Source organism: Nerophis ophidion, linkage group LG14, assembly GCF_033978795.1.
Source record: "Nerophis ophidion isolate RoL-2023_Sa linkage group LG14, RoL_Noph_v1.0, whole genome shotgun sequence".
NCBI lineage: Eukaryota > Metazoa > Chordata > Actinopteri > Syngnathiformes > Syngnathidae > Nerophis > Nerophis ophidion.
Genome location: NC_084624.1, coordinates 45,120,792 through 45,258,558, shown reverse-complemented (window position 1 = coordinate 45,258,558; position 137,767 = coordinate 45,120,792). Strand labels below are relative to the sequence as shown.

Sequence of the window (137,767 nt, the reverse complement as noted above, 5' to 3'; positions counted from 1 at the left end):
GCCTCTCCCGAAAACCTCCCAGGACAAATTTTCTCCCGAAAATCTCCCGAAATTCAGGCGGAGCTGGAGGTCACACCCCCTCCAGCTCCATGCGGACCGGAGTGACGTGTCGACCGCCTGTTTTCACGTCCCACAATATAAACAACATGTCTGCCCAATGACGTTATAACTGTACAATGATCGAGGGCGAGTTCTCGGTTTCGTATGTGGGTTTATTGTTAGGCAGTTTCATTAACGTCCTCCCAGCGCGGTAACAACACACAACAACAGCAGTCACGTTTTCGTCTACCGTAAAGCAGTTAGTCTGCCGTAAACAGCAATGTTGTGACACTCTTAAGCAGGACAATACTGCCATCTACTGTACATGCATGTTGTTAGAAAAGCAAGGATGGACATTTTAACCCTTAACTCAACAATGAGTAGATGAGTGTTATGTGTGTGTAAATGTTTAAAGAAATGAACACTGACATTCAAGTCATATATATATATATATATATATATATATATATATATATATATATATATACATATATATAGCTAAAATTCACAGAAAATCAAGTACAAACCCCATTTCTATATGAGTTGGGAAATTGTGTTAGATGTAAATATAAACAGAATACAATGATTTGCAAATCCTTTTCAACCCATATTCAATTGAATGCACTACAAAAACAAGATATTTGATGTTCAAACTCAGACTTTTTTTTTTTTGCAAATAATAATTAACTTAGAATTTCATGGCTGCAACACGTGCCAAAGTAGTTGGGAAAGGGCATGTTCACCACTGTGTTACATCACCTTTTCTTTTAACAACACTCAATAAACGTTTGGGAACTGAGGAAACTAATTGTTGAAGCTTTGAAAGTGGAATTCTTTCCCATTCTTGCTTGATGTACAGCTTAAGTTGTTCAACAGTCCGGGGTCTCCACTGTCGTATTCTACGCTTCTTAATGCGCCACACATTTTCCATGGGAGACAGGTCTGGACTGCAGGCGGGCCAGGAATGTACCCACACTCTTTTACTACGAAGCCATGCTTTTGTAATATGTGGCTTGGCATTGTCTTGCTGAAATAAGCAGGGGCGTCCATGATAACGTTGCTTGGATGACAACATATGTTGCTCCAAAACCTGTATGTACCATTCGGCATTAATGGTGCCTTCACAGATGTGTAAGTTACCCATGCCTTGGGCACTAATGCACCCCCATACCATCACAGATGCTGGCTTTTGAACTTTGCGCCTATAACAATCTGAATGGTTATTTTCATCTTTGTTCCGGAGGACACCACGGCCACAGTTTCCAAATATAATTTGAAATGTGGACTCGTCAGACCACAGAACACTTTTCCACTTTGCATCAGTCCATCTTAGGTGAGCTCGGGCGTTTCAGGATGTTGTTGATAAATGGCTTTGCATAGTAGAGTTTTAACTTGCACTTAAAAATGTAGCGACCAACTGTAGTTACTGACAGTGGTTTTATGAAGTGTTCCTGAGCCCATGTGGTGATATCCTTTACACACTGATGTCGGTTTTTTATGCAGTACCTAACGCCCGAGGGATCAAAAGTCCATAATATCATCGCTTACGTGCAGTGATTTCTCCAGATTCTCTGAACTTTTTGATGATTTTACGGACTGTAGATGGTAAAATCACTAAATACCTTGCAATAGCTCGTTGAGAAATGTTGTTATAAAACTGTTTGACAATTTGCTTACAAAGTGGTGACCCTCGCCCCATCCTTGTTTGTGAATTACTTAGAATTTCATGGAAGCTGTTTTTATACCCAATCATGGCACCCACCTGTTCCCAATTAGCCTGCACACTTGTCCAGGGTGTACCCTGCCTTCCGCCCGATTGTAGCTGAGATAGGCGCCAGCGCCCCCCGTGACCCCAAAAGGGAATAAGCGGTAGAAAATGAATGGATGGATGGACCTGTGGGATGTTCCAAATAAGTGTTTGATGAGCATTCTTCAACTTTATCAGTATTTTAAGCCACCTTCCCCAACTTCTTTGTCACGTGTTGCTGGCATCAAATTCTAAAGTTAATGATTATTTGCACAAAAAAAACGTTTATCAGTTTGAACATCAAATATGTTGTCTTTGTAGTGCATTCAACTGAATGTGGGTTGAAAATGTTTGCAAATCATTTTATTCTGTTTATATTTACATCTAACACCATTTCCAAACTCTTATGGAAACGGGGTTTGTAAACAAACTGTGGTGAGTTCAAGAACCGCTGAAGCTAGTAGGACAGAACGATGTTCAGTGAAGCATACACACTAAGATATTAAACAGTGGGCTTTCTAACTATTGGGAAGTTTTCTGTCGTGTTTGTCCTCAATCAAAAAAACATACTAAAACTTTTTTCCATTTTCAATCCTTTTTTTAAAAACGCTCCAAGGAGCCACTAGGGCGGCGCCAAAGAGCCGAGGGTTGCTGACCACCGTGCTAAGGTGTCGGAACTAAAGCCCCTTTCTGCTCCTTGACCCGCAGATCCAGACAGCATGGAAGTAGTCTCCAGCTTGCCGCAAGCCCCCGTGTCCGCCCAAGTGTCCGCCCCCGTGTCCTCCCGCCTGGCCCGCTCCGTGGACCACCAGGAGGAGGAGGGTGTGTCCATGCCCTGCCGGCGCCTGCCGCTGTACGTGGACTTTGAGGAGATCGGCTGGTCGGGTTGGATCGTGTCGCCGCGGGGCTACAACGCCTACCACTGCAAGGGCTCCTGCCCCTTCCCGCTGGGCCAGAACATGAAGCCCACCAACCACGCCACCGTGCAGTCCATCATCAACGCCCTGAAGCTCATCAAGAGCATCCAGACGCCGTGCTGCGTGCCCGACAAACTCTTCTCCATCAACCTGCTCTACTTCGACGACGACGAGAACGTGGTGCTGAAGCAGTACAACGACATGGTGGCGGGCAGCTGCGGCTGCCACTGACCGAGGGATGCGGCCCCCCCACGAACTGACCGCCTTGTAATATATGTAAATAGCCATAAATGATAATATATGACAGCCATGCAAGTAATAATCATGTGAAAGATGTAAATGTGCATATTTTATGTTTTCTGTTGCCAATGGGTATAAAGTAAGAAATAAATTGTGTTTATAGTGATGTCATTGTTTCACCCTTTTTAGCAAACACTACATCTTATATATATTGCAAGAACAAGACAGTGAAGAATCATGCAAAATGTTGTCCAGTTGAATATTTTCAACAGATTTCTTTCCCAAACAAATATTGGAAACTGAAAACAGCCTTGACGCCTAGAACAGTGGTTCTTAACCCTGTTTTTATATACACGATTAGTCGGGTGTGTTTTGACCTCTGCCGAACCCCTGAGGCCGACTCACCGAACCCAGGTTAAGAACCACTGGCCTAGAAGCTATATAGCAGGTGTCCAAACTTTTTCCCCCTGAGGGCCACACACTGAAAAATCAAAGCAAGCGGAGGCCATTTATTTTAAAAAACAATCCAATATATGTATAGAAAATATACATTTAGGCCTCCACTCAGGCTTGATCCCAGGGACCTCATAGAGTTTTGGTAAAAATAAAATGTTAAAAATGTGTCATTATTCAGTATTATTATTTCTATTATTATTCAAGTTTTAAATCTCTAGATCAACATTAGGTCTATCTGTCAATATGACGTTTTTAAAGATTTAAGTTGTATGCTCTTTTTGTCAAAGAAAACCATGTTTTTTTATGGAAAAAAAACACAAAATATGCAATATTTTCACCCAGTAGAATATTTCCATCCATCCATCCATTTTCTACCGCTTATTCCCTTTCGGGGTCGCGGGGGGCGCTGGCGCCTATCTCAGCTACAATCGGGCGGAAGGCAGGGTACACCCTGGACAAGTCGCCACCTCATGGCAGGGCCAACACAGATAGACAGACAACATTCACACACTAGGGACCATTTAGTGTTGCCAATCAACCTATCCCCAGGTGCATGTCTTTGGAGGTGGGAGGAAGACGGAGTACCCGGAGGGAACCCACGCATTCACGGGGAGAACATGCAAACTCCACACAGAAAGATCCCGAGCCTGGATTTGAACCCAGGACTGCAGGAACTTCGTATTGTGAGGCAGACGCACTAACCCCTCTGCCACCGTGAAGTAAGAAATAAATTGTGTTTATAGTGATGTCATTGTTTCACCCTTTTTAGCAAACACTACATCTTATATATATTGCAAGAACAAGACAGAGAAGAATCATGCAAAATGTCCATCCATCCATTTTCTACCGCTTATTCCCTTTTGGGGTCGCGGGGGCGCTGGCGCCTATCTCAGCTACAATCGGGCGGAAGGCGGGGTACACCCTGGACAAGCATTTCTTTCCCCCAAAAATATTGGAAACTGAAAATAGCCTTGACGCCTAGAACAGTGGTTCTTAACCCTGTTGGAGGTACCGAACCCCACCAGTTTCATATACGCATTCACCGAATTTAGACAAAGTTCTGTTTTTGGTAACATTTTAGTACAGCGAAAATGTTCTAAGTAACAAAGACTTCATTTAGAGTTATTTCAGCTCCAGACACTTGAGAAACTGATCATGCGGGCCGGTTCTACGATGGGAATAAAAGTGGACTCACTGGTGACGGTGGCAGAGGAGAAGACTGTTGACAAACTAGTGAGCATCCTGGATGATGCCAGTCACCCTCTGCATAGTGTTATCAGTAGCCAGAGGAGCCTGTTCAGTGCTAGACTGCTTCATCCCAAGTGCAGGACTAATAGACTCAAAAACTCCTTTGTCCCACACGCCATTAGACTGTACAACTCCTCTCTGGGGCGGGGGGCGGGGGGTACTAGGATGACAGGGGATGCAAAACAATAACAGTGCAATACGTTTTCATAACATGGTCACTCTCGGCAGGGTTCTTGAGGGTGCATGGGAGTTTGCCCAGCCAGTCTACATGTGCTTTGTGGACTTGGAGAAGGCATTAGACCGTGTCCCTCGGGAAGTCCTGTGGGGAGTGCTCAGAGAGTATGGGGTATCGGACTGTCTTATTATGGCAGTCCGATCCCTGTATGATCAGTGTCAGAGCTTGGTCCGCATTGCTGGCAGTAAGTCGGACACGTTTCCAGTGAGGGTTGGACTCTGCCAAGGCTGTCCTTTGTCACCCATTCTGTTCATAACTTTTATGGACAGAATTTCTAGGCGCAGTCAAGGCATTGAGGGGATCTGGTTTGGTGGCTGCAGGATTAGGTCTCTGCTTTTTGCAGATGATGTGGTCCTGATGGCTTCATCTGGCCAGGATCTTCAGCTCTCACTGGATCGGTTCGCAGCCAAGTGTGAAGCGACCGGAATGAGAATCAGCACCTCCAAGTCCGAGTCCATGGTTCTCTCCCGGAAAAGGGTGGAGTGCCATCTCCGGGTTGGGGAGGAGACCCTGCCCTAAGTGGAGGAGTTCAAGTATCTAGGAGTCTTGTTCACGAGTGGGGGAAGAGTGGATTGTGAGATAGACAGGCGGACGGTGCGGCGTCTTCAGTAATGCGGACGTTGTATCGATCCGTTGTGGTGAAGAAGGAGCTGAGCCAGAAGGCAAAGCTCTCAATTTACCGGTCGATCTACGTTCCCATCCTCACCTATGGTCATGAGCTTTAGGTCATGACCGAAAGGATAAGATCACGGGTACAAGCTGCCCAAATGAGTTTCCTCTCCCTTAGAGATAGGGTGAGAAGCTCTGTCATCCGGGAGGAACTCAAAGTAAAGCCGCTGCTCCTCCACATGGAGAGGAGCCAGATGAGGTGGTTCGGGCATCTGGTCAGGATGCCACCCGAACGCCTCCCGAGGGAGGTGTTTAGGGCACGTCCAACCGGTAGGAGGCCACGGGGAAGACCCAGGACACGTTGGGAAGACTATGTCTCCCGACTGGCCTGGGAACGCCTCGGGATCCCCCGGGAAGAGCTGGACGAAGTGGCTGGGGAGAGGGAAGTCTGGGCTTCCCTGCTTAGGCTGCTGCCCCCGCGACCCGACCTCGGATAAGCGGAAGAAGATGGATGGAACATGGTCACTACTGCCTACTTGGTTTTTAGCAAGATGGCGGCGCCCGGACGGGCTGCGACACTGCGGTGCTCTTGCTAAAGATGGAACATTAGGCGGAAATGCCGGACAGTTCTGCAGACTTCATGGCTGGCTCACATCGTGGTCACTCCGTGATCACGTACGACCGCCAGACACTTCTGGATATGGACATATCGGGCCGTTTTGGACTGATAGACACGGGCGTGCTAGCATGGGAATACGTCGGCGGCTACATCCAGCGGCCTGTGAAGCAGCGGAGTCTAGTAGCAGCGGGGGCCGTCTACGGAGCAGACGCCAGCGGTGTGATCGGAAACGCGCATGCCGAGCGGGGCTTAAAACAAAGCAGAAGGCTAATCCCCACAGAACACCACTTCCCTCCATCCTGAAGACGGATTTAGATGAAAGATGCGAGACTACTGGTCTGGGTAAGGAGTCTGTTAAATTAGAACAAGTTTTTTCTGCTTTGAGTGTTTCAGAGTTGGACATGTGTTTTACCGAGGTGGCTAACTATGATGCGTGCAGTTTATCAAAGCAACAAACAAACAATCGGAAAATCCCGTTACTGAGGTGGCTAACCATGATGCGTGCAGTTTATCAAAGCAACAAACAAACAATCGGAAAATCCCGTTACTGAGGAGGCTAACCATGATGCGTGCAGTTTATCAAAGCAACAATCAAACAATCGGAACATTCCCGTCGTATCAATTCCTAGATATGGTCGTAATTATACTGAACGCACTGGGCATAATAAACACAACATTATTAATATTGCTACTACGGATAATTTGATCAAAAACTCCCTAAAACAGCCCACTACCTATAATATAGGTTTTTTAAACATAAGATCATTGTCTCCTAAAACGTTGTTAGTTAATGATATTATCAGAGACAACAATCTTAACGTCATCGGTCTCAGCGAAACCTGGCTTAAACCAAATGACTTTTTTGCGCTAAATGAGGCATGTCCTCCTAACTTTACACATGCGCATATTGCCCGTCCGCTTAAAAGGGGTGGGGGGGTCGCACTAATATACAACGAAAACTTTAACCTTAGTCCTAACATAAATAATAAATATAAATCGTTTGAGGTGCTTACTATGAGGTCTGTCACACCGCTGCCTCTACACCTGGCTGTTATCTACCGCCCCCCAGGGCCCTGTTCGGACTTTATCAATGAATTCTCAGAGTTCGTTGCTGATCTAGTGACACACGCCGATAATATAATCATAATGGGGGACTTTAATATCCATATGAATACCCCATCGGACCCACCGTGCGTAGCGCTCCAGACTATAATTGATAGCTGTGGTCTCACACAAATAATAAATGAACCCACGCATCGCAACGGTAATACGATAGACCTAGTGCTTGTCAGGGGTATCACCGCTTCCAAAGTTACGATACTCCCGTATACTAAAGTACTGTCCGATCATTACCTTATAAAATTCGAGGTTCAGACGCATGTTCGTCAAACTAATAATAATAATAACTGCTATAGCAGCCGCAACATTAATACAGCCACAACGACAACTCTTGCTGATCTACTGCCCTCGGTAATGGCACCATTCCCAAAATATGTGGGCTCTATTGATAACCTCACTAACAACTTTAACGACGCCCTGCGTGAAACCATTGATAACATAGCACCGCTAAAATTAAAAAAGGCTCCAAAAAAGCGCACCCCGTGGTTTACAGAAGAAACTAGAGCTCAGAAATTATTATGCAGAAAGCTGGAACGCAAATGGCGCACGACTAAACTTGAGGTGCACCATCAAGCATGGAGTGATGGTTTAATAACTTATAAACGCATGCTTACCTTAGCTAAAGCTAAATATTACTCAAATCTCATCCACCGTAATAAAAACGATCCTAAATTTTTGTTTAGTACGGTAGCATTGCTAACCCAACAAGGGACTCCTTCCAGTAGCTCCACCCACTCAGCTGATGACTTTATGCAATTCTTTAGTAAGAAAATTGAAGTCATTAGAAAGGAGATTAAAGACAATGCGTCCCAGCTACAACGGGGTTCTATTAACACTGACACGATTGTATATACGGCGGATACTGCCCTCCAAAATAGTTTCTCTCGTTTTGAGGAAATAACATTAGAGGAATTGTTACAACGTGTAAATGGAATAAAACAAACGACATGTTTACTTGACCCGCTTCCTGGGAAACTGATCAAGGAGCTCTTTGTATTATTAGGTCCATCAGTGCTAAATATTATAAACTTATCACTCTCCTCGGGCACTGTTCCCCTAGCATTCAAAAAAGCGGTTATTCATCCTCTTCTTAAAAGACCTAACCTCGATCCTGACCTCATGGTAAACTACCGACCGGTGTCTCACCTTCCCTTTATTTCAAAAATCCTCGAAAAAATTGTTGCGGAGCAGTTAAATGAACACTTAGCGTCTAACAATCTATGTGAAACCTTTCAATCCGGTTTCAGAGCAAATCACTCCACGGAGACAGCCCTCGCAAAAATGACTAATGATCTATTGCTAACGATGGATTCTGATGCGTCATCTATGTTGCTGCTCCTCGATCTTAGCGCTGCTTTCGATACTGTCGATCATAATATTTTATTAGAACGTATCAAAACACAAATTGGTATGTCAGACTTAGCCCTGTCTTGGTTTAACTCTTATCTTACTGATAGGATGCAGTGTGTCTCCCATAACAATGTGACCTCGGACTACGTTAAGGTAACGTGTGGAGTTCCCCAGGGTTCGGTCCTTGGCCCTGCACTCTTCAGCATCTACATGCTGCCGCTAGGTGACATCATACGCAAATACGGTATTAGCTTTCACTGTTATGCTGATGACACCCAACTCTACACGCCCCTAAAGCTGACCAACACGCCGGATTGTAGTCAGCTGGAGGCGTGTCTTAATGAAATTAAACAATGGATGTCCGCTAACTTTTTGCAACTCAACGCCAAAAAAACGGAAATGCTGATTATCGGTCCTGCTAGACACCGAACTCTATTTAATAATCCAACTTTAACATTTGACAACCAAACAATTAAACAAGGCGACACGGTAAATAATCTGGGTATTATCTTCGACCCAACTCTCTCCTTTGAGGCACACATTAAAAGCGTTACTAAAACGGCCTTCTTTCATCTCCGCAACATCGCTAAAATTCGCTCCATTCTGTCCACTAAAGACGCTGAGATCATTATCCATGCGTTTGCTACGTCTCTCCTCGACTACTGTAACGTATTATTTTGGGGTCTCCCCATGTCTAGCATTAAAAGATTACAGTTGGTACAAAATGCGGCTGCTAGACTTTTGACAAGAACAAGAAAGTTTGATCACATTACGCCTGTACTGGCTCACCTGCACTGGCTTCCTGTGCACTTAAGATGTGACTTTAAGGTTTTACTACTTACGTATAAAATACTACACGGTCTAGCTCCATCCTATCTTGCCGATTGTATTGTACCATATGTCCCGGCAAGAAATCTGCCTTCAAAAGACTCCGGCTTATTAGTGATTCCTAGAGCCCAAAAAAAGTCTGCGGGCTATAGAGCGTTTTCCGTTCGGGCTCCAGTACTCTGGAATGCCCTCCCGGTAACAGTTCGAGATGCTACCTCAGTAGAAGCATTTAAGTCTCACCTTAAAACTCATTTGTATACTCTAGCCTTTAAATAGACTCCCTTTTTAGACCAGTTGATCTGCCGTTTCTTTTCTTTTTCTTCTATGTCCCACTCTCCTTTGTGGAGGGAGTCCGGTCCGATCCGGTGGCCATGTACTGCTCGCCTGTGTATCGGCTGGGGACATTCCTGCGCTGCTGATCAGCCTCCGCTTGGGATGGTTTCCTGCTGGCTCCGCTGTGAACGGGACTCTGGCTGCTGTGTTGGATCCGCTTTGGACTGGACTCTCGCGACTGTGTTGGATCCATTATGGATTGATCTTTCACAGTATCATGTTCTCATATGTTCTCATAGTCATCAGTATCATCAGTATCACAGTATCACGTTCTCATAGTCATTATTGTCACCGATGTCCCACTGGGTGTGAGTTTTCCTTGCCCGAGGATGTCGTAGTGGTTTGTGCAGCCCTTTGAGACACTAGTGATTTAGGGCTATATAAGTAAACATTGATTGATTGATTGATTGATACTTTCTCTTGTTATATTCTTATTTTACTGTTATATTGTTATTCCCATTGTTTTTATCCTTTTTGTAATATTTCTCTATTTTGTTTCCATTTAAACCCCCATTATTTACTTTTTTTAGATTGATCTCAACTCTGTACACTGCTGCTGGAATTTTAATTTTCCTGAAGGAACTCTCCTGAAGGAATCAATAAAGTACTATCCATCTATTTGGTTAGGGTTACGGTTCGGGTTATAATAAGGCCATGCTGAATAAGGCATTAATAAGTACTTAATAATGACAAATTAAGAGCCAATATGTTACTATTTTGCATGTTAATAAGCAAATAATTAATGGTGAATATGTTCCCCATACTAAAGTGTTACCATGTTTTTTTTACTGGTGCACAAAATGAAGCGTGCATAAACATCACCTTGTTCAAACAACAAAACCAACACAGTGCATAAACTCACAACAAATTACACACCTGCAAATCAGTCTGACTTCTGCTGTTGCCGTATCCGTAGTACGCCGATAGGGTGAAGTTTTTATATACACGATTAGTCGGGTGTGTTTTGACCTCTGCCGAACCCCTGAGGCCGACTCACCGAACCCAGGTTAAGAACCACTGGCCTAGAAGCTATATAGCAGGTGTCCAAACTTTTTCCCCCTGAGGGCCACACACTGAAAAATCAAAGCAAGCGGAGGCCATTTATTTTAAAAAACAATCCAATATATGTATAGAAAATATACATTTAGGCCTCCACTCAGGCTTGATCCCAGGGACCTCATAGAGTTTTGGTAAAAATAAAATGTTAAAAATGTGTCATTATTCAGTATTATTATTTCTATTATTATTCAAGTTTTAAATCTCTAGATCAACATTAGGTCTATCTGTCAATATGACGTTTTTAAAGATTTAAGTTGTATGCTCTTTTTGTCAAAGAAAACCATGTTTTTTTATGGAAAAAAAACACAAAATATGCAATATTTTCACCCAGTAGAATATTTCCATCCATCCATCCATTTTCTACCGCTTATTCCCTTTCGGGGTCGCGGGGGGCGCTGGCGCCTATCTCAGCTACAATCGGGCGGAAGGCAGGGTACACCCTGGACAAGTCGCCACCTCATCACAGGGCCAACACAGATAGACAGACAACATTCACACACTAGGGACCATTTAGTGTTGCCAATCAACCTATCCCCAGGTGCATGTCTTTGGAGGTGGGAGGAAGACGGAGTACCCGGAGGGAACCCACGCATTCACGGGGAGAACATGCAAACTCCACACAGAAAGATCCCGAGCCTGGATTTGAACCCAGGACTGCAGGAGCTTCGTATTGTGAGGCAGACGCACTAACCCCTCTGCCACCGTGAAGCCAGTAGAATATTTGAGATTATATAATAATTGGAGTCGTAAAAAGGTCAACAACTCATAACACCATTGATTTTAATTCCCTATTATTTTTTGTGCAATGACACTTAAAAACAAATTGCACTGATCCAAAAGGGTCCTACTCATTAAAGTGTAACAAAATAAATTATGATTTTTTTTTTTTTTTTTTTACTGTTTACTTTTAACACAATGGGTTGTACATGTATAGCGCTTTTCTACCTTCAAGGTACTCAAAGCGCTTTGACACTACTTCCACATTTACCCATTCACACACACATTCACACACTGATGGAGGGAGCTGCCATGCAAGGCGCCCACCAGTACCCATCAGGAGCAAGGGTGAAGTGTCTTGCTCAGGACACAACGGACGTGACGAGGTCGGTACTAGGTGGGATTTGAACCAGAGACCCTCGGGTTGCGCACGGCCACTCTCCCACTGCGCCACGCCGTCCCTCAATGGTCTTGAGATCAACTTCAGATCTATTCGTCAATTATAAGTTTTTTTGTTGTTTATGTTTTTTATTTGTTCGTTTTAGGCCCTTCTTTGAAAAAAAAAACAGCTTAGTTTTTTATATGGCAAACACCAAATATGCAACATTTGCCCCCAAAAATATCTCAAAGTGGAATATTTAACGTGACGTAATCAGAGCTTTGAATAATTCAAAATGACGTTGATTTTGATTCACTTATTATTTTTTTAATGAAAGAAACAGCCTGCATGGCAGCTTTGTTTTATTATAGTAAACGTTGCAAACTGTTCCTGTTACATTTTCTCTTTTATACCACTTTTTATGTTTTAATTTTTTTCAATCGTATTTTTAAAATGTGCCGTGGGGCCGTTAAAAAATGACCTGCGGGCCGCAAATGGCCCCCGGGCCGCACTTTGGACACCCCTGCTATATGGTATTGAATAAACCGCATGGGCATGCTTGACCAATTTTCACTCACGCAAGTAAAATAGATATATATCTGAATAAAAACAAAGTAAAGAAAAAAACTATTCAAACTTTGAGGATGTGAAAGAACATAATATATACAATAATGTACTGTCTTTGTATAGTAATGCAGTCTATCACAAAGGATTTTCATAGTTGGATATGATTAATTACATTTTGTTTTTGTTTTTAGAATAGAGAAATTAACAGAATTTGATGACATTAGGGGTGTAATGGTACGTGTATTTATATTGAACCGTTTCGGTATGGGGGTTTCGGTTCGGTGCGTAGGTGTACCCAACGAGTTTCCACACGGACATATTACGTAGCTTAAGCAATACTCAAAATGCTGGACATTTGAGGCATTTAAGAAACTCTGCCCAGACAGCTCCGCAAAAAGAGGAAATGTCCGGTGAAAAGAGGACGTATGGTCAGTCTATTTGAGCCCGGTCGCTGCTAGCATGCTAGCAAAAGAGGAGCCAGATGAGGTGGTTCGGGCATCTGCTCAGGATGCCGCCCGAGCGCGTCCTTAGGGAGGTGTTTCAGGCACGTCCGACTGGTAGGAGGCCACGGGGAAGACCCAGGACATGTTGGGAACGCCTCGGGATTCCCCGGGAAGAGCTGGACGAAGTGGCTGGGGAGAGGAGCGTCTGGGCTTCCCTGCTTAGGCTGCTGCCCCCGCGACAAGACCTCGGATAAGCGGAAGAAGATGGATGGATGGAGATTGTTTGGTAAAGGTATAGCATGTTCTATATGTTATAGTTATTTGAATGACTCTTACCATAATATGTTAGGTTAACATAGCAGGCACCTTCTCAGTTGGTTATTTATGCCTCATATAACGTACACTTATTCAGCCTGTTGCTCACTATTCTTTATTTATTTTAAATTGCCTTTCAAATGTCTATTCTTGGTGTTGGGTTATATCAACTCTCTCTCGCTGGATCGGTTCGCAGCCGAGTGTGAAGCGACCGGAATGAGAATCAGCACCTCCAAGTCCGAGTCCATGGTTCTCACCCGGAAAAGGGTGGAGTGCCATCTCCGGGTTGGGGAGGAGACCCTGCCCCAAGTGGAGGAGTTATAGTACCTAGGAGTCTTGTTCACGAGTGGGGGAAGAGTGGATGGTGAGATCGACAGGCGGATCGGTGCGGCGTCTTCAGTAATGCGGACGTTGTACCGATCCGTTGTGGTGAAGAAGGAGCTGAGCCGCAAGGCAAAGCTCTCAATTTACCGGTCGATCTACGTTTCCATCCTCACCTATGGTCATGAGCTTTGGGTCATGACCGAAAGGATAAGATCACGGGTACAAGCGGCCCAAATGAGTTTCCAGGTCTCTCCCTTAGAGATAGGGTGAGAAGCTCTGTCATCCGGGAGGAACTCAAAGTAAAGCCGCTGCTCCTCCACATGGAGAGGAGCCAGATGAGGTGGTTCGGGCATCTGGTCAGGATGCCACCCGAACGCCTCCCTAGGGAGGTGTTTAGGGCACGTCCAACCGGTAGGAGGCCACGGGGAAGACCCAGGACATGTTGGGAAGACTATGTCTCCCGGCTGGCCTGGGAACGTCTCGGGATCCCCCGGGAAGAGCTAGACGAAGTGGCTGGGGAGAGGGAAGTCTGGGTTTCCCTGCTTAGGCTGCTGCCCCCGCGACCCGACCTCGGATAAGCGGAAGATGATGGATGGATGGATGGGTTATATCAAATAAATTTCCCCCCAAAAATTCCAACTTATACTCCAGTGCGACTTACCGTATTTCCTTGAATTGCCGCGGGGCGCTAATTAATTTAAAACCTCTTCCTGCTCTGGCGTTTACCAAAGGCATGCGGTAAATTTAAGCCTGCGCTTATACATTTGAGTGTGATGTAAGGATACCATCATGAAAAGCGCATTTAATAAATGAAGTCCATGTGCAGCTCCTTCTGATCAAAAGCATCGACAACTTGTTTATAGAAGTCTTCCTTATCTTTCTTCAGTTTTAAAAGTCTCTCTGTCTCGATGGAGATCTTCCTTTATTACCTCCTGCTTCGATTGAAAGTCCAGTTTAGAAAACTGTTTTATTTTAGATATGTAATCCTCCATGTTAAAAGTGCAAGCGAGAGGAAAAAATAAACGATCGCTGCTTGTTGTCACTTCTTCTGCAGCCGAGTAGTCGCGAGAAGGATCACTAGCGCCCTCTACCACCAGGAGGAGAGAGTCATTTAATGACTCATATTTGACACACGCAGCTACGGTATATTAATAAAGTATATCTGCTTACTGTTCTTTTTAGCATATTCAATAGCTTGGACCTTAAATCCTACTGAATAGCTCTTAATCTTCTTCCCTTTATGCGATTTCAAATGATTGAAATCAGTCTCTTCCATTTTGAAAATGATGACAGGTGAAGTGTCACTCGTGACGTGACGAGTTTGACCCGGTGGAAATTCTAGACATGCGCTAATAAAAATTATATTTTGCAAAACGAGTTTGACCCGGCGTTAATTCTGAGCCGGCGGTAATGCTAAGCATGCGCTAATTATTTTGCAAAACAAGTTTGACCCAGGGCTTCACGGTGGCAGAAGGGTTAGTGCGTCTGCCTCACAATACGAAGGTCCTGCAGTCCTGGGTTCAAATCCAGGCTCGGGATCTTTCTGTGTGGAGTTTGCATGTTCTCCCCGTGAATGCGTGGGTTCCCTCCGGGTACTCCGGCTTCCTCCCACTTCCAAAGACATGCACCTGGGGATAGGTTGATTGGCAACACTAAATTGGCCCTAGTGTGTGAATGTGAGTGTGAATGTTGTCTGTCTATCTGTGTTGGCCCTGCGATGAGGTGGCGACTTGTCCAGGATGTACCCCGCCTTCCGCCCGATTGTAGCTGAGATAGGCGCCAGCGCCCCCCGCGACCCCAAAAGGGAATAAGCGGTAGAAAATGGATGGATGGAAGTTTGACCCAGCAGTAATTCTAGGTAGGCGCATACTTTATACCCGGCGGCAATTCAAGGAAATACGGTATAAAAGTTTTTTTCCTTCTTTATTATGCATTTTCGGCAGGTGAGACTTATACTCCGGAGCGACTTATACTCCAAAAAATACGATGTAACCCATTTACCATTGTGTAATCACACACAGTACATTGAGCCTCAACTTTCCACCTGCTTGGCGGTTTGTGAACATACCATTTATTTTTCAGCAAAAATGGGCAAAAGTTTTGAGACGAGCGCTCCTCCTCAAAATGTGCAGCCAGGTGGTTTTCTTTGCCAAAAAAAAAAAAGAAGAAAAAATCGGCCGCCGCTTTCAAGGCCGTCTGCGGAGAGTGTAACCCGAGCGGCGGCAGGGACGTCGGCCATGAAGTGGCACCGAAAAGGGGGCGGGGGGGAGTTGGGTTGATGGCGTTTGGCATGATGCTGGAGGACAGCCCTTGTTCAACTCTCAAAGGAGCTGCCAGTCACAAAGAGAAAACCATGAAATGCTGCCATTATAAAAAAGGGGACCAAAGGGCCGCCCGACACCCGATCTCCCCCCGCGGCCCTGCTGCCCTTTTGTCCCGGTATTCCATATCTCCCACCAGGCACTGTCGTGCATAACATTAAAAAATAAATAAATAAATCAATAAATAAAAAGGCAGCGTGCTTTGGAGCAACGATGGACCGGAGGTTTAGCGTTGGCGTGCTCAGACATGGGAAATAAGCAGAGCATTTTTACAGCAGAGCAGCTGGACGCCTATCAGGTGGGTGTCACTCCTCCTCGTCAACCACACTAAACGGCCCCAAAAAGAAGACGGGTGGGTACGGGACATCCAAGCAGCCCTACTGGGGCTCGGTAATACTCTGAAATAATACTTATTCTTTGGCACCGCGCAACTACGAGCAAGAATAGGCAAAAAGTTGTATTAATATTAGATTATTATCCATAAATAACTAAGACAATAGTTACTAAAGAGAAAATATAGTCTTGTTATGAGACAGATGTACTAATTGTAATAACGTTAGTGTTATGGTGATGAATGAGTTATTGTGATATTTTATTTTAATTATTAATACAGCACATTATTACAAATTTACAGTAAATATATAGTGAGAGTTGTTTTAAAGGGTTTATTTGCAATACAGTCATTGGTTTTATTATAGTAAAGAGATCGTTCTGGGTGAAGTTAAGAAGTAGTAGCATCCATCCATCCATTTTTCTACCGCTTGTCCTTTTCGGGTTAGCAGGGGGGGTGCTGGAGGATTATTAAAATGGAGGATTTTGTATAACTATCCTGACACAACGGACGTGACGAGGTTGGTACTAGGTGGGATTTGAACCAGAGACCCTCGGGTTGCGCACGGCCACTCTTCCACTGTGCCACGCCGTCCCTCAATGGTCTTGAGATCAACTTCAGATCTATTCGTCAATTATACGTGTTTTTGTTGTTTATGTTTTTTATTTGTTCGTTTTAGGCCCTTCTTTGAAAAAAAAAAACAGCTTAGTTTTTTATATGGCAAACACCAAATATGCAACATTTGCCCCCAAAAATATCTCAAAGTGGAATATTTAACGTGGCGTAATCAGAGCTTTGAATAATTCAAAATGACATTGATTTTGATTCACTTATTATTTTTTTAAAGAAAGAAACAGCCTGCATGGCAGCTTTGTTTTATTATAGTAAACGTTGCAAAATGTTCCTGTTACATTTTCTCTTTTATACCACTTTTTATGTTTTAATTTTTTTCAATCGTATTTTTAAAATGTGCCGTGGGGCCGTTAAAAAATGACCTGCGGGCCGCACTTTGGACACCCATGCTATATGGTATTGAATAAACCGCATGGGCATGCTTGACCAATTTTCACTCACGCAAGTAAAATAGATATATATCTGAATAAAAACAAAGTAAAGAAAAAAACTATTCAAACTTTGAGGATGTGAAAGAACATAATATATACAATAATGTACTGTCTTTGTAGTGAAGTGAAGTGAATTATATTTATATAGCGCTTTTTCTCTAGTGACTCAAAGCGCTTTACATAGTGAAACCCAATATCTAAGTTACATTTAAACCAGTGTGGGTGGCACTGGGAGCAGGTGGGTAAAGTGTCTTGCCCAAGGACACAACGGCAGTGACTAGGATGGCGGAAGCGGGAATCGAACCTGCAACCCTCAAGTTGCTGGCACGGCCACTCTACCAACCGAGCTAAAGCGCCCCAGTACAGTAATGCAGTCTATCACAAAGGATTTTCATAGTTGGATATGATTAATTACATTTTGGGTTTTTTTTTAGAATAGAGAAATTAACAGAATTTGATGACATTAGGGGTGTAACGGTACGTGTATTTATATTGAACCGTTTCGGTATGGGGGTTTCGGTTCGGTGCGTAGGTGTAGGGGTTAGTGCGTCTGCCTCACAATACGAAGTTCCTGCAGTCCTGGGTTCAAATCCAGGTTTGGGATCTTTCTGTGTGGAGTTTGCATGTTCTCCCCGTGAATGCGTGGGTTCCCTCCGGGTACTCCGGCTTCCTCCCACTTCCAAAGACATGCACCTGGGGATAGGTTGATTGGCAACACTAAATGGTCCCTAGTGTGTGAATGTGAGTGTGAATGTTGTCTGTCTATCTGTGTTAGCCCTGCGATGAGATGGCGACTTGTCCAGGGTGTACCCTGCCTTCCACCCGATTGTAGCTGAGATAGGCGCCAGCGCCCCCCGCGACCCCGAAAAGGAATACGCGGTAGAAAATGGATGGATGGATATCCTGTTTTATGTACTATGACCTGACACCTGTCACATATACAACTGGCACATATACTGTAATATTGTACATGGTAATTAATATATACTGTATATATGATATAGACATAATATATGATTATATATCTGTATATATAATATAATGTACATATATTATGTAAATATTACATACATATGTTACATTTTACATCGCTATAGCGGGGCAAAAAAGTATTTAGTCAGCCAGCGATTGTGCAAGTTCTCCCACTTCAAATGATGACAGAGGTCTGTCATTTTCATCATAGGTACACTTCAACTGTGAGAGACAGAATGTGGAAAAAAAATACAGGAATTCACATTGTAGGAATTTTAAAGAATTTATTTGTAAATTATGGTGGAAAATAAGTTTTTGGTCACTTCAAACAAAGAAGATCTCTGGCTCTCACAGACCTGTAACTTCTTCTTTAAGAAGCTCTTCTGTCCTCCACTCGTTACCTGTATTAATGGAACCTGTTTGAACTCGTTATCCGTATAAAAGACACCTGTCTCAAACAGTCAGACTCCAAACTCCACTATGGCCAAGACCAAAGAGCTGTGAAGGACACCAGGAAAAGAATTGTAGACCTGCACCAGACTGGGAAGAGTGAATCTACAATAGGCAAGCAGCTTGGTGTGAAAAAAATCAACTGTGGGAGCAATTATCAGAAAATAGAAGACATACAAGACCACTGATAATCTCCCTCGATCTGGGGCTCCACGCAAGATCTCATACAGTGGGGTCAACATTATCATGCTAACGGTGAGCAAAAATCACAGAACCAGACAGGGGGACCTGGTGAATGACTTGCAGAGAGCTGGGACCAAAGTAACAAAGGTTACCATCAGTAACAAACCACGCCGACAGGGAATCAAATCCTGCAGTGCCAGACGTGCCCCCCTGCTTAAGCCAAGGCATGTCCAGGCCTGACTGAAGTTTGCCAGAGAGCACATGGATGATACAGCAGAGGATTTGGAGAATGTCATGTGGTCAGATGAAACCAAAATAGAACTTTTTGGTATAAACTCAACTCGTCGTGTTTGGAGGAAGAAGAATACTGGTTTGCATCTCAAGAACACCACACCTACTGTGAAGCAAGGGGGTGGAAACATCCGTGTTAAGGAAAGAATGAATGGGGCCATGTATCGTGAGATTTTGAGCCAAAACCTCCTTCCATCAGTGAGAGCTTTGAATGGTTGATCAAATACTTATTTTCCACCATTATTTACAAATAAATTCTTTAAAATTCCTACAATGTGAATTCCTGGATTTTATTTTTACATTCTGTCTCTCACAGTTGAAGTGTACCTATTGTGAAAATTACAGACCTCTGTCATCATTTTAAGTGGGAGAACTTGCACAATCGGTGGCTGACTAAATACTTTTTGGCCCCACTGTATATTTAGTCTATATATGCCTGCATTGTCCTTTACATCCTTACACTTTCCATCATTGTAACTGAGCTACTGTGTGGAACAATTTCCCTTGTGGCTCATTTAAGTTTGTGTAAGTCGAAGTCTAAGTTTATAGTAGAATAGAATAGAGTTTTATTGTCATTATTGCAATGAACAGGTTCAAAGAACAACGAAATTGGAGTTCTATTCTAAGTTTATAGTCAGACAAAATGTAAGTGTTCTAGATACCCTAGTTTTCGGGGTCTAAGTCGCTCCGGAGTATAAGTCGCACCTGTCGAAAATGCATAATAAAGAAGGAAAAAATACATATATAAGTCGCATTTTTGGGGGGAAATTTATTTGATAAGACCCAACACCAAGAATAGACATTTGAAAGGCAATTTAAAATAAATAAAGAATAGTGAACAACAGGCTGAATAAGTGTACGTTATATGAGGCATAAATAATCAATCAATCAATCAATGTTTACTTATATAGCCCTAAATCACTAGTGTCTCAAAGGGCTGCACAAACCACCACGACATCCTCGGTAGGCCCACATAAGGGCAAGGAAAACTCACACCCAGTGGGACATCGGTGACAATAATGACCCAGTGGGACGTCGGTGACAATGATGACTATGAGAACCTTGGAGAGGAGGAAAGCAATGGATGTCGAGCGGGTCTTACATGATACTGTGAAAGTTCAATCCACAATGGATCCAACACAGTCGCGAGAGTCCAGTCCAAAGCGGATCCAACACAGCAGCGAGAGTCCCGTTCACAGCAGAGCCAGCAGGAAACCATCCCAAGCGGAGGCGGATCAGCAGCGCAGAGATGTCCCCAGCCGATACACAGGCAAGCAGTACATGGCCACCGGATCGGACCGGACCCCCTCCACAAGGGAGAGTGGGACATAGGAGAAAAAGAAAAGAAACGGCAGATCAACTGGTCTAAAAAGGGAGTCTATTTAAAGGCTAGAGTATACAAATGAGTTTTAAGGTGAAACTTAAATGCTTCTACTGAGGTAGCATCTCGAACTGTTACCGGGAGGGCATTCCAGAGTACTGGAGCCCGAACGGAAAACTCTCTATAGCCCGCAGACTTTTTTTGGGCTTTGAGAATCACTAACAAGCCGGACTCCTTTGAAGGCAGATTTCTTGCCGGGACATATGGTACAATACAATCGGCAAGATAGGATGGAGCTAGACCGTGTAGTATTTTATGCGTAAGTAGTGAAACCTTAAAGTCACATCTTAAGTGCACAGGAAGCCAGTGCAGGTGAGCCAGTACAGGCGTAATGTGATCAAACTTTCTTGTTCTTGTCAAAAGTCTAGCAGCCGCATTTTGTACCAACTGTAATCTTTTAATGCTAGACATGGGGAGACCCCAAAATAATACGTTACAGTAATCGAGGCGAGACGTAACAAACGCATGGATAATGATCTCAGTGTCTTTAGTGGACAGAATGGAGCGAATTTTAGCGATATTACGGAGATGAAAAAAGGCCGTTTTAGTAACGCTTTTAATGTGTGCCTCAAAGGAGAGAGTTGGGTCGAAGATAATACCCAGATTCTTTACCAAGTGAGAAGGTGCCTGCTATGTTAACCTAACATATTATGGTAAGAGTCATTCAAATAACTATAACATATAGAACATGCTACACGTTTACCAAAAAATCTGTCACTCCTAATCGATAAATCCCATGAAATCTTCTTCCTCGATGTCGCTTCTAAACAACTCTGCCAGCTCCAAAGGTATGCGCCGCTTCCTCTTGTCGTTTTCTGCTGCATATTTCACTACGCCCAGCTTGTAATCTGCTGTACATGATTTCCTTTTCGGTGCCATTTTTGTTCAGCCCTTCTCAGTTTTTATAAGTTACCGCCAACGATGAAATGATCCACTTTAATAGCTACGGCAGTAGCATTTAGCATATAGCAGTTAGCATTCCATGACCCACAATGCACTTCTGCCATGACCCTCCCCCGCCAAATTCTTATTGGTTGACGTGTGTGACGATTGCTGACACTTTCTTCATCTCTTCCGCGAATGAGATAAATAATATTATTTGATATTTTACGGTAATGTGTTAATAATTTCACACATAAGTCGCACCCTCGGCCAAACTAGGAAAAAAACTGCGACTTATAGTCGTAAAAATACGGTAGTACAACTAGTTTAACAACATTGTCCACATCACATGTTCACATGTTCCAAGATGGCGGCGCCCGGACGGGCTGCGCTCTCGAGGAGCTCCTGCTAAAGATGGAACATTTGGCAGAAATACCGGACAATTCCACAAACTTTATGGCTGGCTCGCATCGTGGTCACTCCGTGATCACGTACGACCGCCAGACACTTCTGGATGTGGACGAATCGGGCCGTTTTGGACTGATAGACGCGGGCGTGCTAAACATGCTAACTAGCATGGGAATACATCGGCGGCTACATCCAGCGGCCTGTGAAGCAGGGGAGTCTAGTAGCAGCGGGGGCCGTCTACGGAGCAGACGCCAGCGGTGTGATCGGAAACGCGGATGCCGAGCGGGGCTTAAAACAAAGCAGAAGGCTAATCCCCACAGAACACCACTTTCCTCCATCCCGAAGACGGATTTAGATGGAAAATGCGAGACTATTGGTCTGGGTAAGGAGTCTGTTAAATTAGAACAAGTTTTTTCTGCTTTGAGTGTTTCAGAGTTGGACATGTGTTCTACTGAGGTGGCTAACTATGATGCGTGCAGTTTATCAAAGCAACAAACAAACAATCGGAAAATCCCCGTTACCGAGGTGGCTAACTATGATGCGTGCAGTTTATCAAAGCAACAAACAAACAATCGGAAAATCCCCGTTACTGAGGTGGCTAACCATGATGCGTGCAGTTTATCAAAGCAACAATCAAACAATCGGAAAATTCCTGTCGTATCAATTCCTAGATATGGTCGTAACTATACTAAATGCACTGGGCATAATAAACACAACATTATTAATATTGCTACTACGGATAATTTGATCAAAAACTCCCTAAAACAGCCCACTACCTATAATATAGGTTTTTTAAACATAAGATCATTGTCTCCTAAAACGTTGTTAGTTAATGATATTATCAGAGACAACAATCTTAACGTCATCGGTCTCAGCGAAACCTGGCTTAAACCAAACGACTTTTTTGCGCTAAATGAGGCATGTCCTCCTAACTTTACACATGCGCATATTGCCCGTCCGCTCAAAAGGGGTGGGTGGGTCGCACTAATATACAACGAAAACTTTAACCTTAGTCCTAATATAAATAATAAATATAAATCGTTTGAGGTGCTTACTATGAGGTCTGTCACACCGCTGCCTCTACACCTGGCTGTTATCTACCGCCCCCCAGGGCCCTATTCGGACTTTATTCATGAATTCTCAGAGTTCGTTGCTGATCTAGTGACACACGCCGATAATATAATCATAATGGGGGACTTTAATATCCATATGAATACCCCATCGGACCCACCGTGCGTAGCGCTCCAGACTGTAATTGATAGCTGTGGTCTCACACAAATAATAAATGAACCCACGCATTGCAACGGTAATACGATAGACCTAGTGCTTGTCAGGGGCATCACCGTTTCCAAAGTTACGATACTCCCGTATACTAAAGTATTGTCCGATCATTACCTTATAAAATTCGAGGTTCAGACGCATGTTCGTCAAACTAATAATAATAATACCTGCTATAGCAGCCGCAACATTAATACAGCCACAACGACAACTCTTGCTGACCTACTGCCCTCGGTAATGGCACCATTCCCAAAGTATGTGGGCTCTATTGATAACCTCACTAACAACTTTAATGACGCCCTGCGCGAAACCATTGATAACATAGCACCGCTAAAGTTAAAAAAGGCTCCAAAAAAGCGCACCCCGTGGTTTACAGAAGAAACTAGAACTCAGAAATTATTATGTAGAAAGCTGGAACGCAAATGGCGTACGACTAAACTTGAGGTGCACCATCAAGCATGGAGTGATGGTTTAATAACTTATAAACGCATGCTTACCTTAGCTAAAGCTAAATATTACTCAAATCTCATCCACCGTAATAAAAACGATCCTAAATTTTTGTTTAGTACGGTAGCATCGCTAACCCAACAAGGGACCCCTTCCAGTAGCTCAACCCACTCAGCTGATGACTTTATGCAATTCTTTAGTAAGAAAATTGAAGTCATTAGAAAGGAGATTAAAGACAATGCGTCCCAGCTACAACGGGGTTCTATTAACACTGACACGATTGTATATACGGCGGATACTGCCCTCCAAAATAGTTTCTCTCGTTTTGAGGAAATAACATTAGAGGAATTGTTACAACGTGTAAATGGAATAAAACAGACAACATGTTTACTTGACCCTCTTCCTGGGAAACTGATCAAGGAGCTTTTTGTATTATTAGGTCCATCAGTGCTAAATATTATAAACTTATCACTCTCCTCGGGCACTGTTCCCGTTGCATTCAAAAAAGCGGTTATTCATCCTCTTCTTAAAAGACCTAACCTCGATCCTGACCTCATGGTAAATTACCGACCGGTGTCTCACCTTCCCTTTATTTCAAAAATCCTTGAAAAAATTGTTGCGGAGCAGTTAAATGAACACTTAGCGTCTAACAATCTATGTGAAACCTTTCAATCCGGTTTCAGAGCAAATCACTCCACGGAGACAGCCCTCGCAAAAATGACTAATGATCTATTGCTAACGATGGATTCTGATGCGTCATCTATGTTGCTGCTCCTCGATCTTAGCGCTGCTTTCGATACCGTCGATCATAATATTTTATTAGAACGTATCAAAACACGAATTGGTATGTCAGACTTAGCCCTGTCTTGGTTTAACTCTTATCTTACTGATAGGATGCAGTGTCTCCCATAACAATGTGACCTCGGACTACGTTAAGGTAACGTGTGGAGTTCCCCAGGGTTCGGTCCTTGGCCCTGCACTCTTCAGCATCTACATGCTGCCGCTAGGTGACATCATACGCAAATACGGTATTAGCTTTCACTGTTATGCTGATGACACCCAACTCTACATGCCCCTAAAGCTGACCAACACGCCGGATTGTAGTCAGCTGGAGGCGTGTCTTAATGAAATTAAACAATGGATGTCCGCTAACTTTTTGCAACCCAACGCCAAAAAAACGGAAATGCTGATTATCGGTCCTGCTAGACACCGAACTCTATTTAATAATACAACTCTAACATTTGACAACCAAACAATTAAACAAGGCGACACGGTAAAGAATCTGGGTATTATCTTCGACCCAACTCTCTCCTTTGAGGCACACATTAAAAGCGTTACTAAAACGGCCTTCTTTCATCTCCGTAACATCGCTAAAATTCGCTCCATTCTGTCCACTAAAGACGCTGAGATCATTATCCATGCGTTTGTTACGTCTCGCCTCGACTACTGTAACGTATTATTTTCGGGTCTCCCCATGTCTAGCATTAAAAGATTACAGTTGGTACAAAATGCGGCTGCTAGACTTTTGACAAGAACAAGAAAGTTTGATCACATTACGCCTGTACTGGCTCACCTGCACTGGCTTCCTGTGCACTTAAGATGTGACTTTAAGGTTTCACTACTTACGTATAAAATACTACACGGTCTAGCTCCATCTTATCTTGCCGATTGTATTGTACCATATGTCCCGGCAAGAAATCTGCGTTCAAAGGACTCCGGCTTATTAGTGATTCCCAAAGCCCAAAAAAAGTCTGCGGGCTATAGAGCATTTTCCGTTCGGGCTCCAGTACTCTGGAATGCCCTCCCGGTAACAGTTCGCGATGCCACCTCAGTAGAAGCATTTAAGTCTCACCTTAAAACTCATTTGTATACTCTAGCCTTTAAATAGACTCCCTTTTTAGACCAGTTGATCTGCCGTTTCTTTTCTTTTTCTTCTATGTCCCTCTGTGTATCGGCTGGGGACATCTCTGCGCTGCTGGTCCGCTACCCTTGGGATGGTTTCCTGCTGGCTCCGCTGTGAACGGGACTCTCGCTGCTGTGTTTGGACTGGACTCTCGCGACTGTGTTGTATCCATTGTGGATTGAACTTTCACAGTATCATGTTAGACCTGCTCGACATCCATTGCTTTCCTCCTCTCTAAGGTTCTCATAGTCATCATTGTCACCGACGTCCCACTGGGTCATTATTGTCACCAATGTCCCACTGGGTGTGAGTTTTCCTTGCCCTTATGTGGGCCTACCGAGGATGTCGTGGTGGTTTGTGCAGCCCTTTGAGACACTAGTGATTTAGGGCTATATAAGTAAACATTGATTGATTGATTGACATGTAACATTTGTCCACTATGGTGTGATTTCAGGACTGCACGTATTTTACAAGAAAGGAAATTCTCAGGTAAGTCATTATTTTCTTCTATCACACAATAACGCACCTGTGGGGCCGTTATATACATTGTTTCGTCAATTATTTATTTATTTGTCCTTTACTACAGAATAAGCACCTCAATGATATTATTTTTACTATTACGCATTTTTGGCAGTTGTTTCCACTTAAAAAAGGGGACAACCTGGTACATGACACAGGAAGTCAAAACTATTGTATACACAATTTATACTATTTTTAGTCATGGTGGAGGGGGGGGGGGCGCAAAAATATGTTCTGCTTCCTAGGGGGAGGAAGTATTTTCTTCTTATTATTTTCTTCTTATTATTTTCTTCTCAATTATTTTCTGCTATGCAGAAAATTATTTTGTATAATGTAAGCGAAATGAACTGAATCGGGGGTCTGCAACCCACGGCTCTTTAGCGCTGCCTGAGTGGCTCTCAGGAGCCTTTTCAAAAATGAATGAAAAATAAAAAAAAGATGAGGGAGGGAAAAAAATATGAAAAATTTATTTTTTGTTTTAATATGGTTTCTGTCGCAGGAAAAACATGACACAAACCTCCCTAATTGTTATAAAGCACACTGTTTTTATTAAACATGCTTCATATGGCCAGCCACGTTTTGTCCTACTAATTTTAGCGGTCCTTGAACTCACCGTAGTTTGTTTACATGTATAACTTTCTCCGACTATCTAGGACGTGTTTTATGCCACTTCTTTTTCTGTCTCATTTTGTCCACCAAACTTTTAACGTTGTGCATGAATGCACAAAGGTGAGTTTTGTTGACGTTATTGACACATGTGGAGTGTGCTAATCAGACATATTTGGTCACTGCATGACTGCAAGCTAAATGATGCTAACATGCTATTTAGGCTAGCTATATGTACATATGGCATCATTATGCCTAATTTGTAGCTATATTTGAGCTCATTTGGTTTCCTTTAAGTCTTCTTAATTAGGGTCCGCCAGGCCCTTTGCAAAGGACTCCACAGGAGTCCTTTGCAAAGGGCCAAGGACCCTATTGAAACTGCTGTGTTTTATTATTATTCTTTCTTTCTTTCTTTCTTTCTTTATTCCGCACCTATGCGCTGTAATTTGACCCCCTTTAACATGCTTCAAAACTCACCAAATTTGACACACACATCGGTCTGTCATGCCTTCCCAACTTGTTAGGCAGCCAAATCAGAAAAATCAAAATTGCGCGCTAGCGCCCCCTAGGAAGAAAACAAAACAGACTGCTTGTAACTTCCGTTAGGAATGTCGTAGAGACATGAAACGAAAACCTCTATATAGGGCTGACTTAGACCTAGATTTCATAATTGTACCTTCTGGGGCAAAAATCAACAAAAATTTTGCAAAAACCCATTCAAAGCAAAATTTTCGCAAAATATGCTATTTTTGCCTCTTTGAGCTGTAATTTGACTCCCTTAAAATGCTTCAAAACTCACCAAACTTGGCACACACATCAGGACTGGCGAAAATTGCGATCTAATGAAAAAAACAAACCCCAAAATCAAAAAATGCGCTCTAGCGCAATTTTTTAATACAACATAGAAAAAACTGCTCCTAGGAAGAAAACCCGTGACCTTTCTTCAAACGAAAACTCCTCCGGGTGCGTTTGTCCTTTCGGCTTCAAACTCGCAGAGGAGAGAGATTGGACCCTTTTGATTTAAAACTGTCCAACAAAGTTTTGATTACTGCTCCGGTTTGGATTTTACGCGCCTTCAAAGAACCCTTTCGCAAAGTATCCTAAAAAATGTCATTTTTGCCTCTTTCAGCTGTAATTTGACCCCCTTAAAATGCTTCAAAGTGCAAGTTAAAACTCTACTATGCAAAGCGAAAGCCATTTATCAACAACATCCAGAAACACCAATCTGTAATTTGACCCTCTTAACATGCTTAAAAACTCACCAAATTTTACACACACATCAGGACTGGCGAAAATTGCCATCTAATAAAAAACCAAACCCTAAAAATTTTAATTGCACTCTAGCGCCCCCTAGGAAAAAACCCAGACAAAACTGCATGTAAGTTCTGTTAGAAATGTCGTAGAGACATGAAATAAAAACCTCTATGTAGGTCTGACTTAGACCAGGGCTTGAGTAGCGGCGGCAGCAGCCAAAGGCGGACCCGACCAACGCTGCTTGCAGCTTTAATTCAATTTATATCTCATGACACTATCTGTATGTAATATGGCTTTTTATTTTTTTGCGGCTCCAGACATATTTGTTTTTGTGTTTCTGGTCCAAAATGCCTCTTTCAACATTTTAGGGTGCCGACCCCTGAACTAAATCATCTAAAATGTGTCAAAGTCAAGAATGATCCATGGCCCCCGGGATGATATTTGATTAGTACAAGAACCGGCCCGCAGGCCACAGCCGCCTGCTGCTGTTTTGCACGCGCCAATACGCCATGAATTTTTTCCCCATCAAGTCATAAGAATGGGGTCCCAAAGTACATTTTTGGGGTCTCACTTTTTTGTAACTGTTTTGAAAACAAATGATAAATGCATGCATTAACCCAGGGGTGTCAAACTAATTTTAGATGGGAGGTGGGCGCACATGGAGAAAAATCTACTCCCAAGTGGGCCAGACTGGAAAAATCCCGATAACTTAAAAATAAAGAAACTTTAGATTGTTTTCTTTGTTTAAAAATAGAACCAACACATTCTGAAGATGTACACATCTTAAGTTTTTTGTTTTTTTTACACTTAAATGTTGTGGTTAATAGTGTTCTATCATTATTTGTTGTTATTTATACTTTATGAATAAATGAGGTGATAATGTTTATCAGTCAACACATTGGTGTTAATTTTCAATCTACAAAGATAAAAAAATTATATCAAAATCTAATTATTTAGGTGGTTTGATCATTTTCCTCGACTGATGTACTAACATCATGTGGTTTATTTCGTACGTATGTAGCGTCAGCTACAAAGATACGAAGAATTGCTATTGCGACATCTAGTGGACACTTTTAAAACAGCTGTTTCTTTCATTCAAAAATGTATAAGTATAATATATAAAATATAAAACCTCTACGCGGGCCTGATATATATATCACATTCTCTATATTGTTTTGGTAAAAGGTTGTCATAAAAGTTACTTAATTCACAAAAAAAAAAGAAAACACATTTTTACGCTTATGTAAATGTCCTTCATACCGACAGCCATCAGACTCTATAATGCATAAGTTCTTTTCGACTGTACATGTACTGTAAATGTATAATCTGTTAATATTATTCACATGTGAATAATGCTGTATAATAGACTGTATTTATGTTATTAACATGTGAATAATGCTGTATAATACTGTATTTATATTATTCACATGTGAATAATGCTGTATAGACTGTATTTGTTATTCACATGTGAATAACATACATACAGTCTATTATACAGCATTTTTCACATGTGAATAATGCTGTATAATAGACTGTATGTATGTTATTCACATGTGAATAATGCTGTATAATAGACTGTATTTATATTATTCACATGTGAATAATGCTGTATAATGGACTGTATTGATATTATTCACATGTGAATAATGCTGTATAACAGACTGTATTTATGTTATTTACATGTGAATAATGCTGTATAACAGACTGTATTTGTTATTTACATGTGAATAATGCTGTTTAATACACTGTATTTATGTCATTTACATGTGAATAATGCTGTATAATAGACTGTATTTATGGGTTTTACATGTGAATAATGCTGTATAATAGACTGTATTTATGTTATTTACATGTGAATAATGCTGTATAACAGACTGTATTTATGTTATTTACATGTGAATAATGCTGTATAACAGACTGTATTTATGTTATTTACATGTGAATAATGCTGTATAATAGACTGTATTTATGTTATTTACATGTGAATAATGCTGTATAACAGACTGTATTTATGTTATTTACATGTGAATTATGCTGTATAATAGACTGTATTTATGTTATTTACATGTGAATAATGCTGTATAACAGACTGTATTTATGTTATTTACATGTGAATAATGCTGTATAATAGACTGTATTTATGTTATTTACATGTGAATAATGCTGTATAACGGACTGTATTTATGTTATTTACATGTGAATAATGCTGTATAACAGACTGTATTTATGTTATTTACATGTGAATTATGCTGTATAATAGACTGTATTTATGTTATTTACATGTGAATAATGCTGTATAACAGACTGTATTTATGTTATTTACATGTGAGTTATGCTGTATAATAGACTGTATTTATGTTATTTACATGTGAATAATGCTGTATAACAGACTGTATTTATGTTATTTACATGTGAATTATGCTGTATAATAGACTGTATTTATGTTATTTACATGTGAATAATGCTGTATAACAGACTGTATTTATGTTATTTACATGTGAATAATGCTGTATAATAGACTGTATTTATGTTTTTTACATGTGAATAATGCTGTATAATAGACTGTATGTATGTTATTTACATGTGAATAATGCTGTATAATAGACTGTATTTATGTTTTTCACATGTGAATAATGCTGTATTTATATTATTCACATGTGAATAATGTTGTATAATAGACTATTTATATTATTCACATGTGAATAATGATGTATAATAGACTGTATTTATATTATTTGCATGTGATTAATGCTGTATAATAGACAGGTATTTTTTACATGTGAATGATATAAATACAAAGTGTTTGTCTATTGTGAGCAAACTGTGGTGCTGTAATTTCCCCAAGGGATCAATAAAGTACTTTATATTCTAAATGTATTCGGTTATAAACATTTATTCACTTTTGTCTTTGCTTCATGGATCCAAACTTTACCACTGCCAGTAGTATTTTTCTATATTTTTATTGTAATAATTTCAGAATGTGTTTGTTCTATTTTTGGCCAAAGTAAGATAAAGAAAACAATCTGAAGTTGTCTTTATTTTTGGAGGGTTTTAATGCCATGATTTTAATAGTCCGGCACACATTTTCCTCCATACGCCCCCAGAGCTAAAATGAGTTGGATGCCCCTGATCTAAAAGTTTGCTCTCTTGCTCTGAATAAGACAATTTCTCGCTTCCTTGTAGACTCTTCCACCGCTATCACGATTTGGCACCGCAGCTCGTTCCCCTCGACTACACCAACCAGCCAGATGTGAAGCTACCATACGAGCTGATTGGCTGCATGCCCGAGCTGAAGGTAGACCACCATCTGTCTCCATAATTAATGAGCGATTCGTGGAAAGAATTCTTTGAACGAGTGTTTGCTACTCGACTCTTCCACTGTCAGAATAGTTGTATCTAGGTTATCACAAAATGTTGTGTTTCAATAAGTTCCCGGTGAGCAGACAAAAGCTGTCTTTGATCTTACCAATCATAAGGCTTGTGAAACTCCACTACGTAGGATGGGAAGCGACATGAAGGTGTCGGCTTCTTTTTTCTTCTATTGTAATCCATAGGAAGATTTCGCCTTGACCCAAGATTTACAAAGCGGAGAAGAAGCTGGACCTGACCCCCCACCTGGCACCTTTTCTTTGAACTGTTTTGCAACCAAAGGCGACGGTTGTTTACGACCCCCTTTCCTTTAGAAACAGCCGTTGCCATGTAATCAGGGAAAGTCCAAATAAAAGAGGCGTACAATCTTTCGTCAGAGCGTGGTGGAAGACTGTACAAGGAGTACAGCCCAGACCGTTTCTCCTCAATGAGCTAAATTGAATTCTGTCTGTTTGATTCCTTGCTTCTTGTCTGTTTAATAAATGTCATCAGTGTTTGAACCTGACACTCGCACTTGAAAATCCTTGCAGGCAAACTTGCAAAAACACAATTTTGTAAAGTATGTCCCATCTGTGCAGGACAATCCCTTTCGCCAGAGGATCGCCGAGGTCTTCTCAGAGGACGGAAAGGGAAACATGACGCTGGACGACTTTCTGGACATGTTCTCCGTTCTGAGCGAGATGGCGCCACGGGACCTTAAGGCCTACTACGCCTTTAAGATTTACGGTAAAACCCCGGTTATAGGAATCCTCTCATTCTGGACTGTCACCAGTAATTCGGATCAACGCACGACTTAAGCGGTTATTTTGTTCCCCTTTTGCAAGACTTCAACGATGACGACTTTATTTGCAAGTCGGACCTGGAGAAGACTCTCAACAAGCTGACCCGCAACGAGCTGACGGAAGACGAGGTGCGCATGGTGTGCGAGAAGGTGCTGGACGAGGCCGACCTGGACAACGACGGGCGTCTGTCGTTGGAGGACTTTCAGCATATGATCGTACGAGCGCCAGACTTCCTCAGGTATGTAGCAAAACCCTGAAACTGTATCCCTCAAATAGTGGCTTCTGGTGCATGTAATGAAAGTGTATTCCAGACGGTGGCGGACCGTGTGTTTCCCACCTAGGCCTTCAGTGATATCCGACTTCAATAATTACCTCTCAAAATACCATCATTGATGTCCCCACATGGCCATTGCTGGACAAATACTAAACAGCAGGGGTCACCAACCTTTTTGAAACCAAGAGCTACTTCTTGGGTACTGATTAATGCGAAGGGCTACCAGTTTGATACACACTTAAATAAATTGCCAGAAATAGCCAAATTAGCTCAATTTACCTTTGATAAATAAATCTACATATATAAAAAAAATGGGTATTTCTGTCTGTCATTCCGTCGTAAATTTTTTTCCTTTTACAGAAGGTTTTTAGTAGAGAATAAATGATGAAAAAAACAGTTAATTGAACGGTTTAAAATAGGAAAAAACAGGAAAAAAATGAAAACAAAATTTTGAAACATAATTTCTCTTCAATTTCGACTCTTTAAAATTCAAAATTCAACCGAAAAAAATGAAGAGAAAAACTAGCTAAATTGAATCTTTTTGAAAAATTAAAAAAATAATTTATGGAACATCATTAGTATTTTTCCTGATTAAGATTAATTTTAGAATTTTGATGACATGTTTTAAATAGGTTAAAATCCAATCTGCCCTTTGTTAGAATATATAACAAATTGGACCAAGCTATATTTCTAACAAAGACAAATCATTATTTCTTCTAGATTTTCCAGAACAAAATTTTTTAAATAAATTCAAAAGACTTTGAAATAAGATTCAAATTTGATTCTAAAGATTTTCTAGATTTGCCAGAATAACTTTTTTGAATTTTAATCATAAGTTTGAAGAAATATTTGACAAATATTCTTCGTCGAAAAAACAGAAGCTGAAAGGAAAAATTAAATTAAAATGTATTTATTATTCTTTACAATAAAAAAAATAAATTTGCTTGAAAATTGATTTAAATTGTCAGGAAAGAAGAGGAAGGAATTTAAAAGGTAAAAAGGTATATGTATTTAAAAATCCTAAAATCATTTTTAAGGTTGTATTTTTTCTCTAAAATTGTCTTTCTGAAAGTTACAAGAAGCAAAGTAAAAAAATTAATTAATTTATTTACAAAAGTGAACACCAAGTCTTTAAAATATTTTTTTGGATTTTCAAATACTATTTGAGTTTTGTCTCTCTTAGAATTAAAAATGTCGAGCAAAGCGAGACCAGCTTGCCACTAAATAAATACAATTTTAAAAATCGAGGCAGCTCACTGGTAAGTGCTGCTATTTGAGCTATTTTTAGAACAGGCCAGCGGGCAACTCATCTGGTCCTTACGGGCTACCTGGTGCCCGCGGGCACCGTGTTGGTGACCCCTGCTATACAGGAACACATTTACACACTACTGTGCATTGAATCACATCAACAGTGTACAAAACGGGTTATTTTCTGGCGCATTTAAAAACCAATAAACCCGCATCAGCAATTGAAACATATCTTATGTGGTATTGTCAAAATTAACATTGCAAAAAACATATTAAGCATTGAAAAAATGAAGAAATAAAATATTTGAACTCACAATTTGTAGCAGCCATTGGACGCCATATAAGCCAGTGGTACCCCTCGTCGATTGGAGTGGAAATGGCAGGCAATCCCCATTTCGCTGAGATGGTCTCACGAGATGTAGTTTCTCTTTAAATATCCTTCTTCAAAATGGCCTCGCAAATATATATCTGCTACCTAATCAACGTTTGGTTCTCCTTCTTTGTGGGTCAACACTTCCTGCAAATGACAAGTGAGTATCCAATCACAGTCTCGTTGACATCAGGCTACCTAGATAGGCTACTGTCAACAACGTGTGATCCGATTGGCTATCGCAACTGTCTGTCAACTCTGTGATCTCAGGTCGCCTGTAAGGACCAGATGAGTCGCCCGCTGGCCTGTTCTAAAAATAGCTCAAATAGCAGCACTTACCAGTGAGCTGCCTCTATTTTTTAAATTGTATTTATTTACTAGCAAGCTGGTCTCGCTTTGCTCGACATTTTTAATTCTAAGAGAGACAAAACTCAAATAGAATTTGAAAATCCAAGAAAATATTTCAAAGACTTGGTCTTCACTTGTTTAAATAAATTCATTTTTTTTTTTTTATTTTGCTTCTTATAACTTTCAGAAAGACAATTTTAGAGAAAAAACACAACCTTAAAAATGGATTTCGGATTTTTAAACACATATACCTTTTAAATTCCTTTACTCTTATTTCCTGACAATTTAAATCAATGTTGAAGTCAATAAAAAAATTTTTTATTGTAAAGAATAATAAATATATTTTAGTTTAATTCTTCATTTTAGCTTGTTTTTTTCGACGAAGAATAGTTGTGAAATATTTCTTAAAAATTGTTGATTAAAATAAAAAAAATAAAAATGATCTTTGTTAGAAATATAGCTTGGTCCAATTTGTTATATATTCTAACAAAGTGCAGATTGGATTTTAACCTATTTAAAACATGTCATCAACATTCTAAAATTAATCTTATTCAGTAAAAATTACTAATGATGTTCCATAAATAATGTTTTTTATTTTTTCAATAAGATTCGAATTAGCTAGTTTTTCTCTTCTTTTTTTCGGTGTAATTTTAAAGGGTCTAAATAGATTTATAAAAATATGTATCTGTTTCTATATATATTTATTGAGAGAAATCATTAAGATGATCAGTGTTCCCACAAAGATAAATATCATTAATTATTAATAATACCATAAAGTTACAGGTAAATTTAGCAAATTGGCTATTTATTTAAGTGTGTATCAAACTGGTAGCCCTTCGCATTAATCAGTACCGAAAAAGTAGCTCTTGGTTTCAAAAAGGTTGGTGACCCCTGCGCTAACGGTTCCGGTGAGTATCCAATCACAGGACGCGTAAACGTCACGTTCAACTTGTGGCCATCTAGAAGGCCTTACTGACAAAAACTCATGATCTGATTGGCTATCCCAATTATCTATCAACTGTATGTGTCAGTTCGGACATCGTTGATTCTGATGGCCCCGGGGCAGATTAGTACAACATGGCTACATAAGATAGCTGAATTATGATTGGATAAAAACTAAAACTAAAAAGAACACCACTGGAAATAGCATAAGAAGACATAAGGAAATATGAATACTTTCAGATATTTAGGAAAAGTAAATTAAAAAAAAAACAACTTACCTTTAATTATGATCATGATTTCTGGTTGTTAGGCCAGCAGAGAAGGTCTTGCTGTCCCTGACAACACACCACTGATTCCACATATACCTTGATTAGATATTATACATTATAATACTTTATTACTATGTAAGTGATTAGTGATGATCCATCCATCCATCCATTTTCTACCGCGTATTCCCTTTTGGGGTAGCGGGGGGTGCTGGCGCCTATCTCAGCTACAATCGGGCGGAAGGCGGGGTACACCCTGGACAAGTCGCCACCTCATCACAGTGATTAGTGATGAGGTCATACCAATAAAGACGAGATTAAAAAAATAGCACTAAAATGCTCCGATGAGGCCAGATTACTCACCCAGTGCTCTTTGTTGGGTAAAGGTTCTAAAACTTTCATTCTAGCCGGATTTAGCCATGAGAACCTTGGAGAGGAGGAAAGCAATGGATGTCGAGCGGGTCTAACATGATACTGTGAAAGTTCAACATGATACTGTGAAAGTTCAATCCATAATGGATCCAACACAGTCGCGAAGGTCCAGTCCAAAGCGGATCCAACACAGCAGCGAGAGTCCCGTTCACAGCGGAGCCAGCAGGAAACCATCCCAAGCGGAGGCGTATCAGAAGCGCAGAGATGTCCCCAGCCGATACACAGACGAGCAGTACATGGCCACCGGATCGGACCGGACCACCTCCACAAGGGAGAGTGGGACATAGAAGAAAAAGAAAAGAAACGGCAGATCAACTGGTCTAAAAAGGGAGTCTATTCCTTGACCACTTTTGATCTGTGTTTCTTCCAGAAGGTCTTATCTTTGTCCATGTGATGTCGGATAAAACAAAAATGGAGCTGTTTGGCCACAATACCCAGAAATATATTTGGAGGACAAAAAGGTGAGGCCTTTAATCTCAGGAACACCACACCTACCGTCAAACATGGTGGTGGTAGTTTTATGCTCTAGGCCAGTTTTGCTGCAAACGGAACTGGTGATTTTCAGGGAGTAAACAGGACAATGAAAAAAGGAAGATTACCTCCAAATTCTTCAGGACAAGCTATAATCATCAGCCCGGAGGTTGGGTCTTGGGCGCAGTTGGGTGTTCCAACAGGACAATGACCTTAAACACACCTCAAAAGTGGGAAAGGAATAGCTAAATTAAGATAGAATGAAGGTTTTAGAATGGCCGTCCCAAAGTCCGGACTTAAACGTGTGGACAATGCTGAAGAAACAAGTCCAGGTCAGAAAACCAACCAATTTAGCTGAATTGCACCAATGTTGTCAAGAGGAGTGGTCAAAAATTCAAGCAGAAGCTTGTGGATGGCTACCAAAAGTGCCTTATTGCAGTGATCTTGTATCCAAACAATAACATTGCTGTATTTATACTTTTGACCCAGCAATTTGCTCATATTTTCAGTAGAGCCATAATAAATTCATAAAAGAAGCAAACTTCATGAATGTTTTTTTGTGACCAACAAGTATGTGCTCCAATCACTCCATCACAAAAAATGTTGTAGAAATTATTGGAAACTCAAGACAGCCATGACGTTATGTACTTTGCAAGTGTATGTTAAATTTTGACCACGACTGTAATATTAAGCACAGACCCTGTTTCCATATGAGTTGGGAAATTGTGTTAGATGTAAATATAAACGGAATACAATGATTTGCTAATCATTTTCAACCCATATTCAGTTGAATATGCTACAAAGACAACATATTTGATGTTCAAACTCATAAACGTTATCTTTTTTTTGCAAATAATAATTAACTTACAATTTCATGGCTGCAACACGTGCCAAAGTAGTTGGGAAAGGGCATGTTCACCACTGTGTTACATCACCTTTTCTTTTAACAACACTCAATAAACGTTTGGGAACTGAGGAAACTAATTGTTGAAGCCTTGAAAGTGGAATTCTTTCCCATTCTTGTTTTATGTAGAGCTTCAGTCGTTTAACAGTCCGGGGTCTCCGCTGTCGTATTTTACGCTTCATAATGCGCCACACATTTTCGATGGGAGACAGGTCTGGACTTCAGGCAGGCCAGGAAAGTACCCGCACTCTTTTTTTTACGAAGCCACACTGTTGTAACATGTGCTGAATGTGGCTTGGCATTGTCTTGCTGAAATAAGCAGGGGCGTCCACGAAAAAGACGGCGCTTAGATGGCAGCATATGTTGTTCCAAAACCTGTATGTACCTTTCAGCATTAATGGTGCCTTCACAGATGTGTAAGTTACCCATGCCTTGGGCACTAATGCACCCCCATACCATCATAGATGCTGGCTTTTCAACTTTGCGTCGATAACAGTCTGGAAGGTTCGCTTCCCCTTTGGTCCGGATGACACGATGTCAAATGTTTTCAAAAACAATTTGAACTGTGGACTTGTCAGACCAAAGAACCCTTTTCCACTTTGCATCAGTCCATCTTAGATGATCTCGGGCCCAGAGAAGCCGGCGGCGTTTATGGATGTTGTTGATAAATGGTTTTCGCGTTGCATAGTAGAGCTTTAACTTGCACTTACAGAAGTAACTACAAACTGTATTTAGTGACAGTGGTTTTCTGAAGTGTTCCTGAGCCCTTGTGGTGATATCCTTTAGAGATTGATGTCGGTTTTTGATACAGTGCCGTCTGAGGGATCGAAAGTCACGGTCATTCAATGTTGGTTTCCGGGCATGCCGCTTACGTGGAGTGATTTCTCCAGATTCTCTGAACCTTTTGATGATATTATGGAGCGTAGATGTTGAAATCCCTAAATTTCTTGCAATTGCACTTTGAGAAACGTTGTTCTTAAACTGTTTGACTATTTGCTCACGCAGTTGTGGACAAAGGGGTGTACCTCGCCCCATCCTTTCTTGTGAAAGACTGAGCATTTTTTGGGAAGCTGTTTTTATACCCAATCATGGCACCCACCTGTTCCCAATTAGCCTGCACACCTGTGGGATGTTCCAAATAAGTGTTTGATGAGCATTCCTCAACTTTATCAGTATTTATTGCCACCTATCCCAACTACTTTGTTACGTGTTGCTGGCATCAAATTCTAAAGTTAATGATTATTTGCACAATAAAAAAAAATGTTTATCAATTTGAACATCAAATGTGTTGTCTTTGTAGCATATTCAACTGAATATGGGTTGAAAATTATTCGCTAATCATTGTATTCTGTTTATATTTACATCTAACACAATTTCCCAAATCATATGGAAACAGGGTTTGTACTAAAAATAGACCCGATTCTCTCTGCGATTAGGAAAATAAATACCTCTAGCCACTATATGAAGGTAAACGGCACAATGGATGTGCCTTTAAGAGTTTGGTTGACTCGTTATCCAATTTCTGTCCACAGCACCTTCCACATAAGGATATAAGTTTGACTGCCACCTGCCAATGCACTTCAAATGCAGACGACTGAGAGGAAAGTGGTAAAAAGTAGATCTTTTCATGCTTTCTTGTATTTTGTGAAGAAAATATTTATTTTGATAGAGACAGTTTTTAAATGGACCCGGTTTCACAACATCATGAATAAAAGACACACCAGAACGACGCATTGCAAACTTGTATTCTTGGGGTTCTCCATCAATTTAGTAACATGTCATCAAAGAGTAAAAATGTATGTCTTTCAATAAGCATAATAACAAAACGGGTATTATTTAAAAAAAATGGATAGATGTTGATAGTCCAACTCGTACTGACTGGTATACACAAGTTATGGAGATGATATCAGTAGAAAAAACTGCATTTAGTTTAGATAATAATGAGTCATATATTGGAATACGGGATCCATTATTTAAATTTGTTTTAAGTATTAAATGAACCAAAACATGACTTGAAATATTGGACACTGTGTGTTATCAAGCTAATGAGATGTGATGCATTGTTCATTTTTCTAAATTATTTTTTGTATTTACGTTTTTAATGCTAATATCAATGAGGGGATTTTTAATCACTGCTATTTTGAAATTGTTACTAATATTTATATTTGTTTCACTACTTTTAGATTGTACCGTGTCATGTTTGTGTGTCCTCAATTGCTCTGTTTATTGCTATTTTGAATGTTGCTGGGTCGGGTTCGGTTTTGGAATTTGATTGCATTATGTATTGTTTTGTTGGATTGATTAATAAATTCATAAAAAAGAAAAAAAAAAAAAAGACGCAGGTCACGCCGGGCAGAGAGAGAGCGGTCGAGGCCCATTGCGGGGACACAAGGTTGACCGAGTTTCCGCTGACAGTCTGCCACCGCCGACAAGTGAGGACGGAGCGTGGTTTCTTACTTTGCTCGGTTTTTATTTCATCAAAACAAAACAAAAAGTATAGATTTCTCTACAAATTGCAGATAGATAAGAAAAGTACAGTACAATAAGTAGATCTCATTATACAATATTCACTATGTTGTACTTCACAAATGTATGAAATGAGTGTAAAAATACAGGATGTAAGATTTTAAAAAAAATGTGCTGTTTTTTTTTTTTTTTTTTTAAAGTCTGTTGGAGCAGGATGCAAATGTGGTTGATAAAACACTGGAATAATGAGCGTCTATGCAGGACAACAACGGGGCTGCGTTCACATTTGGGGTTTGGTACTCTGGTACGGACCAAAAAACTAAAAAACATTACTCGAGCACGTTGGTTCATTCAGTGTTCAAACATAAAGGTGTTTTTGTATTATAACCAAAGGCTGCACAAGGGAACATATACATAGTCTTGATTTTATTAGGCGTTTTTTTGTAGAACCGAAATGTCCTCTGCTAGGTTTAATATATAGGTTATATTTATATTCTGGTATATTACCGTATTTTTCGGACTATAAGTCGCAGTTTTTTTCCTACTTTGGCCGGGGGTGCGACATATACTCCGGAGCGACTTATGTGTGAAATTATTAACACATTACCGTAAAATATCAAATAATATTATTTATCTAATTCGCGGAAGAGACGAAGAAAATGTCAGCAACCGTCACACACATGTCAACCAATAAGAATTCGGTGGGGGAGGGTCATGGGATGCTAACTGCTATATGCTACTGCCGTAGCTATTAAAATGGATCATTTCATCGTTGGCGGTAACTTATTAAAACTGAACAAAAATGGCACCGAAAAGGAAATCATGTCTTGTAGATTACAAGCTGGACCTAGTGAAATATGCAGCAGAAAACGACAAGAGGAAGCGGCGCATACCTTTGGAGTTGGCAGAGTTGTTTAGGAAGATTTCATGGGATTTATGGATTAGGAGTGAGAGATTGTTTGGTAAAGGTATAGCATGTTCTATATGTTATAGTTATTTGAATGACTCTTACCATAATATGTTAGGTTAACATAGCAGGCACCTTCTCAGTTGGTTATTTATGCCTCATATAACGTACACTTATTCAGCCTGTTGTTCACTATTCTTTATTTATTCTAAATTGCCTTTCAAATGTATATTCTTGGGTGTTGGATTTTATCAAATAAAGTTCCCCCAAAAATGCGACTTATACTCCAGTGTAGGGCTGGGCGATATATCGCAGGTTTGTCTCTGTGCGATATAGAAAATGACTATATCGTAATATTCGGGTATACGTTCTCACGCAGTTGCTTTTAGCTGCGGGCATAAAACTTCAGGCTCTTCTCACTATTTCCTGTCTTTCCTTCTCACAGACAAGCAGGCGCACATTTTTACATACGTCACGTACGTATACGCCCTCGCAGAGCAGAGAGGTAGCAGAATGGGCTACGTTAGCTGCTAACGTAGCCGTACGAGAGAAAGAAGGTGCGGATCTGGTAACAAATGAAGGAAGACTTAATTCCCAATAAAAACTGCAGGGTTTCCATTGTCGGGCGGTGGTTGGGCTTCAAGTGGGAATATGTCGAACAGACAACCGTAATTTGTCAAGTGTGGGGCACAAGCGTTGTTATGAAAAGTAGCATTACTGCTAATATGTAGCATCATTTGAAAAGTCACTCGCTAGAGAATGAAGAGAATTTCATAACCGTAGTAACATACCACATAGTGAAGGACAAATACTATTTGATTTCCTATTATGCAGCTCATTTTTATTTGACACTTAAAATGTCTCCGACAATCTTGCACTTTATGTTTTGGAAATGACTTGAATGCTTGTGCCATTGCTTAATAACTTTAATAAATACACTTTTGGTCAATTGACTTAGTTGTGATTTCCCTCTCTGCATGAAAGTTTAAAAGTAGCATATATGAATGCAGTATGAAGAAGAATGTTTTAATGTAGACACTAGGGATGCAGCGATTAATCGGTAACCGAATATATTCGGCCGAATATGGCAAAAAAAGCCACATTCGGCCTTCGGTGGAATGAGTTAAAAATAAGGCCAAAAAGTGGCGTGTGACGCAATTTTTTGACGCAATCAACCAACGTGCAGTGACGCGGTGACGTTGGGATATGTTGTGTACCTGTATAAGTGTATGAGGTTACAAGCACACACTTATTGAGATTTAGTGGGGCCTCTGTTTACATTATTAGCCTGTTGTGTAGGCTACCTGTATAAGTGTATGAGGTTACAAGCACACACTTAATTGAGATTTACTTGAGCCTTCTGTTTACATTATTAGCATATCTACTGTGGCTAAGCAGATTTTTGCCAAAAGGACAATAATTCATTTGTTGTGGGTTTATCCACTTTATTTTTGGGGGGAATGCATGTTTTGTTGAAGGCCTAATATAAATGAAAAACTTTGTGCTTTTTTTGAAAAGCAAAGGCTACTGGATTATTTAAAAAATGTCAATATTCAATAAAAAAAATTACTTTATTTGAAAAACATGTCTAAATATTTATTCTAGGCTATTTATGCAATATAGAAAAATTGTGAAAAACTGCATTCATTATTTGGTATTCGGACTTCGGCCAAGCGTTTAAATTTTATTCGGCTTCGGCCACAAGTTTTCATTTCGGTGCACCCCTAGTAGACACATAGAATCATCGTACTGCTGTGATTATATGCATCAAGTGTTCATTCAAGGCCAAGGCAAAATATCGTAATATATATCGTATATCACGATATGGCCTAAAAATATCGCGATATTTAAAAAAAGACAATATCGCCCAGCCCTACTCCAGTGCGACATATATATGTTTTTTCCTTCTTTATTATGCATTTTCGGCCGGTGCGACGTATACTCCGGAGCGACTTACAATCCGAAAAATACGGTATGTTAAATTTCACCAAAAACATACTTTTAAAGAGGGCTGTTGTCTCACACAAAGAGAAGACTTTTTCTCCTAACAGTGTTCATATTTCAGCTCAAGTGAACTGGACCAAGGTTACTTGTAAGGGGACCAGGGTTACTTGTAAGGGGAACAAGGTTACTTGTAAGGGGACCAAGGTTACTTGTAAGGGGACCAAGGTTACTTGTAAGGGGACCAAGGTTACTTGTAAGGGGACCAAGATTACTTGTAAGGGGACCAAGATTCGCACAAATGAACTAGTAGAACAAACGTACCAGAGTTGCGTTCAACTGAACCAAATGTGACAAATGTGAACGCGCCCAAAACAGCTGACCTAATCGCTTTGTGCAAAGCAATGGGATGTAAAGTGATACAAAGAAAGGGAAGGAAAGTGCATCACTAACCCAAAATGTTAGATTGATTGCATTGAAATAGTTGTTTTCCTATACAGGAGGACGGTCCTGTTTTTGGCTCAAAAGGAGGACATTCATAAAAGCACATACAAAAAGGTCCAAGGTACACGATGCATAGCTTACCGGACCAAACGAAGCAATTAAGACAAATGGAGGTCACAAGGTCCGAAATGACTTGGTTCAGGAAAGAAAAACTGAGACGACAAAAAAAAAAAAAACAAGCAGAGATTGGCGTAGAACAGGGGTCGGCAACCCGCGGCTCTTTGGAGCTTTTTCAAAAATGTATGAAACATGGAAATGATGAGGGGAAAAAAACATATTTTTTGTTTTAATATGGTTTCTGTAGAGGACAAACATGACTCAAATCTCCCTAATTGCTATAAAGCCCACAGTTTATATTAAACATGCTTCACTGAATTGAGTATTTAGCCAGCGCCGTTTTGTCCTACTAATTTTGGCGGTCCTTGAACTCACCGTAGTTTGTTTACATGTATAACTTTCTCCGACTTTCTAAGACGTGTTTTATGCCACTTCTTTTTCTGTCTCATTTTGTCCACCAAACTTATAACGTCAGTTGTGTTGATGTTATTGACTAATGTGTAGTGTGCTAATCAGACATATTTGGTCACAGCATGACAACAAGCTATTTGATTCTAAAATGCTATTTAAACTAGCTATATGTACATATTACATCATTATGCCTCATTTGTAGCTATATTTGAGCTCATTTAGTTTCCTTTAAGTCCTCATAATTCAATTTATACCTCATGACACACTATCCGTATGTAATAAGGCTTTTAATGTTTTGCTGCTCCATTGATTGAATGATTGAAACTTTTATTAGTAGATTGCACAGTACAGTACATATTCCGTACAATTGACCACTAAATGGTAACACCCCAATAAGTTTTTCAACTTGTTTAAGTGGGGATCTTGGTTAATAAATTCATGGTAGACAGATATTTTTTTGTATTTTTAGTCCAATATGGCTATTTCAACATTTTGGGTTGCCGACCCCTAGCGTAGGACGATTGAGTGAGGGACAAACAGGGTGGCTTTGATGTTAATGGAAGCTTGGCAGACCTGTTGAAACGTGTGCACCTTCCTTGAAATACTGACTACTAAGCCTGATTGTGAACAGTACTAACGCCTTTAAGTCAGTTGTTGCGGATAAAGCCAAATAAATTCTACTGTACAAATAACACCATATAAAAAAGAGCTTCTTATAAATAGACAATACAAATGCAGAGGCATGAATGCAAAGGGCGAGGTTGTCAGTCAAATACTGGCGTCACTGGCAGTAAAACCACATTTTCTCCCAAACGGTTCCCAAAGTGACGCCGAGGAAATGTATTGCAGGTTGGAATCGATGCACAAAACAAGAGCTACTGTGTAAAGTGCCAGGAGAGCTGAGGGGGGATGAGATGCCAGAAATGTCATTTAGCTTTACACCGAATAAAAAACAAAAAAATCTTAAAAAATGATTATGTAAACGGCAACTATGAGGCTGTTTTTTTTTGTTTGTTTTTTTAGATAGATCAATTCATGTTAGATTAAGTGAAATGATTGTCGAGCACAGGCCAGAGAGATAGCCCGTGCGTTAAACACTATGTGAATGTAACATGAAAGTAAACATGTGCATTTCGGCAGTTTAAGCTTGTCAGTTTCTGGCAAAACAAAGCTCTCCTAAAAAAAAGAATTCAACACATCACATTTGTATGATTCCTCTCCCAAAAACCCAAAAGGAGTAACCCTCCGATGGCTGTGCTCGGGATCGTGTGATGCATGACAGACAAACAAGGAAGCAAACATCAGTACAAGCCTGCGTTCGTGCGACGTGGGCAATCCCCGGGTTGTTCTGATCCACAAAGAATCTCCTGCAGATGCACCACTGGAAGCGCTTAGAAGAGGACAATCGGAGGAGAGTCCTCCACTGTGAAGACTAGAAGGGCAGAAGTCCACAAGGATGAGGGAGCGAGAAAGGAAAAAGGAGAGCAAGCGCTCACGGTGAGTGAGCGCAGATCTATTTGGATGGAGCGGGTTCTAAAAAAAAGGCCTCGGAAAAAAAAAAGGGTCCTCAGAGGAGGCTACAGTGAAAGAAGCTGGTCTTTTTGCGGGGCTCCAAGATCTTGACTCCTTGGCTGCTCCCCTGCGGCATGTTCCCCTCCTGAGGAAAAGCAACACAACAGCTCAGAAATATGAGCGCCGACACTCAAACAGCACAAAACTTAGCATTTGTCACACAGCTACCTAAAATGTTTCCCTCTGAGCCACATATTGGATTCAGACAAAACTATGGCGGTGTCATATGATGGGCAGAATTCGAAACAATTTAAACATCCAAAAATGCACTGTTCAATGTGAATTGCCGCCAAATGCGCTTTATGTTTGTTCTGATTACCGTATTTTCCGCACTATAAGGCGCACCTAAAAACCTCAAATTTTCTCCAAAGCTGACAGTGCGCCTTATAATCCGGTGCGCCTTATATATGGACCAATATTGAGCCACAACAGGTCTCGCAACTACGGCAGAAGAAAAATGCTTCTTCTTCTACGATAAACAGCCGTTGACTTAATTTTCCCCTGTAGAAGAAGAAGTGCGCTTCTTCTTCTACGGTCAGCAGCCGCCCACCTTATTTTCCCCGTAGAAGAAGCGGTAAGTAGCCGCGGACTTCCTTTTCCCTCGTAGAAGAAGCACGCGGTGCATGCTGGGATATATGACGGCGGGAGGCGTAATGTTGGCGCCGTCTTCACCGGACAATCAGGATGACAAACTTTTAGCAGAACAATTTACGCCTGTGGTTTCATCGCATGAAAGGCAATTTCCAAGAGAGAAGAATTCCACAAGATGTGAGGAAGTATTTCCACGTCGTGGCGATGCTGGACGCCTCGTTGACCGCCAGATTAATGACGCATGGAGGATCCTCCGGCTACCGGCAAGTGGAACACACTCAAGGCTAGTACAGTGGAACCTCGATTCAGGTCGTCTTTTTTCCGTTTACGATCGTTTAGCAGTGGCCTAGTGGTTAGAGTGTCCGCCCTGAGATCCGTAGATCGTGCGTTCAAACCCCGACCAAGTCATACCAAAGAATATAAAAATGAGACCCATTACCTCCCTGCTTGGCACTCATCATCAAGGGTTGGAATTGGGGATAAAATCACCATAAGTGAATCCCGGGCGCGGCACAGCTGCTGCTCACAACTCCCCTAACCTTCCAGGGGGTTATCAAGGGTGATGGGTCAAATGCAGAGAATAATTTCGCCACATCTAGTGTGTGTGAGTGACAATCATGGGTACTTTAACTTAAACATTGCGAAAAGTGTGCCTCTGTCCGGACCATGACCCGGCGTATGAACGCTTCATTTATTCATTCATTCATTTTGTGTACCACTAGAAGCCCTATGGGGGCTGCCACATGGATGACATCACTTCCTGTGCACGTGGGCGCAGCCATTTCAAAGCGTTTCGAGGCTAGCGGCACTTCTGGTGAATTTATTTCCGCAATTGTTGTACTGTGCGTCCTTGCTGTGTCCGCCTGTCTTAGAGATCATTTGGGTGTGATCAGAAAGGTTTTAAATGTGTCCAAACTCACAGTCCTGCCGTGTAGCTTCTGGTTGCTAGACAACTGAGCAAGCAATTTAGTTATGTAGTCAGCCTCCGGCTTACAGCACCTTCACTTTTGACGCTTTTATTAGCAAAGGGGGTCATATCCGGTACCATTTATACACAAAAAACGAAGGATTACTCTAAATAAATCGACATGCTGCGTGCACTGGTAAAGTTCTATGGTAGAGATTTAAATTCAAATCTTGTTTGAAGTGAAGTGAAGTATATTATAGCGCTTTTCTCTAGTGACTCAAAGCGCTTTTACATAGTGAAACCCAATATCTAAATTACATTTAAACCAGTGTGGGTGGCACTGGGAGCAGGTGGGTAAAGTGTCTTGCCCAAGGACACAACTGCAGTGACAAGGATGGCGGAAGCGGGGATGGAACCTGGAAACCTCAGGTTGCTGGCACGGCCACTCTACCAACCAAGCTATACATACCGCCCCTTAACTTGTTTGCGGAAAACGAGTCAAAAATCCACAAACTTGTGACTGGGACTGAGCATTTTGTGCATTGCACACTATGGTGGTGATTATTTCATGTTTACATAGATAGATCAATAAAGTACTATCTATCTAAACATGAAATAATCACCAGCATAGTGTGCAATGCACACACTGGTTAGTCCCAGTCACACAGTCCTTCAGGGATGTGAGGAAAATGTTTGTCAGCACGAAGCGTTGCCACACAAACCCCCAAATAAAACGTTGAAAAATCAAGACTACATTCCTGCAATTTCTACGTCACTATTTTGTACCTTTAGATTTAGTCTCATCTACCAACCTCTTTTGGGTGTCCTTTTGACACTTACATGCCCCATGAATTGTACCAGAGAATGGTTTGGGTTTTTTTTAGTAGATCACTTACTAACATTATTATCATTAAAAATGTTATCTGAATGCATGCAAAGACCTCAGAAAACATTTCTCATTAGGCAATGTAGCCACACACCCTTGTGTAAGTGTTGCTACTAGATTCTCTAGAACAGGGCTGTCAAACACATGGCCCACAGGTTTTATCCAGCCCGCGAGACAAGTTTTTCCCATGTAGGAAAATGAGCTGAAATTTTTGAATGAAATAAACTGCCATTCTCTATGTGTCCACTGGATGTCGCTACAGTAATTCATTGAGTGACCTGCTGCAGGAGCCTATATGACTTCAGAGGAGGTGAAGCTATGTGTTGTGTAGAAATAGATGCAACCCATCCATCCATTTTCTACCACTTATTCCCTTTTTTGGCGCCTATCTCAGCTACAATCGGGCGGAAGGCGGGGTACACCCTGGACAAGTCGCCACCTCATCGCAGGGCCAACACAGATAGACAGACAACATTCACACTCACATTCACACACTAGGGCCAATTTAGTGTTGCCAATCAACCTATCCCCAGGTGCATGTTTTTGGAGGTGGGAGGAAGCCGGAGTACCCGGAGGGAACCCACGCATTCACGGGGAGAACATGCATACTCCACACAGAAAGATCCCGAGCCTGGATTTGAACCCAGGACTGCAGGACCTTCGTATTGTGAGGCAGACGCACTAACCCCTCTGCCACCGTGAAGCCCATAGCTGCAACCATTGACATCTTATAAGGGTAAGCAGCATAGACTGCTCCTGCCTACTGGCGCTGACAAGACGTGGGGCCGCCATCTTGGAGTGGTGCACCGCTCCACTCAGTGCAATTCATTTGGCAGGAGTAATGAACTGTCAGCGCATTTCATTTATCTTACCTCACTGAATACCACTGATTTTCATGCTCTTTTGTCATACGTGTAGCAATGGTAAAGGACACATGTTCTGGCGTGTTTAATTTTTCATAGTTTTCTTAACATTAATAGAATATTCTTATACAATATAAGTGACCAGACGTCCAAGATCAAAACTGGGAATATAATCCCAGAGAAGGGGGGGGAACAGTCAGCTATTTTTAAATTGAAGAAACAATATGACTAGGTTATATATACACGTGTGTATATCCCACATAAACAATGTATGAATGAATTAGATATTTATATATATTTTTTAAGGACCTGTAGAGTGTATCTCTGTTGCTGCAGCAGCAGAGAGTTTATTCTGTCTTGACACTTTGTATTGATATTTTGTATTACATTCTTCACTTAATGTTTACAGTGATTGTTTTATATGTATTTTTATGTATGGCGCTTTGGATAAAAGTCCCACACATTTCACAAAGGTGGGATGCACAAAATTGGGTTGGAAAAGCTAGACTAAATTTAGACTTGTGTAATTCTGTACAGTCACTGTCCATCTGATTGTCGAGTTAGCTAACATATATTACCCCCCCATACACAATCTGGACTGTGGTTCTAACTTTTACCCCTGTTGGCTTTTTCATCATTTATTTTCACTTTGTTATTCAAGTATGACATTTTTAAATGTAATTCATTTCATTGTAAACGTAAATGACCGCCATAACCACAACACCAGGGGGAGCTCCACAAACCACGTTAAACCCAGATTCCGATCTAACAAAGGTCTTAACTCATTCTCTTTCTATCCCACATCAGTATGGAATGCACTCCCAACAGGTGTAAAAGTAAGGGCATCTCTATATTCCTTCAAAACCGCTCTAAAACAACACCTCCAGGCAACTTCAACCCTTTACTAATACCCTACTCCATTCACATCCCATCTCCCCGGATTATAAATAACCTAATGTAAATAATCTAATGTACTTTTAATGTATTTACTTGTTCTTATGCTATGTGAACTCACTATGTTCTCTGCTGGCTGTACATATCCTACCAAGTAAGACCTACACTGTTTCAATGTCCATTTCTCTGTTGATGCAATTGTTGATGACTGAAGTACTGATATCAACCAAAGCTCATCATCCCACCCGCCGGATTGTAAATAATGTAAATAATTCAATGTATATACTATGATGATTAACTTGTGTGATGACTGTATTATGCTGATAGTATATATTTGTACCATGAATTGATTGAGGTGGACCCCGACTTAAACAAGTTGAAAAATGTATTCGGGTGTGGTCAATTGTACAGAATATGAACTGAACTGTGCAATCTACTAATAAAAGTATCAATCAATCAAATTGACAAGCAATGTGGTCAAACTCTTGTTAGCTAGCGGTTAAGATTTCAGTACTATTGAAGATATTTGCTCCTTCTCTGTGGTAATATTATTTTCAGAAAATACAACAAATAGTACGTTAATGTTAAATTTTACTTATGAAAAGTAAAAACCCGATTCCTATTTTCAACAGTCCGCTCATTTGAGCCGGAAAAAGCTGAACACCATCTTTGTTTTCTACCAGTCAACTGTCAGTTAAAGCTGCTCGCTGGCTCCTCATCACCACTTCAAGATGGCGGCCGAATTTCTCGCATCACAGTAGCCAATGCTGCGTCTACTTATAAGATGTCTATGCCTGCAACACTTCAGTGTTTGGACACTACTACTTACTTTGCTTACTAATGATAGTATACAAAACATTGATTGTTACGTTCATGCCTTGACCGTCAAAGATGTTGGTAATGTAACCTTTGGAATTTCTACCCAAATGAATGAGTTTGATAATCTGTTCATTTGGAGGTGTATTTATGACTGGGAAAACATTTTCTGGGTGCACATAAATATGCTGAAATATGTTTTCCCTTCTAACTTCATGTGTGATTATTGAAATGAGTCCAAATTCACAAGGTTTGCTGTAGATGTTGCGTATGTACAGAATAAATCAGGTGATGTTAAGTACATTAATGAGTAAATTACATTTATAACATCCTGCAATTTGATTTTCATATCATTTAATCCGACAGATTTAAAATTAACACCAGTGGGAGCATTTTAAATGTACGCCAGACTCAATTCCACCTATCTGACTGGTGAACATTACATCATCATTCATTCAGAAAGTATATAATGACAAATGAAGAAAAAAATAATATTAGCCGCAACATGCAAGTTTTAAAAAACATTTTTTATGCATTAACAGAATGTGCTTCATCTATTTTTTGAACAAAGAAAACAATCTACAGTGAGCTAAAATGACTTTGACACCTCTGCTCTAGAACTAAAACTGGTTCGGGACTAAAAAGTGTTCGGATTGTAATCATCCAAATATGATTACCAGCAAAGTGAACAGTCGCCAACGCTGTAGCTGTGGCTTGGAGTGCGAACAAAAACGACAACTCTGCTAGCTGGGTGGTTAGCTAAATAGTGAGTAGGCCTGGGCGATATATCGATAAAATAGACTTTGATAATGCAGATGAGTTTAAAAATAAAAAAAAATAAAAAGTTTTTCTCCTCTTGTTCCTGCATCATTTTTTTTTGGGCGCCATGAGCTTCTGTAGCCCAAGCCCACCCCATTACTTCCTTAGCGGAGATCCACAAGTCCAGCAAAACATGGCTAATGCTAACGAGAGCGAGAAGTTTGTTCCAAAGAAAAGAAAAGTGTTGCCAGTGCTTTAGATTTGCGGCAACAGGCATGGAACAAATGACTGCACGCTGAAAAGTAGGGCTGGGCGATATATCGATGTACTCGATATATTGTGGGTTGTCTCTGTGCTATATACAAAATTACTACATCGTGATATTTGAGTATATGTTTTCGCAGTTGCTATTAGCTGCGGGCATTACACTGCTTGCGTTTCTCACTTTTTTGTCTCTCCCTCTCACAGAGACTTAAACAAGTGCACCTTCTTACACACGTCACGCGTGCAACGTCACACGCCCTCTCCGAGCAGAGAGGTAGCTACATGGGTAACATTAGCTGTGATGCTAACGGTGCGTTGCGAGTGGTAATACGAGAGAGAGAAGGTGCGAATCCGGTAACAAATGGAGGAAGAATTATGTCCCAAGAAAAAAAAGCATGGGGTCCATCGTCTGGCGGTGGTTTGGCTTCAAGCGGGAACATGTTGAACAATTATGCGGCAAAAGCATTGCTACAAAAAGTAGCAGCACTGCTAATATGTAGCATCATTTTAAAAGCCATCCGCAAGAGAATAAAGAAGTTGAAACTCTGCATGTCAATATCTCCGTTCGGTGCCACACCCACAAAATGCAGAAGCAACTATTTCCAGATCAACAACGTATAGAAAAAAATCAACAACAGGAGATAACATCCGCAAGAACCTACCACAGAACGAAGGACATAGGCTGTTTGATTTCCTATTATGCAGCTCATTTTTATTTGACAATTATTGAAATATAATGTGTGACATCATGCACAAAAGTGCATTTTATTTGTTTTTAACTATTGTAGTGGTGTTCTGTACAAAAAGTGCACTTTAATTTAGTGTTGTTTTGATATGTCATCTTAGTGACATCATGCACAAAAGTGCACTAATAGCTTGTTTTAAAATGTCTCTGACAATCTTGCTCTGTCTGTCTTGGGAATGACTTGAATGTTTGTTCCACTGTTTGATAAATACAGTTTTGCTAAATTGACTTAGTTGTGATTTCCCTCTCTGCATGAAAGTTTAAAATGAGCATATATTAATGCAGCATGAAGAAGGATGTTTTAATGTAGACACATAGAATCATCATACTGCTGTGATTATATGTATCAAGTGTACATTCAAAGCTAAGGCAAAATATGGAGATATATATGGTGTATCGTGACATGGCCTAAAAATATGGGGATATTAATAAAAAGGCCATATCGCCCAGCCCTACTGCAAAGTTTGTTTAAAAAAGGCAGAAGCACAACTAAATTATTACAGCATCTGAAACAGTATCGAGCCGAATGCAGAAATGCAACTCTTTACGAGGCGAACAAGATAGCCACAACAACAAACTCCACCTAAAAAACATCTTACTGTGGCAAAGTCATTTACACTAGGTGCTACATAGTAGACTAGGTACTAGAACAGTGCACAAAGCGATCACTGAAGCAGTCGTTCGGCACATGCAAACCGGACCGCTCTTTTGTGGAATTCTAACAGATTTAATCATCAATATAGTGATACATTACATGTGCAATGAAGTGTACATTGTTTTTAACATCAGTGCATTCTTAACAATGAGGCCAGAATACTTCAGGAAAAAACCTGCATTTATCCACTTACTAAAACTATATACTCATATAAATGTTTTACATGATTGTTTGTATACACTGCAAAAAGTGAACTCTAAGTAAGATTAAATATTTCAAACAAGTGTTATATTTGCTTATTTTCAGTCTGAAAAGATCATTCTTCTCACTCAGCAGATTTTATTTTTTTGTTTTACTTGTTTTAAAAGGTTTTGGTCCGAAATGATCTCAGTAAGATATTACAGCTTGTGGCTAAGATTTGATTACCTATATTGAGTAAAACATGCTTGAAACTACAATATCAACTCTTGCAAAGAATTGTCATTAACACTCAAGTATAAGACTACTTTTTTAAAGTAATAATTTCTTACTTCAAGCATAAAAAAAAAAAATCATGATGCCGAGCACAACTAGCATTTTTCAACACATTGAACAAAAAGGTATTTTTTTTCAACCAAGAAAAGTGGACTTATTAGTGAGAATATACCCTTTTTAAAAAGGTATTTTTGGGATCATTGAGGTTATCTAATTTTACTTGTTTTGAAAAGTCTTAATAAGCCACATTTTCTTGTTCTATTGGCAGATAATTTTGCTTAGTTCAAATAAAATACCTCTCATTTTTGTATTTTTGTTCTTGTTTTTGAACACTGACTTTTTGCAGTGTACAATGTTCAATACTACATTTTTATTTGCAGTAGTTTTTAATTCAAAACAGTAGTTTTAAGCTTGCTGTTTATTGATCTGATTGATTTGAATGACTATTTAATGATTATTGTTACCTTTATGGATTTATTAGAGTTTATTAGCATGCAATGTGCAATGCTACATTTTTATTAACAGAAGTGTTTTTATTCAAGACACAAGTTTTAATTCGGACTGTCTTATTGTGGCGGTCCACTCCCTGTACGATCAGTGCCAGAGCTTGGTTCGCATTGCCGGCAGTAAGTCGAACACATTTCCAGTGAGGGTTGGACTCCGCCAAGGCTGTCCTTTGTCACCGATTCTGTTCATAACTTTTATGGACAGAATTTCTAGGCGCAGTCAAGGCGTTGAGGGGTTCCGGTTTGGTGACTGCAGGATTAGGTCTCTGCTTTTTGCAGATGATGTGGTCCTGATGGCTTCATCTGACCGGGATTTTCAGCTCTCGCTGGATCGGTTCGCAGCCGAGTGTGAAGCGACCGGAATGAGAATCAGCACCTCCAAGTCCGAGTCCATGGTTCTCACCCGGAAAAGGGTGGAGTGCCATCTCCGGGTTGGGGAGGAGACCCTGCCCCAAGTGGAGGAGTTCAAGTACCTAGGAGTCTTGTTCACGAGTGAGGGAAGAGTGGATCGTGAGATCGACAGGCGGATCGGTGCGGCGTCTTCAGTAATGCGGACGTTGTACCGATCCGTTGTGGTGAAGAAGGAGCTGAGCCGGAAGGCAAAGCTCTCAATTTACCGGTCGATCTACGTTCCCATCCTCACCTATGGTCATGAGCTTTGGGTTATGACCGAAAGGATAAGATCACGGGTACAAGCGGCCGAAATGAGTTTCCTCTCCCTTAGAGATAGGGTGAGAAGCTCTGCCATCCGGGAGGAACTCAAAGTAAAGCCGCTGCTCCTCCACATCGAGAGGAGCCAGATGAGGTGGTTCGGGCATCTGGTCAGGATGCCACCCGAACGCCTCCCTAAGGAGGTGTTTAGGGCACGTCCAACCGGTAGGAGGCCACGGGGAAGACCCAGGACACGTTGGGAAGACTATGTCTCCCGGCTGGCCTGGGAACGCCTCGGGATCCCCCGGGAAGAGCTAGACGAAGTGGCTGGGGAGAGGGAAGTCTGGGTTTCCCTACTTAGGCTGTTGCCCCCGCGACCCGACCTCGGATAAGCGGAAGATGATGGATGGATGGAAGTTTTAAATACTTTATTAATCTCAATGTTGGAGATTACAATTTTTTTCATGTCATGTACAATACTACATTTTTATTTGTAAAAGTACTTTGTTCAAGCAGAAGTATTATCTCCCAGGGGAAGCTCTTAATTTAGTTATTTGAAAATGACTGCATAAAAGTACAATTTATAGCTGGTCTAAAGATAACATTCATATCAGGTCATATCTCACTAACAGACAACAATACCTCAGTATAAACAACTGCACCTCCTCCGCTGCCCCCTGTCACCAGGTGTCCCGCAGGGTTTGGTGCTGGGTCCACTTCTCTTCATCCTCTACATGCTCTCCCTCAGTAACATCGTCCGCCGCCCTCACCTCCAATTCCACTGCTACTCTGACAACGTCCAGCTATACATCTCCACAAAATCCATCTCCTCCATAACTCTCTTTACCCTGACCGACTGCCTCACTGAAATCAAATCATGGATGCACTCTAACTTCCTCAAACTCAAATGCGACAAATCTGACATGCTTATCATCGGCTCCAAATCCCTCACCAAAACTGCTCACAACTTCCACCTCTCTGTCGACAATTCCACTCTGTCCCCATCCTCTCACATCCGCAACCTTGGAGTCATTGTGGACAATAACCTTTTGAACACCATGTCAGCCACATTACAATAACTGCTTTCTTCCACCTCAAAAATATTGCCCGTCTCCGTCCTTCCCTCTCCTTCTCTGCCGCTGAAACCCTGATCCATGCCTTCTTCACCTCCAGACTTCATTACTGCAACAGCGTCCTATACGACTCAACTTGCAAAATTCTCAATAAACTCCAATACATTCAAAACTCTGCCGCCCGCCTGCTCACCCACACCCACTCCCGTGTGAGAACATCACCCCAGTCCTTCAGAAACTCCATTGGCTCCCCGTTCCTCACCGGATCCACTTTAAAATCCTCCTCCCCACCCACAAAGCCCTCCACAACCAGGCCCCCTGCTACCTCACCAACCTGCTTCACCCCCAATACCTCTTCACGTAGCCTCCGCTTTTCTGATGCCAACCTCCTCTCTCCACCACTCAAAACCAATCTCCGAACCTGGGGTGATAAGAGTCATCTCCATCGCTGCTCCCACCTTCTGGATCTCTCTTCTCAAACCCATCCGTGAATGCTCAGACCTTCCTACCTTCAAAAGCTTTCTCAAAACACACCTCTTCAGATTTTCTTTTAACCAGTGATTAGTGTTCTGTGTCTTGTACAAACCTCGTTTCCATATGAGTTGGGAAATTGTGTTAGATGTAAATATAAACGGAATACAACTATTTGCAAATCCTTTTCACCCCAAAAATTAGTTGAATATGCTACAAAGACAACATATTTGATGTTCAACCTGATTAACACTTTTTTTGCAAAAAATCATTAACTTTAGAATTTGATGCCAGCAACACGTGACAAAGAAGTTGGGAAAGGTGGCAATAAATACTGATAAAGTTGAGGAATGCTCATCAAACACTTATTTGGAACATCCTACAGGTGTGCAGGCTAATTGGGAACAGGTGGGTGCCATGATTGGGTATAAAACCAGCTTCCCAAAAAATGCTCAGTCTTTCACAAGAAAGGATGGGGCGAGGTACACCCCTTTGTCCACAACTGTGTGAGCAAATAGGAGATGGGACGGCGTGGCGCAGTGGGGAGAGTGGCCGTGCGCAACCCGAGCGTCCCTGGTTCAATTCCCACCTAGTACCAACCTCGTCACGTCCGTTGTGTCCTGAGCAAGACACTTCACCCTTGCTCCTGATGGGTGCTGGTTGGCGCCTTGCATGGCAGCTCCCTCCATCAGTGTGTGAATGTGTGTGTGAATGGGTAAATGTGGAAGTAGTGTCAAAGCGCTTTGAGGACCTTGAAGGTAGAAAAGCGCTATACAAGTACAACCCATTTAAACAGTTTAAGAACAACGTTTCTCAAAGTGCAATTGCAAGAAATTTAGGGATTTCAACATCTATGCTCCATAATTTCATCAAAAGGTTCAGAGAATCTGGACAAATCACTCCACGTAAGCGGCATGGCCGGAAACCAACATTGAATGATCGTGACCTTCGATCCCTCAGACGGCACTGTATCAAAAACCGACATCAAGGATATCACCACATGGGCACAGGAACACTTCAGAAAACCACTGTCACTAAATACAGTTTGTCGCTACATCTGTAAGTGCAAGTTAAAGCTCTACTATGCAAAGCAAAAACCATTTATCAACAACATCCAAAAACGCCGCCGGCTTCTCTGGGCCCGAGATCATCTAAGATGGACTGATGCAAAGTGGAAAAGTGTTCTGTGGTCTGACGAGTCCAAATTTCAAACTGTTTTTGGAAATATTCGACATCATGTCATCCGGACCAAAGGGGAAGCGAACCATCCAGACTGTTATCGACGCAAAGTTCAAAAGCCAGCATCTGTGATGGTATGGGGGTGCATTAGTGCCCAAGGCATGGGTAACTTACACATCTGTGAAGGCACCTTTAATGCTGAAAGGTACATACAGGTATTGGAACAACATATGCTGCCATCTAAGCGCCGTCTTTTTCATGGACGCCCCTGCTTATTTCAGCAAGACAATGCCAAGCCACATTCAGCGCATTTTACAACAGCGTGGCTTTGTAAAAAAAAAATTTAAAAAAAAGAGTGCGGGTACTTTCCTGGCCCGCCTGCAGTCCAGACCTGTCTCCCATCGAAAATGTGTGGCGCATTATGAAGCGTAGAATACGACAGCGGAGACCCCGGACTGTTGAATGACTGAAGCTCTACATAAAACAAGAATGGGAAAGAATTCCACTTTCAAAGCTTCAACAATTAGTTTCCTCAGCTCCCAAACGTTTATTGAGTGTTGTTAAAAGAAAAGGTGATGTAACACAGTGGTGAACATGCCCTTTCCCAACTACTTTGGCACGTGTTGCAGCCATGAAATCCTTAGTTAATTATTTGCAAAAAAAATAAGGTTTATGAGTTTGAACATCAAATATGTTGTCTTTGTAGTGCATTCATTGAATATGGGTTGAAAAGGATTTGCAAATCATTGGATTCTGTTTATATTTACATCTAACACAATTTCCCAACTCATATGGAAAGGGGGTTTGTAAATGTACTGTCTTGTAAATGTCCAGTATTATTATGTATTTACAATATGCGGCTTTTATATTTACTGTATTTTATAATATTACTTTGAACTGTTTTATATTTATTTTTTTTATCCAGTAAAGTCTCTTTGAGTAATCTGAAAAGCTCTATACCAAATAAAATGTATGATTTTTATTATTATTACTCAAATTTGATTAGAGTAAGATGCAGTGTATTCAGTGTCATTTTAAACTACTAGCTTTTGATCACATAAAAGTAATACTTGTTCTGAACTACCTATGTCATTTGTACTCATTGGTTTCTTAAAAAAAAAAGAAATACATAGAAAAAAATTGTTAATCAAGTTTTTGTGTGAAAATATGGCAGATTTTAATTTTAGGCCATATCGCCCAGGCCTCCGAGCAAGATTGTTTTTGTGCTCCTGATCGTCTCCCCGTCCTGCAACTAAGTGCAGCGTTTAGGGAAGAGAAAGAGCGAGTGCCTGCGGCCGTATTTTTGTTGATATTTCATTTAAAAATGCTGAACTGATATTAAGCTGCTCACACGGTCACTAAGGTGGGCACTATGATTGACAGATCAACTTAATGTGTATTTTAATTATCCATGACAGCATTTTTGTTGTTAATTGTGAGGTGTGCATGTTAAAATCATGGTTGTTTTTACATATGAAGACAAATGTGAACAAGAGCATGTATTGTCTTTGTGTGATGATGTAAATGAGATGTGGTTGTATTGTATATAAAGTATGTGTCCATAAAAGGGCATTTTATGAGTTTTGTGAATTTGATTACGTGATATGGTATGATTTTATCGTCATAATTTTATTGCATGATTTTCGTATCCCTTAAATTTAGGTAGCCAGAGACTGCAGATGGAAATGAGCTATTTAGCTATAATCTGGTACAGAAGATATCCGTCTTTGAGCTTAATGTCTCTGTGCATTATCCCTTCAAATAAAGACTCAACTAAACTAATATGAGTGTTTAAAAACACAAAAGTTTGTGTTTTCGCAGACATTTCAAATGCCTGCCTCTTACCATTTTTGTGTCCATTTTGGATTTGATGTCCCTCGCAAGTGTCAAAAAGGCCTTTAAAGGACAAAAAGACATTGTTATTATCATCATCCTACACGATATATAACGTGACCTACAGTCTCCACATTGATGTTAGCCTTGGCGCTGGTCTCCATGAACTTGATGCCGTACTCTAAAGCAAGCTGCAAGAAGATTAATGGGGAACGTGTCAGGATGTGTTTTTGGCCTACCCAACGTTGACAATTTCGGGAATGCTTCTCACCTTTTCCCCTCGCTCTTTAGATACCTGTCGCTTGTCGTTGATGTCACATTTATTGCCAAGAACCATCTTCTCGACATCAGATGACGCGTGCTGGAACGCCCAAGATGCTTTCAGCGTCCACACATTTTAAAGAAAGTGAGAATGTAAAGTAAATTCATACCTCCTCTATGTTCCTTATCCAGTTCTTGATATTATCAAAGGACTTCTCATTTGTGATGTCGTAAACCAGCATGATTCCCTGTAAAGAACCATGCAAAATGTCCTCAAATGGAGCTCAGATAGGACAGCTACACAAACATATGCTGAATAGTCACCATTGCGCCTCTGTAGTAGGCTGTGGTGATTGTACGGAAGCGCTCCTGGCCGGCTGTATCCCTAGAAAAACAACAGGAACACTAGAATTAGTGGTCACCAATAAGCTACGCAGCAGGGTCATAAATAACGTTTGTTTAAAGGAAGATTTATTAAAAGACTGGTAATAAAATGTTGCTGAAAACTTGTATTGCTGAACACATAAATTAGATGAGACAGAAAGTGAAACAGATGGTTCTTGAGGCAATCCTTTCTTGCTTGATAAGTAATCACCATCTAACACACCGTATTCTTCGGACAATAAGTCGCAGTTTTTTTTATAGTTTGGCCGGGGGTGCGACTTATACTCAGGATTGAGTTATGTTTAAAATAACACATTATCGTAAAATGTCAAATAATATTATTTAGCTAGAGACTAGACGTATAAGATTTCGTGGGATTTAGCAATTAGGAGTGAGAGATTGTTTGGTAAACGTATAGCATGTTCTATATCTTATAGTTCAGCGATGCCCATTACGTCGATCGCGAGTTACCGGTCGATCGTGGAGGGTGTGTCAGTCGATCGCAAACCAAGCATTAAAAATATAAACCAAAAATTTGTGATCATCAATCTTCACTACGACGTCACTTTCGTCACTTGATTGACATTCACGGCACGGCTTCTGAGATGACGCTGGCTGCTGCCAGATCCTTATTAAGAAAACATGACCGAGAGGAGGGCGAGAAACACTTTTTATTTCAACACTCTCGCTGTCGAAACCCTAAAGACAGACTGCAGAGTTGCTGTCTTCACAATAAAAGCCCTGCTTCATCCTGCCTGCGCTAACAAAATAAGAGTCTCAGAAAGCTAGCGTGCACAAGTTAGCAAGCTATGGAGTTGGCCGTCAATGTATTTCTTGCAAAAATGTATAAAAACGAGTATGGAAGCTGGACAAATAGAATGCCAAAAACTAACCACTTTCATGTGGTATTGGACAGAGAGGAGGACTTTTTGCTCCTCCATTCGAAAATGTTGACGTTATCAGCATTACTGTCTGATTCCAATCAATGCAAGTCATCAGAATCAGGTCATACACCAACTTATATTCTTGTCTTCATGAAACAAAAGGAATCTATATGTGTTAAACATGCTTGTGTTTATCATTAAACACCTTTAACGTGTTAACAAAAACGTCTCTTTCATAAATGATTAAATATAAATTATATATATGAACTAGGTAGATTCCTTCGACTCGGTCAATTGAAAAGTAGCTCGCCTGCAGAAAAGTGTGGGCACGCCTGTTATAGTTATTTGAATGACTCTTACCATAATATGTTAGGTTAACATAGCAGGCACCTTCTCAGTTGGTTATTTATGCCTCATATAACATACACTTATTCAGCCTGTTGTTCACTATTCTTTATTTATTTTAAATTGCCTTTCAAAAAATCTATTCTTGGTGTTGGATTTTATCAAATAAATTTCCCCAAAAAATGCGACTTATATATGTTTTTTTTTCTTCTTTGCTATGCATTTTCGGCAGGTGCGACTTATACTCCGAAAAATGTAGTCATCAAAACAGCGAGGAATGAAGACAATCTCACCATATCTGCAACTTGATCTTCTTCCCATCGAGCTCTATTGTCCTGATCTTGAAATCTATGCCTGGAGGGATAATCATACATGTCAATCAGAGCAGCAGGTAACTACTACGCTCGCTTGCTCACTTTTCAACAATGCTGCCAACCATTTTCTACCACTCATTCCTTTTTGGGGTCACTGGGGGTGCTGGAGCCTACCTCAGCTGCATTCGGTCGGAAGGTGGTGAACACCATGGACAAGTCACCACTTCATGCAGGGCCAACACAGATAGACAGACAACATTCACACTCACATACTAGGGACCATTTAGTGTTGCCAATCAACCTATCCCCAGGTGCATGTCTTTGGAAGTGGGAGGAAGCCGGAGTACCCGGAAGGAACCCACGCAGTCACGGGGAGAACATGCAAACTCCACACAGAAAGATGCCGAGCCTGGGATTGAATTTGGGACTACTCAGGACCTTTGTATTGTGAGGCACATTCACTAACCCATGTCCCACCGTGCTGCAAAATATATATATATGTAACAAAATGTAAAGCCATTGGCTCAATCAAGTTCCATAAATAATCAAAATTTGGAACGCATCATCATAGTTTTCACAGCTTTTTAGTTATTAGAGATAGAGAGCATTTTAAAGTAGAGTTCTAATTCTTTTTTAAAAGGCACAAAAAAAAACAGGTCGGGTATCGAGAAACTTAAATTTATGAATATAAAACTTAACCAATAGTATAATGAGCTTGCAAAAGTAAAATACATTTTATCATGGTCGTTTTTTTGTTATTTTATAAATCTTTATTTATAAATTTCAACATTTACAAACAATTGAGAAAATAGGATAATTTAAAATAAATACAAAAACAGTACAAAACAGCAGCCAGGGGGTTGTAAACTCTATAAAGTAACTAAAATAGAATGCCAAAAATATAAATATAACAAAGTACAAAGCCATGGGCTCACAAAAATTCAGTATCCATTCATCCATTTTCTACCGTTTGTCCCTTTTTTGGGGGGTCGCAGGGGGTACAAGTTCAGTAAATAATGCAAATTTGGAACACAGCATCATCGTTTTCACAACTTTTTTGCTTGTAAGAGGGAGAGAGCGTTTTAAAGTAGAGTTCTGATTCTTTTTTAAAGGCACAAAAAACAGGTCGGGTATTGAGAAACCTAAATTTATGAATATAAAACTTAGCCAATAGTATAATGAGCTTGCAAAGGTAAAATTCCTTTTATCATGGTCGTCTTTTTTTTCTCTAAATTTTATAAACCTTTATTTATAAATTACAACATTTACAAACAATTGAGAAATAATCAAAATAAGTACAAAAACAGCACCAGGAGGTTGTAAACTCTATCAAGCAACTAAAATAGAATACAAAATATATATTTATATAAAAAAAGCGCAAAGCCATAAGCTCACACAAGTTCAGTAAAATAATCTAAATTTGGAACACAGCATCATGGTTTTCACAACTTTTTGCTCGTTAGAGGTAGAGAGCGTTTTAACATAGACTTCTAATTCCCTTTTAAAGGCACAAAAAACAGGTTAAGTATTGAGAAACTTAAAATTATGAATATAAAACCTAGCCAATAGTATAATGAGCTATATATAAATGATTATTATTATAATATATATATTAAAAAAAAACAGTTATAGACATTATTGGAAACTCAAGACAGCCATGACATTATGATCTTTACAAGTGCATGTAAACTTTTGACCACGACTGTGTGTATATGTATATATATATATTAGGGGTGTGAGAAAATAGCGATTCGAATTTGAATCGCGATTCTCACGTTGTGTGATTCAGAATCTATTCTCTTTTTTTTTTTTTTATGTTTTATGTTTTTTTCTATCAATCCAACAAAACGATACACAGCAATACCATAACAATGCAATCCAATTCCAAAACCAAACCTGACCCAGCAACACTCAGAACTGCAATACACAGAGCAATTGAGGAGACACAAACACGACACAGAACAAACCAAAAGTAGTGAAACAAAAATGAATATCATCAACAACAGTATCAATATTAGTTATAATTTCAGCATAGCAGTGATTAAAAATCCCTCATTAACATTAGACATTTATAAAAATTAAAAAAAAGAACAATAATGTCACAGTAGCTTACACTTGCATCGCATCTCATAAGCTTGACAACACACTGTGTCCAATGTTTTCACAAAGATAAAATAAGTCATATTTTTAGTTTGTTTAATAGTTAAAACTAATTTACATTATTGCAATCAGTTGATAAAACATTGTCCTTTACAATTATAAAAGCTTTTTATTTTTTTTATTTTTTTTTAAATCTACTACTCTGTTAGCATGTCAGCAGACTGGGGTAGATCCTGCTGAAATCTATGTATTGAATGAATACAGAATCCTTTTGAATCGTAAAAATATCGTTTTTGAATCGAAAATCCCGTTCAATCGAAAAAATCATCCATTTATAATCGAATCGTGGGACACCCAAAGATTCACAACCCTAATATATATATATATATATATATATATATATATATATATATATATATACATATATATATATTAGGTATGCACCGATTAATCGGTAACCAAATATATTCGGCCGAATATGGGAAAAGAAGCCACATTCGGCTTTCGGTGGAATGAGTTAAAAAGAAGGCCGAATAGTGGCGTGGGACGCAATTTTTGGAGGCGGTGACGCAATTTTCGGACGCGGTGACGCGATCAACCAACGTGCAGTGACGCGGTGACGTTGGGATATGTTGTGTACCTGTATAAGTGTATGAGGTTACAAGCACACACTTATTGAGATTTAGTGGGGCCTCTGTTTACATTATTAGCCTGTTGTGTAGGCTACCTGTATAAGTGTATGAGGTTACAAGCACACACTTAGAGATTTACTTGAGCCTTCTGTTTACATTATTAGCATATCTACTGTGGCTAAGCAGTCTTTTGCCAAAAGGACAATTCATTTGTTGTGGGTTTATCAGGATGGACCGCTCGCCTGTATCGGTTGGGGACGTCTCTACGCTGCTGATCCGCTTGAGATGGTTTCCTGTGGACGGGACTCTCGCTGCTGTCTTGGATCCGCTTGAACTGAACTCTCGCGGCTGTGTTGGAGCCACTATGGATTGAACTTTCACAGTATCATGTTAGACCCGCTCGACATCCATTGCTTTCGGTCCCCTAGAGAGGGGGGGTTGCCCACATCTGAGGTCCTCTCCAAGGTTTCTTATAGTCAGCATTGTCACTGGCGTCCCACTGGATGTGAATTCTCTCTGCCCACTGGGTGTGAGTTTTCCTTGCCCTTTTGTGGGTTCTTCCGAGGATGTTGTAGTCATAATGATTTGTGGAGTCCTTTGAGACATTTGTGATTTGGGGCTATATAAATAAACATTGATTGATTGATTGATTATCCACTTTAATGCACTTTGTTTTTTTTTGGAATGCATGTTTTGTTTGAAGGCCTAATATAAATGAAAAACTTTGTGCTTTTGAAAAGCAAAGGCTGCTGGATTATTAAAAATATGTCAATATTCGAAAAAAAAAATTACTTTATTTGAAAAACATGTCTAAATATTTATTCTAGGCTATTTATGGAATATAAAAAAAATTGTGAAAAACTACATTCATTATTCGCTATTCGGCCTTCGGCCAAGCATTAAAATTTTATTCGGCTTCGGCCACAAATTTTCATTTCGGTGCATCCCTAATATATATATATATATATATATATATATATATATATATATATATATATATATTAGAGATGCGCAGGTCGGGCGGGTGACATGACGAAAAAATAGATTTTTAATAGACTCGGGCGGGTGGCGGTTGAACCAATTCGGAAATATATATTGTAATAATCCCAGGAATGTAGGCTCATAAAACTTCTTTGTTTGTCTTGTCTTTATTGCACAAGACAACAGCTCTCATGTCTCTAACGCTTTTCGCTGGACAACTCGAACTCTCACTTCCTGTCGATGACGTCACTTCCCTATCTCTCCCAGAAGTCCCGCCCCCCAGCCAAAGTCATAGGCTAACACCCCGTAGCCAGCAGCTACATTATACATAGTTAAATGTTATGTTGAAGAGGTTCATTTAGCCTACTGACGTGTATTTATAAATGGTTGATTTATACAGGCTAGTAGGTAAAGTGTTGTACCTGACAACTCTTGATGGTACAATCCATACATCACGTCACAGACAAAGTCACGCTAACATCACGTGACACCTCTGATGAAGGCTGCAGAAGCAAGGTAGCCCAAACTTGTCAGGTACAACACTTTATCTTACTAGCCTATATAAATCAACCATTTATAAATAGTTAAATGTTGTTACTCACATACGAAAAACGAGCAGCACTCTTTGAAACAGTATGTGGGCATACTTTTATTTTGAAGTGTCTCGTTTGGTCTGTCGACGGGTGTAAGGAAGCTACTTCCGGGTATGGCCAACGAGGTATTTGTCAATTGTTGGTATTTTACTTGGTAAAATGTTTGATCCACATGCTGTTCATGTTATTATTTTTACGTTTGTAACATGCTTTATTTATTACAGTTTTCACGGTGAATTTGAAGGGAAAGTAAGCCTTCAAATAAATCAATTCAAGAAAGCCATTGTGTCTGTCCTATTTGGAGGGAGTTAGACTTTCTAACCTCGCTAATGCCTTGCATCGTCTATATCAGATATATAACAACGGGCGGGTGGCGGGCGGGTGTGGCTTTGATGAAATGTTGGTTCGGGTGGATGACGACTTTAGTGATCTGGTTGCGGATGATATAATTGCCTATCCGCGCATCTCTAATATATATACAAGGGCGTAGAATTGGGTAGGGACGCTAGGGACACGTCCCTACCAATATCCAGCCGCTACTGTGTAGTCACTACCACTACAAGCGCTGCCCGTAATGTTTTGTCAATGATTATGGCACAGAAAGGGTTAATTGTGCGCCTCTGCTAGAAGTCCCGCCTCTAACCTAAATATCGCTCCCTGATTGGTTGCCGCTTTCATGCTAACTTACGTGTGATTGGCTGTCCCCGCTGTCACTCCTCACTGTGGAAAAAAACAGTCCCACCTATCCGGACGTTAGCTCCAAATTAGCACTGCATCTCGTCTTTTCTTCCGCTTTTTTTTCCAGGTGAAAGTCAATGCTCAGTCCCCTCTACCATTGTTAACCCTCCCCGTAGGTGAAAGTTAACCTTAAACATGTGAATTCAACTACTTTAGTCTGTTTTTTAACATCGTAAAAACATCAGCTGTTTTTTCTACGGACTGCAACAGTCCGTTGTCATGGATACATGACAACAACTTCCATTCATACCAGTCATACGTGCGTGAGGCGGAGTGATTGTCTGCGCTGTGATCAGGCTTTAGAATAGTAGCCGTGCTCAATATTTAAACCACGGTTAACAGCCAATCAGATCGCCGGATTTCACCTTCCCGTTTTATTTTTTGAATTTTTTTTTGTTTCATGTGACATATTTACAGTACAAACGCAGCAATAGAAAGAAGTAGACAAAGGGAAAAATTGTGAGTGATTTAAACACAAGTTGGGGAAAAGATTATTACAGTTCATTTATGTTTACTTACAATGTTGTATTACATGAATGCATTTCTGATGTTGTTGATGGACAGTAGGCTATGTTGATTGACAGTATGATGCACAGTTGCACTACAGCCCTACACTAAAGAGTAAAGATGAGAACTCTTCCAAGTTGTCTCCTTTGCTTTCATATTAGTTACTTTACCCTATAACATCTGCATGATGAGAAATTATGATTGCTAATGTAAAAAAAAAAAAAAAAAGGAAACTTTCAGAGTGCTGCCTTGGAGCACTTTTGTGTCCCCACCAATCTCAAAATCAAACCAACTCCCTTGTGTGTGTGTGTGTGTATATATATATATATATATATATATATATATATATATATATATATATATATATATATATATATATATATACACACACCTGGGGGATAGGTTGATTGGCAACACTAAATTGGCCCTAGTGTGTGAATGTGAGTGTGAATGTTTTCTGTCTATCTGTGTTGGCCCTGCGATGAGGTGGCGACTTGTCCAGGGTGTACCCCGCCTTCCGCCCGATTGTAGCTGAGATAGGCGCCAGCGCCCCCCGCGACCCCACAAGGGAATAAGCGGTAGAAAATGGATGGATGGATGGATACATACACACATACATACATAACAATAAGGTAAATAATACAAATTTGGAACAGAGCATCATCGTTTTTCACAGCTTTTTGGTTGTTAGAGGTCGAGAGAAGAAAGAAAGAAGAGCAAACATTGTTTTAGAAAGACAATAATATTTATGTGTATAAATACAATTTATGATGTCATAATTATACATATAAGTTATATTAAAATGTATATATTACCTCTTTATATGGAATTTAAATGAATTGTGTATATATAATATATATATATATGTATATATATATATATATATATGTGTGTATATATGCATAAGTGTACAAAAGTATATGTTTGATTTAAATGTTAAACTGTGTATATGAGACGTGTGCTTCATATATGTTGCTTATATATTGTTTAAAAAAAAAAGTAATATAGGTGAAACATGTTTTAGATTTTATATATTTTGGACCTTGTTCTTGTTGTGATGGGGTAGGTTTATATAAGCGTTGCTTCAACCTACACCCTTTCGGCTCAATCATTGCTCAAATGAGTGTTTTTGGGGTTTTTTTTTCTTCTTTTCTTGTTGTTGTTCTTTGTTTTATGTGAAGATTGCCGAAATAATTAAAAAAAATAAAAAATAATTTTAAAAAAGAGCGTTTTAACGTAGAGTTTTAATTCTTTTTTAAAAGCACAAAAAACAGGTAAGGTATTGAGAAACTTAAAATGATGAATATAAAACTTAGGTAAAATATACTTTAATCATGGTCGTCTTATATTTCTGTCCTGTCTGACAGTTGACGTTCTGTTCAGTTCATGGACATGTATAAGAAATAAAAAACAATGAACGTATCAAACTGTACGTGGCTTGTATATATGAATTTTCATGGAAGGGATTAGAATAAAAAATAATAATTAAAAATGAAAAAATTAAATGATGACGTTAGTGCTAGAAGCTAATGCTAACCAGCCGGCATAGGTTTACTGTACAACATTGGCGCGAACAGCTGATAGCTAGCGGCTAATAGCAATGCTAGCCGCCCGCCGTCTGAGTTTTATTGCGTATTTCTTTGCAACCTAACAAGAATAACACCGTCAAACACGCCACACAATGGAGTCCTTTACATAAATGTCACAACATCCCTCAATTTAGCCGAAGAGTTAGCCCACCAGCAATTAGACCAAACCCACACGGCGGAGTGTAAAGTAACAGCCAAATATTGTCGCTTTGTACCCACTCCGGACTTACCTATGGTGGATATGAACGTGGAGTTGAAGGCGTCCTCCGAAAACCTGAAGAGGACGCACGTCTTGCCGACCCCAGAATCCCCGATTAACAGCAGTTTAAACAAATAATCGTAGGTTTTCGCCATAGTTGTTGATATGAATGTGGAAGTGACGCCGGCAAAGAAGCCAAGATGAAGGCCACAGCGCCACCCGTCGGCTTGGAGGTCAGTAGCGGTTTATGACTCTTAATTTTGAGCCCTACAACAGTGATTTATTTACATAATGACCTAAAGTTTAAAGGCCTACTGAAAGCCACCACTACCGACCACGCAGTCTGATAGTTTATATATCAATGATGACATATTAACATTGTGCAGCGTCCAGAAGAAGTGCACACAATCAATCAATCAATCAATGTTTATTTATATAGCCCCAAATCACAAATGTCTCAAAGGACTGCACAAATCATTACGACTACGACATCCTCGGAAGAACCCACAAAAGGGCAAGGAAAACTCACACCCAGTGGGACGCCAGTGACAATGCTGACTGAGAAACCTTGGAGAGGACCTCAGATGTGGGCAACCCCCCCCCCCTAGGGGACCGAAAGCAATGGATGTCGAGCGGGTCTAACATGATACCATGAAAGTTCAATCCATAGTGGCTCCAGCACAGCCGCGAGAGTTCAGTTCAAAGCGGATCCAAGACAGCGGCAAGACTCCCGTCCACAGGAAACCATCTCAAGCGGAGGCGGATCAGCAGCGTAGAGATGTCCCCAACCGATACACAGGCGAGCGGTCCATCCTGGGTCTCGACTCTGGACAGCCAGTACTTCATCCATGGTCATCGGACCGGACCCCCTCCACAAGGGAGGGTGGAACATAGGGGGAAAAAGAAAAGAAGCGGCAGATCAACTGGTCTGAAAAGGAGGTCTATTTAAAGGCTAGAGTATACAGATGAGTTTTAAGGTGAGACTTAAATGCTTCTACTGAGGTAGCATCTCGAACTGTTACCGGGAGGGCATTCCAGAGTACTGGAGCCCGAACGGAAAACGCTCTATAGCCCGCAGACTTTTTTTGGGCTCTAGGAATCACTAATAAGCCGGAGTCGTTTGAAGGCAGATTTCTTGCCGGGACATATGGTACAATACAATCGGCAAGATAGGATGGAGCTAGACCGTGTAGTATTTTATACGTAAGTAGAAAAACCTTAAAGTCACATCTTAAGTGCACAGGAAGCCAGTGCAGGTGAGCCAGTACAGGCGTAATATGATCAAACTTTCTTGTTCTTGTCAAAAGTCTAGCAGCCGCATTTTGTACCAACTGTAATCTTTTAATGCTAGACATGGGGAGACCCCAAAATAATAGGTTACAGTAATGGAGACGAGACGTAACAAATGCATGGATAATGATCTCAGCGTCTTTAGTGGACCAAATGGAGTGAATTTTAGCGATATTACGGAGATGAAAGAAGGCCGTTTCAGTAACGCTTTTAATGTGTGACTCAAAGGAGAGAGTTGGGTCAAAGATAATACCCAGATTTTTTACCGAGTCACCTTGTTTTATTATTTGGTTGTCAAATGTTAAAGTTGTATTATTAAATAGAGGTCGGTGTCTAGCAGGACCGATAATCAGTATTTCCGTTTTTTTGGCATTAAGTTGCAAAAAATTTGCGGACATCCATTGTTTAATTTCATTAAGACACGCTTCCAACTGACTACTCGGTTTATGGCCACAACCTTCAACTATACACATGAGAGGCATGATATATAATCGAGAATTAACTGTCACCGATGCAGCAGCTCAGTAAGTCAATAGCTGGGAGGGCATTCCAGAGTACTGGAGCCCGAACGGAAAACGCTCTATAGCCCGCAGACTTTTTTTGGGCTCTAGGAATCACTAATAAGCTGGAGTCTGACGCTCTTTTTTAACTTTTATTGAGCAACCTATTTAACACAGCTCAACTTATCTTGTTCCCTTCACATGCACGTCTGTCCTCATTTCTCATTTCCGCAACAACAACGCTTCCTCCTTCTTCGCCAATCACCTTCAGGCATGCAACGTTCACAACAATAGGAATTCTGAATATCACTCCTCAAGAACACAACATCACATCAGCAGGTCGTTACACTATCCCCCCCCCTTTCAAAGTCCCTCGTCCCCGAGGGGGACAACAAAATCTCTCAAGTGGGCTGGTCGCCGCTTCAGCCTCCGGGGTCTGGAGTTCCCCCTTTCTGGGGAGGAAGTCACAGGAAGTGTTACATCCTGTGAAGGCCAGGACGAGGTCCCCGGAACGGAAGAACAAGACTCTCTAGTCCCTGGGCTGAGGCCCATTGTCCTTGGTAACTCCACTCCGAGTCCTGCAGGACGGTATGGTTCTAACCAGTCGCGGTGCAGGACTACTTTTCTGCCACGGGGTGGGAGTTGGACCCGGTACACAACTTCCCCAAGTCTTTCCAACACTCTACAAGGGCCCATCCAGTCACTGTCCAGCTTCGGGCAGCATCTTCCCTTTGTCCATTGAAGGTTGTACACCCACACCAACTCTTCAGCGGCAAAATGCCACCCTTTTTCGTGCCCGTCGTAATTCCTCTTCGGTCTACGGCCAGCATTCCGCAGCTGGTTCCTGGCAAATTCATGAGCTGTATCCAGCCGGTCTTGTAGTCCTTTAGCATACTCCACTCCTGGTGGACCAACCGGCGCATCGGGAGGTCTACTTATCATCATTTCGGCAGGCGTGCGGATCTCTCGGCCCAGCATTAAAAGGGCCGGGGAGCAAGAAGTGGAGTCTTGAACTACTGACCTGTATGCCATTAACACGAGGGCAACATGGCAATCCCAGTCCCGCTGATGTTTAGCCATGACAATTGCCAGCTGTTGTCCCAAGGTGCGGTTAAACCACTCCACAAGCCCGTCACTCTGTGGGTGCAGGGGTGTGGTCCGGGTCTTCTGAGAGCCAAGTTTCTCGCACAACGTTGCAAAGAGCCTTGACTCAAAGTTTCTGCCTTGATCGGTGTGGATGATTTCTGGAGCACCGAACTTGCCGTCTGCAATAGTTTCAGGCTGTATGCTTCAGGCCACTTTGTAAAGTAGTCCATTACTGTGAGGATGTAGCGGTTTCTTCTTTCTGTGCGACGGAAGGGCCCGAGGACATCTATCCCACTTCTGACATCAATTGTAGTGTCCAGAAGAAGTTCACGCAAAGTCTGACGCTCTTTTTTAACTTTTATTGAGCAACCTATTTAACACAGCTCAACTTATCTTGTTCCCTTCACATGCACGTCTATCCTCATTTCTCATTTCCGCAACAACAACGCTTCCTCCTTCTTCGCCAATCACCTTCAGGCATGCAACGTTCACAACAATAGGAATTCTGAATATCACTCCTCAAGAACACAACATCACAGCAGCAGGTCGTTACAATTGCCACACATGCCAATACGGCCTTTTTAGTTTACTAAATTGCAATTTTGAATTTCTCGCGAGGTATCCTGTTGAAAACGTCGCGGAATGATGACGCTTATGTTGACGCGTGCTTGTGACGTTATTGGTTGGAGCGAACATTTCAGCCAAGCACCACACACGGCTAAAAGTCGTCTCGTTTCATCGCATAATTACACAGTATTTTGGACTTATGAGTCCCTGAATCTTTTGGAATTTGTTGAATTTATAATGGAGACGTCAAAGAAGAATGCTGTTGGTGGAAAGCGGTGGATTGCAGCTGCCTTTAGAAACCGAAACACAGCCGGTGTTTCTTTGTTTGTTGTGAAGCTTTAACACAGAGCGGACAAGCGAACATGTTTCTCTACGTCAACCAGCAAGTTTTTGGATGGGAAAATTGTGATATTAACTCGGCTCTTACCGGAGACTTGAGTGGATTATGCGACCTCCTCCTGCAACTCAAAAAGGCAGCTGTGATCTTGGCTCCTCGGCTTCTCTCAGAGACACTGGCGTTCACTGCGGCCATCCGACTTTCAGGTATGACTCTATAATCTCACTAAAACACTATTAAAACAATAAGCAGATAAGGGATGTTCCAGAATTATCCTAGTAAATGTGTCTAATTACATCTGAAACGCTCACACTGCCGCCGCCTGGAGCCGTCGCCTTTTTTTAAATTTTTACTTTTATTTTATGACGTACTGGCTGTCCAGAGTCGGGACCCAGGATGGACCGCTTGCCTGTGTATCGGCTTGGGACATCCCTGCGCTGCTGATCCGCCTCCACTTGGGATGGTTTCCTGATGGCTCTGCTTTGGACTGGACTCTCGCGGCTGTGTTGGATCCACTATGGATTGAACTTTCACATTATCATGTTAGACCCGCTCGACATCCATTGCTTTCGTCCTCTCCAAGGTTCTCATAGTCATCATTGTCACCGACGTCCCACTGGGTGGGAGTTTTCCTCGCCCTTATGTGGGTCTACCGAGGATGTCGTAGTGGTTTGTCTTGTGGTTTGTGCAGCCCTTTGAGATACTAGTGATTTAGGGCTATATAAGTAAACATTGATTGATTGATTGATTTTATTTTTTTAGTGCCTCACTCTAACTTTCCTCATCCACAAATCTTTCATCCTCGCTCAAATTAATGGGGAAATTGTCGCTTTCTCGGTCTGAATAGTTCTTGCTGCTGGTGGCTCACATTATAAACAATGTGCTACTTCCGGTAAAGGCAAGGCTTTTTTATTATCGACCAAAAGTTGCGAATTTTATCGTCGATGTTCTTTACTAAATCCTTTCAGCAAAAATATGGCAATATGGCGAAATGATCAAGTATGACACATAGAATGGACCTGCTATCCCCGTTTAAATAGGAACATCTCATTTCAGTAGGCCTTTAAGTTGCATTTTGAGCCCTGCAACAATGATTTATTAACATAATGACCTAAAGTTTTAAGTACTGTTGGGATATATTATGTTGGGATATAATTAAGATAATGAAGGATGAAGTGAGTACCATGAATTGATTTACGTGGACCCAGACTTAAACAAGTTGAAAAACTTATTTGGGTGGTACCATTTGTCATGTCTGTGTGTTCATGTTTCGTTTTAGTCATGTTTGGTTTTGTTTTTTGGACATTGCTTCCTGCTTTTGCACTTCCTTGTTTGCTTTGTTTCCATGCCAACCCATTACTTTTCACCTGTCCCCATGTCATGCACCTGTTTTCAATCACCATATTATTATTTAAGCCACAGTTACCAGGTAGTCAACCTGGCAACATCACCTCCTGCACCCATGATATCCATGCTGCTTTTTCCTCATACCCTTGTCACAGTAAGTTTTCTCGTAATTTATGCCACAGTGCACGTTTGTGTTTCATGTTTATAGTGAATTGCCTTTGTGCTAGTCTTCTGTTTCATAGCCCAGTTTTTGTACCGCCATTGTACGCGCTTTTTGTTGGTTCCTGTTTTTAATTATAGTGTCGAAATAAAAATATGTCTCTACCTTCACAACGTTTCCACTTCATTCGCTTTGCACCTCGGGAAAACAATCCACGCCCCAGTCCTAGTCTTGACACCATTTAGTAATCAATTGTACGGAATATGTAATGTACTGTGAAATCTAATAATAAAAGTTTCAATAAATTAAGAAACGTTTAGTACAGATCAGTGGTGTGCCGTCAGGGCCAGCAAGGCCTTCTCTGCTGGGCTAACACAACCAGAAATCATAATCATAATTAAAGATAAAAGTAATTTTTAATTTCCATCCATCCATCATTTTTCTTACGCGGGTCGGGTCGCGGGGGCAGCAGCCTAAGTATGGAATAATAACATCTGATAGCTCAGGCACAGCTCATTTTATTACTATGGAGAGGTGGAGCCCGCAGTCCGACAGCGAGGCAGGGCACGCTGGAGCCCGGCCCAAGATGGCGGCGATGAGGCGTGGCCGGCAGTCCGACGGCGAGGCAGGGCACGCCAGAGATGGCGGAAAAGAGGCGTGGACTGTGAGCAAGCAGCGAGGCAAAGTGCACCGGAATCAACCCCGCAAATGTTATCAGGTGTGTGGGTCGCGCGGATGGGCACAATTTAAATCTCCTCTTGCATAAAAGGGCTGCGGCCGTAAACGCCGGGGAGAGAGGCGGAGAGACGAGAAGGAGCTAGAGGGAAGTGAATGCTGAGCGAGAGAGAGCCAGAGGAAGACGAAGACGCACGCGACTGAAAAGGTGGAGCGGCAGAGGAAGCAGGACACGGCAAGGCTGCAAAGCGACCCGTAGAGACATTTTATTATTGAAGAATAAAAGAATCTAACCTGCGCAACAATGTCCTTCCTTGGTGGTCCTGAGAACCCGCACGACGACTGCTCGAGACTGTCACAATTACCTATTCTGTGTTATATGTTTTATGTTGCACGATTCCACCAAGAAAAAAATCCTAGTTTGTAAACCCGTTCTCAATCAATGGCAATTAAACTATTCTGATTCTGATGGAAGCCCAGACTTCCCTCTCCCCAGCCACTTCGTCCAGCTCTTCCCGGGGTATCCCGAGGCGTTCCCAGGCCAGCCGGGAGACATAGTCTTCCCAACATGTCCTGGGTCTTCTTCGTGGCCTCCTGCCGGTCGGACGTGCCCCAAACGCCCTAGGGAGGCGTTCGGGTGGCATCCTGACCAGATGCCCGAACCACCTTATCTGGTTCCTCTCCATGTGGAGGAGCAGCGGCTTTACTTTGAGTTCCTTCCGGATGGCAGAGCTTCTCACCCTATCTCTAAGGGAGAGACCCGCCACCAGGCGAAGGAAACTCATTCCGGCCGCTTGTAACCATGATCTTGTCCTTTCGGTCATAACCCAAAGCTCATGACCATAGGTGAGGATGTGAAACGTAGATCGAACTATAAATTGAGAGCTTTGCCTTCCGGCTCAGCTCCGTCTTCATTGCGGGGGTCTGTGCACTGTAAGTGAACGACACAAACATTTGACAGACAGTTGCGATAGCCAATCAGATCACGAGTTGTTGTCAGTAAGGTCTTCTAGCTGGCCGAAGGCAGATATATATTGATATGTTATGAGCTAGGTAACATAAGAACTCCATTACCCAGCATGCTACAGTAGTGAAGAGCATGTGCAGTAGCCCCATTTAGGTTGTTGCAGCGGAATGGTTTTGATGAGCACGATGTAGAGTAAACTTTAAGAACTCCCTTCTTGTCTCTCATGGACAAGTGAAGTGAATCATATTTATATAGCGCTTTTTCTCTAGTGACTCAAAGCGCTTCACAGAGTGAAACCCAATATCTAATTTTTACATTTAAACCAGTGTGGGTGGCATTGGGAGCAGGTAGGTAAAGTGTCTTGCCCAAGGACACAACGGCAGTGACTAGGATGGCGGAAGCGGGTATCAAACCTGCAACCCTTAAGTTGCTGATACGGCCGCTCTACCAACTGAGCTATACCGCCCCAAGACACCTGTTGTTGTTGACTTTGGATTTATCGGCTGCACGACACCAAGGGCGCGGAACAAAGACACGCGGCAGGCTTACACACACACATGCATCCACAAAAATATACGCCACACACACACCCTCGACGCAAATCCCATAGGGGTGTTGGAAGGATGGGCAGCGCCTGAGAGCTGCGGCCTGCCACCATGACCCCGCACTCCCTCCCCTCTGTTGCTAGATATCTCGAGATGTACGTTGTAATATGTATATGTGCTTTGCTATGGAGGTTTTTTCCCACTCCAGACTGGGCCCCCTTAGGAGCCCAGTCTAGATTGCATTTTTTTACTCATCCTTCCCCAGCGTCTACCTTTTTCCCATCTTTTACAGGGCGCTGTCACGCCAAATTTCTTCCCCCTACAAAAACCTTCCCCCCGGAAGACCCTCCAATGCCTGAAGGACCCCAATGAGGGCGGAACAATACCAAGTTATATGACTCTTAAGGGTTACAGCTGCAAAATTAGCGAAGCAAAAATAGATTGAGAAGGTTAGCATGCTGGAATGCTAATATTTTTTCCTCACCGTTATTTTTTCACCAATGTCAATCAAGCCAATTATAATACTTTTAAAACAGGCAGCTGTGTGGGCTGCTTTAAGGTCCTTCCACCCTCAATGGGGTCCTTCAAGCATTATCGCCAAATGTCTTCCGGGGGGAAGGTTTTTGTAGGGGGAAGAAATTTGGCGTGACAGCGCCTTGTGGCGACTCACTAGCGTTCCTGTTCTGTAACCCTTGTCTAGACTTTTGACAAGAACAAGAAAGTTTGATCAAATTACGCCTGTACTGGCTCACCTGCACTGGCTTCCTGTGCACTTAAGATGTGACTTTAAGGTTTTACTACTTACGTATAAAATACTACACGGTCTAGCTCCATCCTATCTTGCCGATTGTATTGTACCATATGTCCCGGCAAGAAATCTGCCTTCAAAGGACTCCAGCTTATTAGTGATTCCCAAAGCCCAAAAAAAGTCTGCAGGCTATAGAGCGTTTTCCGTTCGGGCTCCAGTACTCTGGAATGCCCTCCCGGTAACAGTTCGAGATGCCACCTCAGTAGAAGCATTTAAGTCTCACCTTAAAACTCATTTGTATACTCTAGCCTTTAAATAGACTTCCTTTTTAGACCAGTTGATCTGCCGTTTCTTTTCTTTTTCTTCTATGTCCCACTCTCCCTTGTGGAGGGGGTCCGGTCCGATCCAGTGGCCATGTACTGCTTGCCTGTGTATCGGCTGGGGACATCTCTGCGCTGCTGATCCGCCTCCGCTTGGGATGGTTTCCTGCTGGCTCCGCTGTGAACGGGACTCTCGCTGCTGTGTTGGATCCGCTTTGGACTGGACTCTCGCGACTGTGTTGGATCCATTGTGGATTCAACTTTCACAGTATCATGTTAGACCCGCTCGACATCCATTGCTTTCCTCCTCTCCAAGGTTCTCATAGTCATCATTGTCACCGACGTCCCACTGGGTCATTATTGTCACCGATGTCCCACTGGGTGTGAGTTTTCCTTGCCCTTATGTGGGCCTACCGAGGATGTCGTAGTGGTTTGTGCAGCCCTTTGAGACACTAGTGATTTAGGGCTATATAAGTAAACATTGATTGATTGATTGATTGATTGATTGATTGAACGGGTTTGTGTTGTACTTGTGCAAAGACAATAAAGACCAATCTTTTCCTATCCTATCCTAACTCAGCCAACACGCCTCGTTTGCATCTTTTATGATTAGACAAGACAACACATATATTTGCAAAGCCATTTTCAAGAAGGATATTTAAAGAAAAACTACATCTTGTGAGAGGATGTCGGCCAACCCCGGAAGCTAGCACAGCTGTCCTGGCGATGAAATGTGAGTTCGGATATTTTATTTCCCACTGGGTCATCATTGTCACCGACGTCCCACTGGGTGTGAGTTTTCCTTGCCCTTATGTGGGCCTACCGAGGATGTCGTTGTGGTTTGTGCAGCCCTTTGAGACACTAGTGATTTAGGGCTATATAAGTAAACATTGATTGATGATTGATATTTTTTGACGTTTAATATGTTTTTTGCAATTTTAATTTTGACAGTACCACATAAGATATGTTTTAATTGCAGATGCGGGTTTATTGATCTGCGATGAGATGGTGACTTATCCAGGGTGTACTCCGCCTCCCGCCCGATTGTAGCCGAGGCAGGCACCAGCGCCCTCCGCGACCGCAAAGGGAATTATCACGAGTGTAGCGCATAGTGATGCGCGAGTTGTCACCCCAAGATGCAAGAGGACCAGACGGGACAGGAGTAGCAGGTAAGAGCTGGGTTTAATCTACAAAAAGATAACACTGGTAAAAAACAGACAAAATGAACGGGAAGCTAAAGCTAATACTTAGCACTTAGTCAAAGAGTCCACATGTACGACGTGCCGAGCGCACGGAAGCTAAGGTGAAACTTAGCATAGAAAACACAGTTTAAAAGTGATGCCTCGTGAATGTTGCTTTCCGCAAACAGAAAATCCAGACTGAACAAAGGGAGAAGGCAGGCTTAAATAGGGAAGTAATAGGTGCGAGTCAAAAACAAGTAGCTGGTGGAACTAATACCAAACCATGGTAACGGAACAAACAAGGAAGTGCACAACTCTGAACTGGAAGAGTCCAAAACAATCAAAAAACACTAAAGGTCTCAAAACACCAAAATAAGAATGTGATCCGGGAAGCGGATCATAACAGGAATAAGCGGTAGAAAATGGATGGATTGGTTTATTGATTTTTAATCGCGCCAGAAAATAACCCGTTTTATACAATTGCCAGTAGTGCGTAAATGTGTTCCTGTATAGTATTTTTCCAGCAATGGTCATGTGGTGACATCAATGATGGTATTTTGAGAGGTAACCTTTGAAGTCGGACATCACTGAAGGCCTAGGTGGGAAACGCACGGTCCGCCACTGGTAAAGATATGCTCAGAATAGGCTGTGCTACTAATCATGTGTTCTGAGTTTCAGTTGAAACTGGGTCCACGTTCATGTCTCCGCACATTCACTCTTATCGCCCACATTCTTGCCACGAGTCATACCAAAGACTATGACACTGGGTTGGACTTGGGGGTTAAATCAGCAAAAATGATTCCCGGGCACGGCCACTGCCGCTGCTCACTGCTCCCCTCACCTCCCAGGGAGTGATCAAAGGGCGATGGGTCAAATGCAGAGAATAATTTCGCCACACCTTGTGTGTGTGTGACCATTATTGGTACTTTAACTTTTAACTTAATTGTTGACGTGGCTTCTTTGCCGAGGTCTGAAGGACAACACCAGATATAAAGTCGGAGTCATGAATTGATTTACGTGGACCCCGACTTAAACAAGTTGAAAAACGTATTCGGGTGTTGCCATTTAGTGGAAAATTGTACGGAATATGTACCGTACTGTGCAATCTACTAATAAAAGTTCAATCAATCTGTCGTGATCGGATTTTTGGGTCTGTTTGTGTTTTCTGTTAGTTTGGACTCCCTTTGTTATTGTTTGTGCACCCGTGAGTTAGTTTGGTCACCATGGTAACGTATTATTTTCACCTGCCGCGTGTTCCAGACGCACACTTGTTTTTTGTGATTACTGTCTGGATTTAAGCCTGCCTCCTTCGTCCATTCGGTCTGGCTTCGAAGTTCGCGACACGCAACACAATCAATCAATCAAAGTCCAGGAAGGAGAAGGCAGGAGGAAGATTCCACGTCTGAAAGCAAACACCTCATTGCATACAGTATTTATACTCTGTGATATATATATTGTAAGAGTGCTGTGTAAGTCGCCGTGTTGAATGCTACCAGGGACAGATAGCGCTCAGACAAATTATATTAGAATTAAATCCAATAGGGAATAAATACTTCTGATTTTAAGTTTATGTTAATAAACTGTTTAAACTGTTGATAAAAGTGTATATTATATATACTATTATATATATATAGTATTTATATAGGTGTGTGTGTGTGTGTATTTTGGGTATATGCGTGTGTATGTATGTGATTATGTATGTATGTATATGTGTATATATATATGTATATGTATATGTATGTATATGTGTGTATATGTATGTATATACATATATATATATATATATATATATGTATATGTATATGTGTATATATATATATGTATGTATGTATGTATGTATATGTATGTATGTATGTATATGTGTGTATATATATATGTATGTAAATGTGTGTGTATATATATATATATATATGTATATGTGTGTATATAGATTGTATATGTGTGTGTACATATATGTGTGTGTTGTGTATGCATGTGTGTGTGCATATGTATATATGTAAGTGTGTGTGAATTTAAATGTATTATATGTAGATAATATATAGCATCTATGCAGCAAACACTGAATTGAATTACATTATATGTATTATTGTATTATGTATGGATAAGGGCTTCACGGTGGCAGAGGGGTTAGTGCGTCTGCCTCACAATACGAAGTTCCTGCAGTCCTGGGTTCAAATCCAGGCTGGGGATCTTTCTGTGTGGAGTTTGCATGTTCTCCCCGTGAATGCGTGGGTTCCCTCCGGGTACTCCGGCTTCCTCCCACTTCCAAAGACATGCACCTGGGGATAGGTTGATTGGCAACACTAAATGGTCCCTAGTGTGTGAATGTGAGTGTGAATGTTGTCTGTCTATCTGTGTTGGCCCTGCGATGAGGTGGCGACTTGTCCAGTGTGTACCCTGCCTTCCGCCCGATTGTAGCTGAGATAGGCGCCAGCGCCCCCCACGACCCCGAAAGGGAATAAGCGGTAGAAAATGGATGGATGGATATTGTGTATATATATATTGTATATGTATAGGGGTGGGACCAAATAAGTTTACTTCTTCCCACTCCCTTTTGAGCCAATCTTGACATCTACAAAAGATTAGTCCCATGTAATGTTTTCTATGTAGGTGTAAAAATAATGTATATATATATATTTTTTTGTATTTTGTGTCATTCTTTTGTTTTGTTTGCATGGCTCAAAATAAACCATTCATTCATTCATTCATTCATGCATTGTGTCCTCTTTAAACATCTCCCGGCTCCAGATTAAACAAATACGTCGACAGCACCACTGATAGTCTCACACACACTAGGTGTGGGGAAATTACACTCTGCATTTGACCCACCCTTGTTCCACCATCTGGGAGGTGAGGGGAGCAGTGAGCAGCAGTGGTGGCCGCGCTCAGGAATTATTTTTGGTGATATAACCCCCAATTCCAACCCTTGATGCTGAGTGCCAAGCAGGGAGGTAATCGGTCCATTTTTTATAGTCTTTGGTATGACTCGGCCGGGGTTTGAACTCGCGACCTACCGATCTCAGGGCGGACGCTCTTAACACACTTATGTAAGGTGATATGATTTATGGATATGATAGCAAGTCAACTGAGATAAACTTTAAGCTACCATCATTATCTATAGTGTTTTTTGTCATGGGGGTCAAGGGTGAGCTGGAGTCTGGCCCAGCTATGCGAGAGGCAGAGTATACAAGTACGGGGGGCATGGGGTTGTCTTTTGTTTATCGAGGATAATTGGTTCCGGGCCTAACCGCGAAGTAGGATAATTGTTAATAAATCAAATATGTTAATAGTTAAAGCATAAAACTGTTCAAGGCAGGGGTGTCAAACTCATTTTTATTGAGGACCACATCGCAGTAATTGCAGCTTTCAGAGGACCGTTTTTTTAAAATTAATTTACATTATGCATGCGGAATAGCCTGTGATTATTCATAACTAATCAAAATGCATTTAAATTTGATTAGATTTTTTTTTGTATAACTTGCTTTAAAGTAATAAATAAAGATGACAAGCAGATATTGCAGGGCAAATCACTCGACTGAGACAGCCCTCGCAAAATTGACTAATGATCTATTGCTAACGATGGACTCTGATGCGTCATCTATGTTGCTGCTCCTCGATCTTAGCGCTGCTTTCGATACCGTCGATCATAATATTTTATTAGAGCGTATCAAAATACGAATTGGTATGTCAGACTCAGCCCTGTCATGGTTTAACTCTTATCTTACTGATAGGATGCAGTGTGTCTCCCATAACAATGTGACCTCGGATTATGTTAAGGTAACGTGTGGAGTTCCCCAGGGTTCGGTCCTTGGCCCTGTACTCTTCAGCATCTACATGCTGCCGCTAGGTGACGTCATACGCAAATACGGTATTAGCTTTCACAGCTATGCTGATGACACCCAACTTTACATGCCCCTAAAGCTGACCAACACGCCGGATTGTAGTCAGTTGGAAGCGTGTCTTAATGAAATTAAACAATGGATGTCCGCTAACTTTTTGCAACTTAATGCCAAAAAAACGGAAATGCTGATTATCGGTCCTGCTAGACACCGACCTCTATTTAATAATACAACTTTAACATTTGACAACCAAATAATAAAACAAGGTGACTCTGTAAAAAATCTGGGTATTATCTTCGACCCAACTCTCTCCTTTGAGTCACACATTAAAAGCGTTACTAAAACGGCCTTCTTTCATCTCTGTAATATCGCTAAAATTCGCTCCATTTTGTCCACTAAAGACGCCGAGATCATTATCCATGCGTTTGTTACGTCTCGTCTCGATTACTGTAACGTATTATTTTCGGGTCTCCCCATGTCTAGCATTAAAAGATTACAGTTGGTACAAAATGCGGCTGCTAGACTTTTGACAAGAACAAGAAAGTTTGATCATATTACGCCTGTACTGGCTCACCTGCACTGGCTTCCTGTGCACTTAAGATGTGACTTTAAGGTTTTACTACTTACGTATAAAATACTACACGGTCTAGCTCCATCCTATCTTGCTGATTGTATTGTACCATATGTCCCGGCAAGAAATCTGCGTTCAAAAGACTCCGGCTTATTAGTGATTCCTAGAGCTCAAAAAAAGTCTGCGGGCTATAGAGCGTTTTCCGTTCGGGCTCCAGTACTCTGGAATGCCCTCCCGGTAACAGTTCGAGATGCTACCTCAGTAGAAGCATTTAAGTCTCATCTTAAAACTCATCTGTATACTCTAGCCTTTAAATAGACCTCCTTTTTAGACCAGTTGATCTGCCGCTTCTTTTCTTTCTCCTATGTCCCCCCCTCCCTTGATGACCATGGATGAAGTACTAACTGTCCAGAGTCGAGACCCAGGATGGACCGCTCGTCGGGACCCAGGATGGACCGCTCGCCTGTATCGGTTGGGGACATCTCTACGCTGCTGATCCGCTTGAGATGGTTTCCTGTGGACGGGACTCTTACTGCTGTGTTGGAGCCACTATGGATTGAACTTTCACAGTATCATGTTAGACCCGCTCGACATCCATTGCTTTCGGTCCCCTAGAGGGGGGGGGGGGTTGCCCACATCTGAGGTCCTCTCCAAGGTTTCTCATAGTCAGCATTGTCACTGGCGTCCCACTGAATGTGAATTCTCCCTGCCCACTGGGTGTGAGTTTTCCTTGCCCTTTTGTGGGTTCTTCCGAGGATGTTGTAGTCGTAATGATTTGTGCAGTCCTTTGAGACATTTGTGATTTGGGGCTATATAAATAAACATTGATTGATTGATTGATGATATTCAACTATTTTTTTTAATCTCGCAAAAACAGTTTTGCTATACAGTATGTAATATTTTGGCATGATTAGATAATATTAAAGTTTAAAATATGCATTTTTTTCAAGACAAAATCAAACAACATAATAAAAAGAAAAAATACATTTAGTAAAAAAAAATATATATATAAGTGTTTTATTGAAAACTATTTTTTCCAGGCTTTCGCAGGTCACAGAGAATGATGTGGCGGGCCAGAACTGGCCCCCGGGCTTTGAGTTTGACATCTGTGGTTTAAAGTATTTTAAATGTTTATTACCAAATCAGAGCCCTCTAAACATGAAGTAAGACCCATAGAGTCACATTGTTTCCTTGTTTTATAGTAGCCTTGACCTCACTAAGAACTGGACTCTCACCCTTATGTTAGATCCACTATGGACTGGACTCTCACTATTATGTTAGATCCACTATGGACTGGACTCTCACACTATTATGTTAGATCCACTATGGACTGGACTCTCACTATTATGTTAGATCCACTATGGACTGGGCTCTCACTATTATGTTAGATCCACTATGGAGTGGACTCTCACTATTATGTTAGATCCACTATGGACTGGGCTCTCACACTATTATGTTAGATCCACTATGGACTGAACTCTCACACTATTATGTTAGATCCACTATGGACTGGACTCTCACTATTATGTTAGATCCACTATGGACTGGACTCTCACTCTATTATGTTAGATCCACTATGGACTGGACTCTCACTATTATGTTAGATCCACTATGGACTGGACTCTCACTCTATTATGTTGGATCCAATATGGACTGGACTCTCACACTATTATGTTAGATCCACTATGTATAAAAGCAGCTTCCATGAAATGCTAAGTAATTCACAAACAAGGATGGGCGAGGGTCACCAATTTGTAAGCAAATTGTCGAACAGTTCTAGAACAACATTTCTCAACAAGCTGTTGCAAGGAATTTAAGGATTTTACCATCTACGGTCCTTAAAATCATCTAAAGGTTCAGAGAATCTGGAGAAATCACTGCATGTAAGCAATGATATTACAGACCATCGATCCATCAGGCGTACCTGCATCAAAAACCGACATCAGTGTGTAAAGGATATCACCACATGTGCTCAGGAACACTTCATAAAACCACTGTCAGTAACTACAGTTGGTCGCTACATCTGTAAGTGCAAGTTAAAACTCTACTATGCAAAGCGAAAGCCATTAATCAACAACACACAGGAACGCCGAGTCCACATTTCAAATTAATTTGGAAACTGTGGACGTTTTGTCCTCCGGAACAAAGAGAAAAATAATAACCATCCGGATTGTTATAGGCGCAAAGTTCAAAAGCCAGCATCTGTGATGGTATGGGGGTGTATTAGTGGCCAAGGCATGGGTAACTTACACATCTGTGAAGGCACCATTAATGCTGAAAGGTCCATACAGGTTTTGGAACAACATATGTTGTCATCCAAGCAACGTTATCATGGACGCCCCTGCTTATTTCAGCAAAACAATGCCAAGCCATGTGTTACAACAGCGTGGCTTCGTAGTATAAGAGTGCGGGTACTTTCCTGGCCCGCCTGCAGTCCTGACCTGTCTCCCATGGAAAATGTGTGGTGCATTATGAAGTGTAAAATATGACAACAAGACCCCAGACTTTCTAACGACTGAAGCTGTACATAAAGCAAGAATGGGAAAGAATTCCACTTTCAAAGCTTCAACAATTAGTTTCCTCAGTTCCCGAACGTTTATTGAGTGTTGTTAAAAGAAAAGGTGATGTAACACAGTGGTGAACATGCCCTTTCCCAACTACTTTGGCACGTGTTGCAGCCATGAAATTCTAAGTTAAGTATTATTTGCAAAAAACAATAAAGTTTATGAGTTTGAACATCAAATATGTTGTCTTTGTAGCATATTCAACTGAATATGGGTTCAAAAGGTTTGCAAATCATTGTATTCGGTTTATATTTACATCTAACACAATTTCCCAACTCGTATGGAAACGGGGTTTGTGTGTGTGTGTGTGTATATATATATATATATATATATATATATATATATATATATATATATATATATAAATATAAATATGCACGCACGGTGGCAGAGGGGTTAGTGCGTATGCCTCACAATACGAAGGTCCTGCAGTCCTGGGTTCAATTCCAGGCTCGGGATCTTTCTGTGTGGAGTTTGCATGTTCTCCCCGTGAATGCGTGGGTTCCCTCCGGGTACTCCGGCTTCCTCCCACTTCCAAAGACATGCACCTGGGGATAGGTTGATTGGCAACACTAAATTGGCCCTAGTGTGTGAATGTTGTCTGTCTATCTGTGTTGGCCCTGTGATGAGGTGGCGACTTGTCCAGGGAGTACCCTACCTTCCGCCCGATTGAAGCTGAGATAGGCGCCAGCACCTCCCGCAACCCCAAAAGGGAATAAGCGGTAGAAAATGGATGGATGGATGGAAATTGGCCCTAGTGTGTGAATGTTGTCTGTCTCTCTGTGTTGGCCCTGCGATGAGGTGGCGACTTGTCCAGGGTGTACCCCGCCTTCCGCCCGATTGAAGCTGAGATAGGCGCCAGCACCCCCCGCGACCCCAAAAGGGAAAAGCGGTAGAAAATGGATGGATGGATGGAAAATGGCCCTAGTGTGTGAATGTTGTCTGTCTCTCTGTGTTGGCCCTCTGATGAAGTGGCGACTTGTCCAGGGTGTACCCTGCCTTCCACTCGATTGAAGCTGAGATAGTCGCCAGCACCCCCCGCGACCCCAAAAGGGAAAAGCGGTAGAAAATGGATGGATGGATGGAAAATGGCCCTAGTGTGTGAATGTTGTCTGTCTCTCTGTGTTGGCCCTCTGATGAAGTGGCGACTTGTCCAGGGTGTACCCTGCCTTCCGCCCGATTGAAGCTGAGATAGGCGCCAGCCAAATTATTTTAACCCAATGCGTTCCCTTGAGTCAAAAGGTTAGAGGACCCCTGTTATAGATGTTATGTTCAGTTAGCTTTGCATACATTGACCTCCAATGGATTGGTTTTAGTATCTTTAAAAATAAGTAAGCCTCAAAACATTGCAGCTTTCTGAAAAAGATGCCACAAATTCAGGGTTTAAAAAAATCATTTTGCCTATCGTTCCCAATCATTATGAAAGACATGACGATGGATGTTATTTTTATTTAATGCATTCTAAATATTTAATGAATGGAGCCTATAAAGCCCTTAAAAAAATATACAAATATCTCCATTAATGCACAAAATGTACCATTTTTTTTTCATTTTTTTTTCTCCAAGATGGCGCTGCTGTAGTGGCTGCTGTTGGCAGGAGCTCTGTGCTCTTGTGTCATCCTTTTGTGTTTCCCTCTTGTTTTCATGTCTTATTATATTTTTTTGCCTTTTGGTCCGGGACCCTTTGGGACTGTGTGACAAGGGGTGCCACTTTCGTGACCTCTGTGGTGCTTTTTTTGTGGACTTCTGGATCTGCCTCCCGGGAGCCTTTTGGCCATGGAGACCAGCTGCTGGGTCTCTGCCACACCGGAGTCGCTTTGGAGGGACTGGAGGAGATGCGGATGAGGGGGACAGGACTGCGGAGCTAGCACTGAGCGCTGGGACGGAGAGGCTTCGCGGTGTCTTGGCTGGGTGAGCAGGTGTCGGACACCTCAGTCACCTTGGACGTATCATCGCTCATCCATGCGGACTGGACACTGGCCGAGAGTGGAGTCGGCTGTCTTGGTGCTTTGTTGGGTCTGCTCCTGTCTCTGGCCATCCTCCCTCCAGCCCAGCGGACGACTGCGTGGAACACCGCAGAGGCCACCACAGTGGATATGTTTCTTTTACTTTTTATTCATAGCTGTATTGTAGCTGAGATAGGCGCCAGCACCCCCCGCGACCCCGAAAGGGAATAAGCGGTAGAAAATGGATGGATGGATGTATGTAGAAGTGTCTGGTTGTATCTGCTGCTTTAATGTCTTTGATGTCCTATGTGTTCTTTGATGTTTCCCTCTTACACACATGTAAGAGGGATGTGTACTATGGCTATGAGTTGTTTTTTTTCCCTTGGCCTCAGTCTGCACCCCCTCTCCAGGGCCCAGGCTAAGACCGATTTTTTTTTATTTTATTTCAATCTTCTATTTTTTCCCCCCCCCCCTTGTTTACCTGTATCTCATCTTTTTTTGTAAGGGGCGCTGGAAGCCGGCAGACCCGTCAGCGATCCTGTTCTGTCTCCCTTTAATGTTTGTCTGATCTTGAATGGGATTGTGCTGAAAATTGTAATTTTCCTGAAGGAACTCTGCTGACGGAATAAATAAAGTACTATCTATCTATCCATTTTTCAGCAAGGGTCCGTCCATGGAAAAAGTTTGAACACATCACACTTTGACCTATAGTGTCTTAATAACCCCATGCTTATTATGAACAATAACAGCCTACAATATTTTGTCAACATGAAGCTCTCTTGAGGTTAGCACTGAGCCTGTTGAATAATCAAGTCTTTAGTTGAACTAATAATACCCCTTCACACAGTGCATTTAGAAGTACTTATGATGCGTTCGCTTCCAAACTGAAGTTTAGATTAGATTAGATTAGATTAGATAGTACTTTATTTATTCCGTCAGGAGAGTTCCTTCAGGAAAATTACAATTTTCAGCACAATCCCATTCAAGATCAGACAAACATTAAAGGGAGACAGAACAGGATAGAAGATTAAAATAAAATTTAAAAATCGGTCTTAGCCTGGGCCCTGGAGAGGGGGTGCAGACTGAGGCCAAGGGAAAAAAACAACAACTCATAGCCATAGCACACATCCCTCTTCCATGTGTGTAAGAGGGAAACATCAAACATCAAAGAACACAGAGGACATTAAAGACATTAAAGCAGCAGATACAAGCAGACACTTCTACATACAGCTATGAATAAAAAGTAAAAGAAACATATCCACTGTGGTGGCCTCTGCGGTGTTCCACGCCATCGTCCGCTGGCCAGAGACAGAAGCAGACCCAACAAAGCAACCAACCATAAATTACCTCTTCAAAGTATAATACAATATCTGATAATAAAACAAGCCGCGTGATTGTCATCATTGTCAGGTTTTATTTGTGTTTATTTGTGCACCGAAATTTAATATGGACCCAAAACCATTATAAAAAAAGGGGGGAGAAAATAATGAACCATAAATATATAAAAATGACTAGATGTGTTGTTTTTAGGCTAAAAAAAAAAAAAGAATGGCAGGATATACTGAATCTTTGACGCTTCTTCTTGTGCGTGTTTACAAGCTATTGAGCTCCTGCAGTGTTTGGTCCAGGACTTGGTGCATTCCTACGTTTTCCTCTTTTGCATGCGATAAATTCTCTGCAATTCAAAAAAAGACGGTGTCAGATGCATAAAAATGCAATATCACAAAAGTCAATGATATTCTAAAGACTCAAGTAAGGTTGACGGAATCAAGTCAAGAAAGGAGTGCGAGAAGCGAAGCAAGACCAGGGAACGAGTAAAATGGAAGAATCTTTATTGCGCTTTGAGGGTCAGGGGAAGGGGGGGGGGGGAAGCTATAAGAGAGAGAAAAGAGCTTCCCACCAGGCAAGGAGATTGAAAGTGAAAGCCGAGCAGCCTAAAAAGGGGATTTTACAAGGAGGTCATATCATTGAGGGCATGGTCCAGCTCCTCGCTGATAGCCTTGTACTTCAGCTTCTGATTGTACAGTTCGTCTGCAGGTGAGAGGGCAGGATAGGAGAAGGAGATCAAGGAGGAAAGGCGGAGGAAAAAAGAAGGAAAGACAGGTCAGGTTCGGAGGGGGGAAAAAAAAGTGATGACAACTTATAGAGGAAAAGACAAAAAGGAGAATCGTACCTTCCAGGTCATCTATGGTCTTTTCCAGCTTGGCCACTGATCTTTCTGAGAATTCTGCACGGGTTTCCGCCTTTGTGAGAGTTGGGAGAAGATCGGGGTTTGTTGAGACAAGGAGCATCACTTAGAACCGTAGTCCAGAAAAGTCTAAAAAAATACTAAAAAAAGAAGACTGGAACATTCCCTTACCTCCTTAAGTCTGTCATTCAGGACCTTGATTTCCTCCTCATACCTGTCTTCCTTCTCCGAGTACTAGAGAACAGAAGAGACACAAGCGCAGGACGGTTACCAGAAATGGTGGAATCAGAACATAATTATTCTAGAACGCGGCAGCGGAGCCCTAAGAGAAGAATGGTGGAAGCCACTTACAAAACGTAAAAAAAGGATATCTGTCCAACTAACTTCTTGTTCAACCCTTGTGCAACGTTCATATTGTTGTTACTCAGCCAGCAGTTTGTAGGTCTGATGGACCCGTTGCATTTTGTTGCTTTTAATGCCTCACAATCAAACGCTTTTATGTTAAAATACCTAACAGATGTTTTCCTTATGCCAATAAACGTCCGACAGCTGTCTCTGTTGTACTAAGCCTAGTAAAATTCCATTGTGAAGAGACGGGAGGGGTTATCTATTTTGATCCAAGACCTGCCCAAGCTCGATCCAGGACCAGTCCAAGCCCGATGCATCTTTTTCTTTTGTGTTAATGTGACCGAAAACAATGGCTGTTTACATACCCCCCATTCCTTTAGAAACAGCTGTTGTTTTGTAAACGGGGAAAGTCCAAATAAAAAGAGGTGGCGTACAATCCTTCGCCAGAGCGTGGGTGACACTGTAAGAGGTTACAGGTCGACACGTCTCTCCTCAAATTGAGCCAAATTTAAATCTGTCTGTTTATTATGAGGTAAATCACCATAAATGATTACCGGGCGCGGCACCGCTGCTGCCCACTGTTCCCCTCACCCCCCAGGGGGTGATCAAGGGTGATGGGTCAAATGCAGAGAATAATTTCGCCACAGCTAGTATGTGTGTGACAATCATTGGTAATTGAACTTTCCTGTCTTGTTTAATAGATGTCATCGATGTTTGAACCTGGCAGTAATTTTATCTGACGGCTGTTGTTATGCAAACAGGGAAAGTCCAAATAAAAAGAGGTGGCGTACAATCCTTCGCCAGAGCGTGGGTGACACTCTAAGAGGTTACAGGTCGACACATCTCTCCTCAAATTGAGCCAAATTTAAATCAGTCTGTTTATTTCCAGATGTCATCGATGTTTGAACCTGACAGTAATTTTATCTGACAGCTGATGTTATGTAAACAGGGAAAGTCCAAATCAAAACAGGTGGCGTACAATCTTTCGCTAGAGCGTGGGTGAAACTCTAAGAGGTTGCAGGTCGACACGTCTCTCCTCAAATTGAGCAAAATTGAATTCTGTTCTTGTTTATTTCCTTGCTACTTGTCTTGTTTAATAGATGTCATCGATGTTTGAACCTGACCGTAATTTAATCTGACAGCTGCTGTTGTGCAAACAGGGAACGTCCAAATAAAAAGAGGTGGCGTACAATCTTTCGCTAGAGCGTGGGTGACACTGTAAGAGGTTACAGGTCGACACGTCTCTCCTCAAATTGAGCCAAATTTAAATCTGTCTGTTTATTTCCTTGCTTTTTGTCTTGTTTAATAGATGTCATCGATGCATGACCCTGACAGTAATTTTATCTGACAGCTGCTGTTATGTAAACAGGGAAAGTCCAAATAAAAAGAGGTGGCGTACAATCTTTCGCCAGAGCGTGGGTGACACTGTAAGAGGTTGCAGGTCGACACGTCCCTCCTCAAATTGAGCAAAATTGAATTCTGTTCTTGTTTATTTCCTTGCTACTTGTCTTGTTTAATAGATGTCATCGATGTTTGAACCTGAACGTAATTTAATCTGACAGCTGTTATGTAAACAAGGAAAGTCCAAACAAAAAGAGGTGGCGTACAATCTCTCGCCAGAGCGTGGGTGAAACTGTAAGAGGTTACAGGTTGACATGTCTCTCCTCAAATTGAGCCAAATTTAAATCTGTCTGTTTATTTCCTTGCTTTTTGTCTTCTTTAATAGATGTCATCGATGTATGAACCTGACAGTAATTTTATCTGACAGCTGCTGTTATGCAAACAGGGAAAGTCCAAATAAAAACAGGTGCCGTACAATCTTTTTCGCCAGAGCGTGGGTGACACTGTAACAGGTTACAGGTCGACAGGTCTCTCCTCGAATTGAGCAAAATTGAATTCTGTCTCTGTTTAATTCCTTGCTTCTTGTCTTGTTTAATAGATGTCATGGATGTTTGAACCTGACAGTAATCTTATCTGGCTCTGCAATGGAATGTACTGGAACCTAGGGATAAACAACTTGCCTTGTCAGACTGGGCCTCCAGAGACTTCAAGTTGTTGGTGACGTTCTTCAGCTCTTCTTCCAGGTCGCCACACTTCCTGTTGGCAAAAGACACAAGTCACCGTGATTGGCTCCGTCGGGACACATAAACGTATAAAGAAGTTCTAATATCTTACAATTCTGCCACCTCCGCTCTCTCCTCTGCTCTCTCCAGGTCGCTCTCAAGGATCACCATCTTACGAGCCACCTGGGAAGCAGACAACACAATTAGCTTCCTCCTGTCCGGCGCTTGGCAAGGCTTGGTGGGAATGTGCCGACCTCCTCGTATTTGCGGTCGGACTCCTCGGCAATGTGTTTGGCCTCTTTGAGTTGCAGCTCCTGGATCTCCATCTTCTCCTCGTCTTTCATGGCACGGTTCTCCACCACTTTCATGCCTCTGTAGGACCACAGAGATGCAGGTCGCATGTTATTTAGATTTAAGATTCATTTTCACTGCCGTACATTTAAACAATAGACATTACACGTCACGAAGAAAAATATCAAAAAGACATTATACTTGACCAAGGCTTGTCAGCAGTTTAGGGTGGCTATAGCTGCAGGGATAAGGCTTTTCCCGAGGCGGGCCCTCCGGAATTTAATAGTTCCGGATAAAGAAGTCCGATAATGGATTTTTTACCGATATCCGATATTGTCCAACTCTTAAACACCGATTCCGATATCAACCGATACTGATTTATACAGTCATGGAATTGACACATTATTATGCCTAATTTTGTTGTGATGCCCCGCTGGATTTTTTTTTTTTGTTGTCATGAAAAAGCGAGTTTTTTTGGGTTGGTGCACTAACTGTAAGTGTATCTTGTGGTTTTTATATTGATTTAAAAAAAAAATAAAAAAATAAAAAAATAAATAAATAAACAAATAATTTTTCTGCGGCCCGGTACACAAGATACAAGTGTATCTTGTGTTTTTTATGTTGATTTAATTAAAAAAAAAAAAAAAAAAATTCTTCTGCGGCCCGGTACCAATTGAGCCCGGTGGTTGGGGACCACTGCTTTAAATAATGTAATAAAGTTTTCCAAATTAAATCAACTCATTTAAACAATAGACATTACACATCACGAACAAAACTAACAAAAAGACATCATACATGACCAACACATTTACAGGCTTGTGAGACAGGTCTGTCGGGCCTGCTGTTTAGGGATAAAGTTTTTCCCGAGGCGGGTCCTGATAGTTCTGTATAAAGAAGTCCGATAATGGATTTTTTACCGATATTGTCCAACTCTTAAATACCGATTCCGATATCAACCGATACTGATTTATACAGTCATGGAATTGACACATTATTATGCCTAATTTTGTTGTGATGCCCCGCTGGATTTTTTTTTTTTTGTCATGAAAAAGCGAGTTTTTTTGGGTTAGTGCACTAATTGTAAGTGTATCTTGTGTTATTTATGTCGATTTAATAAAAAAAATAATTAAAAAAAATAAATAAATAAACAAATCATTTTTCTGCAACCCGGTACACAAGATACAAGTGTATCTTGTGTTTTTTATGTTGATTTAATTAAAAAAAAAAAAAAAAAAAAATTCTGCGGCCCGATACCAATTGAGCCAAGTGGTTGGGGACCACTGCTTTAAATAATGTAATAAAGTTTTCCAAATTAAATCAACTCATTTAAACAATAGACATTACACATCACGAACAAAACTTACAAAAAGACATCATACATGACCAACACATTTACAGGCCTGTGAGACAGGTCAGTCGGGCCTGCTGTTTAGGGATAAAGTTTTTCCCGAGGCGGGCCCTCCGGAATTTGGTAGTTCTGTATAGAGATGTCCGATAATGGCTTTTTTTTGCCAGTATCCGATATTGTCCAACTCTTAAATACCGATTCCGATATCAACCGATACCGATATATATAGTGGTGGAATTAACACATTATTATGCCTAATTTTGTTGTGATGCCCCGCTGGATGCTTTAAACCAGTGGTCCCCAACCTTTTTGTAGCTGCGGACCGGTCAATGCTTGATAATTTGTCCCGCGGCGGCGGGGAGAGTGGGGGGGGGGTTCTTTTTTTTTTTTTTTGTCATGAAAAAGGGAGGTTTTTTGGGTTGGTGCACTAATTGCAAGCGTGTCTTGTGTTTTTTATGTTGATTTAATAAAAAATAAAAATTGATAAAAAATTATTTTGCGGCCCGGTACACAAGATACAAGTGTATCTTGTGTTTTTTATGTTGATTTAATAAAAAAAATTAAAAAAATACATAAATAAATAAATTTGAAAAAAAATAATAATAATACAAAATTCTTCTGCGGCCCGGTACACAAGATACAAGTGTATCTTGTGTTTTTTATGTTGATTTAATAAAATAAATAAATTTAAAAAATTAGATAAATAATAAAAAATTCTTCTGCGGCCCGGTACAAGTGTATCTTGTGTTTTTTATGTTGATTTAATAAAATAAATAAATAAATAAATTTAAAAAATTAGATAAATTATAAAAAATTCTTCTGCGGCCCCGTACCAATCGAGCCAACACAAGATACAAGTGTATCTTGTGTTTTTTATGTTGATTTAATTACAATTTTTTTTTAAATAAATACATTTAAAAAATAAATAAATAATAAAAAATTATTCTGCGGCCCGGTATGAATCGAGCCATGGCCCGGTACACAAGATACAAGTGTATCTTCTGTTTTTTATGTTGATTTAATTAAAATAAATAAATAAATAAAAATAATAAATTTAAAAAAATAGATAAATAATAAAAATTTATTCTGCGGCCCGGTACCAATCGAACTGTGGCCCGGTACACAAGATACAAGTGTATCTTGTGTTTTTTATGTTGATTTAATTACAATTTTTTTTAAATAAATACATTTAAAAAAATAAATAAATAATAAAAAATTCTTCTGCGGCCCGGTGTGAATCGAGCCATGGTATTTTGTGTTTTTTATGTTGATTTAATAAAAAAAAAAAATTTAAAAAAATAATACATTTAAAAAAATAAATAAATAATAAAAAATTATTCTGCGGCCCGGTACCAATCGAACTGTGGCCCGGTACACAAGATACAGGTGTATCTTGCGTTTTTTATGTTGATTTAATTACAATTTTTTTTTAAATAAATACATTTAAAAAAATAAATAAATAATAAAAAATTATTCTGCGGCCCGGTGTGAATCAAGCCATGGTATCTTGTGTTTTTTATGTTGATTTAATTAAAAAAAAAACAATACATTTAAAAAACTAAATAGATAATAAAAAATTATTCTCCGGCCCGGTACCAATCGAACTGTGGCCCGGTACACAAGATACAAGTGTATCTTGTGTTTTTTATGTTGATTTAATTACAATTGTGTTTAAATAAATACATTAAAAAAAAAAAAATAAAAATAAAAAAAATTATTCTGCGGCCCGATATGAATCGAGCCATGGTATCTTGTGTTTTTTATGTTGATTTAATAGAAAAAAAATAATAAAATAAAATAATAATACATTTAAAAAAATAAATAAATAATAAAAAATTATTCTGCGGCCCGGTACCAATCGAACTGTGGCCCGGTACACAAGATACAGGTGTATCTTGTGTTTTTTATGTTGATTTAATTAAAAAGAATAATAATAATAAATAAATAAATAAATGATTCTGCAGCCCAAAAATAATTCCCGGGTGCGGCCACTGCTGCTGCTCACTGCTCCCCTCACCTCCCAGGGTGTGGATCAATAGGTGATGGGTCAAAATGCAGTGAATAATTCCGCCACACCTAATGTGTGTGTGACTATCATTGGTACTTTAACTTTGAACTTTACAAGTCAATTAAGTGTTATCCAGAAAAGCTAAATGCTTACAGAGGGGTGAGTTTGTGCAAGTACTTTTATTTTTTGTTTATTTTGTCCCTGAGGGACATTTTTATTTTTTTTCCTGTAATGAAAATGTCAATATTGACAAAGAGATGGACGAATAGATATCAATTAATTACCCACCCAAAGTATAGCCGACAAATGGAAATGCTACAACAGAAAGTGAAATGTGAAAAAGCGGAACTCTTCCTTATGGCTAAGTCGCTTGATATAAAAAAAATTAAAACAAAAAGATCCTTCCGTCACCTTTCGCTTTCATCTGCCATCTTCTCGGCCTCCTCCAGCTTCTGCAGGGCCGTGGCCAGCCTCTCCTGGGCCCGGTCCAGCTCCTCCTCCACCAGTTGGATCCTGCGGTTCAGGGACGCCACATCGCTCTCAGCCTGCAGAGAGAGTCACAGAGGGAGAGGGTCAGAGGGAAACATCTCCGATAAGGAAGGAGGTTTGTAAAGTTTCAGCCCCGCTCAACTTCCTGCTTTGTTGTCTGTCTTCTATGCTAATGGTTACGTCACATCTCCCGCCTCCGGAATTCCTGCAGCTTGACCTACTGCCGTGGCTTGGCTGGGCGCAGATGTGCTGCGAACCCAGCGATGCTCAGACACTTTCAAGCCGGTGATGTAACCCCAAGAGGCACAGCTGGCCTCGCCATGTGTTCCTGCAGCCCCCCCCCCCCCCCCCTCACCCACCCCACCCCTACCACTGGTTAAGGATGAATGCATTGTTGGTGCCTGCTTCCTGTGGCGCTGATAACGCAGCCTGATGGCTTCTTCCTGTAAGCTGCAGGGTCGTGACGCGTTATGGGTGTTCATTCGGATGCCTGGCTAAATGTTAACAAGCTCTCATCACCATCTTTATACATACATACATATATACATATATGTATGTGTATATGTATATATATATATATATATATATATATATCCACATATACATCTGTATGTATACACATACATACATATATATGTATGTTTATATATATACATATATATAGACATATATATTCACATACATATATATGTATGTGTATATATATGTATGTTTATATATATATACATATATATATATTTATATGTATATATGTATATATATATAAACATACATATATATACACATACATATATATGTATGTGAATGTATATATATATATAAACATACATATATATATACACATACATATATATGTATGTGAATATATATGTCTATATATATAAACATACATATATAAACATACATATATATATACACACATATAAATATACATATATACACATACATTTATATATAAATATGTGTGTATATATATATGTATATATATATATATATATATATATATATATATATATACTATATATATATATATATATATATATATATATATATATATATAACAGTTGATGATGAAGAAAATACTGTTGTAAATGTCTGTAAACTATTTTCAATTAGAAATAGAAATAACACATTCTACCTTAAAATATATATATATATATATAAAAAATATGTATTTTTTTTCTATATTGTTTAAGATAAGCAAAGAGAAAAGTGCCTGGTAAGACAAAACAATGTAACTATTTTTGAGTTAGAAATAGAAATAACCAATTTCACCTTCATTTTAGATGTTTAGAGTTTTTCCACAGAGTCGGTGTATTTATGACAGGCACAAAGTGGTATATGATTAGATTTGACTATTTTAATTCTATAAGTTTAAATATATTTACAATTTTTTTTCAAATATAACAACATTTTAAAGTTTTGTAATCATCATTATTTTTAGTTGTATACATTTAAATATATGTTACTTATACTTTTAAAATGTTTTGAAAATACACTTTTTAATTTTAATTATATATCTAAATTATATATCTTCAAATGCATTTTATTCACATCTGTATTATTTTTCACAATATAAAAAGTTTAGTTATAAAATGTTGTAATTATTTTAATTGTATGTGTATTAATATTTTTATTCATTTGTCAAATAGAAAAATGTTTCTTATTATTTTGAATTATATCTATTTAAAAACATGTTATTTGTATTTTTTTAATTAATCTAAAAATATACCAAATAATATAAAATGTTAAGAATAAATTTATTTACACATGTATACATTTATATACAATTTAATTGTATTATATATATATATTTATGTATACATACACACACATACATATTACAATATTTTTCAATCATGTTTAAACATGCAAAAAATGTTTGTTGTCTATAGTTGTCGTTTATCATTGGTTATAATTGCCTATAAATGTCTTATATTTACATATAAATGTATTAGATTTTAAATATTTAAAAGTAATTAATATAATTTAAATTAAAACAGATATTCTCTATAAATGAAAAATATATCAGGATTACAGTTTAGATCAGGGGTCACCAGATGAGTCGCCCGCTGGCCTGTTCTAAAAATAGCTCAAATAGCAGCACTTACCAGTGAGCTGCCTCTATTTTTTAAATTTGATTTATTTACTATCAAGCTGGTCTCGCTTTGCTCGACATTTTTAATTGTAAGAGAAATAAAACTCAAATAGAACTTGAAAATCCAAGAAAATATTTTAAAGACTTGGTCTTCACTTGTTTAAATAAATTCATTTATTTTTTTACTTTGCTTCTTATAACTTTCAGAAAGACAAATTTAGAGAAAAAATACAACCTTAAAAATGATTGTAGGATTTTAAAACACATATACCTTTTAAATTCCCTCCTCTTCTTTCCTAAAAATTTAAATCAATGTTCAAGTACATTTTTTTTTTATTTTTATTGTAAAGAATGATAAATACATTTTAATTTAATTCTTCATTTTAGCTTCATTTGTGAAATATTTCTTCAAACTTGTGGTTAAAATTCCCAAAAATTATTCTGGCAAATTTAGAAAATCTGTAGAATCAAATTTAAATCTTATTTCAAAGTCTTTTTAATTTCTTTTTTTCAAAAAAATCTGGAAAATCTAGAAGAAATAATGATTTGACTTTGTTAGAAATATAGCTCGGTCCAATTTGTTATATATTCTAACAAAGTGCAGATTGGATTTTAACCAATTTAATTCTAAAATTAATCTTAATCAGGAAAAATCACTAATGATGTTCCATAAATTATTTTTTTAATTTTTTCAAAAAGACTCGAATTAGCTGGTTTTTCTCTTCTTTTTTTTGGGTTGAAATTTGAATTTTAAAGAGTCGAAATTGAACATAAACTATTTTTTTCAAAATTTAATGGTAATTTTTTCGTGTTTTCTCCTCTTTTAAACCGTTTTTTTCATCATTTATTCTCTACAAAAAACCTTTCGTAGACCAGTGATTTTCGTAGACCAGTGATTTTCAACCACTGTGCCGCGGCACACTAGTGTGCCGTGAGATACAGTCTGGTGTGCCGTGGGAGATTATGTAATTTCACCTAGTTGGTTTAAAAATATTTTTTGCAAACCAGTAATTATAGTCTTCAAATTATTTGTTGTTGTTAAGTGTCGGTGCTGTCTAGAGATCGGCAGAGTAGCCGTGTAATACTCTTCCATATCAGTAGGTGGCAGCAGGTGGCTAATTGCTTTGTAGATGTCGGAAACAGCGGGAGGCAGTGTGCAGGTAAAAAGATGTGTAATGCTTAAACAAAAAAAAAACTAAAAAAAAAGCTGAGTGCCCCTAAGAAAAGGCATTAAAGCTTAGGGAAGGCTATGCAGAACAAAATTAAAACCGAACTGGCTACAAAGTCAACAAAAACAGAATGCTGGACGACAGCAAAGACTTACTGTGGAGCAAAGATGGCGTCCACAAAGTACATCCGAACATGACATGACAATCAACAACGTCCCCACAAAGAAGGATAAAAACAACTGAAATATTGCTAAAACAAAGTAGATGCGGGAAATATCGCTCAAAGGAAGACATGAAACTGCTACAGGAAAATACCCAAAAAATAGTAATAGCCACCAACTAAACAAGAACTACACACAGGAAAACAGCAAAAAGTCCAAATAAGTCAGGGTGTGATGTGACAGGTGGTGACAGTACACCTACTTTGAGACAAGAGCTATATTGATTGAAAAAAAATTCCAACAATTCCGACAACTTTTTACTGTCAACTGAGTTTAGTTTTTTAATGATTTCTGCTGGTGGTTTGCCTCTGGATTTTTCAACGAAAAAAATATGCCTTGGCTCAAAAAAAAGGTTGAAAAACACTCTTTTAGACTAAAATACCTCATAAAAAAAAAGGTTAAAAATTAAACTCCTCAGAATGACTCTGAAACTATACCAAAGTAGTTTCAAAGTGGAATTAAACCCGTTTTAAGTTGCCTAACACCTCCAGAGGGAGTCAGGTTTGGTAAAAATGTGAAGTTTCATCTTCTAGAAACTATTCAAACGGCACAAAGAAGACGTGTCAGAATCACTTCTGCTAAAAGTTGCATTTCCTGAGTGGGGAGAAAAAAAAAGGAAGGGAGTTTTGGAAAAGAGTTTTGCTGTAAGACCACTTTTAAGTACACTTTACCCCGGGTGTAGTAAAAGACAAAATGAAATGATTAATAAAAATGAATGGATGGGTTTGTAAATCTCACTTTTTCCCGCAGTTCTTTCTCAGTGTCCAGATCTCTTTGGACGGCCATTGCTCGCTCATCCGCCTCATCAACTTGCTTGCTGCAGGGCTTGAATTTTCTTCTTCACGGCTTCCATTGTGACGACGATAATAAAGTAGAGAAAGATGGAGAAAGGAACCAAAAAAAAAAAAACCCAAAGCAGGTTTTTGCGTTGTATCCTTTAACAAAAGTGGCGTCGATTCCCGTCTAAGTTTTGTCTGAAAACTTTTTTTTTTTTTCTCTTCCTCCTCCTCCTTTTTTTTTCCTCGCAGACAGGAAATAAGGGACGTGCAGTGCGTGGATGTTGCAAGAGGAGGGGAGGCAGGGACGCCTTTATGGACAATTCCTCCAATCCTGGGAAGAGCTGCAATCCTGGTGACGTCACACGGCGCGGGGGGGAAATAGACCTTTGTGCCGCCCCGAGCATGCGCACAAGCGAGGTGAGCAAAGTCCGCCCCGCAGGGGTGTGTGAGTGCGGAACTTTGGCCAACGTGGACTTATAAGGCAACTTGTCTTGGCTTCCAGCTGCATTCTTCTGCTATGATTACACGTTTTTTTCTCCCCCTGCCATGAATTCTAATGACTAAACGAGTCAAAAAGACGGATAATTAATAAATAACCAGGTTAAAATGGTCAATTTACAGGATCATGTATGCACACATTTCAAATCATCACTATTGTAACCAATAAAGTACAAATAGTATTAAAAAAAAAATCCTAAAAATTAAGTCAAAATATAAATTAATTCCAACACTACACACATTAAGTCTAAATGTTACACAAATAAAGAAAAAAATCCTAAAGTTGTACCAATAAAGTCATAAAAAAACAAGAGTGAAGTCCAAATATTGTTGAAATATTGTACAAATCAAGTCATAACAATATACAAATGAAGTCCAAATAAAAGTCCAAATATTACAAAAATTATGTCTAAAAATTGTACGATAAATTCTAAAAATATTTATAAATATACTCATAATATTACACAAATTTAGTCACAATATTGTACAAATAAAGTCCCAATATTACCACCAATAAAGTCCAAATGATACACTAATAAAGTCCAAATATTGTACAAATTAAGTCATAATAATATACAAATGAAGTCCAACTAATACAGGAATAAAGTCTAAATATTGTTAAAATAAAGCCTGAATATTACACACATTCTGTTTAAAATATGTACAGTAAATTATACAAATATGTATAAATATACTCATAATATATACAAATACAGTCAAAATATTGTACGACTATAGTCCCAATACTACACAAATTAAGTCTAAATGTTACACAAATAAAGAAAAAAATCGTGATGTTGTACCAATAAAGTCATAAAAAAACAAGAGTGAAGTCCAAATATTGTTGAAATATTGTACAAATCAAGTCATAACAATATACAAATGAAGTCCAAATAATGTTCAAATAAAGTACAAATATTACAAAAATTATGTCTAAAAATTTGTACAAGAAATTCTAAAAATATGTATAAATAAACTCATAATATTACACAATATTGTACAAATAAAGTCCCAATATTACACTAATAAAGTCTAAATAATACACAAATAAAACCAAAATATTGTTGAAATATAATTTTACTATTGTACAAATTAAGTCCTGACAATACACAAATTAAGTCCAACTATTCCACAAATAAAGTCTAAATATTGTTAAAATAAAGCCTGAATATTAAGCACATTCTGTTTAAAATATGTACTATAAATTATACAAAATATGTATAAATATATTCATAATATTATACAAATCAGTCAAAATATTGTACGACTAAAGTCCCAATACTACACAAATTAAGTCCAAATAATACACTAATAAAGTCCAAATAATACACACATTATGTGTAAAAATTGTACAATAAATTCTACAAATGTTCATAAATATACTCTTAATATTATGCAAATAAAGTCAAAATATTGTAAGAATAAAGTATCAATATTACACAAGTAAATTCCAAATATTTTTGAAATCTACTTTAATTATTCTACAAATTAAGTCATAAAAATATACAAATTAAGATCAACTATCACAGGAAAAAAGTCTAAATATTGTTAAAAAAAAAAGCCTGAATATTACACACATTCTGTTTAAAATATGCACAATAAATTATACAAATATGTATAAGTATACTCATAATATTATACAAATACAGTCAAAAATATTGTACGGATAAAGTCCCAATATTACACCAATAAAGTCCAAATAATACACTGATAAAGTCCAAATATTGTTCAAATATAGTCCAAATATTACAAAAATTATGTCTAAAAATTGTACGATAAATTCTAAAAATATTTATAAATATACTCATAATATTACACAAATTTAGTCACAATATTGTACAAATAAAGTCCCAATATTACACGAATAAAGTCCAAATAATACACAAATAAAGTCCAAATATTGTTGAAATTTACTTTAACTATTGTACAAATTAAGTCATAACAATATACAAATTAAGTCCAACTAATACACGTATAAAGTCCAAATATTGTTCAAATAAAGCCTAAATATTACACACATCTTGTGTAAAAATTGTACAATAAATTATACAAATATGTATAAATATACTCATAATGTTATACAAATACAGTCAAAATATTGTACGACTAAAGTCCCAATATTACACAAATTAAGTCCAAATATTACACTAATAAAGTCCAAATAGTGTTGAAATATACTTTAACTATTGTACATATTAAGTCATAAAGATATACAAATTAAGTCCAACTATTACAGGAATAAAGTCTAAATATTGTTAAAATAAAGCCTGAATATTACACAAATTATGTTTGAAAAATTTACAATAAATTATACAAATATGTGTAAATATACTCATAATATTATACAAATACAGTCAAAATATTGTACAAATAAAGTACCAATATTACACAAATAAAGTCCAAATATTACACTAATAAAGTCCAAATATTGTTCAAATAAAGTCCAATTATTACAAAAATTATGTTTAAAAATTGTACAATATATTATACATATATTTATAAATATACTCATAATATTGTACAAATACAGTCAAAATAATGTATGAATAAAGTCCCAATATTACACAAATAAAGTCCCAAAAATACACTAATAACGTCCAAATATTGTTGAAATATACTTTAACTATTGTACAGATTAAATCATAACGATATACAAATGAAGTCCAACTATTACACAAATAAAGTCTAAATATTACACAAATTATGTTTAAAAATTGTACAATAAATTATACAAATATTTGTAAATATACTCATAATATTATACAAATACAGTCAAAATATTGTAAGAAGAAAGTCCCATTATTACACCAATAAAGTCCAAATAATACACTAATAAAGTCCAAATATTGTTCAATTAAAGTAAACATATACAAAAATTGTGTGTAAAAATTGTACAATAAATTCTACAAATGTTTATTAATGTACTCATAGTATTAAACAAATACAGTCAAAATATTGTACGAATAAAGTATCGATATTACACAAATAAAGTCCTAAAAATACAATTTTGTTGACAATAACTTTAAATATTGTACAAATCAAGTCATAACAATATACAAATTAAGTCCAACTATTACACAAATCAAGTCTAAATATTGCTAAAATAAAGCCTAAATATTACACAAATTATGTTTAAAATTTATACAATAAATTCTACAAATATTTATAAATATACTCATGAAATTATACAAATACAGTCAAAATATTATGCGAATAAAGTATCAATATAAACAAATAAAGTCCAAATAATACACTAAAAAAGTCCAAATATTGTTCAAATAAAGTCCAAATATTACACAAATCATGAGGGACAAGCGGTAGGAAATAGATGGATGTATTATGTGTAAAAATTGTACGATAAATCCTACCAATTTTTATTAGTAGGAGAAATGTGTTGTCTTTTTGTATGAAAAAGAAATCATTAAATTAGTATATAAAACAGAGTTTTTTGTGCCTTTTGACAAGAAAAAAAATGTTGTTGTTTTTTACATTGAAGAATTAAGTAAGTTTATTGCAAGATAAAGTCACAACAAAGTAGTAATAATATGCTAGTAAAATGTTTATTATCTGATAATTGTGATATTATGAGAAAAGTATTGCGATACTACAAAGAAAAAAAGAGAAAAGGTAATCAAACAAATTGTAGTATTAATAAAACAACAAGAAATATAAGAGAAAAGTTGTAAGATGGTGAAAAGATACATATATATTTTACAATAAAAAAGAAAATAAAATGTTACAGGAATTAAGTTTTAATGTTCCAATAGTAAAAGTTATCATTTTAAAAGTTATAAAATTATGAGTAAAATGTTGGTAAACTATTGGTAGGTCAATAACATTAAAGTCCAAAGTAAAAACAAAAATATATATATATATTTTACAATAAAAAAGAAAAGAAAATGTTACAGGAATTAAGTTTAATGTTCCAATAGCAAAAGTTATCATTTTAAAAGTTATAAAATTATGAGTAAAATGTTGGTAAACTATTGGTAGGTCAGTAACGTTAAAGTCGAAAGTTTAAAAAAAATATATATATATTTTTTTATTTTACAAGAAAAAACAAGTATTTCGTATTAAAAAATTAACTGAGAAACAATTCTTAATGTAACTAAAACTGTGTGTAAAATTGTAATATAATGGGCAAAGTCTATGGGGAAAAAAGTCTTATCACAAGAAAAAGTTGTCATTTTAATAGAAAAAAAAGTCAAGTGAATAAAGTCTTATACTATTTCTACATTTTACAGGAATAAAAAAAATAACAATATGCTTTTAAGTCATTTCATGAAAAATGTTGACAACTTTTGAATAAAAAAGTGTCGGTTTTAAGACAAAAAAACGCTGCAATAAATGAGATTGTGAGGAAAAGTAAAGTGTTGGCTTGTGGCGGAATTGTTCTTCTGTGATGAAACGGTGCTGATGATGGGGGCAACGGGGGTGGGGGTGAGGGTGGGGGTGTCGTCTGAGATGATCCATGCACTTGGAAATGAGTCACATGAGCGAACTGTGGTGCTGAGAACGTGTTAAGAATGCAAAAAAAAATGGTGCAGTAGTGTGGACATGTCAAGTTAGGGAGGTGGGGGTGCAGGTGGGGTCACAGGTGGGCGGGGCTTCTTCTAATCCTCCGCCCAGTGGGCTTGTTGACCCTCTGATGCTTGTGGAATGTAAACTGAACATGTCCACTCACACGCATGGTTGGAAGCAACACATCACTCGAACCCAGGGGTCACCAACATGGGGCCCGCGGGCACCAGGTCGCCCATAAGGACCAGATGAGTCGCCCGCTGGCCTGTTCTAAAAATAGCTCAAATAGCAGCACTTACCAGTGAGCTGCCTCTATTTTTTAAATTGTATTTATTTACTAGCAAGCTGGTCTCGCTTTGCTTGACATTTTTAATTCTAAGAGAGACAAAACTCAAATAGGATTTGAAAATCCAAGAAAATATTTTAAAGACTTGGTCTTCACTTGTTTAAATAAATGCATTTATTTTTTTACTTTCCGTCTTATAACTTTCAGAAAGACGATTTTAGAGAAAAAATACAACCTTAAAAATGATTTTAGGATTTTTAAACACATATACTTTTTACCTTTTAAATTCCTTCTTCTTCTTTACTAACAATTTAAATCAATGTTCAAGTATTTTTTGTTTTTTTTATTGTAAAGAATAATACATACTTTTTAATTTAATTCTTCATTTTAGCTTCTGTTTTTTCGACAAAATATATTTATGAAATATTTCTTCAAACTTATTATGATTAAAATTAAAAAAAAAAATTCTGGCAAATCTAGAAAATCTTTAGAATCAAATTTAAATCTTATTTCAAAGTCTTTTGAATTTATTTTGAAAATTTTGTTCTGGAAAATCTGGAAGAAATAATGATTTATCTTTGTTAGAAATCTAGCTTGGTCCAATTTGTTATATATTCTAACAAAGTGCAAATTGGATTTTAACCTATTTAAAACATGTCATCAAAATTCTAAAATTAACCTTAATCGGGAAACATGACTAATGATGTTCCATAAATTATTTTTGAATTTTTGCAAAAAAATTTGAATCAGCTAGTTTTTCTCTTCTTTTTTCCGGTTGAATTTAGAATTTTAAAGAGTCAAAATTGACGATAAACTATGTTTCAAAATTAAATTTTCATTTTTTCCGTGTTTTCTCCTCTTTTAAACTGTTCAATTAAGTGTTTTTTTCAACATTTGTTCCCTACAAAAAACCTTCCGTAAAAGGAAAAAAAATGTACGACAGAATGCCAGACAGAAATACCCATTTTTATATATAAATATGTATATTTATTTATTAAAGGTAAATTGAGCAAATTGGCTATTTCTGGCAATTTATTTAAGTGTGTATCAAACTGGTAGCCCTTTGCATTAATCAGTACCCAAGAAGTAGCTCTTGGTTTCAAAAAGGTTGGTGACCCCTGCTCTCTATCTTAAATATCTTTAAACATCATCATCCTTCCTAAACATCACCATCACCATTGATGTTATTCCCCACATTGTGAACGCATGAATGTGCCGTCATTGTGTTTGCAGGCTGGCAGGAAGTGATGCTCTTTTTCTACGGGGAAACATGTGTGCTCTGACCTTTGACCTGTGACAACGTTTTCACTTGCTCTCCCTGAACAACCACATTTTTGTTTCATATTGTTTAGCTTGATATGATCATTGAAGTGTTAATATGGACACGTTTGGTAGCACATTCACATCCTCACACTATTGCACCAATAAAGTCCAAATAGTATAAAAATAAATCCCTAAAATTAAGTCAAAATATAAATGAATTCCAATACTACACAAATTAACTCTAAATGTTACACAAATAAAGTCCAATTTTTCTCAAATAAAAGCCTAATTTTGTACTAATAAAGTCATGATAAAACAAGACACACATAAAGTTGTATTTATAACTTTAATATTCAATTATTATTCAATTCATTATTATTATCATTCAATTATTGAATTATTCTGAGTAAATAACACACATAAAGTTGTATTTAAAACTTCAATATTCAATTATTATTTAATTCATTATTATTATTATTATTCAATTATTCAATTATTATGAGAAAATAACATACACAAAGTTGTATTTATAACTTTAATATTCAATTATTATTCAATTCATTATTATTATTATTCAATTATTCAATTATTATGAGAAAATAACATACATAAAGTTGTATTTATAACTTCAATATTCAATTATTATTCAATTCATTATTATTATTCAATTATTCAATTATTATGAGAAAATAACATACATAAATTTGTATTTATTACTTTAATATTCAATTCATTATTATTATTATTCAATTATTCAATTATTATGAGAAAATAACATACACAAAGTTGTATTTATAACTTTAATATTCAATTATTATTCATTTAATTATTATCATTATTCAATTATTTAATTATTATGAGAAAATAACATACATAGTTGTATTTACAACATTAATATTCAGTTATTATTCAATTAATTATTATTATATTACATTATTCAATTATTATGAGAAAATAACATACATAAAGTTGTATTCATAACTTTAATATTCAATTATTATTCATTTAATTATTATCATTATTCAATTATTTAATTATTATGAGAAAATAACATACATAGTTGTATTTATAACATTAATATTCAGTTATTATTCAATTCATTATTATTATTATTCAATTATTCTATTATTTAAAAAAAACATACATAAAGTTCTATTTATAACATTAATATTCAATTATTATTCAATTCATTATAATTATTATTCAATTATTCAATTATTATGAGAAAATAACATACATAAAGTTGTATTCATAACTTTAATATTCAATTATTATTCAATTCATTAATATTATTATTATTCAATTATTCAATTATTATGAGAAAATAACATACATAAAGTTGTATTTATAACTTTAATATCGATTATTATTCAATTCATTATTATCATTCAATTATTCAATTATTATAAGAAAATAACATACATAAAGTTGTATTTATAACTTTAATGTTCAATTATTATTCAATTCATTATAATTATTATTCAATTATTATGAGAAAATAACATACATAAAGTTGTATTTATAACTTTAATATTCAATTATTATTCAATTCATTATTATTCAATTATTATGAGAAAATAACATACATAAAATTGTATTTATAACTTTAATATTCAATTATTATTCAATTCATTATTATTCAATTATTCAATTATTATGAGAAAAAAACATACATACAGTTGTATTTATAACTTTAATATTCAATCATTATTCAATTCATTATTATTATTATTCAATTATTATGAGAAAATAACATACATAAAGTTGTATTTCTAACTTTAATATTCAATTATTATTCAATTCATTATTATTATTATTCAATTATTCAATTATTATGAGAAAATAACATACATAAAGTTGTATTTATAACTTTAAGATTCAATTATTATTCAATTCATTATTATTACTATTCAATTATTCAATTATTATGAGAAAATAACATACATAAAGTTGTATTTATAACTTTAGTATTCAATTATTATTCAGTTCATTATTATTATTATTCAATTATTCAATTATCATGAGAAAATAACATGCATAAAGTTGTATTTATAACTTTAATATTTAATTATTATTCAATTCATTATTGTTATTATTCAATTATTCAATTATTATGAGACAATAACATACATAAAGTTGTATTTATAACTTTAGTATTCAATTATTATTCAATTCATTATTATTATTATTCAATTATTATGAGAAAATAACATACATAAAGTTGTATTTATAACTTTAATATTCAAATATTATGACAAAGGCAACACTAAATGGTCCCTAGTGTGTGAATGTGAGTGTGAATTTTGTCTGTCTATCTGTGTTGGCCCTGTGATGAGGTGGCGACTTGTCCAGGGTGTACCACACCTTCCGCCCGATTGTAGCTGAGATAGGCACCAGCGCCCCCCACAACCCCAAAGGGAATAAGCGGTAGAAAATGGATGGATTGGATGAGAAAATCTATATTTTCTAAAAAAAAAAAAAAGTCAAATAGTCACATGAGTCATATTTCAGTCATGTGTTGACCATACACAAAGTTATGGGAAACATGTTTCATTATTATGAGAATAAAAGTAAGGGTTCTTTTGTGTTGTTGTCCCCTTTAGACTCAGAGCTCCAGACTGCGAGATGTTAATTTCTAGGGGGAAACATGTGTGCGATGACCTTTGACCTCAGAGTTCTTTCCCTAAACAAATCACAACCAGTCCATTGTTGCATTTATTTTCATTTTTATGGATTGCTGGACACTTTTAGACTTCTATGTGTTCTTATGTGTTCTATAGTAAACATAGTCAGGGTCCCCAGTAAGTATGATCAGCACATTATTAGTTAGCTCATACACAAGACGTGTATGAGCTAACTGGGCAGTGGACATTTTACCTCTTTTTTTTTATGCCTCCACAACCTGTAGAAAGGGTGGTCCCCACAAGTCCTGAACAAATACTTGGTGTGTGTGTGTGTGTGTGTGTGTGTGTGTGTGTGTGTGTGTGTGTGTGTGTGTGTGTGTGTGTGTGTGTGTTCTGGCAATTCATACTTAATGGGGACATCGCTTTGTTTACACAGTCACCTTTAAGGGACTTCTGACGATATGGGGACAAAAAAACAGGTCCCCTAAAGGGAAACCTTTTTAAACGATAGTCAGATCCATTCTGAAGATACCTAAGTGATTTTTAGGTTTTGGTCCATAAATAATGTTTACTTGTTAGTTTGAGTGTGAGACATTTATTACTACATTTATCATTTTAATTATGCAACATTTTTTAAAGTTGGTCCCCACGAACCATATTTACTCTTTTTCTCCAGGGTCCCCAGTAAGTATGATCAGCACATTACTTCACCAATCCAGAGATTTAAAAACGTGTATGAGCTAACTGGGCAGTGGACATTTTACCTCATTTTTTTATGCCTCCACAACCTGTAGAAAGGGTGGTCCCCACAAGTCCTGATCAAAAACGTGGTGTGTGTATGTGTGTGTGTGTTCTGGCAATGCTTACTTAAAGGGGACATTGCTCTGTTTACACAGTCACCTTTAGGGGACTTCTGACGATATGGGGACAAAAAACAGGTCCCCTAATGGGAAAACTTTTTAAATGATAGTCAGATCCATTCTGAAGATACCTAAGTGATTTTTAAGATTCGGCCCATAAATAATGATTACTTGTTAGTTTGAGTGTGAGACATTTATTACTACATTTATTATTTTAATTATGCAACATTATTTAAGTTTGGTCCCCATGAACCATATGAACTCTTTTTCCCCAGGGTCCCCAGTAACTATGATCAGCACATTACTTCATCAATCCAGAGATATAAAGACGTGTATGAGCTAACAGGCAGTGGACATTTTACCTCATTTTTTTTATGCCTCCACAACCTGTAGAAAGGGTGGTCCCCACAAGTTCTGAACAAAATCTTGGTGTGTGTGTGTGTGTGTGTGTGTTCTGGCAATGCTGACTTAATGGGGACATCGCTATGTTTACATGTTTAGGGGACCTCTGACGGTATGGGGACAAAAAAAAACATTTGTATATGTGTGTGTGTGTGTGTGTGTGTGTGTGTGTGTGTGTGTGTGTGTGTGTGTGTGTGGTACACAGAACATCAATGGGGGGGTGTATGGTGTGCGGTCATAAAATATGTATTCTGATATATGTTCTTCACAGAAAATGAGACAAAGTCAGTGAGTCTCAGTTAGAAAAATGAATGAATTGTATCTTTTTTTTTTTTATATAAAAAATGAAAACGAGTCCCATAAACCCGAACACACACACCTCTGTAGATCTTTGTAGATCAGTTTTGCGTGCCATTAAGTTTGCGTGTGTTGTAACACCAGCAAACCTTCAGTAGGTTAGACCCTAATGTATTTATGTATTTATAGTGTGTATGTGTAAGAATGTAATGTTGATACAAAGCAGATGATGATGATTATTTTATGTTGTGAGGAGGGGAGCCCGAGCATTGGTTTCACTCGACGACTGCAATAAGTCAGAGCTTCTCTGTTTGCTTTGGCCGCATTCCTGACATTCCTGTTCAACTAAAGGCTGGCCCACTTTTGTCCGTGCTTGAGAAAAAGCTGCCGGGATGCCAAAATCCCAACCAAACACTCAGCAGCGAGTGGCGACCAGTCTTTCTTACTCGCTTTGCAGATGTGCAGCATGAAAATCTTACATTTTTAAGACTGGTGATTTATTCGTCGGTCATCCATGTATCTGATCTTTTTTTCTTGCTGTTTTCCAATGAGTCATTGGATATTGAATCAATGCAATTGAGTTTCCTGTGAATCGAGAGCATTTTTTGGCTTAGTTTTAGCATAACTTTGCACAAGTTTTCATGATTTTGTGCATAATTTTTGTATTTTTTTATATGTAAAAAGCAGCTGTAACCACTCAAAATAGACAGAGGGGGAAAACATTTAATTAAGTTCCAGCTGAGCTTAGATTTCTCTTAAAGCGGAACTGCACTTTTTGTGGAATTTTGCCCATAATTCAAAATCCCTTTCTTTTTTTCATGCATTGTAATTTGTAATAAACAACAAGTCCGAGGTAGCTAACAATGAAGCTAATGGGAGTACTCTTATCGCACACATAAAGCCCTTTTAAAAACATCCAAAAACCGAATATACTGAGCTGCTGCGTCGCTTTTGAGTTGGGAGAAGTTTATTAATATACACTTACGTTGATGGATGTTTTTAGATATAGGCCGAATAGATCCAATCCCCATTACCTCCATTGTTAGCCACCTCTTGCTATTGTTTATTTACGATGTTGCACGGAAAATATATCTGCCAGTTTCTGCATCCCACAGGCATTCTTCTTTTGTGTTTCTGCACCTGCGGTTCCCACACATGTTTGCATCATTGTTTGTCAACACTGTCTGCTCTCATTTTCTCGCACATTTGACCCTCTGATGTTCTGTGTACCTACACTCTGTCCTTCTCCTGTCTCGGCCTGCCGTGTGTGCGTTCTGGCAATGCTGACTTAATGGGGACATCGCTCTGTTGACATAGTCACCTTTAGGGGATCTCTGACGGTATGGGGACAAAAAAAGGAAAACCTTTTTAAACGATTCTGAGGTTCATGTCATATTGAATTTTTTTTATGGTCCTCAGTAGTCACGTACAAATGTGTGTGAATTATGCAAAATTATTTATATTTGGTCCCCATGAACCATATTAACTATGTTTCCCCAGGGTCCCCAGTAAGAATGAAGATGTGTATGAGCTAACTGGGCAGTGGTCATTTTACCCCCCAAAAATTTTATGCCTCCACAACCTGTAGAAGGGGTTGGTCCCCACAAGTCCTGATCAAAAACTTAGTGTGTGTGTGTGTGTGTGTGTGTGTGGTACATAGAACATCAATTTCCACATTTCTATCAGACCCCACAAGGTTGAAACATTGTTTGTCAACATTGCCTACTCTCATTTTCTCGCACATTTGACCCTCTGATGTTCTGTGTACCTACACTCTGTCGCCCTCCTGTCTAGGCCTGCTATGTGTGTGCTTGTGTGTGTGTGTATGTGTGTGTGTGTGTGTGTGGTACATAGAACATCAATTTCCACATTTCTATCGACCCCACAAGGTTGCAACATTGTTTGTCAACACTGCCTGCTCTCATTTTCTCGCACATTTGACCCTCTAATGTTCTGTGTACCTACACTCTGTCCTCCTCCTGTCTAGGCCTGCCATGTGTGTGTGCGTGTGTGTGTGTGTCTGTGTGTGTGTGTGTGTGTGTGTGTGTGTGTGTGTGTGTGTGTGTGTGTGTGTGTGTGTGTGTGTGTGTGTGTGTGTGTGTGTGTGTGTGTGTGTGTGTGTGTGGTGCATAGAACATCAATTTCCACATTTCTATCAGACCCCACAAAGTTGCAACATTGTTTGTCAACACTGCCTGCTCTCATTTTCTCGCACATTTGACCCTCTAATGTTCTGTGTACCTACACTCTGTCCTCCTCCTGTCTTGTGTGTGTGTGTGTGTGTGTGTGCGTGTGAGTGTGTGGTACATAGAACATAAATTTCCACATTTCTATCAGACCCCACAAAGTTGCAACATTGTTTGTCAACACTGCCTGCTCTCATTTTCTCGCACATTTGACCCTCTAATGTTCTGTGTACCTACACTCTGTCCTCCTCCTGTCTAGGCCTGCCATGTGTGTGTGTGTGTGTGTGTGTGTGTGTGTGTGTGTGTGTGTGTGTGTGTGTGTGTGTGCATAGAACATCAATTTCCACATTTCTATCAGACCCCACAAAGTTGCAACATTGTTTGTCAACACTGCCTGCTTTCATTTTCTCGCACATTTGACCCTCTAATGTTCTGTGTACCTACACTCTGTCCTCCTCCTGTCTTGTGTGTGTGTGTGTGTGTGTGTGTGAGTGTGTGGTACATAGAACATAAATTTCCACATTTCTATCAGACCCCACAAAGTTGCAACATTGTTTGTCAACACTGCCTGCTCTCATTTTCTCGCACATTTGACCCTCTAATGTTCTGTGTACCTACACTCTGTCCTCCTCCTGTCTTGTGTGTGTGTGTTTGTGTGTGTGTGTGGTACATAGAACATCAATTTCCACATTTCTATCAGACCCCACAAGGTTGCAACATTGTTTGTCAACACTGCCTGCTCTCATTTTCTCGCACATTTGACCCTCTAATGTTCTGTGTACCTACACTCTGTCCTCCTCCTGTCTAGGCTTGCCGTGTGTGTGTGTGTGTGTGTGGTACATCCATCCATTTTTCTACCGCTTATACCCTTTGGGGTCGCGGGGGGCGCTGGTGCCTATCTAAGCTACAATCGGGCGGAAGGCGTCGTACACCCTGGACAAGTCGCCACCTCATCGCAGGTGTGTGGTACATAGAACATCAATTTCTACACTTCTATCTATCAGACCCCACAAGGTTGCAACATTGTTTGTCAAAGCAGCCTGCTCTCATTTTCTCGCACATTTGACCCTCTGATGTTTTGTGTACCTACACTCTGTCCTCCTCCTGTCTAGGCCTGCTGTGTGTGTGTATGTGTGTGGTACATAGAACATCAATTTCCACATTTCTATCAGACTCCACAAGGTTGCAACATTGTCAACACTGCCTGCTCTCATTTTCTTGCACATTTGACCCTCTAATGTTCTGTCCTACACTCTGTCCTCCTCCTGTCTAGGCTTGCCGTGTGTGTGTGTGTGTGTGTGTGTGTGTGTGTGTGTGTGTGTGTGTGTGTGTGTGTGTGTGTGTGTGTGTGTGTGTGGTACATCCATCCATTTCCTACCGCTTATACCCCTTGGGGTCGCGGGGGGCGCTGGTGCCTATATCAGCTACAATCGGGCGGAAGGCGGCGTACACCCTGGACAAGTCGCCACCTCATCGCAGGTGTGTGGTACATAGAACATCAATTTTTACACTTCTATCAGACCCCACAAGGTTGCAACATTGTTTGTCAAAACAGCCTGCTCTCATTTTCTCGCACATTTGACCCTCTGATGTTTTGTGTACCTCCTGTCTAGGCCTGAGTGTGTGTGTGCTTGTGTGTGTGGGTGAGTGCGTGTGGTACACAGAACATCAATTTCCACACTTCCATTAGCCCCGGTTCCAGTGGACCTGGACATCTTGTATGTAACAGAAATGTGTAGCGGGGGTGTATGGTGTGTTTTATTAAATATGTATTCTGATATATGTTCTTAACAGAAAATGAGCCAAAGTCAGGGAGTCTCAGTTTGAAAAACTAATCAATTGTGTCATTTTTCTTTTAAATAATAATAAATTAAAAAAACGGGTCCTCCCTAGACCCGAACAACACACAAGGGCTAATATGTGTATGTTTACCATGGTATAAACTGAAAAACCAAATGTTTTGCAACTGACCATATCACTTGTCTGTGTGCTCTGTAGTTTTTTTGCTATGATTCATCCAAACACATTTTTTTTATGTACTAATATTAAGCTTTTAGAACGTCTTAGCAGGAGAAGTAAAAATGGAGAAGCTCTGTTGGAAAACATCTGTGTTCCATTCAGATACTTTGGACTTCTTAGAGCGTCTCGGCGTAGAGTTGAGGCCGTCGCTAAACGTGGTAATTGATACTTTGTCAGCAACAGACCACAACTCTGCGGTTGTTGTGTACCCCCGACTCCCGCCCGCCCCCATCCAATGTGGAAAAAGCGGCATCCTCGCGGCCAACTCACATCTGTGGCCTTCTTCTCCGACAGATCCAGTTTCTCCTGAGCGTCCTTCAGGGCCTCTGAGTATTTGTCCAGCTCGTCTTCCGTTCCCTTCATCTTCTTCTGCAGAGACTGCAGGTCGTCCTCCAGCTGAAAGATACGGTAGTCGCTCGTTATCACATTCACTAAGTATTTTCTTTCATTTCCCCCCTGGTTGCAATCCACTTGCATCGGGGAAGTCAAAGAGGACACTGAGCGGGCACATCCAGCAGGTGGCACTGCACCAACAAAACCTGAGTTTTTCTGTTTTATTCAGCTTTACGTTAAACGGTATCGACTCAGTGGCCTCTTTCACACTTTTTCACCTCTTTTCCTGTTTAACAAAAGCAAATTTTCAGATGTCTTTTCACTCAGAAATCAAAGGAAATTACAATACACCCAGCATTCATCCACTTTTGCCTTTTACTTTTTTTTTTTTTTAAATTAATTAATTTACTTTAATTTTTTATTTTTATTTTTTATTATTATTTGTATTTTTTTTCTATTTTAGAATTTTTTTTTTTCTTTTTTTTTTTGGGGTGCCTTTTACACAGAAGCACATTGGATAAATGTGTGCTTTCGAACAGCAACGTTTAACAAAAGCAAATTTTCAGATGTCTTTTCACTCAGAAATCAAAGGAAATTACAGTACACCCAGCATTCATCCGCTTTTGCCTTTACTTTTTTATTTATTTTTTATTAATTAATTTACTTTAATTTTTTATTTTTATTTTTTATTATTATTTGTATTTTTTTTCTATTTTAGAATTTTTTTTTTTTATTATTATTTTTTTTGGGGTGCCTTTTACACAGAAGCACATTGGATAAATGTGTGCTTTCGAACAGCAACGTTAGTAAAAAAAAACATCCCTTATCAAACGTCATAAACGTCACATCCCTGCACCGGTTTTACTCTTTACCCTTTTCACTTTACACTGCTCACACTTTCCCACCATTTTTCCATTTTTGCATTCTGGAGGTCATACTCTTTCCACACAGAGATTAGAAGAAGTAACATTGTATCCAGCATTTATCCCCTATACAAACTCCCTCCCTCTGCTGGAGTCTACCCTTAAACACAGGCAATGTACACACTGCCAGAAAAAGCTAGCACTTTTCCCACCATTTTTTCACATCACTGTCCTGTATAAAAGGCACGTACACGGGCTATTTTCCCGCCACATGACTAGAAGCCTCTTTTCACAAAGATTACAGTAGATTAAACAGGGATATTGCAGTAAATGTTTGAGCTTTCACACAGCCGCCCTCTTCGATTATACCTCTGAAGGAGGAAAATTGTCGGGTTCACTTCTGGCAATGTTCCCATGACATGAGAAAAAGGGGATAAATGCTGGCAGTCTGAAAGGGGCTTGTGCGGTAAGAGTGCAGGATGCAATGTCATGTCACTGTGTAAAAGGCACGGGCAGATAAGGGCTGCCTTGACTGTTACTATTTTTCAGGATCTCTGTGTTAAAAGAGGCTTCCAAAGGCGAGATGCAAAGTTTAACATCGCACTTTCCTGTATTCAGGACGTTTTTAAGGGACAGATAAACGTCATATCGGCAGTGAGTATTTTTCGAGATCTTTGTGTTAAAAGAGGAAACAAAAAGCGAAAAATTGCCAGGTTGACTTTGTAGCAATGTTTGGTGTCACTGTTCATACGAAACAGAAACAAAATGCTGGCAGTGTGAAAGGGGATTGAGCAGTAATAGAGGCGGGATGTGAAGTATAACATCCCACATTCACATGTTGCTAAGGGATGTTTTCTACATTCTGTCATGTTGCTGTGTGAAAACAAACAATGTAGTACTATGGAGGGTTCTGTGTGAAAGGCACGGGGAGAAAAATGTAATGTCGACTCACTATTTTTTGTGTTTTCTGTGTTAAAAGAGGCTTCCAAAGGCAGAACATTGCCAGGTTGACTCAGTTGGTTCAATATTTGGTCTCAACGTTTATGCAAAACAGAACCCAAATGTTGCCTGTTTGAATAGGGCTTGAGCAGTAATAGTCGCAAAGTTATCCTACACTTTCCTCTATGGAGTATACATTCCTAATGACTGTGTGAAAGTACACAATGTCTTAATGTAATGGGTTCTGTGTGAAAAGCACTGGCAGAGAAACTCCATATCGAGTGGTAGTATTTTCCGTTTTCTCTGTGTTAAAAGAGGCTTCCAAAGGCGGAACATTGCCAGGTTCAATAGTTGGTGTTGAAGTTTACGCAAAACAAAACCAAAGTGTTTGCTGTGTGCAAAGGGCTTGAGCAGTAACAGACGCAAAGTTATCCTACACTTTCCTCTATGGAGTATACATTCTTAATGACTGTGTGAAAGTACACAATGTCTTAATGTAATAGGTTCTGTGTGAAAAGCACTGGCAGAGAAACGCCATATTGAGTAGTAGTATTTTCCGTTTTCTCTGTGTTAAAAGAGGCTTCCAAAGGCGGAACATTGCCAGGTTCAATAGTTGGTGTTGAAGTTTACGCAAAACAAAACCAAAGTGTTTGCTGTGTGCAAAGGGCTTGAGCAGTAACAGACGCAAAGTTATCCTACACTTTCCTCTATGGAGTATACATTCTTAATGACTGTGTGAAAGTACACAATGTCTTAATGTAATGGGTTCTGTGTGAAAAGCACTGGCGGAGAAATGCCATATCGAGTGGTAGTATTTTTCCGTTTTCTCTGTGTTAAAAGAGGCTTCCAAAGGCGGAACGTTGCCAGGTTCAATAGTTGGTGTTGAAGTTTACGCAAAACAAAACCAAAGTGTTTGCTGTGTGCAAAGGGCTTGAGCAGTAACAGACGCAAAGTTATCCTACACTTTCCTCTATGGAGTATACATTCCTAATGACTGTGTGAAAGTACACAATGTCTTAATGTAATGGGTTCTGTGTGAAACGCACTGGTGGAGAAACGCCATATCGAGTGGTAGTATTTTCCGTTTTCTCTGTGTTAAAAGAGGCTTCCAAAGGCGGAACATTGCCAGGTTCAATAGTTGGTGTTGAAGTTTACGCAAAACAAAACCAAAGTGTTTGCTGTGTGCAAAGGGCTTGAGCAGTAATAGTCGCAAAGTTATCCTACACTTTCCTCTATGGAGTATACATTCTTAATGATTGTGTGAAAGTACACAATGTCTTAATGTAATTGGTTCTGTGTGAAAAGCACTGGCAGAGAAACGCCATATTGAGTAGTAGTATTTTCCGTTTTCTCTGTGTTAAAAGAGGCTTCCAAAGGCGGAACATTGTCAGGTGGACTTTGTTAGTTCAACAGTTGGTGTCAACGTTTACACAAAACAGAACCAAAAAGTTGCCTGTGTGCATAGGGCTTGAGCAGTAATAGTCGCAAAGTTATCCTACACTTTCCTCTATGGAGTATACATTCTTAATGACTGTGTGAAAGTACACAATGTCTTAATGTAATGGGTTCTGTGTGAAAAGCACTGGCGGAGAAATGCCATATCGAGTGGTAGTATTTTCCGTTTTCTCTGTGTTAAAAGAGGCTTCCAAAGGCGGAACATTACCAGGTTCAATAGTTGGTGTTAAAGTTTACGCAAAACAAAACCAAAGTGTTTGCTGTGTGCAAAGGGCTTGAGCAGTAACAGACGCAAAGTTATCCTACACTTTCCCCTATGGAGTTTGTTGTTAAGGAAAGTTTTGTACATTCTGTACTTCTGTGTGAAAGTACTCAATGGAATGGGTTCTGTGTGAAAAGCACTGGCGGAGAAACGCCGTATCAAGCGGTTGTATTTTCCGTTTTCTCTGCGTACAAAGAGGCTTCCTGCCGAGTCGTATATTTATCCGCGGCGCAGACGCACGCGATGACGGCTGTAGGATAGCATCGCTGCTTGTCAGGGTTCTGTATAAAAGGCACGGCTAACGTTACAGCTCTGCTGTGTGAAAGAGGCCACGGCGTATCGGTGTCCCGCGACCATCTTTGGAGAGCGGAATGCGGTTTCTATAAAATTTGCTTACAGCGAGGCGCCGCTGCCAGCAAGGCAGATCACGGGGCGGGGCCAACATTCAATATCAGGCGTTGGCAGGTCGGATCGGAGAAGGAACGCGGCAAAACTGCAGCTGTGCTTCTTGAGGTTCATATTTTGGGTGTCTTCCGTCAGCCCGGCTCGAGCGCCAAGAATAGCAGAGAAAGCATCCCTTCACAAACCCGCTGAAGTGCTCCACTCCATCATCTTGGATTTCATGCTGACCTGTTTGAAAAGGGGCGCGGGGGGGAAAATGTGGGGTCCCTTATGGGGAGGAGGGGAGGCTTTCAAGGGGGGTATCCTGGCTTTGTTTGGACACTTCTGTCATTCCGGGCGCTCTGCCGTGATGACAGCGTCTACTCCTGTGCAATAATTGTCTTTTTTTAGCAGGCTCAAGTCTACTCAGACGTCTCAGGCCTCCACTTTGCTCTTATCAAGTGGCACTCCAGGACCAGGGGCCAGTTAGCCCAGGAGATATCGAGCCCGATGACCCCCAGAGCACCAAAAGTCGAGTGGAGTCGGAACTTCTAGTCTAGATCAGGGCTATTTGAAGTAAAACGAGCTAAGGACCACGGGGGCCGGACTTATCTCTTCACTACACTGTAAAAAAAATAAAATAAAATAATATATTTTACTGTTAAAATACAACAAAATAAGTAACGCAAGATTTTTACTGTAAAAATTGTTTTTTTCCATTTATAGAAGAGGTGTCAAACTCAAACGGGGCTGGACTGGTAAAATCACGGCACGATAACTTAGAAATAAAGACAACGTCAGGTTGTTTTCTTTGTTTAAAAATAGAACAAGCACATTCTGAAGATGTACAAATTATATACATATATACATACACTTACATGTTACGGTTAATAGTGTTGTACCTTTATTTGTCGTTATTTATACTTTCTGAATAAATTATCTGACAATGTTGATCAGTCAACTCATCGGTGTTAATTTTCAACCGATCAAGATGAAAAAAAAATATCACAATCAAATCGCAAAAAACAAAAAAAACGACTGGTTCAGTCGCCAGATTTTTACTATAAAAATGTTTTTTCTATTTATAGCAGAGGTGTCAAACTCAAAGGGGCCAGACAGGTAAAATCACGGCACGATAACTTAGAAATAAAGACAACGTCAGGTTGTTTTCTTTGTTCAAAAATAGAACAAGCGCATTCTGAAAATGTACAAATTATATATATATATATATATATATATATATATATATATATATATATATATATATGTATATATATATATATATATATATACATATATATATACACTTACATGTTGCGATTAATAGTGTTCTACCTTTATTTGTCGTTATTTATACTTTCTGAATAAATTCAGTGACAATGTTGATCAGTCAACTCATTGGTGTTAATTTTCCACCGATCAAGATAAAAAAAATAATGTCAAAATCAAATCGCAAAAAACAAAAAAACGAACGGTTTAGTCGCCAGATTTTTACAAAAAATATTTTTTTCTCCCATTTACAGCAGAAGTGTCAAACTCCTCTAGTGGGCCCGACTGGTAAAATTACGGCAAGATAACTTAAAAATAAAGACAAATTCTGGTTGCTTTCTTTGTTTAAAAATAAAACAAGCATATTCGGAAAATGTACAAATTATATTTTTTGTGTATTTTTTTTTTTTTTTTTACACCTACATGTTGCGGTTAATAGTGTTCTACCTTTATTTGTCGTTATTTATACTTTCTGAATAAATTATCTGACAATGTTCATCAGTCAACTCATTGGTGTTAATTTTTAATCGATCAAGATGAATAAAATAATATCAAAATCAAATCGCAAAAAAAATAAATAAAATGACCATTTCAATCGGCAGATTTTTACTATAAAAATGTTTTTTTCTATTTACAACAGAGGTGTCAAACTATCGAGTGGGCCGGACTAGTAAAACCACGGCACGATAACTTAAAAATAAAGACAACTTCCGGTTGTTTTCTTAGTTTAAAAATAGAACAAGCATATTCTGAAAATGTACAAATTATATATATATATATATATATATATATATATATATATATATATATATATATATATATATATATATATATATATATATATATATGATCAAACTACATAAATAACATATAAATGCGATTTGATTTTGATATTATTTTTTTATCTTGATAGATCAAAAAATAACACCAATGAGTTGACTGATGAACATTTTCACATGATTTATTCAGAAAGTATAAATAACAACAAATTAAGTGTAAATATATCTACATATATATATATATATATATATATATATATATATATATATATGTATATATGTAGATATATTTACACTTATTTTGTTGTTATTTATAAATATATATATAAATATATTTATTCAGAAAGTATAAATAACAACAAATTAAGTGTAAATATATCTACATATACATATATATATATATATATATATATATATACAGTATGTATAAGTAGATATATTTACACTTAATTGTTATTTACACTTTCTGAATAAATATATATATATATATATATATATATATATACATATATATATATATATATATATATGTATATATGTATATATGTAGATATATTTACACTTAATTTGTTGTTATTTACACTTTCTGAATAAATATATATATATATATATATATATATACATATGGAATGGAATGGAAATATATATATATATATATATATATATATATGTATATATGTATATATGTAGATATATTTACACTTAATTTGTCGTTATTTATACTTTCTGAATAAATGATGTGACAATGTTCATCAGTCAACTCATTGGTGTTAATTTTCGATCTATCAAGATAAAAAAATAATATCAAAATCAAATCGCATTTATATGTTATTTATGTAGTTTGATCATTTGACTGGTGCAGTAAAATCATGTCGTTTATTTTTTTTTCCATATGTAGCATCATCTACAAAGATACAAAAAATTTCTCTGGCGACATCTGGTGGACAAATTTAGAACAGCTGTTTATTTCATTCAAAAATTTCCCCTCATTTTTATACTTGGCGAATTCATCCCGCGGGTCGTACGTTTGACACCCCTGATTTACAGTAATGCACTGTAGAGTGAAGTGCGTTATATTTATATAGCGCTTTTCTCTTCTTACATAGTGAAACCCAATATCTAAGTTGGATTTAAAGCAGTGTGGGTGGCACTGGGAGCGGGTGGGTCAAGTGTCTTGCCCAAGGACACAACGGGAGTGACTAGGGACAGCGGGAGCAGGGATCGAACCCGGAACCCTCAAGTCGCAGGCACGGCCACTCTCCTGACCGAGCAAAATAAATAAAATATTCTCTAAATGTTCTCTGGTTACACAAAAAGACGAATGACTTATGGACTTGATAGTGTGCTTCTTTACCCGATTCCGTTCAAACTCGAACCGGGTAGACTTTCTAAATTTGCTTGCCACGCCCTCAAGTTAAAGCGCAGTGTTTCTTATCCACTTTTTCCAGATTTACGGTGTTCAAAACGTGGTATATTTGTCCGAAAACTAACGAAGGGGTGCTTCTTTTGACACATTTTCACCCTTTTTGTGAGTAAAATAAAAAAATGTTTAATTTTTTTCACAGAAAAAAATGACAGATACTTAAAGTCATTTAATGTAAAATGAAAAATATGTGTCATAATTCAAACATTTTTTTTTTTTTTTTTTGCCAGCATCCTCTAGGTAAGAAACCTCTCTTACACAACGTTAATTTTATTTCCAGAATATTAAATAACCTCCTAAGGCCCAATCTGTTTGTTTAAATGTTTTTTTTTTCTTCTTTGCTATTTGGGCTTATTGGACCCTAATTAGAATGACAAATAATAATAATCTTTTTATATGCTGTACTTAGTCCGTAAGTACACACACGTGTACTTCATGTTTAGTGACATGCCAATTCTTATTTTTACACTTTTTTTTTTTCCAAAATTCCATTGTATGTTATACTCTTCTGACACCACCAGATGGCAGTATAAGTGTCCACATACGTGGCCATAAGACCCCAATTCAGAAGTGTACACAATTTTGGAAATAAAAGCTAAAAGGTGCTGTCCACGCACGTGGCCAGTAAAAAAATGGGTTTTGGGGCTGGATGTGGTCCCCGAGCCACACTTTATTTTACAACATTCATTCTGCCGCAAATACACTTTTTTTTTTCCATAACTCCCACCTGTTTGCATTTATCCTCCGCCGCCTTCTTGTCGGCCTCGGCCTGCTCCGCCCTGTCGAGGGCGTTCTCCTTGTCCAGCTTGAGCATCTGCATCTTCTTCTTGATGGCCTCCATGGTGTCTGTCTGAGAGGTTGACGCGTCGACGAGGGGAGAAACAAAAAGCGGCTCGCGGATGTGGCAGACGGAGAACGGCGAGGAGCTCGAGAGGAGGAGGAGAGACCTGAGGAGGAGGAGGATGCGAACTGAAGGTTCTGCCCGCGCCGCGTGTGATTTAAATTGGAGCTTTGGAAGACATACCTTGTTCTCCAGTGACGACCCCAGCATTTGACCCTCCCCCTCGTCCGCCTAGCCCCCACCCCTCGGTATAAACCTTACCTCTCAAATGCTTCTGGACCACGTTTTGGCAGGATGCAGCACATCTCCTTATTTGGTCCAGCGCTTTTGCAAGGACCGTGCTCATTTATTGGACCCCCACCTCTTTTCTTTTTTTTTGTTTTTTTTTTGTTTGCATATCTCAGTGAGCGTGTTCCGGCGTAGGAATGTTGATTCAACACCAGAGTTGCTTCCAAAAACAGACGGAAAAATGATCCCGGCCGACGGGGGGGGAAAAAGTTGCATTTGAGACATCAGAGATGAACCGCCTGGAAGATAATTGCTGCTTTGACTTTATTTAGCCGTGCTTCCTGTAATTGTACGAAAGGGAACGCTAACCGTGCATGAGTTCATTTTTTTTTAAAAAGTAGGATATCAGTGAAGAACATACACAATCATCATTTTGTTTGGACTGTCCCTGACTACATGGCAACAGCTTTTTCTAAGGGAGGAGGGGTCGTAAACAGCCATCGCCTTTAGTTACAAAACAGTTCAAAGAATAAGTGCCTAATGCCTGGAAAATTCAAACGTTTGTTGAAGTCCGGGGTGTTGGTGGAGGGAACAGTGATAAAGCCATCTAAAATAATTTAGATGGCTATTAAACTAGACAAGAAGCAAGGAATTAAACAGAGACAGAATTCAATTCAGCTCAATTGAGGAGAAACACGTGGACATTGTACTCTTGTACGCCTCCTCTTTTATTTGGACTTTCCCTGATTACATGGCAACAGCTTTTTCAAAGGGAGAGGGGGTCGTAAACAGCCATTGCCTTTGGTCACAAAACAGTTAAAAGAAAAGGTTGGTTCAAAGAAAAGGTCGTAAAAACAGTTGAAAGACTAGGTGCCAAGTGGCTGGAAAATTCAAAAGTATGTTGAAGTTCGGGGTGTTGGTGGAGGGAACAGTGATAAAGTCATCTGAAATAATTTAGATGGCTATTCAACTAGACAAGAAGCAAGGAATTAAACAGAGACAGAATTCAATTTAGCTCAATTGAGGAGAAACGTGTAGACACTGGGGTAAAGTGTCGTCCCACGCTCTGACGAAAGATTGTATGCCTCCTCCTTTATTTGGATTTTCCCTGATTACATGGCAACAGCTTTTTCAAAGGGAGAGGGGGTCGTAAACAGCCATTGCCTTTGGTCACAAAACAGTTAAAAGAAAAGGTTGGTTCAAAGAAAAGGTCGTAAAAACAGTTGGAAAACTAGGTGCCGAGTGGCTGGAAAATTTAAAAGTATGTTGAAGTTCGGGGTGTTGGTGGAGGGAACGGTGATAAAGTCATCTAAAATAATTTGTGTTAAAAAGGGGGGCGGATAAATGTCAGGTTCCAACACCGATGACGTCTATTAAACTAGACAAGAAGCCAGGAATAAAACAGAGACAGAATTAAATTTAGCTCAATTGAGGAGAAACACGTAGATACTGTGTCATCCACACTCTGACGAAAGATTGTACGCCTCCTCTTTTATTTGGACTTTCCCTGATTACATGGCAATAGCTGTTTCTAAGGGAAGGGGGGTCGTAAACAGCCATCGCCTTTGGTTACGAAACACTTCCAAGAAAAGGTCGATTCAAAGAAAATAATGTAAAAAAAATGTTCAAAGAAGATGTGCCTGGAGCTTGGGCAGGTCCTGCTTTCTCTCCGCTCTGTAGATCTTGGGTCAAAATAAAATCTTCCTGTTGATTACAACATAAGTAAGAATTTCATCATCATTTCTTTGTATTCCCTTCATGAAAATGCGTATATACAGTTGACACAGTCATTGTTTTTTTGTTTCTTATACATTTTCATGATCAGAAAGGAGCAGGTGGAATATTTATTGTCAGAATAATTGCATCTAAGTTATCACAAAACTTTGTGTTACATTGAGTTCAGCTCGGCCTGCGAGAGGACGAAAGCCCGTCTTTGATCCTACCAAGCAAAAGGCTTGTAAAACTCCACTGAGTAGGATGGGGAGCGACATGAGGGTGTCGGTTTCTTTCTTCTATTGTAATCCACAGGAATATTTTATCTTGACCCAAGATCTACAAAGCGGAGGGAAAGCAGGATCTGCCCAAAATCCAGGTACCTCTTCTTTGAACTGTTGTGAAACCTTTTCTTTGAACCGACCTTTTCTTTGAAGTTTTCTGTAACCAAAAGCGATGGCTGTTTATGACCAACAGCCCCTTAGAAACAGTTGTTGCCATGTAAGCAGGGAAAGTCCAAATAAAAGAGGAGGCGTACAAGAGTACAGTGTCCACATGTTTCTCCTCAATTGAGCTAAATTGAATTCTGTCTCCTCTTTAATTCCTTGCTTCTTGTCTCGTTTAATAGGAGTCATCAGTGTTTGAACCTGACATTTATCCGCCCCCCTTTTTAACACCAATTATTTTAAATGTCTTTATCACTGTTCCCTCCACCAACACCCCGAACTTCAACATACTTTTGAATTTTCCAGGCACTAGGAACCTATTCTTTGAACTGTTTTACGACCTTTTCTTTGAACCGACCTTTTCTTTTAACTGTTTTGTGACCAAAGGCAATGGCTGTTTACGACCCCCCCTCCCTTAGAAACAGCTGTTGCCATGTAATCAGTGAAAGTCCAAATAAAAGAGGCGTACAAGAGTACAGTGTCCATGCGTTTCTCCTCAATTGAGCTAAATTGAATTCTGTCTCCTGTTTAATTCCTTGCTTCTTGTCTAGTTTAATAGACTTCATCAGTGTTGGAACCTGACATTTATCCGCCCCCCTTTTTAACACCAACTATTTTAGATGACTTTATCACTGTTCCCTCCACCAACACCCTGAACTTCAACATGCTTTTGAATTTTCCAGGCCCCAGGCACCTCTTCTTTGAACTGTTTTACGACCTTTTCTTTGAAGCGACCTTTTCTTTTAACTGTTTTGTGACCAAAGGCAATGGCTGTTTACGACCCCCCCTCCCTTAGAAACAGCTGTTGCCATGTAATCAGGGAAAGTCCAAATAAAAGAGGCGTACAAGAGTACAATGTCCACGCGTTTCTCCTCAATTGAGCTAAATTGAATTATGTCCCCTGTTTAATTCCTTGCTTCTTGTCTTGTTTAACAGACGTCATCAGTGTTTGATCCTAACATTTATCTTCCCCCCTTTTTAACACCAATTATTTTAGATGACTTTATCACTGTTCCCTCCCCCAACACCCCGAACTTCAACATACTTTTGAATTTTCCAGGCCCCAGGCACCACTTCTTTGAAATGTTTTAGGGACGGTGGTTTTAGGAACTGTTTAAGGGACGGCGTGGTGCAGTGGGAGACGGGCTGTGCGCAACCCGAGGGTCCCTGGTTCAATCCCCACCTAGTACCAACCTCGTCACGTCCGTTGTGTCCTGAGCAAGACGCTTCACCCTTGCTCCTAATGGGTGCTGGTTAGCGCCTTGCATGGCAGCTCCCTCCATCAGTGTGTGAATGTGTGTGTGAATGGGTAAATGTGGAAGTAGTGAGTACCTTGAAGTTAGAAAAGCCCTATAGAAGTACAACCCATTTATTTTACGACCTTTTCTTTCAACCAACCTTTTCTTTTAACTGTTTTGTGACCAAAGGCAATGGCTGTTTACAACCCCCCCTCCCTTAGAAACAGCTGTTGCCATGTAATCAGGGAAAGTCCAAATAAAAGAGGAGGCGTTACCAGAGTACAGTGTCCACATGTTTCTCCTCAATTGAGCTGAATTGAATTATGTCCCCTGTTTAATTCCTTGCTTCTTGTCTTGTTTAATAGACTTCATCAGTTTTTGAACCTGACATTTATCCGCCCCCCTTTTTAACACCAATTCTTTTAAATGTCTTTATCACTGTTCCCTCCACCAGCACCCCGAACTTCAACATACTTTTGAATTTTCCAGGCCCCAGGCACCTCTTCTTTGAACTGTTTTAGGGACGGCGGTTTTAGGAACTGTTTAAGGGACGGCGTGGCGCAGTGTGAGAGTGGCCGTGCGCAACACGAGGGTCCCTGGTTCAATCCCCACCTAGTACCAACCTCGTCACGTCCGTTGTGTCCTGAGCAAGACGCTTCACCCTTGCTCCTAATGGGTGCTGGTTAGCGCCTTGCATGGCAGCTCCCTCCATCAGTGTGTGAATGTGTGTGTGAATGGGTAAATGTGGAAGTAGTGAGTACCTTGAAGGTAGAAAAGCCCTATAGAAGTACAACCCATTTATTTTACGACCTTTTCTGTGAACCAACCTTTCTTTTAACTGTTTTGTGACCAAAGGCAACGGCTGTTTATGACCCACAGACCCTTACAAACATCTGTTGCCATGTAATCAGGGAAAGTCCAAATAAAAGAGTACAGTGTCCACACGTTTCTCCTCAATTGAGCTAAATTGAATTCTGTCTCCTGTTTAATTCCTTGCTTCTCGTCTTGTTTAACAGACGTCATCAGTGTTTGATCCTAACATTTATCTTCCCCCCTTTTTTACACAAATTATTTTAGATAACCCCCCAACTCCAACATACTTTTTCATTTTCCGTCAAGCATTTTCCCAATGACACATCCAATCAAAATCAAAAAATCAGTTTGATATAATTCCAATTGTCTTTTTTTTGTAGCTCTTTTTTAAATTCAACGATAATTCTTGCAACTTTTAGAGAATTCCATGCTTTCACGCCATTCGTTTTTCGGATGTTTAAAAGTCATACGGCCTTCCGTGGTTCTCGTCCGCAGACGTGAACACGAATAACTTTTGCGAGTCCTTCGGGAGAACTTTATTTCTAGCGTTGAACATCGCTAATAGAGTATGCAAGTTTTAAAATGTCTTTTTAGTTTGAATAATCCTGCCCTAATGAAGAGTGCACTTGTGTGGTCTCTACTTTAAAAATACTACAAATGACTGTGATGTGTACTGTAATGACCAATCCTTATGAGCGGCCAGCATGTGCGTGCGTGTAATATCAGCGCTGATGTGTGTGCGTGGCGCAGGGCTCCAGCTGCCCGCTCTAAAAATAAAGACGACAAGAAAAGTGGCCAGTGACCATATAAGCAACATCTGAATATAAACCTGCGTTTATGTTACATGAAGACATCTTCCTTTCCTATGCAGCTCTTCAGCTTTTTTTTTTTTTTTTTCGCGTGGGCGAGGTCCCCTGCAAGAAGTTTACACGGGAAGTGACCTGAAGTAGCAAGTTAAGCATTGGTTAACTTCTTTTTACACTCAAAAAAAATGTTTAAAAAGGTCGCAAGCGGCTGCATTCTTTTTTTTTTTTTTTTTTTTTTACTTTTGGTTGAACCAGGGGGGTGGGGGGGGGAATCCCATTGAGATTAAAAACCTGGCAAAGAGGCAGCAAAGTTGCACATTTAAATGACGGGATGGATATCTAGTAAAACAGTAAAAAGTCAGTGTTCAAAAATGAGGGATATTTTATTTGAACTAAGCAAAATTATCTGCCAATAGAACAAGAACAGTTGTGTCAGGCTTTCCCCTGACAGTTTGTCTATGTTTTAGTTTTTTCCTCTGCATTTGTCTGTTTCCTCCGTGTTTAGTATTTCCTGTCCTTAGTTCCTGTCTGATGCTCTTATTTTGTCAGCTTCCCTGAGTGCTGTGTTCCTCCTCAGCTGCGGCTGATTGGCACCTGACCGCACCCGTTGCCAATCAGCCCACACCTATTTGTACCTGCTTTGTCTTGTGTCAGTTGCTGGATCATTGTATTGTCTTGTCGATGTCACGTCTAGTCGCTCTTCTGATGTGTTATCGCTCCTGTCGTGTCGTAGTAAAGTGAAGTGAAGTGAATTATATTTATATAGCGCTTTTCTCAAGTGACTCAAAGCGCTTTACATAGTGACACCCAATATCCAAGTTACATTTAAACCAGTGTGGGTGGCACTGGGAGCAGGTGGGTAAAGTGTCTTGCCCAAGGAGACAACGGCAGTGACTCGGATGGCACAAGCAGGAATCGAACCTGCAACCCTCAAGTTGCTGGCACGGCCACTCTACCAACCGAGCTACGCCACCCCAAAACTTTTTGTCCCTCATGTCGCCCAACACATCACGGTAATACACAACAATTAACTATACACATAGTTACACACTCAATTATCCATCCATCCATTTCCTACCGCTTATTCCCCCTGGGGTCGCTGGTGCCCATTTACTTTGTCTTTGCAGCGAAGCGGTAAGCTATATACAGTTGATGTTTGTAGCTTACTGTTTTTTGTTCCCTGCTTCCGTTTTATTTTTCATTATACAAGTACGACTTCTGTTTGCCTGTTTGCTACACGCTAGCTTCCACGCTAAGCTCCTGTTCGTTATTTTCCAGCTCCCAGGCTAGCTCCTTTTGTTTGATTATCCGCCTCGTGCGCGCTTTGTGTTTGTACCCTTTTGGTTTTGTTTTTGTCTTAGTGTTTAATTAAATCATGTTTTCTCATTCCATGCCTGCCTCCATCTCTGCATCTTGGGCTTCGTCATCAAATAACTCTGACAAGTTGGCTTGTCAAGACTTTCCAAAACAAGTGAAATTAGCTAACTTTAATGAACCCAAAATAGCTTAAAATAAGTACATTTTCACAAATAAGTGTACTTTTTTTGGTAGAAAAAAAAAGAAACCTTTTTGCTCAATATGTTGAAAAATATTTTTGATTAACAGGTGCATGAGTCCAAATGAATCAGGTGCGTGACATGAGGACAGGTGAAAACTAAGGGGTTGTCATGGAAACAAGGCAGGGAGTGCAAAAAAAACAAACAGAACATAGCCAAACTAAACATGATCACCAAGACATGACGGATAGAAAGAGGGGGAAAAAGGAAGACGGAAGGGGAAATTGTGGGGACAAGAGGGGGATGAAGCAAACACAACAATAACAACAACAACAACAACAACAACAACAACAATCAATCAATCAATGTTTATTTATATAGCCCCAAATCACAAATGTCTCAAAGGACTGCACAAATCATTACAACTACAACATCCTCGGAAGAACCCACAAAAGGGCAAAGAAAACTCACACCCAGTGGGCAGGGAGAATTCACATTCAGTGGGACGCCAGTGACAATGCTGACTATGAGAAACCTTGGAGAGGACCTCAGATGTGGGCAACCCCACCCCCTCTAGGGGACCGAAAGCAATGGATGTCAAGCGGGTCTAACATGATACTGTGAAAGTTCAATCCATAGTGGCTCCAACACAGCCGGGAGAGTTCAATTCAAGCGGATCCAAGACAGCAGCGAGAGTCCCGTCCACAGGAAACCATTTCAAGCGGAGGCGGATCAGCAGCGTAGAGATGTCCCCAACCGATACACAGGCGAGCGGTCCATCCTGGGTCCCGACGAGCGGTCCATCCTGGGTCTCGACTCTGGACAGCCAGTACTTCATCCATGGTCATCGGACCGGACCCCCTCCACAAGGGAGGGGGGGACATAGGAGAAAGAAAAGAAGCGGCAGATCAACTGGTCTAAAAAGGATATGGTTCTCATAGTCATTATTGTCACCAATGTCCCACTGGGTGTGAGTTTTCCTTGCCCTTATGTGGGCCTACCGAGGATGTCGTAGTGGTTTGTGCAGCCCTTTGAGACACTAGTGATTTAGGGCTATATAAGTAAACATTGATTGATTGATTGATGTAGTAATGAGGGTAAAAAAGATATCAAATAAGCAGGTAGCGAAATAAACAATGATACAGAAATGACATAGCGCATTTGTAGAGAGGCGGAGCCAGCGAATGAGCAGCAAGGCAGGGCACGCTGGAGCCCTGCCCAAGATGGCGGCAAGGAGGCGGAGAATGCGGTTGAACGGAGAGGCGGGGCGTGTCGGGAGCGACGGTGCGTGGCTCGCACACCGGGAAACGATTAACATTTCTCCTTACGCTGCATAAAAGGGGAGAAGGAGGAGAGATCGGGGCAGAAGGAGTTGGAGAGTCCACGGCACATGCAGCGCAAGAGCGACAGAGAGAAGACGGCGATGACTGAAGCGACCGAAGAGCGAACAGGAGAAGAGGAGCTGAAAAGCAACCCGGCAAGAGACAGATTTATTTGAAAAAATAAAAAGAGTCAAACCTCTTTAAAGCAATGTCCTTCCTGAGTGGTCCATGGAACCCGAGTGACAGGGAAAGTCGTTCACAGCATTATTACACTAAAAATGGATCAATAAAAATACCAATAGAAATATCACTATTGATAATGAACAATACCAATAATTGACCTCTATTATCAACAATACAGTTGTTCAAATGCAACAATACATATACGTCATGATAACCAGAGAAACAAAAGAAAGCAGAAAAATGGAGGGGAAGAAAGACCTATGTAAGCGTCAATATATACCTTGATGTTGCAGAAAAAAGACCATATATTTTTTTAACCGATTTCCGAACTCTAAATGGGTGAATTTTGGCGAATTAAACGCCTTTCTATTATTTGCTCTCTGAGCGATAGGTAGTCAATCGGCCATTTTTCCCTACACATCAGACGCATCGAGTCAAATCAGCTCTGTTACTTTCCGTTTTTCGACTCATTTCCGATATCTTGGAGACATGGTGCCTTGTCGATGTGTTGTCGGAGGGTGTAACAACACCATCAGGGACGGATTCAAGTTGATTTACGTAGAATGTGCATCGATTAGCACGGCATGCTAATCGATGCTAACATGCTATTTAGGCTAGCTGTGTGTACATATTGCAGCATTATGCCTCATTTGTAGCTATATTTACATCTAGCTTTTCCCTCCATCCACATTTAATGCCAAACAAACACTTAGCAATCGACGGATTTAAGTTGCTCCAGTGTCAAGAGATGCAAAAGTCCCCCGTTTGGTTTTTACCGGCGATGCTACGACGGAGATGGCACAGAGATGACAAGAATGTCTGGATATCCTGCGACACTCAAACCGGATGCATTTCCAACAATAAAGTCAACGAAATCACAAACGTGAGTGTTGTTGATGTTACTGACTTATGTGCTAATCAGACATATTCGGTCGCGGCATGACTGCCAGCTAATCGATGCTAACATGCTATTTACGCTACCTGTATGTACATTTGAAACTATATTTACATCCAGCGTTTCCTTCCACCCACATTTAATGCCAAACAAACACTTAGCAATCGACGGATTTAAGTTGCTCCAGTGTCAACAGATGCAAAAGTCCCCTGTTTGGTTTTTAACGGCGATGCTACGACAGACATGGCACAGAGATGACAAGAATGTCTGGATATCCTGCGACACTCAAAGCAGATGCATTTCCAACGATAAAGTCAAAGAAATCACAAAGGTGAGTGTTGTTGTTGTTATTGTTATTGACTTATGTGCTAATCAGACATATTTGGTCGCGGCATGACTGCCAGCTAATCGATGCTATCATGGTATGTAGGCTACCTGTATATACATTTGAAACTATATTTACATCCAGCGTTTCCTTCCACCCACACTTAATGCCAAACAAACACTTACCTATCGACGGATTTAAGTTGCTCCATTGTCAAGAGATACAAAAGTCCCCCATTTGGTTTTTAACGGCGATGCTACGACAGAGATGGCACGGAGATGACAAGAATGTCTGGATATCCTGCGACACTCAAAGCACATCCATTCCTAACGATAAAGTCAAAGAAATCACAAAGGTGAGTGTTGTTGTTGTTGTTATTGACTTATGTGCTACTCAGACATTTTTGGTCGCGGCATGAATGCCAGCTAATCGATGCTAACATGCTATTCAGGCTACCTGTATGTACATTTGAAACTAGATTTACATCCAGCGTTTCTTTCCACCCACATTTAATGCCAAACAAACACCTACCAATCTACGTATTTAAATTGCTCCAGTGTCAAAAGATGCAAAAGTCCCCCGTTTGGTTTTTACCGGCGATGCTACGACAGAGATAGCACAGATATGACAAGAATGTCTGGATATCCTGCGACCCTCAGAGCAGATGCATTTCCAACAATAAAGTCGAAGAAATCACAAAGGTGAGTGTTGTTGTTGTTATTGACTTATGTGCTACTCAGACATATTTGGTCGCGGCATGACTGCCAGCTAATCGATGCTAACATGCTATTTAGGCTACCTGTATGTACATTTGAAACTATATTTACATCCAGCGTTTCTTTCCACCCACATTTAATGCCAAACAAACACTTACCAATCAACGGATTTATGTTGATCCAGTGTCATTGCGAAAGTCCTGATCGGTTGGTCTGCACATTTTACCCGCGATGCTAACGCAGACATGCATGGCCGAGTAGCGTCAATAGCTATTCGCTCAATAGCTTCAGTTTCTTCTTCAATTTTGTTTTCGCTATCTGCCTCCATACTCCAACCATCTGTTTCAATACATGCGTGATCTGTTGAATTGATTAAACCGCTGAAATCCGAGTTTGAATCCGAGCTAATGTCGCTATATCTTGCTGTGCTATTCGCCATTGTTTGTATTGGAATCGCTTTGTGACGTCACAAGGAAATGGACAGTGGTTTAAGCAAATAGCGAAAATCAAGCACTTTAAAACTTTTTTTAGGGATATTCCGGGACGGGTAAAATTAAAAAAAAAAAATTCGAAAAATAAAATAAGCCACTGGGAACTGATTTTTATTGGTTTTAATCCTTCTGAAATTGTGATAATGTTCCCCTTTAACCTTGTAGATTGTTATAGTGACAATAGTTTACTTTTCCTTTGTACTGTCATTTCCTCTCTCTCTATCTCTCTCTCTCTCTCTTTCTTTCTCTCTCTTCCTCAGTGTGGCAGGCAGCTGACTAGGAAGTTGGGCACACCAGGCGTTGATTAGCTGCACCTTATTTAATCTGACTACTTTCAGCTGGTCGTTGTCCGGTTCTCTTCAAGTGATCCCACTCCCGAGAGCAGGGGTTTCAAACTCATTTTAGATGGGCAGGGGCACATGGAGGAAAATCTGCTCCCAAGTGGGCCTGGACTGGTAATATCACGGCACGATAACTTCAAAATAAAGACAACTTCAGATTGTCTTCTTTGTTTACAAATAGAACAAGGACATTGTATGTAAGTATGGACGGGACCCTCGCTACTATATTGGATCCACTATGGACTGGATTCTCATTGTTATGTTAGATCCATTATGGATTGGACTTTCACTGATATGTTAGATGTACTATGGACTGGACTCTCACAATATTATGTTAGATCCACTATGGACTGGACTCTCACTATTATGTTAGATCCACTATGGACTGGACTCTAACACTATTATGTTAGATCCACTATGGACTGGACTCTCTCACTATTATGTTAGATCCACTATGGACTGGACTCTTACACTATTATGTTAGATCCACTATGGACTGGACTCTCCCAATATTATGTTAGATCCACTATGGACTGGACTCTTACACTATTATGTTAGATCCACTATGGACTGGACTCTCCCAATATTATGTTAGATCCACTATGGACTGGACTCTCACTATTATGTTAGATCCACTATGGACTGGACTCTTGCTATTATGTTGGATCCACTAGGGACTGGACTCTCACTATTATGTTAGATCCACTATGGACTGGACTCTCATTATTATAATAGATCCACTATGGACTGGACTCTTACTATTATGTTAGATCCACTATGGACTGGACTCTCACTATTATGATGGATCCACTATGGACTGGACTCTCACAATATTATGTTAGATCCACTATGGACTGGACTCTCACTATTATGTTAGATCCACTATGGACTGGACTCTCACTATTATGTTAGATCCACTATGGACTGGATTCTCACTATTATGTTAGATCCACTATGGACTGGACTCTCACTATTATGTTAGATCCACTATGGACTGGACTCTCACGATTATGTTGATCCACTATGGACTGGACTCTCATTATTATAATAGATCCACTATGGACTGGACTCTCACACTATTATGTTAAATCCACTATGGACTGGACTCTCACTATTATGTTCGATCCACTATGGACTGGACTCTCACTATTATGGACTGGACTCTCACTATTATGTTAGATCCACTATGGACTGGACTCTCACTATTATGTTAGATCCACTATGGACTGGACTCTCACTATTATGTTAGATCCACTATGGACTGGACTCTCACTATTATGTTAGATCCACTATGGACTGGACTCTCACTATTATGTTAGATCCACTATGGACTGGACTCTCACTATTATATTTGATGCATTTTTGCACAAGATTTACACGCGCTTTTTAAATCCCTTCAATTCTTTGATTTTTTTCTTCATTTGTCATAAAACTAGAAGTTGATTTTCAATGCCTTTATAGTAAACAGAGTTTAACTTATTTTTACACTTGAACGGCACAAAACATGTTTAAAAATTAGATGCACGAGGTGATTTTGCAAGACTGCACCTTTGCTATTTCTCATGAAAATGGATAGATTGGTTTCAATGTCTTACTAATAAATTCTAGTTAACTTCTTTTTACACTTGTACAACACAAAACAATGGATGGCTAATATGCTAATTTGTTTTGTTTTTTTGAGTTACTGTTAAACTTCTTTTTACATTTAAAGTGTTTGAATTATCATGTCATCTTTTAATACTTTAACAACTAGAAATGCTAAAACCTGACTTAAAAACTTCAATAGAAGCTTTTCGGTGTCCTCTGCTTGAACCGGGCAATAAATTATTTCCATTGTTGTCTACGGGAAGTGGGAAATAGACTTTTCAAGTTGCACTGTAACTGACTTTCTGGCAAGTTAATACACAATTACTGAAATATGTGTGCTGCAAAAATATCCAGCGCTGTGGAAAAGGAGAATGAACCATTTGATCAAACCACATGACCCTGGAAATGTAAAACATTTCTCCCTTCGTCTCACTGCTGTGTGCAAAGACAAAGCCTATTAGCTTAATTCGATTAATAATCATTTAAAAGCTACCGGCTGAAGCTAAAATATGCCAGGAAAGAAATAATATGTGTTATATAGTACATCACATTGACTTCTGTGATAGGCTCCAGCTGACCTTAAAGGCAATATCAGGTCAAAAAGGGACGGATGGTTAATATATCACCACATATCATAGTTGTTTTCCAATACAATGGAAAACAATACAGAGTCACTAAAGTGGTTCACGATTATTTACAAACCCCGTTTCCATATGAGTTGGGAAATTGTGTTAGATGTAAATATAAACAGAATACAATGATTTGCAAATCCTTTTCAACCCATATTCAGTTGAATATGCTACAAAGACAACATATTTGATGTTCAAACTCATTAACTTGTTTTTTTTTGCAAATAATAATTAAGTAGTTGGGAAAAGGCATGTTCACCACTGTGTTTCATCACCTTTTCTTTTAACAACACTCAATAAACAATTCGGAACTGAGGAAACTAATTTTTAAAGCTTTGAAAGTGGATCTCTTTACCATTCTTGCTTGATGTACAGCTTCAGTCGTTCAACAGTCGGGGGATTTGCTGTCGTGTTTTACGCTTCATAATGTGCCACACATTTTCAATGGGAGACATGTCTGGACTGCAGGCGGGCCAGGAAAGTACCCGTGCTCTTTTACTACAAAGCCACGCTGTTGTAACACGTGGCTTGGCATTGTTTTGCTGAAATAAGCAGGGGCGTCCATCATAACGTTGCTTGGATGACAACACATGTTGCTCCAAAACCTGAATGGACCATTTAGCATTAATGGTGCCTTCACAGATGTGTAGGTTACCCATGCCTTGGGAACTTTGCGTCGATAACAGTCTGAAAGGTTCACTTCCTCTTTGGTCCGAATGACACCATGTCGAATATTTCCAAAAACAATTTGAAATGTGAACTCGTCAGACCACAGAACACTTTTCCACTTTGCATCAGTCCATCTTAGATGATCTCGGGCCCAGAGAAGCCGGCAGCGTTTCTGGATGTTGTTGATAAATGGCTTTCGCTTTGCATAGTAGAGCTTTAACTTGCATTTACAGATATAGCGACCAATAGTATTTAGTGACAGTGGTTTTATTAAAGGTTCCTGAGCTCATTAGGTGATATCTTTTAGAGATTGATGTCGGTTTTTGATACAGGGATCGAAGGTCACGGTCATTCAATATTGGTCACCGGCCATGCCGCTTACGTGAAGTGATTTCTCCAGATTCTCTGAAACTTTTGATGATATTATGGAGCGTAGATGTTGAAATCCCTAAATTTCTTGCAATTGCACTTTGAGAAAGGTTGTTCTTAAACTGTTTGACTATTTGCTCACGCAGTTGTGGACAAAGGGGT

General features: G+C 39.4%; 4 protein-coding genes across 6 annotated transcripts in view; 2 read left to right on the top strand and 2 right to left on the bottom strand.

Annotated features, from left to right (window-relative positions):
• Window positions 1-3,103, top strand: part of LOC133567900 (unconventional myosin-IXb-like) — a 66,980-nt gene extending 63,877 nt beyond the window's left edge. Inside the window, exon 26 of the mRNA XM_061919517.1 lies at window positions 2,495-3,103. Coding sequence (XP_061775501.1) covers window positions 2,495-2,934 — 440 coding nt within the window. The 3' untranslated portion in view covers window positions 2,935-3,103. The remainder of the gene's footprint in view (window positions 1-2,494) is intronic.
• A 13,009-nt stretch (window positions 3,104-16,112) lies between these two features.
• LOC133567899 (calcium and integrin-binding family member 3-like) lies at window positions 16,113-38,794 on the top strand. The gene is made up of 6 exons (XM_061919516.1): window positions 16,113-16,163; window positions 25,910-25,944; window positions 31,018-31,129; window positions 31,782-31,929; window positions 32,028-32,223; window positions 38,773-38,794. The coding sequence occupies exons 1-6, from the start codon at window positions 16,113-16,115 to the stop codon at window positions 38,792-38,794; spliced, it is 564 nt and encodes a 187-aa protein (XP_061775500.1).
• An 895-nt stretch (window positions 38,795-39,689) lies between these two features.
• Window positions 39,690-68,399, bottom strand: LOC133568743 (ras-related protein Rab-8A-like). 2 transcript variants are annotated; one of them, XM_061920853.1, is made up of 8 exons: window positions 68,224-68,398; window positions 60,833-60,893; window positions 59,251-59,311; window positions 59,097-59,174; window positions 58,937-59,026; window positions 58,791-58,856; window positions 58,678-58,728; window positions 39,690-45,183 (listed from the first exon to the last, which is right to left on the bottom strand). In XM_061920853.1, the coding sequence occupies exons 1-8, from the start codon at window positions 68,345-68,347 to the stop codon at window positions 45,094-45,096; spliced, it is 621 nt and encodes a 206-aa protein (XP_061776837.1). In that variant the 5' UTR covers window positions 68,348-68,398; the 3' UTR covers window positions 39,690-45,093. The 2 variants fall into 2 exon arrangements, with proteins under 2 accessions (XP_061776837.1, XP_061776836.1); XM_061920852.1 differs by lacking the exon at window positions 39,690-45,183 and adding an exon at window positions 57,130-57,306 and having other exon boundaries at window positions 68,224-68,399.
• A 19,827-nt stretch (window positions 68,400-88,226) lies between these two features.
• Window positions 88,227-123,563, bottom strand: LOC133568741 (tropomyosin alpha-1 chain-like). 2 transcript variants are annotated; one of them, XM_061920851.1, is made up of 9 exons: window positions 123,225-123,563; window positions 115,064-115,189; window positions 95,493-95,626; window positions 91,689-91,806; window positions 91,547-91,617; window positions 91,393-91,468; window positions 89,195-89,257; window positions 89,009-89,078; window positions 88,227-88,510 (listed from the first exon to the last, which is right to left on the bottom strand). In XM_061920851.1, the coding sequence occupies exons 1-9, from the start codon at window positions 123,546-123,548 to the stop codon at window positions 88,428-88,430; spliced, it is 1,065 nt and encodes a 354-aa protein (XP_061776835.1). In that variant the 5' UTR covers window positions 123,549-123,563; the 3' UTR covers window positions 88,227-88,427. The 2 variants fall into 2 exon arrangements, with proteins under 2 accessions (XP_061776835.1, XP_061776834.1); XM_061920850.1 differs by lacking the exon at window positions 88,227-88,510 and adding an exon at window positions 88,651-88,866.
• Between the last annotated feature and the right edge of the window lie 14,204 nt (window positions 123,564-137,767).

Coding starts and splice junctions, on each gene's coding strand:
- LOC133568743 (XM_061920852.1), bottom strand. CDS start 68,347: ATGGCGAAAACCTACGATTATTTGTTTAAACTGCTGTTAATCGGGGAT. Junction 60,894..68,223: donor CACGTTCATATCCACCATAG/GTAAGTCCGGAG, acceptor TTATCCCTCCAG/GCATAGATTTCAAGATCAGG. Junction 59,175..59,250: donor CCTACTACAGAGGCGCAATG/GTGACTATTCAG, acceptor GGTTCTTTACAG/GGAATCATGCTGGTTTACGA.
- LOC133567899 (XM_061919516.1), top strand. CDS start 16,113: ATGGGAAATAAGCAGAGCATTTTTACAGCAGAGCAGCTGGACGCCTAT. Junction 16,164..25,909: donor AGCAGCTGGACGCCTATCAG/GTGGGTGTCACT, acceptor GTGTGATTTCAG/GACTGCACGTATTTTACAAG. Junction 31,930..32,027: donor CTACGCCTTTAAGATTTACG/GTAAAACCCCGG, acceptor CCCTTTTGCAAG/ACTTCAACGATGACGACTTT.
- LOC133568741 (XM_061920851.1), bottom strand. CDS start 123,548: ATGCTGGGGTCGTCACTGGAGAACAAGGTATGTCTTCCAAAGCTCCAA. Junction 91,469..91,546: donor AGAGCGGAGGTGGCAGAATT/GTAAGATATTAG, acceptor TTTTGCCAACAG/GAAGTGTGGCGACCTGGAAG. Junction 88,511..89,008: donor GACCATAGATGACCTGGAAG/GTACGATTCTCC, acceptor TTTGAATTGCAG/AGAATTTATCGCATGCAAAA.